Source organism: Sorex araneus, chromosome 11 (genome assembly GCF_027595985.1).
Source record: "Sorex araneus isolate mSorAra2 chromosome 11, mSorAra2.pri, whole genome shotgun sequence".
Taxonomy (NCBI): Eukaryota; Metazoa; Chordata; class Mammalia; order Eulipotyphla; family Soricidae; genus Sorex; species Sorex araneus.
The window spans coordinates 22,316,018-22,437,913 of NC_073312.1; the positions used below are offsets into that span (position 1 = coordinate 22,316,018).

Consider the following 121,896-nt stretch of genomic DNA (forward strand, 5'->3'; position numbering starts at 1 on the left):
GAGCAAATCTCATAAGTGTAATGTTGAGCAAAAGATGTCAAATCCGAAAGATTACAACTGCAACCTAAGATATTCTATTTAATTCATTTCAAAAATAGACAAAATTAATTTAGGGAGTTAAAAGTTCCTGCAAGATGGACATTCTGGGGTGCTGTTAATGTTCTATTTCTTGCCTTACATGGAATGGGGGGTGGGGGAGGGGGGTAACAAGCACACATTAGCTTTGTGACTACAACGACCAAGTTCTTGACAAAGAGAGTTTATTAAGATGTTAAGGACAGACTTCCTTCCACCTGTCTTTGATAAGAAGAAAGCTGTGTCAACATTCTGCTAAAAGATTCCATTATACCGTTGCAGGGAAGACTTGCCCTGGACCGTTCTGCCTCGTCCTCCACACTGGGTGGTTGAGTCACATCCTGAATCAACATAAGACCCTGGGCAGGATGTACAGGCTCTTCCTCCAGGCACAGTCATCTTCGAAGAGCCTGAATATGTGAATATGGATGATACTCCACCCAGAGAGGGTCTGCCCTGCCGATTTCTTCTCTGCCCCTCCCTCTTCATTCTGCAGGGAAGCACCTCAGGAATGATTAAGAGCATGACAGGGTGGAAGGTCACTGTACCCTGGCAGCTCCCAGTCAGGAGTTAGCTCTAAAGGGGAAACCGTGATGACCGCATTTTGTTCTAAGAGTGAACAAAGTTAGATCTTTAATTATGAACACTGGGTTCAAAAGGATCGACTTCTTAGTCATGGGGGGAGAACAGCGTATTGGGAAGTGTTGAATGAGTAACGAAGAGAAAATAGGGACCCTCAAAAAGAACCCCAAAGTTTTTGTGTTTAAAAAGAACCCCAAAACGTGTCATGTAAGCACAAGCCATAAATAGAATTGATGAAATCTAAAGTCCAGAATAACATCTAAGTTGTCATCAGCCAGGTTGAACCCACCAACATTTTATAAGCCAAATTATATAGAAATTACCACAATTATGTCCCTCATTCTAATGCCAAGCTTATTAAATCAATACTTTAGAAAAGATTAGACTGTGACCCTAGATTTAATAATATTTTTCCTTCTTGGCAAAATGTGAAAACAATGAAGTTATAGGGAATTATTTAAAGCCCAAAGAAAACAAAACCATGTTTAAATACTGCTTTCACTATTTGATGGAGTTCGGTTGCCAGTATTAAGAGTGGGGATCAAACTCTACACTGAGCTATTACAGATTCCCCCCTTCCCTTCAGTACCTATTTGTGTACTTAAAATCCAGGATGACATTCACTTATTCCCTACAACAGTACTTCTGAAAGCTACAACCAAAGTGTGTTATCTGGGTTTGAAGAATGATAGAGCAAGGGGCTGGAGCGATAGCACAGCAGATAGGGCGTTTGCCTTGCACCCACCCAACCCGGGTTCAATTCCCCGCATCCCATGTGGTCCCCCGAGCACTACCAGGAATGCAGAGCCAGGAGTAACCCCTGTGCATTTCCGGGTGTGACCCAAAAAGACAAAAAAAAAAAAAAAAGAATTACAGAGCAAAAAATGGATTCTTTATATTATGGCTAAAAAGATGTCTGAAGGCCAAAGAGCTCAAAGGGCTGGAGCACATGCTTTGCATGTGTTTGCCTCCGTTTGGCACCCACCACTGCTTGGTCTCCCGAGGGAGCGACCCCCCACACCCCGCTGGGAATGTCCACAGGCTTTCCCAGGGCGAGGCTGCCCTCTGATCTGTTCCTCAGGAAACAAGTAGGTAAGCGGAGCTGCACAAATAAAAACACTGGTGATGGGATACAGACCGCACAGAGCATGCGCTAGCCATTATCCAGCCATCTAAAAATCAGTTCCAAAATAAAGAATAAAAGTAACAAAAGTAAGCTGTGTGCTCTTTTCATTTTTTGTGTGGTCAATTATTAGGAAAAACTGTGTTTGGCCGGAGAGGTAGTACAGCGGGCAAGGTACTTGCCATGCATCTACCCTACCTGGGCTATCTCCGGCACCCCATGAGGTTGCTCAAGACCCGCTAGAAATGATCCCTGAGCACAGATCCAGGAGTAAACCCTGAGCACCACCAGGTGTGTCTCCCAAACAAAAAACAAAAGAAAAGAATTTGTGAAGTCAGAGAGTTAGCTCAAAAGCTGGCATCACGCGAATCCCCCAAGCACCACTGGAAGAAACCCCGAAACAAGCCCTGAGCCAAAGGTAGCCCCAGAGCATTGCCGGGTGCGATCTAAAACAAAACAAACAAGAAAATGTTGACAACCTTCTTCCTTTCATGTAAATTTTTACTTCTGAACTCATTGCTGTTCAAAGGCCAGAGTTCCCGGAAAAGGAAAGAACACAGTCCTTTTTTGGGGGGCGTGAGGGGTCCAGCTGCCTTTTCTGCATGTGGGAAACGCCATTGTTCTCAAAACAGACTTTGAATTGTCCAGGGTTGTACAAAACCCTATCTGTATTGTTCCCTAACCTCTTTGACCTGAAAAAGCAGCATGCGAACTTGTGTTTTCGTTAGAAACTTGCAGAAAAGTCCACACTCTGTAAACTATTTGTGTCTAGAGTACAAGTACTGTTTTGTTTTAAAAATTGCAAAACAAAACAAAACAAAAGAATCTACTTCAAGTCCTGGGCCTGGATTTTCAGCTGGAAGAAACAACCCCACACCCCTCCCAGGTGTTGGATTTCATGGTCTACCTGTGTGCGCACTGCCAGGGTGTCATATTTCAGTAAAACACTTCATGCAGATATGCTCCCCCCAGGAAGCCAGGAACCCCGGATGGATAGGCAGATACCCAGCATGTGAGGACAGCTGCTTTAGGAATAGCAGATGGTTTAAAAAAAAAAAAAATCACAGGGGTCCTTGAAGTTTCTTTTTTGAAACAAGTGTTGAAAAACGGCCTTTTCTGGAAAATGCTATTTTCACAGATCTAAGCCCTCTTCAAAAATCCCAGATGTCAGCATGATTTCACCAAGCACCTTCCAATGACAGAATCTTTCTTACACATTTCCCTCTGGGCTCAAATGTACCTCCCACAAATACAATCAAGGTGTGCCTGCATCTTGTCTTTACCTGAACATGTCTTGGGGTTACAGTTATGACATGTCACCACTCAGAGATTAGAGCATCGGGCTCAAATAAGCTGGCAGCAGAACCCCAAAAGAAAACATCCAAAGAGTTTCAAGACTGTAGGAACTCCAGGGCCAGAAGAAGAACAAGCAAGATCTTGTCCCTGTACCTACCAGAGGCAAAAGAGGGAACCATTGCCCACTGGGAAAACAGAGGCACCTCCACCCCAGTCTCCACGTCAGAGACTCATCTCAGAAAGTCTGGGGCTAGGAAGACGTTGACACCTTTTTAAATTTTGCCTGATTATCCCAAACAACAGCCCTTGTGGCAAACGGCCCAGCTATGTGTGCAGGGATAGCTAGAAAGGTGGAGACATCCCCCCAGGTCCCTCCTTTCATCACACTCACGAAACACCGAACATCTGAACCAAATTGGAAGCAGTTGAGAAACACAGCAAGGGAAGTGGAAGAAATTGGAAATACTGGGCTGGAGTGATAGAATAGTGGGTAGGGCGTTTGCCTTGCACGCAGCCGACCCGGGTTCAGATCCCAGCATCCCATATGGTCCCCTGAGCACCGCCAGGAGTAATTCCTGAGTGCAGAGCCAGGAGTAACCCCTGTGCATTGCCAGGTGTGACCCAAAAACCAAAAAAAAAAAAAAAAAAAAAGAAATTGGAAATACTTTCTAGCTCCTTTTTGTCAGGGTTCTGGACGCTCTGAAGATTCCCTCTGATTTGGGGAAACTTGTCTCAATGGACCCTCACACCCTCCAACCCGGCGATTTCCTCTTCTCTTCATTGTCACCTTCATATTTGCCTTCCCTCCATTTTGTTTTCAGTGCCAAGGACCAAACTCAGGGCCACACACACACATGATCACAAGGCCTGTGGCATGGTGCTCAGTCACATCCCTGACCTGACTCTTTCTTTACTCTTTACCCGCACACTTCTTTTCTGTCCTCCTTCCCCAGCTTCTCTGCTTATGCCACTTTGGAACAATGTTTTCTGAAACTTTACAGTGAGGCCGATACAGACTGGATCCTGCAGGCACACACACTAAGATACAGGGGTAGGAGCAAGAGAGACAATAGGTGTGGTTTTATTTAATTTTTTAATTATTATTTTGTTTTCAACAGGTATGGCTTGAAACATGCTGAGTCTGCAGTGGCTGCAGAACATTCTGGAAGGGAGACTGGAAAAGTTGGGAGCACGGAAGTCGGGAATCCGAAACTTGGAGAGAAGGAGTTTCATTGAATGCCTGGTATACTAAAGGCTTTGTATTTGCTAGACAGCAAAAGGACGAAATGCTCATTTCTGGGGTCCCGGACAGCACGTTCAATACCCTAAGAACCATCCGGGTCACTGCACGCCCAAGCACTTTGCTCTCCTGAGGAGCAGAAAGCAATGCCAGGAGCAGGCCCAACTCCTCCCCTCGGCAGCACTCCTTGATAAGGTCCTTGTTCTGTTTTCTGACGTTCCCATTTGGGAGACTGGAGGGAAAGAGCATTGGCTGCAGGGGCTTAGAGTGCTAGCCTGCAGCCTTGTAAGATATGTCGTAAGATCAAACCCCTGGTGTCCCATAGGCACTGAACCTGATAGTCCTGCTGTCTGTGATTCCTGGCTACACACACACACACACACACACACACACAGAACACACAGAGTTCCCCTTTCTCTGAGGACATTAGAGGTGAGAGGTAAAAGCTGGCTTGCAGATGCTCAGTCTCACGGAGCGGACCCGTCAGCAGGATTCCACAGGCAGTGAATTGGGCTTTGGGGTTGGGCCTTTTGAAGCTATGTGGATGTCAGATTGTTTGAGCCAGTCTGTCCACGGGAGTTAGCTTTTCTGATCTGTGTCCTCTTTCTGCAACTGGGTACTTCTCTCCCTGGAGCATTACAGTCTTCATCTCTGCGTGGAAAAGGCGAATCGGTGGCTATGTGTAAGATTTCCTTTCCAAGTCCTAGAAACCTGACATTTTTAGTTTGTTTTTTTTTAATACTATGCTATGCTATGCTTTTTAGTTTTTTTTAATACTATACTATGCTAATTTTGCAAAATAGCTAATGATTTGTTGGAATTTCCCCCCTTGCTTTTACCAGCCCCAGAACAAAGTCAAAGGGGTTCCAGGTGGATTGGAGACTTTAATAAAACTAATAAAACTGGGCGTCTGATGGGCTGAGGGAATCCCCTTAGGGAGCGTCAGTGCATTAGGGCTAAAGAGTCTCTCTCTCCTGTAAGGTTTAACAGCGTTCACTTTTTTTTTTTTTTTTTTTTTGGGTCACACCTGGCGATGCACAGGAGTTAATCCTGGCTTTTCATTCAGGAATTACTCCTGGCGGCCCTCAGGGGACCATATGGGATGCTGGGAATCGAACCCCGGTCGGCCACGTGCAAGGCAAATGCCCTACCCGCTGCGCTATCACTCCAGCCCCAGCGTTCACTTCTACTTCAACACTCCTCCCCAGTTCCTGCAACCAAATCTCCTTTGACTGTCAACTTGTCAGATCTTGATACTGAAGAAATTCTTTCCCTGATTTCCCTGCCCACAGCCCCGTTTATCGGTGCATTAAAGAAAACTCTCCTGTCTTTCACCAATCGCCCCTTTGTGTGTCTCTCTCCTAACCTAGAAATCTCATAGGCTGATTAAGTGTGTTTAAGCTTACAAACAAAACCTAACTCTCCAGGCCCGTTCTCCAAGGGCTGCTCCTGTTAACCCAGACACACCAAAAGTGGAAACCTGCTAGTCATATACCGACTTCATTAGGGAAACCCCGTGCTGTGCTCTCTACCTATAAGTTACCAAGAAGGAAACAGGGAGCCATGGAGAGTAAGTCAATATGGTGACCAACAACTCGGATGCTTCTTAGTCTGACTCTGTTTTTCTGGGGTTTCTTTCAGTTTTCTTCCAGAACTACTGGCTAAAGTGCAGTTTTAAGAGCCAGAGAAATAGTAGAATGGGTAGAGCACTTGACTTGCACATGACCAACCCAGGTTTGATTCCTCGCATGCCATAAACCCCCTCAGGAGTGAGCCCTGAGCACAGAGCCAGGACTAAGTCCTGAGCATCTCTAGGTGTGGCCCAAGAAACAAAAAATAAAATTGCAATTTTAAGTGGTCACACATTTATTGAAACTTACTTGGGCTATCACTGCAAGTTGCAATAAAATTATTATACAATGCTTACACTAGGGGGCTGGAGCAATAGCACAGCGGGTAGGGCGTTTGCCTTGCACACGGCCGACCCGGGTTCGATTCCCAGCATCCCATATGGTCCCCGGAGCACCACCAGGAGTAATTCCTGAGTGCATAAGCCAGAAGTAACCCCTGTGCATCGCAGGGTGTGACCTGAAAAGCAAAGAAAAAAATGCTTACACTAAAGTTAGAGTTGCTTGTTGTTGGTTCTTGGGGAAAGGAAAGACTGCTTATTGTAATTTTATAATTTCTTAACCATTTAAAATTTTAATCCATTTCAATAGCTCTCAGCTCTGGGGAGCAATCACCCAAAGAGGTGAAAAATTTGAGATAATCAGAAATGACAGTGTTTTCTTTTCAATTTTAGCCCCTTGTTACATAGGCTTTTCCGATTATTGTTTCTTTTTTAACATAGATGAAATAAATTAAATCTGCTCAGTATTAGCAAAAACATTCCCTTATTAAATATACTTGAATTTATGCCAAGAAAATATGTTGGCTCTTTCAGTATCCTCCAAGATATAGAATAATCAAGCTTACAGCTTATTGAATGGAATGGAAGGATGGATGAATGATTAAAAAAAAAGTATCAGAAACAGGGTTACTCTAAACTCATCATAAGGAGAGAATTGTGGAAAACTACAACAATTTCTCCTCCTCTTCCTGTTGATGCTATAGTTGCCGAGACGAGATGGGGTGGTGCTTGCCAGACATAGAACTCCCTGAATTTTTTGGTCTCTGGGAACATGGTACTCGCTCACTCTTTAGACACAGTGCTCACATATGTGCTCCAGGTTGTGTCAGACTCCTGGCCACAGTGCTCAAACATCTTTCACTGTTAGCTGCTTTCTCCATTAAGTCATCTTCCAGCCCACCAAAACTGCACTGAGTTTTAGTGACATAGACTTGGTCCCCATAAAGCCTAGAAAAATACCTTAAACAACTTTCCCAAATGCCATGGCAAAACCTGTCCATCAAATAAACCCTACCACTTGGTCCTGACTTTGCCATTAATAATCTTCAGAACTTGGGGCCGGAGCGATAGCACAGCGGGTAGGGCGTTTGCCTTGCACGCGGCCGACCCGGGTTCGATCCCCAGCATCCCATATGGTCCCCCAAGCACTGCCAGGAGTAATTCCTGAGTGCAAAGCCAGGAGTAACCCCTGAGCATCGCTGGGTGTGACCCAAAAAGCAAAAATAATAATAATAATAATAATAAAAAATAATCTTCAGAACTTGTTCATTTTATTGAGTCTGAATGTTTCTACTTACATTCTTATTAAATAACCTCTGAGATATGTTGAGCTTTAAGATATTATTATATTAACATTTTAATTATATATTTTTGTCTCTTTTGTCTTTTTTGCTCTACACCTGGTGGTGTTCAGGGATTTTTGGTTGGCTGGTGCTTGGGGATTGCTCCTAGTGGTTCTGAGGGGACCATGAGGGGCTGGGAGTTGAACGTTAGTCTCCCACAAGCAAAAAATGTGTTCCAACCCTTTAAGCTATCTCTTTGATGCCAGAGCAATATAAATTATTTTTACTAAATTTAGTCTCAAATACCTTAGCATCTTCTAAAAATATTTTCATCTTATTATGGTACTGGTAAGTGTTGGATCTCCACATGGTTTTCACAAAAAGGGAGTTACGTTTGAGTCCTTCAATTTGGATGAGTTGCACTGAAACTTTGACAACTGTGAGTACTTTTATTTAGGGTCAAAATACTTGTCTGTTCCCACACTGCACAGCATGACAGGGCAATCAAGCAGATTAATTTAGGGAAAACAGATGTATGTCCCAAGAAACAGATCACAGGTACTGGTCACCTTAGCAGAACACAGGAAAAGAGGTCCTAGCAGTCTTCAAGGAAGGAAGATGAATTCAAGAACAAAAATTTTAACCAATTTCTGGGGGCCGGAGCGATAGCACAGCGGGTAGGGCATTTGCCTTGCATGCGGCCGACCCAGGTTCGATCCCCGGCATCGACACAATTATAATGTCCATCAAGGGATGAATAAAAAAATATTATGTATACAAATAGACTAGAAAGGAAGGGACAAACTAGTGACATACACAATGACAAGAATGAATCATAAAAGCCAAGTCAGCTGTGAAATATGTGATTTCACATATAACATTCTGGAAAAGGCAAAACTATGGAGATAGAAATCAGAATAATAGTTTCCAGGGACTACAGATGGGGGAGGACTACCTGGGACACACAGAGAGTGGTGGATTAGTGTGAAAGAATTGCTTTGTATCTTTGATGTGGCTGTGGTTACAGGACCAACTATATTTACTAACACTCCCAGTTTGCTAAAAGGGTGGCTTTTACTGGATTTAAACGACCAGATTTGCAACCAATTCTAGTAAATGTCTAAAACACCAAATTCCCCAAAAGACAACTTGTCATAACCACTTGCGTAGCAATAGTTCCAAAGCTTATGGAATGGAATTTTTTTGGCATGTATATTCAATGTGTGTCAGGCAACAAGGCCTGGTTGTCAGCATGAGTCTAGGTACTGGCATGGAGATATCTTAGTGAGGAAAACAGCGGTAACCACAAACCAGAGAATAGGGCGCAGTCTTCATCTTAATGAAGACAACCTTGTATGGGCATGTTCAGTGAAGGCCAAGCCCATCTTTGGAATCATGGCCTACGGTACAAGAGAGAGCTCATCACCTGATGAGACTTTTCAGAGCTCTGGCTAACAGCCATTAAAATCCATAAATCTGTCTGTCAGGTGGCTTCCTGCTGTTTTGTTGAATTGTTTTTTCTTACTCCTCACATAGGGATCATGCTGAACACAATTTTTAAACCATTGGTCTATTGCTGTAAAAGAATTCGCTGCTGAGAGCACATCTTTCCCCCTGAGCAGTACGGAACTCTTCATCTCTTTGATGCCTCGTTCTTAAGAGATTTAACACCACAAGGGTGGTAGATAAACATTGTGAGATATTGAACCAAAAATGACTTCCCACCCAGAATGAATTTTCATTTCTTTCATGGATGAGAAAACCTTTTGCAATCTATGGGAAATTTTTTCTCCACTATGAATCGGTCACATATGCTAAGAACAACAGATACCCATTTTTCCTTGGCATATTACTTACTTCTGATGAAACTAATCTGTGAATGTTGGATTATTATAAAAAGTTTCAGAAAATTTAGTAAGGCATGTTAAAAACATTAGGGTACTTTTAAATAAAATGTAGATAATAAATGAGATTAAATAAGTATAATTTTAAATAAATAAGTAATAAAATAAAAGGAAACCAATGTTATTAGAGAGACTAAAGGGGAGGAAAAAGCCATCCCTGTTGATCACAGAGAGAGGTTTTCTGTGCTAGTTACAGTTGAGTCAACGACTGCAGTGTCTAGTCTGCGGCTTTATTTTAAAAAACCATCAATAAATTATACCAATGCTATCGTGCTATTGACTGACCATGTCCCTCCACTGTCAGCATTCAGATGCCTTTAGTTCTCCTTGAAGGTGTTATCTGCCTACAACTTGGTATGTTTTGATACTGTCTTTTTTCTTTTTTCTCAGTTATAAACAATCAGATTAAAGTAAGGAACTGAGAGTTCAAGACTCAGAGCAGTATGGACTCTGTTTCTGCATAGATAAAAAAAATTTTTTTAAACTCCCAGTCATTTCTCCTTGTGCCTTTCTCTACTCTCACATCACCACCATACACTTCTGATGCAGATCAGAAATCCCACAAGCCTTCCCACCACACCTCTCCACCTCCCCACCTCCCTTCCCCTTATTTCTCCCTCCTCCTCCTCCTTCTCTCTCTCTCTCCCCCTCCCCTATCTCCCTCCCTCCCTCCCTCCCTCCCTCTCTTCTTCTCTCTCCCCCTATCTTCCTCCCTCCCTCCCTCCTCCCTCCCTCCCTCCCTCTCTCTCTCTCTCTCTCTCTCTCTCTCTCTCTCTCTCTCTCTTTCTCTCTCTCTCCTTCTCTGATGTTGTCACTCTCCTTTCACTAGGGCCACTTATCTGCAGTCCTGCACCAGTCTCATCCCTCTAATACTCACCAAGCTGTTTCTACTTCAGAGTCTTCTCAGATACTCTTTCCCAGTCTTGAGTCTCAACCCTTCCCTTCACCTAAAAAACCTTCATTCAGCTTTTCTCTGTTTAAATTTCAACCTGACTATATCTCCCCTCTGCTATTACATGGTACCCAGAAGTTAAAAATATATTATACAAATGCCATTAATGTTCCCCCATGTTTACATCTTGAGGAAGAATATTATATCTGCAATACTATGGTGGATAAGTGATGAATTTTAAAAATCTAAATTATTACAGTGAGGTGATCTATCTTATATAAACTTTGAAGGAAAAGTGTATAGAGAGCATGATTTTAGAACTTATTTGGGCTTTATTTTTGATGTTTCTTTAATGTTTTCAACATGGATTAGACTCAAAGCCAGTGTCTCATACACGCAAAGCCAGTACTCTACTGTTCAGTCATATCCCACCTCTGAATATCATTTTAAATATGTTGATCCCATTAGATCTTATTAAGTCTTGCTGTAGGACAGATGGCTCATGGAACAGAACTTCAGGAATGATAAAATGACACATTGCTGCTCCAGTAATGACACAACATTATGACTCCAATCCATTTCCTAGATGACAACTTTCCTCAAAATTCATTGAGGAAACTTCCAATCTTTTCCTTTAAACGAAAAAATGGATTCAGACCAGGGAATAATACAGGGTTATAGTACAAGCCTTATATGCTTCCCATCCAGGTATTTTGCCTCCTGAGCATCATCAGGGATAGTGCTGGAGGCCCCTGAACATCCCTGAGCACAGCCAGAAGGACTCCAAGCACCTATAGGGCTGTCCTGGTCCCAATCCAGCACTAAAAGGCCCACACAGCATCACATCTTTATCCCTGGCACTGAACTGTTGGCTCTGCAAGCTAAATAGCCCAGGGAGTGGCCCTCAGACCCACTGATTACCACTTGGGAGGTTCCCCCCAAATTTTATTTCACATCACTTCATCTTCCTACTCCTCCCTCCTCTTCAGGTAACTTTAATTCTATTATCAATGTCCACCAGTGTGTCTTTTTGTTTTTTTATTTACCAAATTTACATATTTACATTGCAAATATGGTGAGATCATCCACTTGTCTTTTTCCTTCTGACTTATTTTGTTTCACATCATTCTCTCAAGCTCCTTCCATTATATCATGAATGGCAAATCTTAATTTTATCTTTTTTCCGACTGAATAGTAGCATCCCATTGTAAAAATGTACAGCTTTATCCAATCACCTCTCAATGGAACTTCAGTTGCTCCATATTTTGACTATTATAAATAATTCTCTGTGGAGTCTCCAGCCCCCATGCCTGGCTGTCTTTACTGGGGCCCCTCGGATGGGGGAGCAGGTTGAGTTTCCCACCCCGCCCCAAGAGCCCCAGCAGCCAAAGACCTCCGGAACCCAGCCACAGACATGCTCAAGGCCACTCTCCACATGCTCGGACGAACCTCACTCACGCATGAAAGAACCGGCAGAGGAACCCAGGTGTGTGGCAGCTGGGGTTGAGATCTCCAAGCCTACTCGGATCAGGACTGGGCCTCCTCCACCCAGAACCCCCTTTTTCCAGTAGCTAGGCAGTCACACCCACAAACTGTCCCTGAGTGCCATGTAATCCCATCGATGGCCAAGAGATAGACTATAAAACAAAGCTCCCAAAAGTGCGTGGCCACAAATGCTACCTCTCATTGTCTAGTACTCCCTCTGGGAGAACCCGGCAAGGTTACCGAGAGTATCCTGCCCCCACAGCAGAGCATGGAAAGTTCCCCGTGGCGTATTTGATATGCCAAAAACAGTAACAATGGTGGGTCTCATTCCCCTGATCCTAAAAGAGCCTCCAATGAGGCACTGTTGGGAAGGACAAGTAAAGAGAGACTGCTAAAATCTCAGGGCTAGGATGAATGGAGACACTACTGTCACCTGCTCGAGCAAATCGATGAACAATGGGATGACAGTGACACGGTGATACAGTGATAAATGATTCTCCAATAAATATTGAGGTGGATATAATATTTTGTGCACATGTTTTTGTGTTCCTTAGCTAGATACCCCAAGATGGATCCTATAGTAACTCTGTAACTTCATATGAAAGCACCATAACCTTTCCCAAAATAGTTGCACCAAATTACATTCCTACAGAATTCTTTCTTTATAATAATAATCTTATTCTTAGTTCTATATTGGTACATAATTGTTTTTATATATATAATTAGTTAGAAATTGTGTCTTTACCCACCCCACCAGTCAACTTAGATGTTAAACTTAAAGCAACTATACCTTAGAATGTGACAGCATTTGGAAGCATGGATCTTTAAAGAAGTAATCCAATGAAAATGAGACCATTACAGTGCGTTGAATCCAGTCTGACAGTCTACTTGAAAAGAAAAGAACATGAGAATATCCACATCCACAGTCGGTGGGGGTGTGCAGGCAGAGAGGAAAGATGTGTAAGGTGGCTGTCTGCTAGCCACGAGAAGAGCCCCTAAGTAGCCAACCTGGTCTGGGATCAGAACTATGAGAAAACACCAGAACTATGAGAAAACAAAAAGAACTTTTGTTGTTCTACGCACTGGCATTTTGATACAACAGCCCTAGTCAAACAACACATTAAGACTCACATTCCTTGCTTAGAGTGTGACCACGGCAAGGGACAGAGACTGTTCTGAAGTTCAACACTCAGCATCAAGTCATGTCTGGCTGCAAGAAGCCAGAGTAAGGACTTAACTGGGGAAGGCAGAGACATCTCAGAAAGAAAGAACCCAGTGGGTCACATTCTAGATAACTGGAAGCACCCTGAAATGGGTGCTTTCATTGCTGAAATCGGGTGCCAAGACAGAAAGCAAAAACCACAGCTGCTCTGCTTCCTCTTTGCAGTGTGAGGGCCTCCACTGGTGGGGTATAGACAGGCATGGGCACCTTATTGCAGGAACCCCCACAATTCCCACCCAGGATCCTGGACTGATGCCTTAGAAGTAGGAATCCCAACCTCATGTTGTCCTATATCAGAGCAGAAATTGGAGTGGCTTTAAAGAAATGCCAGCATCAAATTCAGTTTCAGACTTCCCAGGGGACTAGTGCTAAGAGTCTCTCTCACACTGGTGCCTCAAGGCCCACCGAGCCAGAAGTTAAGCAAGCATTCATGACCATAGCTGAGCCTCGGGGAGGCCACACTGATCTTTGGATGAATGAAAAGTGTCTAGTTGCCTGATTTGTTGGGTAAGAAAGCCTTAACTTTCTCAAGCAACCACTCTAAATACCGAAAGTCCTATCACTAATACTACATTTGGAAGTCAATATTTCTTTATCTGGTTATATTGTGAATGGTAAACATTTTTTTAAATAATAGAGTAATATCCAATTGTAAAAACAAAACACATTCTCTCTCTCTCTCTCTCTCTCTCTCTCTCTCCCGCACCCCCCCTCAATGAGCCATTATGGGAATTGAAGAGGTAGTTCAAAGGAATAGAGCACATCCCTGGCATGCATACACCCCGAGTTCGACCCCCAGGCCCAGCTCCACATCACCAGCTCTGAGGACCTATCAAGCCTGCACGGAGACCCAAGCACTACATATCTCCCCCTTCCCCATGGATCGCCACCAATTGTTTCATATCTTGGTCCTCATCAATCATCAATCATCAATACCGTGAGTGAGTTCCCCCTCTGTCTCCTCCTGGCGAGTTTGACTGACTTGGGTTAGAATGGGAAAGAGGCCAAAGACAGCCTAAAGGAAACAGATCCTGGAGGTAGATCCCATCAATTTCATGATTTTTCTAGGACTCCGGTCCCTTGTGCCCAGGACCCCCACATGTCTATCTGGACCATGAACTGTAGGCATGGAGCTGTGAGCTTTTCACATGACACAGAGGCAGGGATCTAAGTAAGTCTTTCAATTCTCTAGCCAAGGAAGAAAAGGAGACATGCATGAAGAGAATTTCCTGTGTGCAAATTTTCCCTTCCTTTCCCCCATGGGCTTATAAATGGTTAATCTTCCTAAACTGGTAAGAGAAGTTGTCTGCCTCCTGTAAAGTTTGATTCCTGGAGGCAGATTTTTTTTTTAAATGCAGCAAGTGTCATAATTGGAAGGGTGGAGTAACGCTGTAAACCACGACACACCTTTGTCAGGACTTGTTCGGAAGCGAAGAACGGAGAGAAACAACGGGGAGAGACGGAAAAGTGAACATTTTTAAAGGATCACTCAGCTTTAACACACCTTGACTGGGTCTGGATAAAAAAAAGTGGCAAGTGCGAACATCTAGAAGAAAACGTCAGGGGAAGTGAGGGGCATTTATTCGAAGTTGTTTCCAGTCTGCTTCCAAATCTCAGACTAGGTAAGTACAAGGAAGAATTTTACCTTCTCCCCTTCCCACCCACCCCCCTCTCTTTCTTCTGAAATTTTGGCTTGAAGCTTGCCATTTGGAACTTAAATGTTTATTGGGGGCGAAAATCTGATGAAGCTGTTTTGTCTTCAGCATTCTGAGTACAGTGATTCATTGATCGTAAATGATTACTCCGGTTTCTGCATTCTGTTTAGAAATGAGACTGACCTGTGGGAAAGAGAACAAAAGGCCAGTTATGGCAGCAGCCAGATTTTTAAAAAATTACTAATTTCAGTGTGTACTTAAAGTGGCTTGTGTGATATTGCTTTATTTGGACTACGATAAGTGATCTTCATTCCTCCTCTCTCACTCTTGCTCTCTCCCCGCCCCCACTAGATCTACTTCTGCTCCTCTGGGTTGCAGAGAATAATTTGCAGGTGAAGTTAAAGTGGAGGTTAATGGAGGCTTCTGGAAACAGCCCCTCTGAGCACTGAGAACGATGATACTGGGCTGCCTGGTGCACGGGCAGTTTCTGCCTCAGCCCACGGGCTGGGCCAGCGTTGTTTATCAGACTCTAAACATACTGCTAATCCAAAGTAAAGTGAAATATCTGACTGATAAAATTCGTGCAGGAATTTCCTGAAGTCAAACTTGGGATAAGGCAAAAAGACAAAAGAGAAAATGTGATCCGTGGACATGCTTTTACTGGGCAGTTTGAGCCCCAACAAATTGTTTGGGGGTGAGAGTTATTAGCTCAGGTGTTTTGTTGGACGGTGCTGCTAATTGAAAAATCACCTTCCACTTTTTTTTCAAGTGTTGACAAAACTTCCGGTACAACAGTTCTTTCTGAGCGGCCTCATTCTTGAATGATTATGTCCATAACATATAGGAGGGTGTTTGAGGTTTTGTTGGTTGGTTGGTTTTTAAAGATGTTTGTGTGGGGAGCAGAGTTGCTTCTTCTCAGCCGCTTCTGCTCTGGCTTCAGCGAGGGCATGTCTAAAGAGGGTGCCCTTCTGGGAATTCGAGGCAATAAGGGGTGAGGCTTGGTTTGCAACGTTTCCCTTCACCCACAAAAACTTCATCAGTGTTTAAGAAAGGCCAGTTAAAGTGACGGGCTGTGATTCAGGCTGCGAGACAACAGGAGTTCTGGTGAACTGAGCTGACCTTGAACTAACCCTGTTCTTGAGATTGTGCCAAACCCAGAGTCCGTGTCTGTGTGACTTGGCTCCTTTGCCATTATTAACCAGGACTCGATAAAATGTGGTTATAAAGTGGCACAAATAATACTGAAATAGAGGTCCAACATTCCCGCCCATGAGTTAAGAAAATCCAGCGTGCCAAATGCGTTTAGTAGGCAAGCCACAGCTGGGTATTGTACAGACAAAAGCCTATAAAATTATCCTCTTTGGTTTGGCACTGGCTATCTGGGGCATCCATTCTTGGGCATCCATCCATCCATTCTTGGCCCCTCTGAGTTTCCAGGTCAGCAGGAAATAGATGGTTTTCTCACACTTGGTTGTGCTGCATTGTGTTGTGTTGTCTGGCTTTAATTTGGGGTGATGTTAAGCCACGCCGTCACGAGTGTGGGCTTCCTCCTTCGTGTTCAGGGGGCACTCCTGGCAGTGCTCATATGGGTGCCCCAAAGTGGGGTCAGCTATTTACAAGGCAACTGCCTTACCTCCTGGACTGTCTCTCTGACTTCTGATCTTCAAATGTAAAATTTCTTACTTTAAAGTGGACAGTGATTAGAGTTACAGAAGCAGCAAAAATGCTTTCAATTCCTGGGCAGAATAAGGAACATTCATTTTTAAATTTGAAAATAAAGGTGGGGGGAATATCCGTTTCACTCAAAGGATGGCACAATGACTTAAAATCACATATAAGTAGACAAAGAGCTATAAATTGACTGGTTTTTTTTTTTTTGGCATAAGAAAATGACACGGCCATTTTTTACCACTTCCAAAGAATACCATGGAAGAGGCTCTTAGGACTATGGACGGGAGTGGGCATAATTTTGGAATCGAGAGTCGAATGACCTGCTCAGCCTCTGTTATAGTGAAGTGACTCCCACATTCGAGAAGTTAAAAGTTCTGCTCTTCACCATGCCTCCATTAAGTAGAGCTTTGGGAAGAAGAGCATGTGCTCATGAGCACTGCTGGGAGAGACAGGTTCGGGCAGGTACCCAGCCAGGTAACGCTCCTGCTCCTGAAGTTAGAAATTTCAAAACTATCAGTTCTGCGAGGCTTAAAAAGGAAATCCTGTGGGAACGCTGTGGACCTGTGGGCTGGTCGCAGGCCAGGTTTGTGCCTCAGCCCCTCGCTATCCCTTTGGAAACTATAGTATAGAACACTTTCTCTTGAGTTTGTCTTAAAGGACTCCATCTCCCAGGGTGAGGGGGGAGAGCACTCTGCCTTGTGCACAGCTAACAAAACAGATGAATAAAATAAAGACCTGCACCTCCCAATATATTCTTACCTCTTGAATGCTCAGTTTTGTAGAATCTTTGGCCAACTCAATAGAGCCCAAATCGATACACTGCAGGCTCTAGAAATCAATCTGTAGGGCCATGGGACAACAGGCATTGGAGGGGCTGAAAGGCAAAGGACCCTCTTAGGAATTCAGGTGGGTCGGGCTCCTCCGCACGGGGCCTGGCAGCCATCTGCTGTCTTTGCAGGCTGTTTCTTTGTACCCTCTGGAATTTGGGCTTTGTTCCTGGGTGGCTGGGATAAAAAACCTCCATCTTCGGGAGTTAAGGCAAGGATTGGGGCTGGGAGGCTGGGAGGAGGAATGCCTAGAAATGTCTGGTACTTTTTCTGGGTACAGAAACAAGAAGACACTTGCCAAGTTTGGTGCAGGACGCTGGGAAGCGTAGCCAAGAGTGTTGTCAGCAGGCAGCCTCGGACAGGGAACAGACCCAGTCCAGCCCACAGGACTGGCATAGCTGCTGGCTGCAGCTTTCGTTATGGAACTTCAACAAGTAACCGAGTGGGGAGCCCGAGTTTCCAGGGGTTGTCCGAGCAGTTCCTGTTGGGACTGCATTGTCTGTCAGTTCACAGGTCAGCCTTGGCGGCTCCCACGGGCAGCCAGGAGCCTTGGCATGGTCCTCCTTGCCACTGCTAAGGACCTGTTTGTGAATGAAAACAAAAAGAGAGGCGGAAGTGTGCTTCAAAGGCACAGAGGCATTTAGTGCCCAAACAAAGAAGGATTTCAAGAGGTGTCCGGCCTTGTGTGTCCAGGCAGGCTAGCCCTGCCCCATGTGGGACAGGCAATAACTGGAACACAGACGGAGTCACAGTCCAGTTTGGCTCTCCTCATGAAGCTGCGCTCACTCATTAAGCCTTTTATAGAGCCAATCCTCTTGGCACCAGGAAACACACCTGCAGAGACCTTCTGTGGCCTCTCAGATCCAGCCAGCCCAGAGCCTTTGCTCCTTCCTTGCCTAGAGCTGCGTTTTAGAAATTCCGATGAGCAAGGAGTTGGCACGGTCCACAAGGCCCTAAAGCTAACCTGGCCCGTGCTGGTTCGTTCCTCACTGCAGCCGACCTACTGCCTTTTGTGGTCTAATATCCAGGAGGGAGTGGCTTATATGGGCCCTAGACACTTTTGTGTTAGAGGATACAATAACAGATAAACTTTCCAACACTGCATTTCACAGACTGAAGAGATAGCACCGTGTTAAGGAGCTTGCTTTGCCTGTGGCCGGTGAGGGTTTGATTTCCTGTAGTGCATGATGGTCTCGTGAGCACTGCCAGGAGTATCCTGGAGCACAGAGTAAGCTCTGAGCATAGCTGGTTTGGGGCCCCAAATAAAACAAAACTACATTGTTATAATGAATTACAAAACAAAATTATATCGTTTGCACTGTGTTAGTTTTTCCTAGTTAAAAAAAATTACACTTTTGAGTATTTCTAAAAATATGATACATCTAGGTATTATGTCCATTGCTCCTGATGTGACAGTAGTCCTTTGAAGTCACCAGGCAGGGGGCAAAGACTGAAAGGAGAGATCTTTAAGTAAGGTGCATTGTGAGTGAAAGTGTATTGCTGCAGAATCTATTTTGAAAGCACCCTAAAAATAAGCCAGGAAAAGCAAATTTCTGTTCCTTCCAGTCCCCTCTTTTTTTTTTTTTTTTTTGCTGAGTCACACGCAAAAAAGCAAATAAACAAACAAACAAACAAAACAAAGCAAAACAAAAAACCAGACCAGCTGGGAAGGAAATGCTTATTGTACTCTGTGAGTTTAAGTCTCCAAGTCCACCCCCACAGCATCTAGACCCTTGAAGTCTGCCCTGAACTCCCAGTTGCTTGGCTTGTCCACAGCAAATAAGAGCTCAGTGATTTTCCTTCCTGGAAGTGGAGAGTCCAATAAAAAAGCAAGCATGACACAGAAATACACATATTTCAGCACATTTTACACCAATGTTCTTTATATGTTCCTTCTACTTTGTCTGCAAATACTCCTGCTAGGACTGGTTGCTGAAAAGAGAAAGTTTCAGATTATGAAAAGGGTCAAGTTCCTTGCAAGTCTGCACCTGATTTATCCCATAAGATCCACCGGAGATCCTTTTCACATCCGAACTTTGAAGAATGACAGTTTCCTAGAGCTCCTGCTAGGACACCTCGAAGTATGGGATGCATCAACGTGAATTCTCTGGGAGCTCTAAGTGCTCTGACAGGCCTCCTTTAGTTCTCCTTCAGTTCTTTCTTTTTTTTTTTTTTTTTTTGCTTTTTTGGGTCACACCCAGCGATGCACAGGGGTCACTCCTGGCTCATGCACTCAGGAATTACTCCTGGCGGTGCTCGGGGGACCATATGGGATGCTGGGATTCGAACCCGGGTCGGCCGCGTGCAAGGCAAACGCCCTACCCGCTGTGCTATCACTCCAGCCCCTCCTTCAGTTCTTTCTTGCTTTGGCAAGAACAGGAGGGGTTTTATAGTCAAGAGCCTGGTCCCGGCTCTTCTGTGTAAGCCCTTTAGCGCTGAGCAGAGGGCGGCCTGATCAATTCTATCTGGGAAATTAAGAACCCAGCACTAAGGAATAGCATCCAAAATACAGCTGTTCAATTACTCTAAGTTAAATAACTTCTAAGGAAAAAAAAGCCACATATATGCACATGAAAGAACTATGCTTTGAAGCCTAAGAATCACTTTATTTGTAGTCCTCAGAAAGTATAAGAGACCTCAATAAAAATGAAGGTAGAGGTGTAGCCTCATGGTTTCTTGCTTTTTCCTGCAGGTGGCTATGGTATGGACGTGAACAGGAAGAACAAACGAGAAGGCACTGAAGTCACCGAAAGACGTAAGCATTATATGTGCCTCAGTACAGAAGTAATTTCTGAAGGACTTGGGCAGGGGGCTCTGTGGTACAGAGTTTGCTTTATATATGAGGCCCCGTGCTTTATATATGAGTCCATCCCAGCACTGTAAAAAAGAAAAAAGGGAAAAAATAAACAAGAGAAACTTGTAAATAAGGTGTATTCTCCTCTTCTGTTAAGAGGAAAATTGCTCTTTTTATATATTGTTTGTATAATCTACATTTGGGAGGGGAGTGGTGCCAAGGCTGGAATCCAGGGCCTCAAGCATGTATAAAGCACGGCCTCTCTGACTGAGATACCCATAATCTGCATTTTTAATGGTTGCAGGACACTTTATTGGATAAATTTGTCATATTTTATTGAACTATTTCTTTATTTAAAGATACAGGACAACCAAAACTTCAAAGAATAATAGCCTCTTCCTTGCAGGAGAAAGTTGAAATAACAGTAGTGTCATCGCTTTGTAATCTACACTGGAAATGGGGCCAAAAAGATACATTTATTTTGTGAAACTTTCCAAATGATAAATTCAGAGATATTTAAATTGTCCCCTTGGCAACCCTAACTTACCTGTGATGATCATCAGTCTCCAAAATAAAGTGCTGGCCCTACCAAGTTGGGACTTCAGGTTAAGAAATAATTTCTTTTAATGTACCAAGGAATCCCAAAGGTCCATCCAATGAAAGGTTGAGCAAAAGCTCAAGGACTGTTAATGCAAGTCAAGCTGTCACGCTCTGAAAAAAGCCCTTTCCCATTTTGAAATGCTTTGAAAGCTCTTTCTCCTGCTTTCATAACCCTGTGCTCCTGCCAGGACAACCAAACTGTGTAGGACAAGGCCTCAGGAAGAAAGGATGGACAGGGTTAGGGGCAGAGCACTAAGGCTGGTGTGTGTGGGTGGGGGGGCGGTAAGGGGGAGACAAAGCAGTCAGTGAGCACCTCCTCAGCCTCCAGGCACAAGCAGCATCCTCCAGCGACTCCAGCTTGCTCGAAGCTTCTTTGCACCCAACCCAGAGGGCTGCCATAGTCAAGCCACAGCATGAAATTGAGCCCACCAGGGTCTGGGGCATCTGCCCACCTCTCCAAGGGGTTGAGGAAAGCAAGAGCCCTTTCCTCTGGCCAATGTTTAACAGAGCTAGAAACTCTGATAATGTTTAGATGCACCATCCCCTGTGGCCTAGAGACACTCCCTCTTGGGGTGGAGGGGCGGGGAGGGGGGGCCGTAAGGAACCTGGTCTTCAACTCTGCCTCGTGCTTCACCTAACCCTGATCAAGCACCCAACATGACTTGCCCAACCACACTTTCTCGCACCCAGAGATGGCCCTGAGGGCTTGACAGTGAACTGTGGAATCCTTCCAAGACCCCCCTCCCCAATTCATGAAGCCCACTGTAATAATAATAGTCCGACTCTTAGAAACAGCAGTGCGGAAAACAACGGCAATTCGAGGCCTGTGAGAATGACTCAGAACCCTGCCCCGCCTCCAGCGGCAAGTCGGGGCCTGGCCTGACTCTGCTAACGTGAGAGACAGTGCTGCCTAGACGATTTCTTTTTCAAATCAGTGGGTAACTGCTTTCGATTCCCCAAAGATATAAGCGCATTTTCCAGAAACCAGAAGGCCCGAAGTCCTCCTACATATTTTCTGGTTGCAGTGGGTAAGGGCATACGTGGCATTTAGCACCACTATGTGAAAATCTAGGTTGAACCGACTCTAGGTGCTAAGTCTGTGTGTGACATGCTGAGTCTAAACCGTGGTCAAAATGCAACAACCTGAGATCTCGTCTTTCCTTGGTCTTTTCCAGTTATCACAGAAACAGTAACCACAAGACTAACATCCTTACCACCAAGTAAGTGACTTGCTCTTCTCCAAGCCCTGAGCAGCCACCTGTCACCTTTTCCCATCGCTTCCCTCTTCAGCTGAGCAAATCCCAACCTTCCGAAATCCCTGTTCACAGTCACGGTGACAGGAATTGACACACTGTGAAGCCCCCAAAGTAGTACTCCCTCCCCATTTCACCTGCCCCCCCTCCCGCTGAAAACCACCCTCCTGCCTTCCCTCTCTCTAGAATATCAGAAATTATACCCAGCCTGGGTCTGGAGTACGGGGAGGGAACCACTGGTTGGGCCCCTGGTTTTTGTTTAATTTTATGTTTTTAATGAAGTGACCATGAGATACAGAGTTACAAAACTGTTCATGATCGGGTTTTGTCATACAATGATCCGATACCCCTCCCTCCACCAGTGTCCATGTCCCACCACCAATGTCCCCAGTTTCCCTCCCATCTACCACCCACCCCCAGCCTGCCTCTATGGCTCAATGGCTGGGCTCTTTGTTTTTATTGGTTCACATTTTTCTCAGGCAATCTTTAAGTTCAGTAGACCATATTGGACACTGGACTCCTCAGGTTTCCCCACCCAGCGCCGCCCAGAAAGTCTGGTTCCCAGGGAAGATGGAGCCCAGCCATGAGCACACCAGGCGGCAGCAGCTGGGGTGGGTGGGGAGTGCACCCATAATTCTAGTGGCTGCCACTTGGGGACACAGAGCTGGGCTGTGAAGGAAGCAAGCGGGACCCAAGCTTGGGTGTTTACGGAGCTGTATCGCCCTCAGCTGCCTTTCCTAATATTTCAATTTTTCTAATAAGCAACTTGCTATGCTTCACCCGAATTTCTTTTTTTTTTTTCCCCATCTGTGCTCTTGACAATTGGATCAAAATAAGCCAAACCAGGCCCGGGCAGTTTGCACTGTGCAGTGCGGGAAGGGAAGGGACCCCCAACCAAGAGGTGGCGTGAGATGTCAAGGCAGTTTTCCACGGGGCAGAACGTGAGTGGGAGTTCACCCCGTTCCTCGTTCCTCCCCCGTGTTCCGCAGAAGGCTCCACCAGCAATGGCTATGCAAAGACGGGCTCCCTGGGCGGCGGGAGCCGAGTGGAGAAACAGAGTCTGATTCAGGGCAGCAGCAGCAGCAGCTACATCAACACGAGTGAGTGTCTGGCATGGGAGGGGGCAAGGGGCGAGACAACGGCACCGTGGGCCACTCGCTCCAACGCCGAGACTGGCCAAGGACACACCGTCCAGGACAGTGAACTTTTTTTTTTTTTTTGCTTTTTGGGTCACACCCGGCGATGCACAGGGGTTACTCCTGGCTCTGCACTCAGGAATTACTCCTAAAAAAAAAAAAAAAAAAAAAAAGGAATTACTCCTGGCGGTGCTCAGGGGACCATATGGGATGCTGGGATTCAAACCCGGGTCAGCCGCGTGCAAGGCAAACGCCCTACCTGCTGTGCTATCGCTCCAGCCCCAACAGTGAACCTTTGCCCTCGAGTCTGTAGCTGCTTCACCACAACGAGACCCTTTGCACCAGGCCCTGATGTCGGTGGCACCAATTCAGCCAGAAGGCTGTGTAGAAGGACGCCCTCCCCTCCCCCCTCCCAACACTCCACAACTTACACTCACAATGACAGAAACTCGCCAGCTGGGTCACTGGGCTAAGGCAGCCCTGGACGCCTCTCCAGCCCTGGGCCATTCAGCCAGGCAGCCAGGCAGGCCCATTGTCCCCAGGGAGACCCTGTTTGGTGGCAGCTCTCAGACTGACCCCAGCCACACCCTGCCCCAAGCAGACAAACACACACATACCCCTGAAGCTGTTCATACAGCTCAGAGACGCTCGAGAAGCAGAGACCGAGGCCTCCCAGGGCCGAGCTGATCATAACAAGTCCTGCCCCGTGGCCAGTGATCTCCCTCCTTGTCCCCCAACGAGTGCTCCACCCTGAAATGCCAGGTCCTCTGGAGAACCTTGCTAGCACCTCACACAGGAGCCACGTCCATTAGGTGCCCCATCTCCCATGGTCAGTCTGAGAAGGAAGCATCCGCATTCCTAAGCCACAGGGGTCCTTTGAAGTGCTCTTTGCGCAGTGCTCACCGCCAGGCTCCTGGGAGCCTCTTCCAATAAGAGCCACCTGAGGGGACTTAGCCCATCTCCTCCAGTGCTGAGCGTGCCCGTGCTTCCCTCCTGCAGTTGGCAGCACCCGGGGCCACGCCTCCACCTCCAGTTACCGGAGAGCTCATTCTCCTGCCTCCACTCTGCCCAACTCACCAGGCTCAACCTTTGACAGGAAGACTCACGTCACTCGCCATGGAACCTACGAAGGTATCAGTCCCACGAGCTGCAGTCCCCTCTCTCAGCCCCCGTGCCCCCCTGCATCGGCCCTTCACCTCTCCGCTGTTCCTTGCTTCTTTTTTTTCTTTTTGGGTCACACCCGGCAATGCACAGGGGTTACCTCCTGGCTTTGCACTCAGGAGTTACTCAGGAGTCAGGATGGGATGCTGGGAATTGAACCCGGCCGCATGCAAGGCAAATGCCCTACCTGCTGTGCTATTGTTCCAGCCCCTGCTCCTTGCTTCTTTTGTGGATTGCTTTATGGTTTGGTTTGGTTGCATTGGGTTTTGGGGTCACATCTTCCAGTGCTCGGGGATTACTCCTGGAGAGCTCAGAGGACCAGATGGGGTGCAGGAGATCAAATCTGGGTTGGCCACGTGCAAGGCAAATGCCCTATGCTGTATGCTGTCACTCCAGCCCAGCTTTTGTTTGTTTGGGGGCTATACCTCATGGTGCTTATCACTCCTGGCAGGCTCCAGAGATCTTTAGGGTGCTGGGCATTGAACTTGGGCCAACGCTCTGCAAGGCAAGCTCCCTACTTGCTATGCTATCACTTTGGTGCCTTGGAGATTTTTCTAGTTTTACCCATCCCTTCATTTATCCGTTTAGTCACTCTTTCAACTTGTAGATATCTAGCAAAATGATATTTTTGATGAAATATCATAAAACAATAGACAATATTATTATTATTATTATTTGTTTAATAGACAATAGACAGGCTAAGGTGACAGATGAAAGTCTACAGTCCATAGTATGGGGCCTGATGTCAGTAGCAACAGTTAGTCTAGAGGCTGCCTGGAATATGGCAGTTCCCCATCAATCACTCTCTAGGGGCCGTTAGGGCCCAGTGTGCTTCTTGAGGGCTGGAGCGATAGTCCAGCAGGGAGGGCTTTTGCCTGGCATGTGGCCAACCTGGATTCAATCCTTGGTACTCCATATGGTTCTCTGAGCCCCCCAGGACTGATCCCTGAGTACAGAGCCAGGTGGAAGCCCTGAGCGTCTCCAGAGGTGGTCCAACAAACAAATAAACAGAAACTGGGTTTGCTCCTCCAAGGGTTTACAACTTAACTTCAGTCCTTGCCAGCTGCAAGGGGACAATGGGAGGGAGGGAGGAAGGAAGGTGACTCTTGAGTTGGGACTTCAACGCTATTTGAGCCTCCGATATAGGGTCCCGAAATGGGTCACCCCAAGTTGTGAGAGCAATATAGCACAGGCAGACAGACAGACAGATTCGAGGGCAAGGGTGCAGCCTGCAAGCAGCATGGTGCTTGTAAACAAGGTCCGGGAGCACTGAGATTCAGAGCTGGGCTAAGATGCGGGGACTCTATCCTGCATCTCACGGGCAGCCACAGAATCTTCTGAGCAAAAGAGTCCATCATAGTTGATGGCCAAGACTCTGGAAGAAGGAAAAGAATGAAAGAGGCTGGATTCGGTGGCCAGTTAGATGGGGAACAGCAGACCTGAGAAGGGGAAACTTGACTGAGATGAGGAAGAGCTGGGGGGCAAAGGAATCAAAAGGTTTGACAATGTCGGGGGGCAGAGAAGAGAAAGGGGGCTCACGATTCCACTGAGACTTCAGACAAGATGGCTGGGCTCATGGCAGTGATCCCTCTGAAACACAGACAGGCGGAAGCCATCGTGGGGATGAGTGCGGAGACCTCACACAGCTGCCAGCTAGGGGGACCAGGCAGACAGTGAGACGCATGGGGACGGAACCCAAGGTCTCTGGTGTCAAGTCCTGCATGAGACATCAGCAGAAGCTGGGGGATTGCAGCAGCAGAGGGAGCTGAGAAAGCCAGGACTGGGGCAGGAAAAGGCAGAGCCAAAGCACATTCCGGCGAAGTCCTTGGGTGGTCAGAAAAATCAAGGCCAGGAAGTATCACTTGAGCCCATAAGTGAGAGGGTGTCGGGGGCCCAGAGGAGGCAGGGAGGAAAATATCTGGGTTCTGCTTTCAAGGTTCTGGGCTTTCTGATAACCCATAGAAGCAGCCAAAGGAGAAAACAGATGGCAGAAAGCAAGAGGACCTCCTGGTGGTGGGGGAGGGGGGGCAGGGGCAGGGGTGGCGTGGGGAGACGGATTCTAGCGATGGAGAAGCAGGATTAATGGGTGAAGGCCTCCACCCTAGGACTGGTAGCGAGTACGGGGCAATCAGGCAAGGGAGATCAAGTGCTTTCTGGGTTTCTGGTATTTTTTTTTATTGTCATGAGGCCACTTTCGGGACAAGCTTCTCAAGCTCAGGCAGTAGCCTGGTGGGGGGGCAAGGTGATGGGTCGGGGATAGGCCCCCGACCCCAGTTCTGCAACCTAGCACATGCCGTGGAGGAAAAGACAAAGGGAGCAAGCCCCAAACTCTGCCGCACCCAAGTAGGTCAGAGTCATATCCACGCGCCTCACCATGGACCAAAGGTTCCCTCCCTCCCGCATCAAGTCTCTGGGAAGTGGGTGGGAGGTGGGGGGCTGCGGCGGCCCCTGTGCACTAACGTTTGCTCTCCTCTCCAGGGAGCTCCAGTGGCAACTCCTCCCCAGAGTACCCTCGGAAGGAATTTGGTACGTCCTTTCCTTGTTTTCTGGGGAAACGGTCAGAGGAACCCCAGAACGGTGCCAAGGCACAGGGCTTGCTCATGTCAAACAGATTCTTCTAGAGAAGCTGGCCTCCGCAGGCTGCTTCCCTCTCTCTTTATCCAGAAACACTTTTTTTAAAAAATTCTTAAATTTGTTTATTATGGCATCATGATTTACAAAGTCATTCAGACTAGAGTTTCAGGCATACAATGTCCCAACCTCAACCCTGCTGCCTCTGTTGATTTTCCTTCACCAGCACCCCCAGGTTCCCTCCCAGCACCCTCAGGTTCCCTCCCAGCACCCCCAGGTTCCCTCCCAGCACCCCCAGGTTCTCTCCCAGCACCCCCAGGTTCCCTCCCAGCACCCCCAGGTTCCCTCCTGCCCCCCAGCCTCGCTCCTTGACAGGTGCATCCCCCCTTAATTTCAAGTCCATGGTTTACAGAGCTGTTCCTGATGATTTGTTACAGGTATTCAATATTCCAAACCAGTCCCACCACCAGTGTGACCTTCCCTCCACCATTGTTCCTATTTTTCCAGCATACCCCCAAGTCTGCCCACTTAGCAGGCACAAAAATTTCTTTTCTATTGCTTATTATATCTAAATGGCTAATGCAATTACCAAAAAATACTTCAGCAAAAGAAAATTTGTGAAAATTGTTGTATCTCACCGTGGGGTCAGTAAGTCCTTGTCTGAGGTTAAGGAATTCCTAAGCTGCTGTTGCGAGTTGGAACTTCTATGTTAATGGTTTTGTTTATTGAGCTTAGTTGGCTTCTTTGTTACTATCCCATCTAATTTGGTGTCCTACTTGGCCAGCAGGCACATTTTTAAGTTTGGTTATAGTTTAGGTCTTATGTTTACAGTGTGGTTGGTTCTGTGATTTAGAGCTACACATCTACCCCCTCTCTACACCTCCAAAGCGCCCAAGAACCCTGGCCCCTGCTCCTGTTAAGGGGATGTGAATTTGCTGGCCTGGGCTTTTAGCTCATGGGTCTCCTAAAGTAGCAAGATATTCAAGACTCAAGCTTGGACAGAACAACCCGAAGGACAAGCAACAATCCCAGGGACACCCACCCCATACATGACGCATAGAGGCCACCCAGCAGATGGTCAGGTGTTAGGACAAACAACTGCCGAACTGCCCAGCTGTCCCCCACCCACCAGCTTCCAGAGGGGCTGAGACCCATGAAATTAGGCTGCATCTTCACTTGGCCTGGAGTCTTGTTCTTGGATCCCCACGGTGTACATGAATTCATATGATCGCTGATTTCGCTGATTGCACAATGAGCTAATTTTATTTATTTGTGGGAAAACTAACACATTCTAGCAAAAAACTAAAGAAAGACGTGGCCATCTTTTTTTTTTCTTTTTGGGTCACACCCATTGATGCACAGAGGTTACTCCTGACGATGCTCGGGGGACCATATGGGATGCTGGGAATCGAACCTGGGTTGGCCAAGTGCAAGGCAAATACCCTACAATGCTGTGCTATTGCTCCAGCCCTGAACATGGACATCTTTTGATACACTTTAGCCGGTCCAAAGGGATGGTGCTTCCACACAATGACATGACACTGAAGGGCAAGATAATTTAATGCTCGTTGAGCTAACACCCTCCATGCATTGCGGGGAGAGGGGAGTTGCCCCTGGGCTTAGGGAGTCATCATGGATCTTTGTAAAAAACTAAAGCTCGCCGAAGGGGCGAGTGCACTCTCGGGCTCTCCGGGCGGCTGTGTCTCACCGCCCACGTTCGGTGCTCTGGAACCGCTGTGTATGGGCTGGATCAGGACAGCCGTTGGCCAAGGGCAGGTGACGGAAGGAAGAAGGCCAAACTGGTTGCTCTATCAGTTTATTTCATTCTCTCTCTTTCTGATTCTCTCTCGGCTCTCGGTCTCTCTCTGGATCTGTGGATCTGACCCCCCAACCCACTCTTACAGCCTAGTTAAATCTCCCCAGCACGAGGGGGTTGGGGTGTATACCTAGGTGTGGTCACAATCAATAGGGTAAGTTCCTTTCCCTTAAGGGATGCTTCTCCTAGGACTTAATTCTCTTTGAGCAGGAGGATCCACCCAAGGGTGGAGTCCCATGAGTGTGTTTCTCTTCTCCTCAGCCAGCAAACATATAAGAATTCGTAATATTAATCATTTTGTATGGACACAATAAGAGATGCATTAAAGCTTAGAGAATTGCTCTCCTGGGGCCATCTCAATCTCAGACTACAGTGCTCAGGCCAGAACAGTCTTTCCTATCCCTAGCAGGGTCCTAGTCTCATCATTACTTTTGAATCATGACAGCATTTGTCTATGATCAAGCTCTTAACTTATAGTTAAGAATTAGGCACTTTGGCCAGGCCCATCTCGATGCCAGGGTAGCACATAACTCACCACTTGCCCTGGATCCGTCCCATCCCTTTTCGGGACCCTGCTTTTGGGGTGCTAGGAACTGAGGGCAACTGAGGCTTAAGTGGAGAAAGCAGATTCCCGGGAGGGAATAATATTCGAGGCCAATTAAATCCCAAGTTACAAAAGCATAATATTGTCTTCTCGTGTCCATACAAAAAGGACATTGCTTTAAAGTAAATTATTCAAAAGTCACAAGAAGAGGAGAAGGCAATATTAACTTATATAATATAAATTCTGTATCCTAGGAAGGTCTGACCTTACAAATTAGCAGAGTCAGACTAAGGAAAGCCTCGAATAAACTGTTTTGGGGAAGAGAGCATAGAGAAGTGATTATAGCTAAACAAAGGGATGGGAGAGATCCGGGAACACCTTGATGGGTGTGACTGGGGTAAGCCTAAACTCCGGGGAAAACCGGGACAAGCTACGTGTGGCAAGGGGAGAGAGGACAAAGTAATGTCATCCTACAGATCTTCTTAAAGGAAGTGATTATAAGCTTCCTCCTCACACCCCAAGAGAGCCAGCTCCATGCCAAAAATATTCAGCCCACCCCCTCTTATACAAACCTAAGATGATTTTCTTTGATTCTCAGCATCTTCTGCAACCAGAGGCCGAAGCCAGACCCGAGGTGAGTACAGCAATTGGATTTAGTTCAATTCTTCCCACAAGTATTTTCTGAGCCCGGGACGCTCAGTCAAATGGCAGAGCATAGGCTTTGCACGAGCATGGCCCGGCTTTGGTGCCTGACGCTCCAGGGCACCCGAGCACCCTAAGCACTGCTGAGGAACTCTGGGGCAGTATCACGGGCCTGGGAAAGCTGCTGACAAACCTGTCTGGACCCTAAGGGTGGGAGCGCAGCTGGGAAAGGAGTCTGGTTCTGGCTGACTTGTGACAGAGCCCGAGGTTTGGTCTGTGATTTCCTTAGACCCCACTACCACCCCGTGTCAGGGAGGGCGGGGGCCTCAGGTCCACATGGGGAGGGGACCCTTCTTTCGAAGCAGCACTAGGTTTCCTGTTCCTGGGACTTGGAGATCTTCAGGCAGCCCAGAGAGCCACAGGATGCTCGAGGGAGTCGGCGTCTAGCACGGAGCCAGGCCCGTCACTCACGGCCTTCTCCACCTCTTCCCTTGCACAGAGAGCGAGATCCGAGTTCGACTCCAGAGTGCGTCACCCTCCACCCGATGTAAGTGATCACTGTCTTTTTATTTTTTTTTTTGCTTTTTGGGTCACACTTGGCAACGCACAGGGGTTACTCCTGGCTTTGCACTCAGGAATTACTCCTGGTGGTGCTCACGGGACCCTATGGGATGCTGGGAATCAAACCCGGGTTGACCACATGCAAGGCAAATGCCCTGTCAGCTGTGCTATCGCTCCAGCCCCAGTGGTCACTGTCGTGCTGAAAGGAGTCAAGAGTCCAGGGTTACCTCTCTGCATGTGCATATGTGTGCATGTCTGTGTATGCACAGGTGTGCACACGTGTGCATTTGCTCCACCATAAAAGATCGCAAAGGCTGATTGGGGGAGTGGAGGTTGGGAAGGGTAAGGAGCGGAATTAGTCACGGTCCCTGCTGGTCCCCTGGACTAACAGAGAGAGTCCACCAACCATGGCACTCAGCAGGGGTGGGGCAGGGGGGAGTGCGGGGTAGAGGAGACGGGGACAGATGCAGAGACTGAGGGTGGACGGTTGGGCGTGAGGGCTGGGCTGGTTCTGAGACATTCAGAGTGGGTGAAGGCAGAGGGGCTGGGGGAGGTAGAAGCCCATCCATGAGAGAGACAGATGGGACAGCTGGAACTCTACCTCAGCTGTCCGGGCTCCCTGATGTTGGGCCATGCTTAACTCCCTCTGTTCCTGTTAGAGGTCAGGGGACACTGAAATGAGCCCTTTGTCAGGGATGCCACATACAAGAGAGGAAGAGGATGGGTTGGGACACAGACTAGGTCTGCTCAAAGAGCTCAGCGCGGCAGGTGGGGAGGGGAAAGGCGAGGGTCTGGCCTGCTGCTCTCTCACCTGAGTCCCTCAAGACCTAGGGGTGCCATGTCCAAAAGGCGGCACTCCCAGAAGAGAGGGTGCATGGGGCATGTGTCCGTTCCACGTTGCCCACCTCTGGTCCCGCTTGCTTTGGGGGTTGGCAGACCCTCAGGTTGCTCACACACTCCTTCAGCTGCGGCAAACAGTGTCAGCCACGGGGGCTGGTACTAATCACGGGACAGACGTTTGATATAGGAGAGTCATTTGCCACCAATCCCATGGGCCTCCCAAGTGCAAGGCAAGGGGCCCACACCGGAAGCCCCTGGCCTCATGTTGAGGCCTCAGCTGAGCTGTCCGTTTCAAGCCTGCTGGTTCTGTACCTCTTGGGGGGTGCCCTGCCCCCACCTAGACCCAGAGCTTCATTCCTGAGTGTCTGAGTGTCTGCTGACGCGGCTCCCCGAGACCTGGGCTCCTCGGTGAGGCCACGCACATGACAGAGTCCCAGGCTAAGAGGTGAACACAATGTGAAAAGCATCTGGCGAATGGAAAAGATTCCCCTGAGCGCGGCCACCGAAATCCCTCCCGGCGCTGTCAAACCTTGGCGGGAATCCGGGACCTCGTGGAAAATCGGGGGGTTTCTTTCCCAGGGACGGAACTGGATGATGTGAAGCGCTTGCTCAAGGGGAGCCGCTCGGCCAGCGTGAGCCCCACCCGCAACTCCTCCAATACCCTCCCCATCCCCAAGAAAGGCACCGTGGAGACCAAAACGGTGACCGCCAGCTCCCAGTCTGGTGAGTGCCGGCAGCTGCCGGGAGAGGTGCGGGCAGGGGCTCCTCCTGCCGTGTCGGTGCTCACAACCTTTTCTCACCAGGAACCTCATGACCCCTATGGGCCCCCAGGATATCCAAAGCGGGTCACAGGTGACAATTGTATAAACAGGGAGTTTAAGGGGGAGTCATAGGCAGGAAACCAAGTCAGAAGGGGACTTTGGTGGGGGAAAAGGTCAAGAAAAATTCTTTTTTAGATCCCAAAGATTTGATGCCAGATTCTTGGCCTTCCCGGATCTGTGTGGAGCAGGTTCCGCAAATCTCGGGGACATCAGCGGGGCCCATTCACTCACTCACGCCATGGCACGGCTCCCGGCCTCCTCTGTGCCAGACACGGAGTGCTGGAAAGTCCCTCCTGCAGGGTCCTGGCCTGGTGGGCCGAGCCGCCTGGCTGTCCCGGCGTCTCACCACGGGGGGGTGTGCGTGTGTCTGTTTGCAGTGTCGGGCACCTACGACACCGCCATCCTGGACGCCAACCTTCCCTCCCACATGTGGTCCTCCACGCTGCCGGCCGGCTCGTCCATGGGGACCTACCACAATAACATGACAGCCCAGAGCTCGTCCCTCCTGCACACCAACGCCTACTCTTCAGGATCCGGTAGGTGGCACGGGACTCCTGTCCCTCAGCCCTCCCCGCCAGAGCCCTGCAGTGGGGTGACCCCTCCCCACTCAGAAAAACATGTCCCTGGAATGAACGTGAAAACGGAGACAGGAGGCTTAATCTCACATCCTAAGGATTAACCGTGGGGCACTAACAAGTCGTTTGACTTCTCCGGGATTCTGGTGCCTTTTCAGTTCAAGGGGCCACTGACAAGAGAAATTTTGGCCTGATCTTCTTGTCCACTAACTGAGCTGCCTGAGACTAGTCCTTGGTGCTGACCCAGGCATGAAAAACAGGCTCAGTTTTTCCGATGGACATGAATTGTCGCAAACTGTAAAAGGACACACCTGGCGTTTCTCCCTGCTTCTCACCCCTGTTCCTCTCACCGCCTCCCTTCTCCCCTGCAGTATTTGGGCTTCCCAACAACATGGCGTCCTGCTCCCCGACTCTGCACCCCGGAATCAGCACCTGCTCCTCAGGTCAGTGCTCCCTGCACGCAGTGCCCTGCCCCAGGCGGTGTGCTCCCGAAAGAGGGATGTGTGCTGGTGGCGAGGAAAGCAAAAGGGTTCCCAGAGCAATGAGCTCCCTGCACACAGCATCGTGGAGCCGTGACCCCTGGGCTGCATTAGAAGGGCCAGGGCCAGCCTCAGTGAAATGCAGAACATGTAAGCCAAGAGGCTAAGTGAGAGTGTAGGGCACTTGCAGGTGAAAGGCAGGGAGAGGCTCTTGCTTCAGATCTTTTGTAAACACAGTGTTTCCTTGGGAACTACTCTGATCCCTGGGTCGGTTGAATAAGGTGACTGCTTAGCTTCCAACTCAGATAGGACCGTTTTATTTCATTTCATTTCATTTTTTATGGAATCACTGTGAGATACACAGTTACAAGGTTGTTCATGATTAGGTTTCAGCCATACAGTGTCATAATGCCCATCCCTTCACCAGTTCCCACCACCAATGTCCCCAGTTTCCCTCCTGCCACCCTCCCCACCTCTTCCCCCCACCCAAGCCCACTGCCTGAGCCTGCTTCTAAGGCAGACACTTTTCTTCTTCCTCTTTCTCTCTCTCAGTCTCTCTCTCTCTCTCTCTCTCTCTCTTTCTCTCTGGCCATTATGGTTTGCAATATAGGGACTAAGAGGTTATCATGTATATCCCTTGGCCTACTTTCAGCACTCGGTTCTTGTCCAGAGTCCTCATTTCCAACTATCATGGTCTCACTGGCCCCTTCTCTATCCTAACCCTCTGACCATTTTGAAGGCCTGCTTATTCACCTTGTATGGCAAACATCTCCATAGCCAATTTCCAGCACACGCCAATCTTTCAAGGAGTCTGATCTCTTCCGTTTACCCTCACAAGGAGTAAGTGTGACGCATGCCTTGGGCCTTCTTTAAGTATGTGGCAGGCGTTTCTGCTAAAGCCTTCTGGAGACCTCCGGGCTCCTGTTCCAGTTCTGCTCCCTTTGCTCCTTGGCTTCCCAAGTGCTGATGGAGGAAGGTGGGCTGGTGTGGGACACAGGGATCACGAGCTCAAACTCCAGAGAGGAGGGAAGGAGAGAGTGTATGTGAGGAAGCGGAAGTATCTGTGCGTCCTCCCTCCCTCCAGCCTTTGAACCCCTACTGGGGTTTCTTGTGTTTGTGTCAGGAAAAGAAGAGGTGGTGGGGAAAGCCAGGGTCCTTTCCACGTCCCCCCAGTGCGTCTGCATGCCAAATCCACAGTTCCCACACCGAACACCCCAGCACTCCGGGTGCTGCCGGAGCCGGGAGAGCGGAACTGTGTGAGGGACACAGGATCAAAGGGGACATTCACTGGGAGCTGATGCTAGGGAGTGTGTGGACCTACTATGCAGTAAATGGGACTATCCATAGCTTTGGGCCCGGGCCGGGGAGACTTTCAGAGCTCAGTTCTTGTCCAGAGTGATCATTTCCGTGGGACTGATGGTGTTTGGGACTCTGTCAAACGCAAGAGTGTTTATCATGAGGGTGGCCGCGGTCCCTCTAGGCGCCTGCACTCACGCTGTGCTCGATTCCTTTCACAGTGTTTGGCGTGCAGAACAACCTGGCCCCCAGCTCAGCAGCCCTGTCCCACGGGACGCTCACCACGTCCACAGGTCCGGAGCCCTGGTTTGGAACTTAGGGGCTGGGAAATAGCATGTTTTGGCTCTCGCTCACAAAGCCCTTTCAACAAGCAAGGAGAGGTCGGAACATCAACTGCTCTTTCCTACCAAAGAAATAGCCTTCCAGCCCCAACCCAGAGAGGTTGGCTGGTTCTGGCTTAGAAACGGGAGAAGCCACAGCGGGTAGCCTGGGCTGGGGGCGGTCCCAGGGAGAGCCTCACGTCATCTGCTGTCAGACAATTCACCAGTTCTCAGATCATCATCAGCCTGGTTATGTGATGCGTGAGAGGGGAGAGCCAAGATGTGTTGCCCCAGACTTTGCCCTTGGTTTACTGCTTGTCACTTGCTTCTTGGTGGAGCTCTTTGATCCAACTTTAGGGTCGGGATATATCTCAATGGCAGAGCATGTGCCTTGCATGTGTGGGAACCCAAGTTCAATCTGTGGCACCACAAAACCAAGTCAAACTACAACTTTCATGGGAGAGACCAGTCTAATCCACGTGAAGCAATCAGGGGGGCCTATAAAACCACACAGATCAAATTGTGCAGAGCAGGTGTTACAGTTCTAGGAATTCAGAAGGGAAAGAGTTGTGGGAGTATCTGAGAGGACTTCCTGAAGGAGGTGGCCTTTGGAATTGTCCTCAAAACAAAAGGATGGTTGCTACCCCTATGATTTCAGAACATTGATTTTCATTTTCTTATGACTCATCATTATCGCCCTCTCTCGTGGGATGAGGAGTTGGGAGTTGGCGGGCTGCTCTCGGCCTCATGGAGCCGCCTTCCCAGGCCAGCCCAGCTCACTCAGGGTCCTCTTACAGCGTATGGTGTGAAGAAAAACATGCCCCAGAGTACTACCGTGGTGAGCACCGGCGTGTCCACCTCTGCTGGTGAGTGCTGTTGGGTCAGGCCGGCACCCAGGCAGAAAAATTACATGGTGTCAAGGGTCAATGGGGGCGGGGGGGGGGCAGTGGATAACCCGTGAGTGGTCTGAAACCCTTTCTGCATATCTGCCAAGGGTCCCCACTTAGCTGGAGGCCCCTGACTGGCTCATAGTACATATGATCATGTTACATGTTGCAAGAGCTGGGGAGTCCTTCCCATTTTCTGTAGCATCTTCCCCAGTGTGAACTCACAACACACAGTGGGCAACTGCACCCTGGCAGATCCTGGGGTGCCCAGAGAAGCGCCAACCTTCCAACAGCTCATTCGCTCAAAGAATATTTACTGGGTCTGAGGAGATAAATAGCGCCAGGGGCACATGCCCGGTACAGGAGGCCCCAAGTCTGTTCCTTCGTACCACACTCCTCCCCCAGCACTTCTAGATGTAGCCTGGAGGCCCCTAACCACAGTCAGGGGATGGCCCTGGTGACCCCAAACACTGCCCAGGTATGAACACCACCTGGGCATCCCCTCCACCACCAAAAAGAATGTTCACTGAGCACCTACTTCGTACAAGGCAGACACATTCTATGTGTGGACACACATGTCTGTCCAGGAGACAGACATGAATAAGGCTGACAAGAGCCCCTCCGAATACCGGCTGACCCCACTTTTCCTCCGCCCTCTCCTCCTGCCCCTTCTGCTCACGGCCTCTCTCTTCTCTGCCCCACCGCCTTTTCCCCAGCGGCCAGCAGTACGGCCGTCCAGAATGAGGACCTGCACAAGGACTGCAAGTTCCTGGTCCTGGAGAAAGACAACGTGCCTGCCAAGAAGGAGATGGAGATGCTGATCATGACCAAGGACAGCGGGAAGGTGTTCACGGGCTCACCTGCCAGTGTGGCTGCAAGTATGGCCCCCAGGAGGGTGGGAGGTGCGATGTTTTAGTCAGGAAAGTGAAACCATCTCCCCAGAGTGGGCAATGCCTGCCTGAGGCCCTGGGAGATGGGTCCGAGGAATGGAGCACGTGCTCTGCATGCAGACTTAACCGCCCCCCCCCCCCCCAGCACTGCACAATCCTCCTGTACCTCAAATACAATGACATGAACTGAAAACAAAACAAGGGGCTGGGTTGGCAAGACAGTAGAGTGGGGAGGGCACTTGCCTTACATGCAGACAACCCAGGGTTAGTCCCCAGTGCCCCACATGATCCCCCAAGCCCGCCAGGATTGATCCCTGAGTGCAGAGTCAGGAATAAACCCTGAGCACAGCCAGGTATGGTCCCCAAACCAAAACACATCTGTAGCACTATCATCCCAATGTTCAGCGATTTGCTCGAGCGGGCACCAGTAATGTCTCCATTGTGAGACTTGTTGTTACTGTTTTTGGCATATCAAATACGCCACAGGTAGCTTGCCAGGCTCTGCCATGTGAGCGGGATACTCTCCGTAGCTTGCGGGGTGGAGGAATCGAACCTGAGTCGGCCGCATGCAAGGCAAACGCCCTCCCACTGTGCCATCGCCCAGCCCATCAAAAAACAAAACAAAACAAAAATCCTAAACCTGCATGAATAACCATCTCAGGGTCTGCCCTTAATGCCAACAGACCTGGAAGATTCGAGCAAAGACACCCCTTGGGGTTCTTTGGACAACAGCAGACCTCCTACCCACAAGCACAGGTTGGGGGTGGGGGAAGGACAGACTTCAGGAAAACTGGGCTCTCTTTTGACCTCCAGGAGAGCCCAAGGGGGCACGGAGTGGGGAGAGATTGTCCCATGGTCATGGGTTGTGCGCACAGCTTCTTTTTCAGATGACACCCTGAAAAGAGAGAAGCAAGCCGCCTACTCATCTGACACCCACCTCCTGGCAGAAGCGAACGGTAAGAGCTGGTCTGATGGCTGTGACGCTTCCTCCACACTCCATGACTGTCTCCTGACGCTGGGCTCAAAGTGTCGTGGTCCTGGCCCAGCGGAACCAGCGACACGTGGGAGGGTGCCAGAAATGCAGGTTCTGGGCCGTGTCCAGACCTGCTGAGTGAGAGGGGCCCCGGCACCAAGCACTCTCTGAGATCACAGGTGCACTTGAGCGAGTCCGAGCTCGCCCATCTCACTGAAATAGCAGTGCTTTTCCGCTTTAGCCCGCCCCAGCTTAACCACCCACAACGATCAGAACCAAGACTTTGCAGGGCACTTGAGCTTTATCTGCTTTCTCCCCAAATCTCTGGGTCCTAAGCTAGAGAGACTGTATGGTGGGTATGGCGCCTGCTTTGCACCAAGTCTACCCAGGTTTGACCCCTGGCACCCCATATGGTCCCCTGAGCCCCACTGGGAGTGATCCCTGAGCACAGATCCCGGAGTAAGCCCGAGGTATACTCAGGTGTAGCCCCCAAATAAAAACAAAACCAGGCATCTGGGTTTCCTCCTGACACTCTAGAGCCTGCAGAATCTCTCCAAACCACTGATTTCAGGAAGGCCAGTTAGGAAAACAAAGTGCTCATATACTGCCTTTTTCTGCCGTTAATTACTTATTTTGTCTTTGGAGAGGGAGGTGGTCGCTGCAGATATCAGATCGGAGAGGTCTGGGTAAAGGACTGTTCCTGAAGGTGGCTGTTTAGCAACGGGGGTGGGGGGGGTAGAGAGGGGTGCTGCTTTCGCAAAGCCCTGCTCCAGGTCAAACCAGGCACAATCTTGTGGGTTGCCCCTGTGCAAAACTTCAGGTTAGAGCCTCTGCTGAGTTTGGGTGTCTGTGCACAATGAAATGTGCAGTAGGAACCTGGTGTTTTGCATGCTTGTCTTCCAGGCGGCGTGAAGACTGTGTCCTCCAAGGGCAAGGCCACCTCATCAGGTGGGTGAGATGGGCAGGTATGGAAAGAGGCAGAGCAGCCCCTGGCCTGCAGCCCGATGTGTGCACGTATGCATGCGCATGCGCTCACACACACCTCCCACTGTCACCAGTGTCCCTTTGGTGCTAAAGGGACAGTGAAAGCATGAGTGGGGGTGGGGGGGCGCATTCTGTGGGCTGGGCGGGTAGTGGAAGGAGCTCAGCTCACTGGATTGGCGCTCCTGTTGGGCACCCAGCATCTTCCCCGGATCCAGGACGCCCCTCCCAGCACATTAGAGACCCTCCACCCCCCACGCGCATCTCCAACCCTTCCCCCTCTCCTCACTCACAGGCCTGTGAGTGCAGCAGACAAAGGCGCATCACCCTAGTTCAGAACTAACAATACTTTCCTCTTTAAAAGACACTTACTTGATAAACCCTAAATGCATAAGGACGTTCTGGGCACTGTGTCTGGGGATGACAAAGCGCGGGAGTGTGGGACAGGAAGTGCCAGAAGGGAGGCCTAAGACAATGCAGTGGGCTGGGGTCAACAGTGTTCAGAATCCAGACTCGCGCAGCCTGTTTCAGCAGTCCTGCGCCATCGCCCTCTGCTGATTATTTTATAGGCTTCCTCTCACGGCTTCCAAACCTTCCTGGGAAGTGGGTGATCTTTCAGGCCCCAGGGCATTAAAAAAAAAAGGTGACAGTGGGGAGTGGAGAGATAGTACAGTGGGTAGGACGACTGGGTACAATCCCCGGCTCCCCATATAGTCCCTCAAGGCCAGCCAGGAGGATCAGGGAGCCAGGAGTAAGTCTTGAGCACTTGCAAACAAAAAGGCAACCGAGGGGCTAAGAGATCTCAGGGCCACACAACTGGAGCCTGGAATGTGAGCTGTCTGCTGTTCACCAGCCTCGGCCTCCTGCTCACCCTAGGACCCAGCCCCTCCCTAAAGCACCCCTAGAGCCCCCTTCACTCAAACGCACAGGAAGCCTCCAAAAGCCAGAGGCACTGGAGGCAGAGCCATAGCACAGAGGGTAGGGCGTTTGCCTTGCATGCAGCTGACACGGATTTAATCCCGGGCACCCCATAGGGTTCCCTGAGCCCCAGGGAGTGATTCCTGGGTGCAGTGCCAGGAATAAGCCCTGAGCACTGCCGGGTGTGCACTTCCCCTTCCCCCCCAAAAAAAATACAAAGCCAGAGGGTCTGGAGGAAAGAGGACAAAACCACCCCCCGTAACCCTTCCCGTTCCTTCCACAGACTCCCACTATTACAAGTCGGGCAGCACCAAAGGCGGAGGCGGCGGCGGAGGCGGCATCGGCGGCGCCGGAGGCAGCGGCAAGGGGGGCGCCTGGGGGGCGGCGCCGGCCTGGTGCCCCTGCGGCTCCTGCTGCAGCTGGTGGAAGTGGCTGCTGGGGCTGCTGCTCACCTGGCTGCTGCTGCTCGGGCTGCTCTTCGGCCTCATCGCGCTGGGTGCGTGCGTGACCCCCGCAGCCAGGGGCCCGAGGTCCGGTGGGGCGGAGGTCAGGGGCTCCTGCGGGCGGGTGGCGGAGCGGAGACCCTAATGAAGGCAGCTCCAGGGCGCTCGGAGCGTCACCGCCCCTCCCAGCCAGCAGGGCCTTTTCCCAGCTTCCAGCCCCGCTCCACACCCTGTGTCACCACGCGGGTCCCCACCCCCCACGTCCCACACCTCCCAGAGACTGAGCGCAGCGCTGTCCCTGTCAGGGTGGCCCCCGAGCTCGGGGCCTCTCAGGCCAGAGCACGATGCTGCCGGGGTTGGTCCCGCCGGATGCCACTCCCGTGGCTTCTGCAGCAATGACTGGCACGGAGGAACCCAGTCCCCAGGGGGGTGGCGGTGCTGCGGGGCGCCCGGCCACTGAGGCTGACGGCGTGTCTGTCTGTCGGTCTGCCCAGCCGAGGAGGTGCGGAAGCTGAAAGCGCGCGTGGACGAGCTGGAGAAGCTGCGGAGTAGCATGCTGTATTTAGAGAAGATAGAGAAGAGCAGCAAGGACCAGCTGCAGGGGGCGCGGCCTGGGCCGGGCACCAGCCTGGGGACCACCGGGCTGGACGGCAGCAACCAGGAGGCGCTCTGGCTCTTCGTCAGGAACAAGCTCATGACAGAACAGGAAAACGGTGCGTGTGTTCCGCGGGGCCGAGGCTCTGTGCCTTGCGGGGGAGTCGGGGGTCCTCGGAAAACCGTCTCCCCATTCACCATCTCGGCCCTAGGAGGGAGGGAGGGGGCCTGGGTCCTCCCTCCCCAGGTCCCTTTGCTCTGTCTGGGCAAATGAAGACCTGTGGAGGATGCTGCAAGATCGCAGCAGGTTGATCACAGCGGTCCATGGTGTATGCACTTGCGTGTCTGGATGCACATGCATGTATATGCATGCACACACTTGTTTACATGCACGTGTGTGCACATGAGCGTGTGTGTGCACGCATGCATGCCTGGTGTACATGTACGTGCATGTGCGCACGTTCATGACTGTGGGGGAGTGCGCGTGCCACATCCCCGTGTCTAACGCACAGCTCCTCCTTCTTGCAGGAAATCTCCGAGGAAACCCCGGCCCGAAAGGTACTGCGGTGGATGAAGCCGCTTTTCTGCTGTCCTGTCCTCCTCTGGGCCGGTTTCCGGGGAGGATGCAGACCCTTGCCACACGTTTGAAGGGCCGGCGGGCATTGGGAAAGCCTCGTGGTCTCTGTCTGGGAACTAGCTGGCTTTCCGGCCAGATTTACAGAATTTGGGCCTCATCATCTCAGAGTGGCCCAGAAACTGGGCCGGGAGGGGAAACCCCTCCTCGGTCAGCGGCTCCTGCAATCCTAGGAGGGAATGGCCGTGGGGTCCCCGCCACTGCTCACAGCTTTTCTGTCTTTGATTTCAGGTGACATGGGAAGTCCAGGCCCCAAAGGTAAATAGAAGGGGGACATTTGCAGCTTAGATATCAGTGAGGGGTGGCGCACGGAAAGCCCACCCCACACTCCCCTTGGCCCACTCTCTGTCCTCTGTTCCGCAGGAGATCGCGGGCTCCCAGGGACCCCAGGTATGTAGCCCCCAGGGGCGCTGCAGGGAGTCTGGGATAACAGGTCCTGGCTTCTGGTTCCGGGGGTGGGGGGAAGGCTGAGTTATTCTTGTGTGTCCACAGGTATCCCCGGGCCCTTGGGACACCCAGGCCCTGAAGGACCGAGGGGACAAAAAGGCAGCGTGGGTAAGAACCACCCCCTGCATTCACTCCTACCCTCATCCTCCACCCAGTTGGCACTCCCTCCCCCACCCCCGCTGTAGAGACAGACGCACAGACACAATAGATCTATGAGCAAGGGGTGGGTCGGGGAGTGTTTATGAAAGAGAGAGCCTGCTGGGGCCCTGGGGGTGCCGAGGAGGTGGGGGTCATCACAGTCGGCCATCAGAGGTGACCTCACTGGCCCCACCCCATCTGAGCAAAGGGAACGTGGCAGATGAAGAGAGCGGGCTGGGGCACAAAGGCGAGGCTGGGGCCCCCAGACCCCTGGGACTGGGGGACGGCCAGGGCTCAGACCCCATGGGGCTCTGGACGCCTCAGAGTGACCTCAACTTCTCCTTCTTAATCAAGAAGCCGTTAGAAAACTTGGGGGCCGGCATGGGCTGTGATGCACTTGCCCTTTCCTGGTTACTTTGGAGGGGGCCTCCCAAGTGATGCTGGGGGGCCCAGGGGCCCCTCCCAGTGACGTGTGGCCAGCTGGTCTGGTGCTGGGACCACAAGGGCCACACCCTAGGGGTGTCAGGGGCCACTGGGGCTACACCGGCAGGTCGGAGGGCATGGAGTGGCTGGGGTTCAACCTGGAGCTGGCACATTCCTGAACTCTCTCTTTCCGGCCCTCCACTTGCATTCCTGGGTCTGGAGCCTTGAGCTGCGGCCCGGGCCCTGACCCGGAGGGGGCCTCTGTGTCTTTAGGAGATCCCGGCATGGAAGGACCCATGGGCCAGAGAGGACGAGATGGACCCATGGGACCACGCGGTGAACCCGGTCCTCCTGGGTTTGGAGAGAAAGGGGACAGAGGTAAGACCCTTCCTGCTTTCTCCTGCCATGCAGAGGCATTCGCAGGTCCCGCCTTGGGCCAGGGTGGTGCCAGGCCCTGCAGAGGCCGTGGCCCCGTGAGAGGGCTGGGCTGGGTAAGCGCCAGCCAGGCAAAAGGAGCCAGGAGGCATCAGAGGAGGACCACGTGGGCGGGTTGAGGGGGACGTAGGGGTGCTGAGGGACTTGGGGGTCTCCCCAGCCAGAGGGAAGCACAGTCATCCCCATCTCAGACCCAGTCAGAAATCCTCTCTCGGGCCGGAGCGACCGGAAAACCGGGAGGGCATTTGCCTTACATGAGGCTGACCCAAGTTCACTCCCTGGCATCCCCCAGGCCTCATCAGGAGTGACTCCTGAGCACTGCCAGGCATGGCAAAAGAAAAAGAAAATAAAAAAGAAAGAAAGAAAAGAAATCCTCTCTAGGCCCAAAAGCACTGGGCAGATTGATTCTACCTTCAACTTCACGTTCCTAAAACTGCTCAGCCGGCAATTGAGGGCTGAACCCCGGCACTAGAGAGGCTCCGGGTGGAGACGGGGCAAGGAAGGGGCGCTCGGCGGGTTCAGGGGCGCACAGGGAACCAGATGGCTGAAACCACCTGCAGGGTGGGTGCTTTCCCCTGACACCAGCCCAGGCAGGTGGTCAAGGGGCACGTTCTCTCTCCCCAGGAGTTGCTGGCAGCCCAGGGGTTCCAGGCCCACCTGGAGTCCCAGGTTCTGTGGGCCCCAAAGGTAAGTGGAGGCCCTAGGGCGGTCTCAGGCTTTCCAGGGAGGCGTGTCCAGGGTGTCTGACATCCCCTGACATCCTCAGCACGACTGGGAGACCCTGCTGTCACACCAGGCTGTGCCCACCCCTAGGGCGGACTGGGGGCCACACCCCCCTCTGTCTTCAGTGGCCCCTGTGCAGGTTTCTGGGCAGGCTAGACGGGCCCTCAGCAGCGCCTGGCCCAGGCCTAGGACACTGGGGCTCTCACACTGCCCACTGTCCCCCTGTGGGTGCCCCCCCACGTGCTTCACTCTGCTCTGACCCAGAACAAGAAAGGGGTCTTCGTCCCCACCCCCCAGCTGCGCTGCTTCCCCCCCCCCAGAGGATTTTGCCCTGGGGTCACTCCAGGCCCCGCAAGAACATGTGCTGGGGGCGGGGGGTGAGGGGCTGCACTCAGTGCTTGTCCCCCTCCCCGCGGGGGCTGGTCATCCGTTAACCTGCCCCATCTGCCTTCCCAGGTTCCAGCGGTGCTCCTGGCCCCCAGGGGCCCCCAGGTCAGTGTGCAGTTTCTCCTACACAGATGTGGTTCCTGGGTTGGCAGAGGATGGGAAAGGGAAAACAAACAGGGGTGTGTGTGTGTGTGTGTGTGTGTGTGTGTGTGTGCGCGCGCGCGCGCGCGCGTGTGTGTGTGTGTGTGTGTGTGTGTGTGTGTGTGTGTGTGTTGTATTTTTTTTGAGCTTTGTGGAGTGGTGCTCTGGGCTGACTCCTGCTCCACACTCCGAGATCACACGGGGTGCCGAGGGTTAAGCCTGGGCCGCCCATGGCAAGGCAAGCGCCCCATCCACTGCTCTGTCTCTCTGAGCATTTTTAAGCAAATGGAGAACTTACAGAGGGAAGCCGCCAACAGAGACATCCCCACAAGTGTCCCTGTGACCGAGGGTCCCCGCGGGCTGGGCGGGCCTGGTTTACCCCAGCAGAGGGCGCCTCAGCCTCACCCCCAGTGAGCCCAGGGGCTCGTGCTGCCACGCAGGGATCTGGGCCACGGCCCCCACTGCCCTGTGGACCCGCTCCTCTGCGGGGTCCCCAAGGGGTGGTCATGGTGTGGGGGTGCTGCACACTGAAGGGAGGGTGGAGCAGGGAGAACGGGCAGGGAAGTGGGCTGAGACTCACGTCACTTCGAGTGTGTACATGCACACTCACACACACCTGCATCCAGATGTGTGTGCCTCGTGTGTGTGTGTACACGGCTGCACTGATGCATGTGTGCTCCTGTGTATGCACATGCACCTGTGTGTGCCTGTGGACCGTACACATGTAGGCGTGTACGTGGTGTTGCTGGCATGCAAGTGTGTGTGTGCCTGTGTGTGCAGGTCCTGAGCCTGCCCGTCCTTCCTAAGCGTGGCCACTCACGTCCTCGGGGTTTCCTCTCCATAGGCTCTGCGGGTCCCCAAGGGCTCCGAGGTGAAGTGGGGCTTCCTGGTGTCAAAGGTAAGCTGGAGCAGAACCAGGGGACAGGAGTGACCGGCGGGCCCAACCAGCAGGCGCTGCCCCTCCTTGGTCATTTCTGTCCAGGCTTTGTGCCAAGGTGTCTATTTTCTTCCAGGTGACAAAGGGCCTATGGGACCATCAGGACCCAAAGGTATGTCTCTCCTGCTGCTGCTCAGACTTCACACAGTGGCCCGACTCCCAGAAACCCTGATGTCCCCCCATCAGGGGCCATGGAGGGATCCCAGAGATACTGTAGGCCACCTCGACCAAGAGAGTGTGCAGTACCACAGTGCTGACCAGTAGGGGGGAGTGGGGAGGTGCAGGGGCCACTGCTGATCCACCCTCCCGGGCCACAGCAGGACCCGGCGTATGTTTGGGGGACAGAGTGTCCCCAAACTGCTAACTGCTCCGCATGGCTCCACTGTGGCCAGCATGGCCACAGACTCAGTGCTGACCCTCCCACTGCCTGCCCCTGGCACAGGTGCCACGTTCCTGCTCTGAGCCAGCTTCCTGCAACCCCTAACCTCCCAACACACACACACACACACACACACACACACACACACACACACACACACACACACACACACACACACACACACAAACACATCTGTCTGTTTTAGGTGACCATGGCGAGAAAGGACCCCGTGGCCTCACAGGTCAGTTCTACACTGGAACCTGTTGGATCCATCAAAGACCCTGGGGGTGGGGAAACCGGCAGACAGAATCTCCGTACTGACCTTCAGGGGACTTGAGTGTAGCAGGCACAGAGTGGCTAGAGACCCCTCGTTTGCGTTCTGAGCCCGCCTGAGAGGGGGCGTCTGCACAGCTCGCGTTGGGCGCAGAAGAGGAGCGTCTGATCGCTTTTGAGTCTTTAGCTGAACCCAGCTGGGAAAGTCGCGCTCCTCCCGGAGAAGCGGCGAGTCCGTACTGCTCCTCCTTGCCTTCGCTACTTCCCTCCTGCAGCCGTGCACGAGTGATATGAAATGAGCGGGTCGGGGAGGTGGCGTGGTGGCAGAGCACGTGCCTGGTCCATGTGAGGGCCTGGGTTCAGTTCCCAGCACCCCAAATAACAGCAGGACGAAGTAGAGCTGGAACGATTCTCGGCTGCAAGGGGTAGCTTGGGGTGGCCCAGAGACGACGCTCATCCTCGTGCCCTTTCCCTGGGACACGGCTCCTGCACCCGCAGTGCCTGCTGCCCAGGGGGGGAGCCAGAGATTGGCACCCCTAGTTGCAGTGGTTTGGGAGGTGCTGCATGAGGTGGGTAGGGAGAGGTAGAACATTCTACCACATTTAGAGCCTCCAGCCAATTGGTCCGTTTCCTTCACAGGCGAGCCCGGTTTAAGAGGTTTACCTGGGGCTGTGGGCGAGCCTGGAGCCAAAGGAGCAATGGGTGAGTGACCCTAAGGACCGAAGGCATTCATATGTGGTCACCCCATTGCCCCCGCCGTCACGGCTGAGAGAGCCGGGGCCTTCGCCAGCTGCCATGCCACGTCTTTGGTCTGTGCAGGCCCAGGCAGGGGCTCCTGCGCAGGGCCGGGCATCCCTCACCTTGCTGGGAGCTGGCAGCCTTCCCTCTTGGGTGGCATGTGTGTGTCTGTGTCCAGGACGGGGTCGGCAGGACAGGCCACCCACCCGGGCCCCCCCTCCAGCCCCCGGGTTCTTTGAAAGGGGCTGCTCGGCAGCCAGACCCGGCGTTCACCCCTTCGCTGTGTGGGGCTCCACAGCCGGCCTCATTCCTACCTCAGGCAGGGCCGAGCCCTAGCTCACGTGGGGATCGCCCCATCTCCTGAGCCTCCAGCGCCAAGCAGGGCCGCTTGAGACGTAATGTGGTTTCTGACAGGAAGGATGCGGGGAAGGTCAGGCGGGGCTTACTCTCTGTCCCTGGAAAATTCCATGCAGAGACAAGCTTGTGAGGGAGGAACTCCAGGAGGAGAGGGGGGAAAGGGGGGAGGGAGGGCCCCAGCGGGGAGTACCTAGAGCAGGGGACAGGAGGCGGGGTGGCACAGGGCACCCGAACTCCCCGGGCTGAATGGGGCTCTGGTGTGGGGCGGGCAGGGGGGATCCAGGGCAGGGGGTGGGGGCAGGGGTGCAGCTGTTCTCGGTACCTTAGGAGAAGGGTGTGGTAAGAAGCATGTGTGGACGGAGCCCAAGGCGGGCTTCTTGATGTTCATGATGCGTGTGTCCCCACTGAGGGGACAAACCCTCTCACACTGTTGGGCAGTGGAGGGTTGGGTCCCAGAATAGCTCCCCAAGTGACTAATGAGCTTCCCTGCTGCTCCCTAGGACCCCCCGGCCCGGATGGACCCCAAGGCCCACGAGGTTGGTGGCTGTGCTCCCCCTTCTCTGCTCCCGCCCCTGCAGTCCCCTAAGAACACAGGACACAGGTGTCGTGGGGCGGCTCCGCGGGCCAGGCCCCCCCCTCTGCTGCCCCTGTCCCCCTTTCTGCAAGGTTCCTAGCAGACCCCCAGAGCCCTCAGGCCCTGTGTGCCATGAAGCTTGCTGAAAGGGGCGTCTCGTTGTTCCATGCTCTCTCTAAAAGACGCATCTCCATGTCCCCGTGCTCTTTCTAGGCGAACAAGGCCTTTCGGGGATGCCTGGAACCCGGGGCGCACCAGGGCCTTCCGGAGACCCAGGAAAGCCAGGTATGGGGGCTCCCCAGGCCACGAGGGATGGGGGCACCGAAGCAGGAGCCCGGGGCAGGGCTCAGGGCCGGGAGTGTGTGACGGTGTGAGCTCTGAACCCCCTAGTGCCTGTGGCTTCATGGGGGCACGAGCCAGCTCGATGGAGCAGGGGGTCTGCTGGGTTGGGGGGGCTGCACTCATCAACTTCCAACCTGCTGCTCCAGCTGGGAAAGCCCCTCCAGCCCCTCACGCTTCCCTGTGTCCTATCTCTTGTAGGTCTCACAGGACCCCAAGGACCTCAGGGTGAGTCCCGGTCTCTCCCTCCTCCTGGCTTGCAGCCTGCCCGGGTGGGCCCAGGGCCCTTAGACCTCCTCTCCTCCCGTTTAGTCCCAAAGAGAGCTGGGGATCTGGGCCCAGGAATACCAGGAACCCCACAGTGGCCCCCGGGGATTGTGGGCATCAGGGCTGCCCATGAGAAGCCGCATGGCCAGTCCCCAGCTCCCACGGAAACAAGGCAGGGAGGGGGCAGGAGAGCAAGCGGGTGCGGTGACCCGCAGAGCATCCCGGGGCGGGGGAGGGGAGGCTGGGAGCCAGGAGAGACTCTTCTTGGACTCTGCAAGGGAGGCCACGGGGTGTTCAGGACCCAGTGGGAAGGGACTGTCCCAAGTGGAGACCCAGCCTCTGCTCCCCGTGGCCCTGCTTCAGAGAAGGAACAGGGCTGGGCAGGCTCAGGAACTTCCAGTCCTGACCTTCTTGTTTCCAACCCCCTCAGGCCTGCCCGGCTCCCCCGGCCGCCAAGGAACCAAAGGTGCGTGATTTCCCAGGGGCCTTTGCTTCCTGACCGCCCTGTGGTAGGGGAAGGACTCGGTGAGGGGGTTGGGGGGTGGGGGGGACTCTCACAGCCAGAGCCTGGATCAACAGTGGCATCTAGTGGCACCAGGGAAGGCTGTGAAGCTGGGGAGCCCGGGTTTGTTCCACGTATTCCCCCAACCTCCCTGGCTCACAGTCCGCGGCCTGAGTGGTCCCCGGGTATTTCTCTTCTATCCTTGGCGGGTGTAGGGAAGCTGCCCTCCCCCACCCCCCCAGCCTTCCCGTCTCCTGGCTGGTGTGCCAATGGCAGGGCCCTTTGCCACTGTGTGACACTGGTGACCCGAGCTCCCTGCACACAACTCCTCTCCCCGCACCAGGAACCACCTTTGGTCTTCGGTTAAGTGTGTCCTCCTTGGTGTGCTACACACAGGGAGCAGCGTCTAGATGCTTCTGAGAGGGCCAGGGGCCAGTGGTCCGAGGAGCCCCCGGGAGGCTTCTCTGCCTTTTCTAGCACTGTAACATCAGACCCCAACACAGGAACGGTTCATGCTCGGGAACAGACAGACAGACAGACAGGTAGACAGACAGACAGTCCCCACGGCCCCACATCCCTGAGCTGCGCTCAGTCACCACAAGGTGTCGCTGCCACCTGCGGAGAGGCTGGGAATAGTGGCCACTGCCCAGGAAGCATTCCCAGAACTGCGTAATTCCAGAATAAGACAGGGTCAGGGGCCTCTGGGAAGACACTGGTGGGTCTTCCCACCCTTCTCGGGGGTCTGGGTCTTTCAGACTTCCCTGGACAGCAGGCACAAGAGGCCGTGCGGCTCTTACTGGCACTCATGGACCGGGGTATCTCCTGGCTGGACCCGTGGGCAGAATTCCCACCTCCACGTCCTGCAGGGCATTGCTGCCCCCCTTTTGGTGCAGGGGATCCCGGGCCGGGGGGATAGACGGAGGACATCTCTAGGACATCCTCAGGGGAGTCATCTCCACCCTCCACTGGGCAGATGTGGCTCCCAGTGTCTGGATTTCCAGCCCCAAGAGAAGTTTGGGAAAGTGTGAAGTCAGCTCTTTCTTCTTGTTTTTAAAAATTGGAGGAGGGGGTGGATTGGGAGGGGCACACCCAGGAGTGCTCAGGGCTCACGCTTGGCTCTGTGCCCAGGGATCACTCTTGGGGGTTTCTTGGGACCAGATGGGATGTAGAGGATCAATCCCTGGTCGGTTGTGTGCAAGGCGAACTCCCTACCCGCTGCACTGTCGCTCCGACCCCCAAACCATTTCTTCTTGTAAGTCCTCCAAGCACACTTGCCTCGTTGGGCCAGACAGAAACAGCATCTGTCACCCTCACTCCCTCAAGCCCCTCCTGCTGGGCCTCCACATAACCCCCTTCTCACGGCACAGCCGCTGCCCCCTTCCCTAGACGCCCCGTTCACAGGCTCACCGGCCAGGCCTGTGGCCACTGGGCACTTTCCCCCACGAAGGTGATTCCCACTAACAGGCTGGGGAGATGCCAGGGTGCGAGTCATCCTGGGCTCCCTGAGAGCAAACTCAGCGAGCTCAGGAATGAGGCTACTCTGGGGAATCACCCTCTGGGAGCTAGGGGGCTCTCAGGGCCCACAGAGACTGGTGGTTAACTCGGCCCCTTCAATTCATTAAAATGCCATTAGCTTGAGGGTCAGAGGCTGTGGGTCTCGGTCGCCAAAGTCGACTTGATGTTGCGCCTGGAGCCACTCACTGATCCCAGGAGCAATCACATTCTCTCTCCTCCCCCCCCCAGGTGACCCCGGGAGCCCCGGCAGGATCGTGACCTCAGGTAGGCAGGCGGGAGGGGGCATATTGGACTTGCAGGGAGGCGGTCTGAGTCCCAGCACCGCTGATGGGGGGAGGAACATGAGGCTCAGTGCTTCTTCCCGGGCCTTCTATTGCAGAGGGATCATCGACTCTCACCGTCCCAGGTCCTCCGGGACCCCCAGGATCCATGGGACCCCCAGGCCCTCCGGGTGCTCCAGGTCAGTCCGTTTTCTTGCTTTGCGCTAAGCCAGTGCAGACATTCTTTGCACTTGCCTCTACGGCCGTGGCCACTGCAGCCCTGAAGCCCAGGCAGGAGCCTGGGGGTGAGAAAGGGTGAGGGCTGAGCAAGCCCCTCCCCACAGCCTCGCCAGCCCAGATGGGATCACAGCTGTCCCCAGATGCACAGGCCCCCAAGTACAGAGGCAGGCCGAGACCTCAGTGACTGGCCTCAGGCCATCAGAGTCCAGGACCCAGGTCCAGCTGGTGCCTCATCTCCAGAGCGTGAGCACAGCCTGCCTGCTCAGAGCACTCACCCCTCGAATCTCTTCTCTGCAAGGACACTTTGAGCATATGTATCCAAGGCAAAAAAATGCTTGGAATCTACCGGAAACTCTCCCCAGTTGTCCAAAGGGAGATTGCTGCAGAGATCGAAAGACAAAATTGTTGGGAGATGAGGTGTTCGTCAAAGGACAGGGTGGGTCGGTGTACACTCTGAGTGGCTGCAGTTAGATTTTTAAAAGATGTGAAAAAAAAAAAAACGTTGGAAGGAAAAAAATGCTTAAAGTTAAGGAATTATGGTTGATACTCTCTTTTCTCCAAATGTTTGTTTCAAGTTTCTAAAAAATTGCCACTGCCACTGCCATCCTGTTGCTCATCGATTTGCTCAAGCAGGCACCAGTAACATCTCCATTGTGAGACTTGTTGTTACTGGTTTTGGCATATCGAATATGCCACGGGGAGCTTGCCAGGCTCTGCCGTGTGGGTGAGATACTCTCGGTAGCTTGCCAGACTCCCCGAGAGGGGCAGAATAATCAAACCTGGGTCGGCTGCATGCAAGGCAAATGCCCTACCAGCTGTGCTATCACTCCAGCCCTTCTAAAAAATTATTTAAAAAAATCTTACACATAAGTGGAAATACATGCTTGAATGCAAGTGCTGTCCGTGCATTTAGACCTAATACCATCCAGTCTGCCCTCCCGATTCGTTCTAGTGGCAGGATGGGGAACCCTGGGAGTGACTGGATGCCCCTCAACACTGGAAGGGCAGCCCATCCCAGGGGCCCCTAGCCTTGCCCCGCATACTGCAGGGCTGGTCTGCAGTGGCTTATGGCCCTCGGTAAGCAGGCTGACCTTGGGCCACTGTGCCCTAATGGGAGGAAGCCAGGTGCGTGCCCTTGTTTTGAGAACCATCTCTCTACAAATATGATAAGACCTTTCTTCCCCAACCCCATTTCCAGGCCCTGTTGGTCCAGCTGGTCTCCCAGGACAGCAAGGTGAGTGCCAAAGGAAAGCAGGGGGTAGGGGTGCCATGGGGTGGGGATGAGGGGGTGGGGGATGCCCGTCTGTAAGGAAAGGGAGAGCCCCGCTTTCAGGGAGGCGACCGGGCAACTGAGTCCTTCCCCAGATGCAGGAGAGACACCTCCTCCCCCTGTCCGTGTTTCTGAGAAGGTGGGAGAAGCCTCCTGGCAGAACTAAGATTCTCTGTCAGGACCAAGATAACTTCACAGGCCTCAGATAATTGTGCTGCTGTCCCGCCTTTATCCAAATAGCACCCAGTACTGTCAGACGGGACAACCGGTCCAATGACCCCTGGGCTCTTGGCTGCAGGAGGGGTGGCAATTCTGGCACAATGTCCCCTAAGCCCCGTCCTCTATCTGGTGCCCTGCCCCATCCACTAGGTCCCACCCAATCCTCTCTAGCCCCGCCCCTCCCAGCCCCGCCCATCTACCTAGGCCCCACCCCTTCCTCTAGGTCCCGCCCCATTTTCGCTAGCCCCTCCCCTTCCTCTAGGTCCCGCCTCATTCACTCTAGCCCCGCCCCTTCCACTAGGTCCCACTCCATTCATGCTAGCCCCGCCCCTTCTTCTAGGTCCCACCCATTCACTCTAGCCCCGCCCCTCCCTCCGACCCTGTCCCATCCACCCAAGGTCTAGAGTTGTCCTGGGTACCTGGGCCCGTCTAGACCCCCACTGCAGAGCGAAAGCCCTGCCTTTGGCACAAGCGCACCCACACTGTGTCTCCCCGCAGGCCCACGAGGGGAGCGAGGAATTGCTGGTGAATCGTTCTTGAGCAGCGGCAGCTCCATCTCCGAAGTCCTCTCGGCCCGTGAGTGCCACTGTGTTCCCCGGGCAGGTGTTGCGGGGGCGCGAGGGGGGACGGGACAGTGGCAGCTGCACCAGTGAGTCATCCCCAGCCGATTCAGTGAGGGTTGACGGTCCTTCTGATCAGGCTAGCGCCAGAGGGACAGCAGAGGTCCTGTCAGTAGCGGGGGTGAGTCACTGTCCAGGGCAGCTGTGAGAGTGGACCTGGGTCACCCCAGGTCAGAAGTGAGCGTGCACTGTGGGGCTTACGAGAGGCACAGTGCCCGGGCCCACAGCTGTCAGCGATAGGCCTGGCTGGAAGCGTTTCTCCTGCTTCCTCTGGAGAGCTGGGGGCCAGGGCCCCCCAGTGGGATCCGGGCCCCTGAGCTGCAGCCAGGCCCACCAAGGCCATAGAGCCTGGCATGGTACCATGGCATCTCCCTGGGTCTTTCCATGGCACTTGGGGGTGGGTCTGAGGCCCCTAGTTTCCAGAGAAAGGTTCAAGGCTGCAGGTGAGGAGAACGTGCCCACAGGCACCAATTAGAAGGGGCAGGGGTGCAGGGGTGCAAGGGAGCTCGGATCCTGGCTTGGACCCTGAAGCCCCCTTCTCAGCCCTCACTCCATGTACCACATGGGCTGTCAGGAGGCCGGAGGGTGATGTGCGGGCGGGCAGAAGCTGGGTGCCCTCGCCACTCATGCTGGTGAGGGGTGCTGCTGGGGGGACAGTCTCATGACAGCTCTTGCACATTTCTGTTTTCAGAGGGTCTTGATTTACGAGGTCCCCCCGGCCCACCGGGACCACGTGGACCACCAGGTAAGTGTCTCGGAGGTCCTTTGGAAGCAGGGAGTCTTGGAGTATTGATGCTCACAGCCCTGAATGGGAAGCCAAGACCATGCCCACGGGTGGGACGGACCCCCTGACACAGCGGGATGGATTCAGTGTCGTCTCCTCCCTCTCCCCTGCAGGACCTGCCATTCCCGGGCCCCCAGGACCCCGAGGCCCAGCAGGTGAGAACTGAGCTTCTTCGGGAAGGGGCCAAACCAGGGCACCCAGAGTCCAATCCTCTTCCAGGAGGCCTCTCGGGAAACACCTTTGCTGGCACTTCTCGTGCACCGAGGGGCGCTGACCCGCCTCTTGGTATTCACAAGTCCTGGGGCTTCTCTTCTGCAGGAGAAGGCTTGCCCGGCCCTCCAGGCCGACCAGGATCTTCCCTGAGCAGCTCAGGTAAGGTGGAGCTGGGTCACACTGTTCTCTACCCCCCGAGACCACTCATCGCATGCTGGGGTCTTCCAGGCCTGGGGAGTTTGCACCAACTCCTTACTGCACGTGGAGGAGAGGGAGGGGCCCGTCCCTGGAGAGTTGCTAATCGACGAGCCCAAGAGGGAGCCAGCTGCCCTCTGAGCAGATGGGCAGAGCCCAGCCTGCCGGTGACCCCAGATCTGGTCCAGAAGACAACTCGTTCATGCACATGGAATGAGATCAGTGCTGTAGATGCCTATGGAAATATCTTGAGCACAAACATCAACCCAGACGTGTCCCTAGTACGAGACCCCTCCCTCGTCCACCCGTTTATCACCTGCCCTGCTGTTCATCCACCCATCTTCTTGTTGGTTTGTTTTGCTTTTTGGGTCACACCCAGCCATGCTTAGAGGTTACTCCTGGCTCTGCACTCAGGAATTACTCCTGGCAGTGCTTGGGGGACCCTATGGGATGCCAGGGATTGAACCCAGGTCAACTGCATGCAAAGCAAACGCCCTCCCCACTGTACTATCGCTCCAACCCCACCCACCCGTCTTGTATGCGTGCTTCCATGCCTTCACTCACTTCACACCACCCTCACACCACCCTCCGCAACAGGCCAGCACAGCTCAGCTCATAGATGCTGATCCTCCCTCCGTTTGACGGGGAGTGATGGAACAGCCTCAGCCCTGCTTCATCACAGACATCCATAACCTACTGGCTCACCACTATTTTTTTGCCCTACAGAAACCTTCTTCTCGGGACCTCCAGGCCCACCTGGACCCCCAGGGCCCAAGGGAGACCAAGGTGAGTAGAAGGTCTCAGGCTGTGCAGGAGCCTGCCACCCCCTACCCCCTACCCCCTCCTTACCTGGGAGGGAGCAAGCGTCTGATGAGCTTGAGGCAACAGGCACTTCTCCCTCCTCCTGCTACCAAGGTACAGAGGGCGGGCATTGTTTTGGGGGGGCGAGAAAGGGGAAGGGGAGGATGTGCCCATATTAGCTCTACAAGGACTCCCAGCCTCTGTGTTGGCTCAGTGGAAGGAGCATGGGAGCCCCAAGATCACTGTCTGCTCCAACACGGCACCTCCGTAAGCGTCCCTTGGGCCCCTTGAAGTCACGACTGCTGGTTGGCCTGACGCTCACAGTGCTCCTTCTTCCCTCAGGTCCCCCTGGCCCCCGAGGACACCAAGGTACAGAGGGCGGGCATCAGGCCAAACCCAGGGCAAGGGTGGTGGTGTTGTGGGAGGGGGGCCATGAGATACAAGGAGAATCTAAGCTTCTGGGAGATGCATTTGCTCATAGTTGTGTGTCTGGTGTGTGTGCACGTGTGTCTGTTCATGCATGTTCATGTATGTGGGGGAGGGAGGTGTATAAACTCTAGGTGTAGCCCCCACAATCATGAGTCCTGGGCAGGCGGGAGGGCGGGTGCCAGGGAGTGGGAGAGAGCCCCCCAGACCATCCCCTCTGTGTCCGCAGGCGACCAAGGCCCCCCAGGGTTCTCCTCCTCAGGTAAGCGCCGAGCTGCCGCCCCCGCCCCCTGCCCAGGCCCGTCTCCCCCAGCTCACTGCCCTCCTTTGGCCTTCCAGGTTCCGGTTCTCTCGGATTCAACCAGCAGGGACCTCCAGGCCCGCCTGGCCCCCAGGGACCCAGAGGAGACAAAGGTCAGTGAGGCAGCAGCCAAGAAGGTGGTTGCCCCCCGCCCCCCGAGGCCCAGCGGAGGGAAGCCCGTCCCACTGGGCCAAAGGTTCGGGAGGAAGAGAATGTGGAAACTCTGCTCCTGCAGAAGCCAGACTAAGAGACACGGGCTCGGGCTTCACCAGGAAGGCTTCCTGGAGGAACTGCTGTGAACAGCGCTTTTTTATTTTGGATTTCAGGCGATCCTGGAGTCCCGGGGGCTCCTGGCATTCCTGGTGGTCTTTCTCATGGTAAGAACCAAAGTTCCTCTCTTCGTCTTTAAGTGAGGCTGGCTGTGACGACGAGACTGATTTACGAACTTGCCGTTGGTGACATGGGGTGGATCGGGACCTTCCCCTGTGCAGGGATCTCCAAGCTGCCTCTGAGGCGGTGACGGGGGAGGGAGGTTGAGATGGTGAAGGATGGGGAACAGAACAATGGGCACCAGGGCAATGGGAGACAGGGGCAGGCCGGGGGGAGAGCAGGATGTGAAGGAAGGGGGTGACCAGAGCGTGCCCTCCTTGTTTTTTTCGCCTTCCCTGGGTTCCTTTCAGACTGCGGCTGCTTCATCATTTCTCTGGGGGTGGGCCATGCGCAGTGGTGCCGGGGGTTGAACCCAAGGCCCAGCCTTGCTGCCGCCCCTGAGCCATCTCCCCAGTCTTAGAACCCTTGTTTGCGTCTCTTGGGGGGAGCCCGCCCTGGCTACTGTCCAGTTCTCCCGTGGCGGAAGACCTTCCCTGCTCAGAGTGCGGGAGCCGTGCTGGGCCCCCCGCTTTGTCTGACCCCAGGGTGGAGACGCCAGTTCAGAGGCTTTGCTTCCTGCAGGGGGATCGTCCAGCTCCATGTTCGTGCAGGGCCCCCCAGGCCCCCCGGGCCCCCCAGGGCCTCCAGGCTCCCTCAGCAGCTCCGGCCAGGAGCTCCAGCGCTACATCTCGGATTACATGCAGAGTGAGCACTGGGCAGAGAGTGGGGCAGGGGTGGGAGGGCGGGGGGGGGGGTGGCGTGTGTGACAGTGTGTGCCTGTGAGAGTGTGTGACTGCTAGAGTGTGTGCTGGTGAGAGTGTGGTTGAGTGTGGGTGTGACTGTTAGTGTGTGTGCTTGTGGGAGTGTGAGGCTGTTAGTGTGTGACTGTGTACACTTTGTGAGAGTGTGTGTGATTGTGACTATCAGTATGTGTCAGTGTCTGTGTCTGAGTGTGTGGCCGTGTGTGCCCTGTGAGAGTGTGCGATTATGATTATTAGCGAGTGCGTATAAGTGTGTGGGACTGTGTGTGTGTGATGGGGAGTGTGTGACTGTGAGTAACTGTGTGTGTGTTGAGACGTGGCAGGCAAGAACAGCTTGTGCACCCCTGGAGCCATGGCTGCAGGACCTGAGTGTCCCTGGTTCCCGCCTCGAAGACACCCTGCTCCCTCCTCCTTGCCCCAGTGGCGGTTTCCCGGGTTACCAGCTGGCACACACCCACCTTCACCCTCCCATGTGTGTGTACCCCCTGGCCTCATTCCTGTGCCCCCCAACACACACACTGGGAGGATGCTATTCCCGAAAGTGTGGGCACCAGAGACCTTGGCCTCAGTTTCTCCATCTGTGCCAGGGTCCCCGCTGGTCCTGCAGGGCCCAGTGTGGTGGAGGAGCATGTTCTCACTGGTGGCGAGTACCCCAGGGGAGGAACGTGGCATCTCAGGGACAGGCCTGACTAGCTTTTGTATTTCTGTTGGCAGGTGACAGCATTAGGTCTTACCTCTCTGGAGTTCAGGGCCCCCCTGGCCCACCCGGGCCCCCAGGGCCAGTGACCTCCATCACGGGCGAGACGTTCGACTACTCGCAGCTGGCCAGCCGGGTCGTGAGCTACTTGCAGTGTGAGTCATCCCGCCGCGGTGCTCCCTCCCAGGGGCTGGTCTTCCCTGCCCGGGCTGCTTCCCCCGAGCTTCCATCAGGGATCCTGGAAAGGGGCACCGGGGACCAGGGCCTGTCTGCAGCGCACTCGGGGGGCGGCATCAGGGGGTTAGGCAGAAGCCCACCCGGGAAACAGACCCCCACACGGCCCTCCCAGAGAGCCCCTTCCAAGCCTTCACAGAGATTCGGGGGTCTCAGATGGTGGCGTTTTTGGGAGCCACCACCGTAACCAGATTCGCTTCCCCACAGCCTCGGGGTACAGCATCGGCTCCTCCTCCTCCTCCTCCTCCTCCTCCTTCTCCTCCATGTCCTCGGACGACATCCTGACTGCTCTGCGGCGTGAGTCCCTGCGTCCCCGGGGAGCGGGGCCTCGTGGGGGGCCAGGCTGGGCAGCCTCTAGCACCCCCTCCCTCTTTAGGTGACGATGTACGTCAGTACCTGCGCCAGCTCCTGGGCTCCTCAGGGGCCGGCAGCGACAGGTCCCTCCAGTCCCTGGACTACGGGGAGCTGAGCAGACGCGTCCTCAGCTACATGTCAAGTGAGTGCGGGGCACAGGGGTGGGGGTGTGCGGCCCCCGAGGAGCCCTGCAGCCGGCTGTGCGGGGCCAGGGGTGGCAGGTGGTGGGGTGGGGGGAAGATGGGCAGCGCTGCAGGAGCGGGTCAAGCAGCCTGGCAGGGAAGCCACAGTGAGCGTCTGCACACACTCACATGCTCATGCACGTCCGGTAACACACCACGTGTGCACACTTCCCTCTGCACACTCACGCGCATGCACACACACGCGTTCACACATTCACACATATTCACACACTCACATTCACACACATTCAAACACATTGACACACATTGACACACACACAAATACATTCACTCACATCCACATATACATTCACATGCACATTCACACACATTCATGCACATATTCACACACACGTTCATACACATATTCACACACATCTACATGCACATCCACACACATTCACACACATATACACACAACTTCATGCGCATACATTCACACGCACGCAGGCCCGTGCACAAACAGGCCCATCAGGATACACACAGGGCACCTTTTCTCTGCTCCTGGAGGGCCGGGCGGGGGGGGGGGGGGGCGGGAGGGGGTCCCACCTGGGTAGCCCCCAGCCTCCTGCTGCCGGGGTTTGCCAGACCTGCTCTCTGACGGACACTCCTGCCGCTCCCTCATGCACCGGCGCCCGGGGCTTTGTTTCTCAGGTACTGGAGTCAGCATCGGACTTCCTGGGCCCCCAGGGCCCCCTGGCTTGCCGGGAACGTCCTATGAGGAGCTTCTCTCCTTGCTCCGAGGTGAGGCAGGGGTGTGTTGAGCAGGGCGGGAAGGCAGAGCCCCACCCCTACCCCCCACCCCCACCCCAGCCAGAGGGCCTTAACTGACTCTTGGCTCTGCCTTGGTGCCAGGGTCGGAATACAGAGGCATCGTTGGTCCCCCCGGACCTCCCGGACCCCCAGGGCTCCCAGGCAGTGCGTGGTCCAGCCTCAGTGCGGAAGATCTCTCATCGTATCTGCAAAGTAGGCCTGGGGCAGGGGGCGGGGCTGGGAGCCCTGAGCCTGAGCCGGGGCACCTCATCCTCCTGGGTCACCTGGGGGTGCTGGGGGCAGGAGTCCCAAGGGTGCTGGGGGAACGCAGGAGCCAGCAGGGATGAGGGACGGGACTATGCCATGCCCAGAATTGGGGGCGGGGCAGCCATCAGTAAGGGCCCTGGGTTGCATCCTAACTGCGTTCTCTGCCTCCCTCGCAGACGCCGGCGTGTCGTCCATCCCAGGCCCCCCGGGCCCGCCTGGTCCCCCTGGTCCCCCTGGGCCCCGGGGGCCACAGGGGGTCTCAGGAGCCCTGTCCTCGTACGCGGCTGAGAACAGCGACAGCTTCCGCAGCGAGCTCATCAGCTACCTCACCAGTAGGTGCCCCCCGACGGCGCCCGTGCCTGGCACAGACCCCCCTGTTCGCCCCCCGACCGGCCCCGGGCGCCCAGTGACGCCTCTTCCACCTCCGCCCCTCCCAGGTCCCGACGTGCGCAGCTTCATCATCGGCCCCCCGGGCCCGCCCGGGCCCCAGGGCCCCCCGGGGGACAGCCGCCTGGAGTCCCTGGAGAGCTCCTACAGCCGCAGCAGCAGGTCGTCCTCCCGCAGCGACTCGTCCTACAGCTCGTCCATGGGCGTCGGGGGAACCAGCAGCGGCCTCCTGGGTGACGAGGGCGCCTTGGGCCCCTTGTACGGCGGCGACGGGGGCGCCTTCGGGGCGGCCTACCGGGGAGGCCTGGACTACAACGAGCTGGCCGTGCGCGTGTCCGAGAGTCTGCAGCGTGAGTGGGGGTGGGGGGAACCGGGGCTGCGGGTCGGGGAGGGGGGGCGCAGCTGCAGGCACGGGCAGCAGTCAGGGCCCGACCCTGCACCCCAGCTCACTGGGTCGGGGCCTGGGAATTGGAACGGTCTTTTGCGGGGTTTCTGCCCGGACAGTGGAAGCGTGGCTGGCCCCAACGGGTGAAGCCCCCTCCCCACCGGGGCAGCCCCGCAGGGGCCCACTGTGGGGTCTCGGCTCCGGCTCACACCGCCTCTGAGGGCCGCACCGTTGGCCCTAGGGGAAGAGGGTGCCCAGCAGTCCCCACTTCCTGCGCCCACCCTTCCGTGTTCCACAGGTCAGGGGCTCCTGCAGGGGATGGCATACACTGTCCAGGGCCCACCAGGCCGGCCCGGGCCGCAGGGGCCCCCTGGTGTCAGCAAGGTCTTCTCCACCTATGGCAACGTGACTGCGGATCTCATGGACTTTTTCCGAAGTAAGGACGCGCCTAGATTGTGTGCCCAGCATCCCCTGCTGCCCTAGGAACCTGTGTCCCCAAACGCCTCAGGATTTCTCAGCTCAAAGGGTTTCTCTTGCAAGTGCAACCCCCCCTCCCAACAACGCATGGTTTGGGGCGAATCATTCGGTTCCCCGAATGTCAGGGGGAATCTCAAGACTGAGGCAAGCTAGGGTTGGGGCGACAGGACAGAGGGTAGGGCGGTCTATAAACCAGGTTCCGTCCCCAACACTCCGTATGGTCCCCCGAGCACTGCACCACCAGGAGTAATTCCTGAGTGCAGAGCCAGGAGTAAGCCCTGAGCATGGCTGGATGTGACCTCCCCACCTCCACAAAAAAAAAAAGACTGAAGCAAGCTTTTGCCCCCTTGCAGCTTATGGAGCCATTCCAGGACCCCCCGGGCAGAAGGGAGAGGTGGGCAGCCGAGGACCCCAAGGTAAGAGGTAGCAGACGCTGACACCTCCGACCTCGTGCTGGAAGGAGAGCAGCCCCGCGCCAGTGCTGTGCTGGGCACTCCTGCAGCCCTGCTCCAGGTCCCACTGAGGGTTTCTAAACGCGTCCCATCTGTCCTCCTAGGTGAGAGGGGCCTGTCTGGGCCACCCGGCCGGCCTGGACCACCCGGCCCTCGAGGATACAAGGGAGAAAAAGGGGACAAAGGTAAGCCTGGGCGGCCGGGGAGTCTGTGTTCAACAGACAGTAGACAGTTTGTTCGAGAGCAAGTCCAAATAACTTGGGCAGATGATCCCAGTGGCTAAGGGCAGCCTGTAGCCACGGCAGTTTGCTCTACCGTCTCACGCGCAGCCCGGTAGGAAGTGCCCAGTGTAAGGAGGAAGAGGAGAATCAATCCAGTCTGTAATAAAATGGGGCTCGAGGTTGGTCGATTCTTACAGGAGAGGGCATCGTTCCAACCAGTTTCTGCAGTGGACACACGTGTCGTGCTTGCCCAAGGTTTTAGCCTCCTCCTTCATCTTTCAGGTGACCAGGTCTACTCTGGGAGAAAACGGAGAAGTATTGCCCTCAAGCCATGAGCTGCCCTTGGCAGAACCATACCCTGGATGGATTCCTACAGCGGCCACAGCGCTTCCGGCAGAATCTCTCCAGCGGGGTGGAAGCCTGAGTTTGTCAGTGTCCGACTGAGACCACACAGAAGCCCTGTTTGAGTCTGGAGGGATATGTGTACTTATCAGAGAGATTTGGGAACACCTGAAGCAGCTTGACTGGGAAGGCTGAAAAACTGGTTTGTTTCTCAGCAGCGCTCTTGATGCCGCACCGCTGGACTTCTCTCAACACTTAATTCGAGCCCCAACCTAGGAAAGCCAGGGACATAAAAGTCCAGTCAGGAGTCAAGACCTTCAGCTTTGCCTAGAAATGAATCCAGGAAGTGAAGATGGGGCGGGGGGGAGGGTTTCCTAAGGGTGGGGGGGCGGGGGTGGAGGAGGGCGGGCGTTCCCTTTCATGCTGCAAGGCTGTGCTCTCAGGCTCTCCCTCTTCCCATTCCGCACTCTTTCACAGACGAGTTGGCTAAGCAGCCACTCTTGCAACTGAAAAAATTAAGTAATTCACTTCCCCAGAGGGTGGTGGCAGGGTTTTAATAGTTGTTTCTTGCTGCCTTTCATATTGCCAAATGCTTATTAAGGAGTTGGATTGTAGCTACAATCTTTGTTGATAGGTCCGTGCTAGAGTTTACAGCTGTTAACGCCTAAACTAGACTGCGGCAGACAGGAAAGCAGCGAGGGCAGGGAGGCCAGGCAGAGAAGGCCATCAGGGACCTGAGGCCGGGGGAAGATGACCCCACTTTCCGCACTTGGGAAATGGCAGGCTGCAGCGCATGCGGTTGGTTTCTAAGCACTTTCGATGTCTGAAAACATTTATGTGGTCTATTAAATGGAAAGTCATTTCAATGTAAAATTTCCAATAAAGTCTCTCTTTTTTTAATATTCTGTTTTAAGGGGGCTCTGTCTAGCCACAGTAAAAATGAAAGAGGACTATTGGGGCTAAGGGGGTTTGTCCCTAACTCTGCTACCAACAGAAGAAAACAAAACTGGTCCTGAGACATGGTTTCTGGCACCTCGTTTAGTCACTGGGCTCTTCAATGACAGATGTCTATCAGCAGCTACTCTCTCACTGGGGCATATGACAAAGCATCTGAGGGTTTCCCCTAAGGGACAGTTACTTGAAACAAACACATGCAACAGTCGATCAACAAGATTACTTGCAATTAATATAGTCATTTGTCTGGGGCAGAGGAGTCATGATTGTGGAACTAGTAATGGTGTAGGAATGCCAAAAATCATTATTAAGGAAAAAATGCACCAGTATGGAAATGCCCCACAGAAGTGTACAGTAAAGAGGCCAATTCTGAACTTATTACAAGCTGTGACTCAAATGCTGGATACTTTTTAATGGGATTAAATTAAATCCATTCTACTTGGTGGAAAGAATTCTATTTCTACTCTTCTGAAAGACTTCTCTTTTCCACCTGGTGAAGGATTTGCGTATCATCCCGAGATAAAGACACCATTTGCTTTCACTGCACCAAGTACTTACAGTCAAGCTCCAAGCATGCTACACAGCTGCCTCCGTCACCAGGTCCTGACAGCGACTAGCTATGACTCACCCTGGAGTTCCAAAGCAGGGGTCAGGGCCTTCAAATTCCAAGTGATTTTTTTTTTTTAAACTACTGAAAATGTATTGCTTATAATGAATACCTCATTGCCCCTTTTAAATAGCTTATTTATTGAGGCTAAATCCATTTAATTTTTATACTAGTAGCTTTACAGACACAAGTGTTGTATCCCTTTAATTAATCAGTATTCATTAACGGGATACTGACTCACTGTTACTGTGTCACTGTCATCCCGTGGCATATCGAATATGCCACGGGTAGCTTGCCAGGCTCTGCCGGGCGGGCAAGATACTCTCGGTAGCTTGCCGGGCTCTCCAAGAGAGATGGAGGAATTGCACCGGGGTCAGCGTGTGCAAGGCAAACGCCCTACCTGCTATGCTATCGCTCCAGTCAAAGGGATACTGATTAATCTTGAGTAATCGAACATGAGTTTTTCCCCTAGTTACCACCTTCCTAAGTTAACCAAATGCCTTCATAGAGTTCATAGCCTTAGGGCTATTACTTCCCAGGAAATTTACTGCCATTGCGTTGCCATTTCCTACCTGCCTGCCTACCTACACCAACCTCTCTGGATAGGGTATTTTTGGTCAGGTTTTCATTTCACTGAATTTTTTTAAAACCACATTTCACCATTCTCTTCTGGATTCTAGGGTCTCATTTGATAGATTTGCCATTTCTTTGCTCTTTTGATTTTTCAGTATGTACTTCTCTTTTTGGCCTTTGTCATTTTGATTAGGATGCATCTTGGGATTTTTCTGTTTGGGTTTATTTTTGATGGAACCCTTTGAGCTTCCTGAATATGTGTGCCTGTGTTCCTTTACTCTGGGAGATTATTATTATTAACTTTGACTAGGAATTGTTTGGTGGCCTCACCTTGTTATTAGGGATGCCTGTGATTCTTGCATTGTTCCTCTTGAACTTCTCCCATAAATCTTTGGTATGTTCATTTTTCTTGAGCTTTTGTTCTGTCTTCCGTTTTCTGGTCATTTCCTGCATTATGTCATTGGTTTAGCAGACAGTAAAACACTCTACTTACATTGTTGAAAAAAAAATTATACATACTTTTTCTGGGCACAGTGGGTAGGGCGTTTGCCTTGCACGTGGCCAACCCGGGTTCGATTCTTCCGTCCCTCTCGGAGAGCCTCACAAACTACCGAGAGTATCCTGCCTGCATGGCAGAGCCTGGCAAGCTACCCATGGCGTATTCTATATGCCAAAAACAATAACAAGTCTCACAATGGAGGCGTTACTGGTGCCCACTCGAGCAAATCGATGAGCAACGGGATGACACTGACAGTGATACAGTGAGTTTTTCCCCTAGTTACCATCTATGTTAACCAAATGCCTTCATAGGGTTCTGTGAGAATTTTTAAAGGGCTAGAAGTCTAAAACTGCTGCCATCCCTGGCCAGAACCCAGAAGGAGAATGGCCGGTTAAGAGTTAGGTCCTGAGTAGAACAGCGATGACTCTGAGCCTCTTTTGTTTCATTTAAAAAAAAAAATCTAGAATGAGCTCAGCCATGGGCAAAGCTCCTAGATTAGAAAGTGACGTGCTCTGCCTCCCTCCAGCAACTTGACCACTTGCCAAACACTGCTGCCTCGGCTCCTGAATCCTGCGTGAGCACATCAGTGATGAAAAGAGGCTATTTTTAGCAGAAGAGAGGGCATATCATTTATGAAACACTGGGCCAGAAAATTACCCATTGAGAGTGGAAAAAGAGAATAAAAATATGTGCACACAAATACGATGTTGGGAATGCCTGAATCACCTCCTAACGGAGGGGTCTGCACGCTGAAAGACACCTGCTCCTACTTCCCAGCGAAACACGCACTGATGTATGTGCTAAGTACAGCTGACTAGGAGCACCATTTAGTCAGGAAGGATCAGAAAATTTGGAGAACTGCTAGTTTGAACATGTAACTGGGACACCAGAAAATATACAAAATGTTCTCACCTCAGACAATCTAATTTCAAAGATTCTCAATAAAAGACAGATTTGCCAGAATAGATTAAGAAATAGCTTTATTTTTCATTTGTCAACCCTGTGTTTGAAAAGGCATGTTGCTCCCAAATAGAACAAGAGGCATAGTTTGAAACAAAATACTTTCTGAAAATTGAGCTTGTGAGATTATTACACTGCGTATCAGAGAAGGATCACAGAAGCTGCAGCCAACATTTAAAACTGGTGTAAATTCTAACTCAAGCTTAGTAACAGAGAATTTAAAGCTATATCAAACCATGTCTGACACAGAACAGCAACAAGAGAGGCATTAACTGTTGGACTTTCAACTTAAGAAAAGCATTTAAAATATCCCATTTCCTATAAAAGGTGTTTCTTCCAGGAGGGGGAAAAAAGAATTGATTTGTTTCATCAGAAGACTGTTAGAACTGGAACTAACTCACCTTTTCCACCTCAGTTCTCAGTTTTCTTTTAATTGACAATATCTCTAGCTAATCATTGGACAGAATTTAGCTTCTCAGAAGTCTTTGTCATTTAAGCACAGTGTGGAATGGGGGAAAGTGTGTAGTTACAAGGGACTAGAAGAATACAAAAAAGACAGTCACTTCGAAACTCGCTGATGCTCAAGAAATCAGAGACCCTCCATTAAAGTGGGTCTTGTATGCCTGAGAGCTTTGTGCTTGAGGAAACACTACTTAGAGGTAGCTCTGGTTCTGGTCTGTATTTAATTACAATTTGCTGAATCCTGTCACAGGACAGTTCTAATAGTCAGCAAAGTATAAGCACTCTAAATTTCCTCCTTACCCACCCCATAGCTTCCCCATAGAAAAGGGTAAGAGAAAGCTTAATTGTGACTCCACATAGAATAGCAGCTAATTCATCAATTCACACCCAATTATGGACTGACAGGACAAGGAAAGGCAACCTGGTGCAAATGCTCTGGGAGCTAGACCTGCAGAATCTGGCGGCCTGGTGGATTCATAGCACACAGGAAAAGAGGGGAGGCTGAGTAGTTTAGGATGCACATATGGAGAGATTCTTCTATGCATTTCGTAGCACATTCTGCCACCACAACAAAACCACCAAATCCGGAATGAATTTGACTGTACGCTTTGATTTCAAAGACGCCTGTGCCCCTCCCCCACTCCCATGTACATGTCATGCAAGAGAGAAAGATCACGACTATTACCTATTTGAATACAGGGACCTAAGACAAGAATTTGGCTGGAATAGGGACTACACAGCATAGCCCACAATAAAACATTTTTCAAAAAGATTTACGCAACTTTTAAGTAGTAAAGTGAGTCTGTCACCTCTACATAGGTATCATTTTTGTAGTCCTGCACCCATATGAATGTGGTCGTAGTTGAAAGAGAACTCAAGCATGAACACGGAGTCCACAGGCCAGTTTGGAGAGCTGTAAAGGAACTTACCAAAGTCTCGGCTGTTCTACTCTGGGCCTGTATTCTTTATTCAGTACTCTGAATGTCAAGTTCAAAGGAAGAAAAGAGGATCAAAGATTCAAATCCAATTAACTATATGCCACAACTAAGCACAGAGTAGCACTGAAATGATGCTGAAAAATTGCCCACTGCCTAAAAGTACTCATTTTAAAAAGCTATCATACTAAAAATGTCAAAGGAGATAGTGGTAGGCCTTCTGCCTTTCTCCCTCTGAAAACAAATTCTGAAACATACCGGGGAACATTAACTGCCATCTTTACCATAACAATATAAACAATTCTCATCATAATCCTGAATATTACTTTATAAAGATATATATTTTAAAAGGCTTTCAAAACATTTTTCAACCCAGCATCTGAGAATAAAGCATTGAGTTTTCGTTTACAGCAACACACTGTGATAAGTGTCTGAATATACAACCATACATAATACATGTATATGTATAATATATATATATATTTATATTTAAAAACCAAATGTGGCCAAAAGTTAAGGCTACCTACAAAGTTGTCCAAGTAAATTATACTTGTCAAAATAATTACAAAATTAAAATCATACATGCATTTTAAAATCATTTAAACTACTGACAAAAATAAGGAAGGTTCAGCATCCAAAGTTTTCAATTAACTGCATGAAAGTGCAGATATTTACATCTTCTTAATATGAGTCAGTGTTCCCATGAACTTATATTTAAACTTCTCACCAGCCTCCAATGTAATAAAAATGAAAACAAATGTCTACAATGTGGGACCTAGAACTCTCAAAGAGAATAGGTTGCAAATGGCAGGTAGCAAAAAATCACTTAACAGTGAGCTGTCTCACACATCAGAGGGTAGTTTATAATACTGTTTGACCTGACGTGTTTAAAATTCTAAGCCTCAGAAGGAAGCTAAGAGTGAACATTTCATTAATGATTTCACATATGAGCGATCACAGGAAGGTTTCAGGCTTTTCCCAGTCATAACAAAGTAAATAATTTAAACATGAACAAAACAAAACCAAATATAAAGGATTTTATTGTATAACAAACAAAAAGTTATTTCTAACATTTGCCTAAATATTTAAAGAAAAATTTTAAAGAATTCTGAACAAATGCTCTTTTACAATTATTTTCAGAAAATATATTTATAAATATAACCCAGAGTCTATAGGCCTCTGACAATGTTTTGCAAATCTGCTAATATGGGGAGATGTCATTTAACCAGCTCAGATATTATTTGGGAAGTCAGTTGGGATAGTTAGATCTGTATTACTTTCAATTTGGTAAGTCTTTTGTTTCAAATTTGGAGGCTTAAAACATCCTTTATTTTTTCATCTCTCCAACTCTGAACAACAACATATGTTTCTGGATGAAATTTCTATCAACTGGTAACAGGAGATTTTTAAAAAGACAATGCTTAATGTGAGAGGGTTCTGCCCCTGTTGGATCAAGAGAAAATTCTATTTTAAACTCAGTTGAAAATTTAGTGTTGTAGGTACTATATTTAATAAAACTAGCACCTTTAATTATAGCTCATATCTAACCAGGTAATTATTTCAGACACATTATTGAAAATTTTCTCTTTCAAAAGAGTCTGCTGCTAAAGATAAAACTTATTTATTTATTGAATAATTTTTATATTTTGAGCAACTCAGATTTTTTTTTTTTTTATGAGAGCTGATTCACCAAGAAAATTAGTCCAACTCTCTACAGCAGAGTTTCAAATACAGAACTTAGGTATCATTGAAGTTAGGTAAAAAGATACTTAGTAATGTAACAGTTCTCTTTAAATAACTTTAAACATTGCATCTCTAAAGTTTTTTTAGGTAACAGTCTCTAAGAAAAACAATTTTTAAGATTAAATATACAAAATCATCTCGGGGAATTCCCGCAAGATGCTTCTCTGCCAGCGCCACCCAGCAGGTCTTAGTCATCTCAGTTCCTTTCTCTTTATTTCTCTAAACAAACGAGACCAACAGAACCGCCCCCGGAAGGTGAGGCAGGTGATTGTCTTCAGGAGCTCTGGGACACAAACCCTGGCAGAGGAGAAGGACAGGATGGCATCTTCTAAAAGCCAAACCCAACAGCAGAGGCTTTCCCACCGTTACGATCCTGTGGAATGCAAGCTGGGAATTGGGTAAAATTTGGAAATCCGACTCTGGGTGGACGGGTTAAGGCATTCAGACTCCCCCGTCATCTTGAAGAACACCTCCTGCTCCTGCAGCTTCCTGGCGAACTCTTCTTCCAGGGTCTTAGAAAGAAAAGGGGGAAAAAAGGGAAAAAAATAAATTATGTGCTGGTATTACAAACAGAATTTACTTTGACAGCAAACAAACAAACAATTTGCCCAAAACACTTCAACCCTGAAGGTGACCAAACTGCCCCAGGAGTACAGGCTGCGGTGCCCTGACTCTGTTTTGTCCCAGCCATCTGTGCGTGAATTACAGAATCATTTACTCTTCTGAGTAGAAGAGTGGTAACACCAACTACATCACTATTTTCTGTTGGCTTGGGGCCACACCCGGTGGCGGTGCTCAGGGCTTACTCCTGGTTCTGCCTTCAGGGGTCGCTCCTGGTAGGCTCAGGAACCATATGGGGTGGAAGGAATGGACTCTGGGGCCAGCTGTGTGCAAGGCAAGCATCCTACTCAAGGTGCTACTGCTCAGGCCCCTCGCCTCACAGGCTTTCTGTGCAAGGATTAAATGGGATAATCGTGCTCGTAGCCCATAGCAGGCACTCAGCCAACGATACCTTTTACTAACAGTATCTTTGTCCCTCCCACACAAAAAACTTAGCATTTTCTATTTTTTGATTATTGATGTGTATCTCTTTTCTTCAACACTGAATTTAAACTGTTTGCAAGGGTAAGATCTATAACAGATTCAGATTTATATCCCCACAATAGAGAAAATGTCATAAATAAGTAATAAATATCTGAAGTAACAACAACTTGATGGATAAGCACTGTAGCACTGTCGTCCCATTGTTCATAGATTTGCTCGAGCGGGCACCAATAACGGCTCCATTGTGAGACTTGTTGTTACTGTTTTTGGCATATCGAATACACCACGGGTAGCTTGCCAGGCTCTGCCATGTGGGCGGGATACTCTTGGTAGCTTGCTGGGCTCTCTGAGAGGGACAGAAGAATCAAACCCAGGTAGGCTGCATGCAAGGCAAACGCCCGCCCTACCCGCTATGCTATTCAGAGAAAATAAATGTTTCTATGAAAGTACAAAGCACTGGGGATAAAAGGAGGGATAAGGGAAGGCCACTCAGGCCAGGTGAAATATGAGCTGGTCTTAAAGGAAGACAATGACTTGATTGGTGGGTGGCAGGAAGCATGCCTGACAAGGGGAGCTAAAGCAATACACTGTCACTGTCACTGTCATCCTGTTTTGCTCATCGATTTGCTAGAGCGGGCACCAGTAACGTCTCCATTGTGAGACTTGTTGTTACTGGTTTTGGCATATCAAATACGCCACAGGTAGCTAAGGCAGGCAATTACTGAGTTGCTACGAACAGTGGTGACTGTATCTAATACGGAATCGTGAACTGAATATAGGCTAGTCAAGCTAGGAAGGATGACTGTGGTCAAAGTGTTGTATTATGAAGACTTCAAATTTATAGCAATCGGTTAATTTTCCTATATGACAGAACCCAATTCTGCAATACTGTAATATCTAGGGCATTCAGGGGTAATTACTCTGGAGCTGGCAGGCAAGAAGGAAGAAAGTAAACACGGCTCCAGGATTCGGGACTGGGACAGATCCGAGCCGCGGGGGCCACTGGAGTGGGGCAGCGCCAGCCCAAAACTCCAAGTGGTCCCGGCCGCTGGAAGTCACGCCCTCGACCCACCCTCGGCGCCATCTTCATGCCACAATCCACAGAGAAGCGGCAGGCATTCTGGTGAGCAACGCGGCCTGGAAAATGCTCCGGACCCGAGTCGGGGCCAGCAACACCGGGGGGCCGGAAGGAGGAGGTGCCGCCAGCACACCTTCTCCAGATGGAACCCTGGCGCCACTGAGCAGCAACTAACACGGCTCCAGGATTCGGGACTGGGACAGATCCGAGCCGCGCGGCCGCATTAGCGGCCGCGCGACCTTTTCTAACACCTGAGAACATACAATCTTTGAATGGAAAACTAATTATCAAATGCCTCCTTATTAGGGTTATCTTTTTTGGGGATATAACTTCCACAACAATAGTGAGTTTTGTGTTGAAATATGGAACTTAATCAAGGTGAAGAGAAAATAAAGTGAGGTTCATCAGTTATACAGTTGGGGTGGAGGGCGGGGGGTATACCGGGGATTTTGGTGGTGGAATATGGGCACTGGTGAAGGGATGGTGTTTGAATACGGTATAAATGAGACATAAACCTGAGAACTCTGTAACTTTCCACATGGTGATAAAATTAAAAAAAAATAAAATAAAATAAATGAAAAAAAAAAAAAGAAGGAAGAAAGTAGAGGGAGCTAGAGCTCTGAAGACCCATTAGAATATTACTGAAAAATTTCACACAATAGTAAGACGACAGTATAGACAGGAAAAAGGAATGTTATGAGAAGATTAACATTATTATCTGCTTCAATGTGGTGTGTGATGGAAATGAAAATTCAGGCTTGTAGTCTATTTATTAATGGAGAGTTATTGGGATAAGCATCTGTTATGGCTGGAAGTGGAGAGGGAATGGAAAGTAAGATGGAAACCAAGGAAATACTATGCTGAGTTTAGGTTTTATCTCCAATGAGTTTATTTCCTATAGTCAACATTCAACAGGCATGTAATGATCCTTTTTAATGTGCCAGAACTGTTCTGGAAACAGGGTCTAGTTTCTCCTACCAGCGAACAGAGATATTGTTCCTGCTTTCAAGGACCTGACAGTTTTGTGAAAAACAGAATAGTAAATAAATAAATATGACTACTGGTGATAAATGTTATAAAAAATTTAAAAAGATAAGAAGGTGTTTGAGGAGGGCAAGGAGGCTTATTATATTACATATATATTTAAGAGGGCTGAGTGCAGACACTTTTTATCCAAACATAAATAGAAAAATAAATCTTTGATGAAATTATATTAGAACAGAAGCTTGAACAAAAACAAAAAAAATGGAATAGCAGATAGAAAATGGGAGCTAAGAACATAAAAGTTATAAAACACCAACAGTAATTATTAAAAACAACAATTAATAGCAATAGCAACCATTTATTGAACCTGGTCCCTGCTCAGTACTGAGACAAGCACTGTAAACACATCAATTCTTTCAGTACCCCTAGCTTGGTGACATCATCCTTATTTTACAAGTGAGGGAAACTAGGTTTAGAAATACTAAGTGATAAAATTATTCAGTGTTTACCACTGAGATTTGAACCCAGAATTTGGAATGATCTTTAAAGGGATAAAAATTAGAAAAAGAAGTAGTTACTATCACTATTTTCTTTTTTTTTTTTCTTTTTGGGTCACACCTGGCAATGCACAGGGGTTACTCCTGGCTCTACACTCAGGAACCATCCCTGGCGGTGTTCAGGGGACCATATGGGATGCTGGGAATCGAACTCGGGTCGGCCGCGTGCAAGGCAAACGCCCTACCCGCTGTGCTATTGCTTCAGCCCCACTATCACTATTTTCAGATAACATAATATACACAAGAAAATTCTGAAGACCCCACAAAAATCTTTTTAGAAACAATAAAGCAGACTACAAAATCAATTCACAAAATTCTGCTGAATTTCTATATGCAGATAATGAACTTGAAGAATGTTTTTCTTTAAAAATAACCCTTTTACAATTTGTCTAAAAACATCACGTACCTAGGAATCAACAGAAGAGGTGAAAAATATATAAACTAAAAACTAAGTCACTATTCAAGGAAATAAAAGAGGACACAAGGAAATGAAAAAGTATTTCATGTTCATGGCTTAGAATAACTGACATGTTAAAATCACTATCCATTCTAACCAAAGCAATTCCTTTCAAAACTCCAATGGCATTTTCCAAGGACACAGAACAAATACTAGTAAAATTTGTGTGAAACCATATAACTCCCCAGGGGTATAACAAGTGCCCAAACAAGATTCTTATTTTTTTACTAAAAAAAAAAATTTTATTGAATCACTGCCATGTTTGGGTTACAATCACACAATGACCAAACACCCATCCCTCCACCAGTGCACATCCCCCACCACCAATATCCCCAGTATACACTCCCCCTTTCTCATCCTCCCCCTGCCTCCATGGCAGACAATATTCCCCATACTCTCTCTCTACTTTGGGGCATTATGGCTTGCAACACAGACACTGAGAGGCCATCATGGCAAACAAGATTCTTAACCAGAATAATTGTTTGTTTGTTGTTGTTGTTGTTTTTTTTTTGCTTTTTGGGTCACTCCCGGCGATGCACAGGGGTTACTCCTGGCTCTGCACTCAGGAATTACCCCTGGCGGTGCTCAGGGGACCATATGGGATGCTGGGATTTGAACCCGGGTTGGCCGTGTGCAAGGCAAATGCCCTCCCTGCTGTGCTATGGCTCCAGTCCCTTAACCAGAATAATTGGATGATACTATGTTGTTATTAGTAACTCACTTGTGACTCTACTGCCAGAAAGTTCAACCAGGGGACCAGGAATAGGACTGAAGTGGCAGAACACTCGTGTGTTCAATCCCTTGTACCACACAGTCCCCTTCTGAACACCTACAGGGCAGCCCTGGAGTCCCCAGAGCAGGCATGGCCCTGGGGGCCCCAAGTACCACCGGGTCTGAGCAGCATCGTGTTGCCTGGCCAAAGCACTGAAATATCAGGTCCACACTGCTGGGAGTGGCCCCCCAAGTCTCATGAGTACTATTTAGGGGCCCTCCTCCCCAAATCCAAAAAGTTTAACCAGGGACACTGAGGTGAAAGCTGACCTGCAAAGATTAAAAAAGAAACAGGAGAAAAGTACAAGTATTTCTGAACCTTTGAAATGTTGAACATATATGTATCTACCTATTGAGAAATTGTCAGAAAATAACAATGAATGACATTTAAATGAAAAAGTCACCCTAACAACCGACTTGGGTTATTTCACTTCCTCTAGAAATCATTAGTACAAGGAAGTGCTAAACACATTACCCAATTTCACTGAATAATTGTTGCCACCACATAATTGTTGCACCATTTCTGATTAATAGTAGCAAAAACAAACAACAAAAAGTACTTCTTAAAAGCATCATTTAGGGGTTATGGTGCCTCTATGAGGTCAACCTGTACCTTCAGAGTGAGTGCATCAGCACCCTGATGGTGCCTTCAGACTTCCAGAAACCCCAAAATTGCTGCTGTGCCTTTGGCCAGACCCCAACAACTTGTGGGTATGTGGGAGCCACACCCACAAACCACCTCCGGCTCAGCTACATAAGCTCATTCATTGGCCTTATTTCAGAGTCTCATAAATCTCGAGAGAGATCAAAAGATGCAGTTAGGGTGGTAGCGCAGAGGTAAGTGGAAACCCATGACTGAGATCTCTAAGCCCACTCGGATCAGGACTGGGCCTCCTACCCCCAGGTCCCCAATTTTCCAGTAGCTTGGCAGTCACACCCACAAACTGCCCCTGGTGCCATGTAATCTCATTAACGACCAAGACCCAGAGACTATAAACTAAAGCTCCCAGAGAAGAAAGACACAAACATTTCCTGGACATTATATCCTATCCATAACAAGCAATAATACAAAACAAATCATCTAGCATTGCCTTTTCAGCAAGTTTGAGTGGTGGTGGGATTGGTGTCAGAATATCGAATGTAAACAAAATAGAGAGACAGTATGGGGAATTTGTCTGTCACACAGGCAGGGTTGTAAGGGGGGGGCGGTGTGGAATATTGAGAATTTTGGTAGTAGAAAATGTGCACTGGTGAAGAGATGTGTGTTTGATGATTGCATGACCGAAGCTCAAACATAAAAGCTTTGTAACTGTATCACACAGTGAATCAATAAAAAAGGGGAAAAAAGGGTAACAAAATAATAAAATAAAATTAATATTCTCATATATATACCAAAACTCACATCATCCAAATTTTAACAACATATTAGTGATATCCTATAGAATGTCTTAATGGTTCCTGCCAAAATAGAACAATCTTCACACTGTTTCCTATACAAAAACTTTTTTGTAAGCATGTTCAGCAGTTCTTCATAACAGACAATACAAAATATATTCTTTCGGTTTGTTTTGGGACAGGGATTGGGGCTTGGAATGGAAACATCCTGAATTTTTTTTTTTTTTTTTGCTTTTTGGGTCACACCTGGCGATGCACAGGGGTTACTCCTGGCTCTGCACTCAGGAATTACTCCTGGCGGTGCTCAGGGGACCATATGGGATGCTGGGAATCAAACCCGGGTCGGCCAAGGCAAACGTCCTACCCGCTGTGCTATCACTCTAGCCCTGGAAACATCCTGAATTTGGTGGTGAGAAGGTGTAATGGTGGTGGGACTGGGGTCTGAATATTAAATGTAATCAAATATTGTGAACTAACTTATAACATTTTTTTATAAAATTAACATTCTGAATAAAAAAAAAGTAATGTGGAATTCACGCCCAATTCAATCAGCTTAATCAAGGGCTGAATAAATAGCAGTACTCCTACATTATAAATTTTAAAATAAATAAAGCATCATTTAATAGTCATTATCCCACTTTTTTTTTTGGAAAAAATAAATAACTTGGCATAAAATCTGTAACAGTTATGTAGTCAAATGCAGTGTTTTCTTACTGATCGGATGAATGGAAGGAAATGGCAAAATGATTATAGGAGTCTGGAAGCCAAAGAGAAAATAAAGGTTTAGGCTGACTTACTAAGGAGAAGGATGATATAGTGATAGCAAAAACAGAGTTGATGGCAGAGAATAAAGTTCAAGAAGGAAGATAGCTGGATGGACAGGGGAGGGAAGCCACTGCTACTTTACTAGAGTGCCAACGAAAACAGCATTCAGAGGCTCTGTAATCTGTTCCAGTCAACCTCTCCGACCAACTAAGCAGCCCTCACTTCCTTCCTTCTTTCCCTACCTACTCCCTACCTGGAGCACACACTTCCGTTTCAGAGATACGGAACTACTTATGACTCCCATGTGCATCACCTTCACTCATTCTCTTTCTTTCTTTTTTTTTTAATCATTCTCTTGTACTGAACTGTCCCATCACACCCCAGTCTGCCTGCTTAGCAAGCTCTTACTCATCCCTCAAGCCTCACTTGGCTTACCCAGCACCTCCTCCTTGCACTTCCCTGACTTGTCCAGGCAGACTGAACTCCTTTTCTTGTCCGTGCGCTACCTTCCTCTGTATTTTCTACTTACCTCCTCATGTCTTACTAACCCATAATTTCTTCACATTAGATTCCAAACCTTTTGTCCTTTCTTTTTTTTTTTTTTTGGTTTTTGGGACACACCCGACAGTGCTCAAGGCTTACTCCTGACTCGGAACTCTTGAATCACTCCTGGCAGTGCTTGGGATTAAACCTCAGGTTGGCCACATGCGAGGCAAGCACCCTACTATACTACGGCTCCAGCCGGTCTCTTCACTTTTGAATGACCAGGCTCTGCTCCTTATTGTGTCAAATCAGAGATAGTAGCGAGGGAAATCCATACATGAAAGTATATTTAATTATAGCTTTTAAATTTACCTTTTTCCTAGGTCTCAATTTCTCTCTCCATTCCTTTAATTCTTGGCTGTGTTCCTCATCTAATTCCTTCAGTTTCTGAGTTTCATGCTCAACCAATAGATGGCATTTTTCATTCTGCAAATAAAGTTTGGATTACAAAACTTCAGATTAACTAAGTAACTTTTCACAGATAAAGTTATCCTCCAAGATAAAAAGTTACACATCAAACATCAAGCTATTATCGAAGCCCAAATTCTCCTCTAAAAAGGAAGGGCCAAAAAATTATGAAGTAAGTAAGAATCTCAATTTTCTAAGTTAAGAAGACAAAGCTGTCACTGGATTTAAAAAAAAACTTAAATTAGTCTGATCCTAATTTTACTTTCTAAAGTTCTCTCAAAAAATTGTCATTTTAGAGGGCAGCTTCCATGTATTTTCATCAGTACCGGAGTATGGATTCAGCAATCATGCTACTCCAGTAAATAAAGCAAATAGAGTAGACAAAAGACAAAGACATACCCTGAAATTAGATGGGCTACATACTCTAGATAAATAGCTACCTCTAAAGAAACCTTGAAATGTCCCACAAGAAAACACTTCATATATTTAGTTTGCCATTTTTCTCAAAAACTTTGAAATGGCTATTCTCACCAAGTAAAATGAAAAATATTTTCAAATTCAGAATGATATAGCTGCCTACCATTACTTTGAAAACATTTTATTGTCTTTGCAAAAAAAATGTATATATATATATATATATATATATATATATATATATATATATATATATATTAGAGATACTCAGTGAGGCTTTTGAAAGACTTTGCTTCTTAGATTGTGACTTAACTTCATGTTTGTTAGTCAGGGCTATATAAAAATTTAAACAAGTGCTAATGATAATACACTAATCTTCATTTAGGTCTACACAATAGACTTAGAAGTGCTTTCAGTCCAGCACTTCTAAGAGGAAAATCGAGCTGACTCTGGTGGGCTCTGACTTCCTCCCACCCAGCCTCCGGGGCCCCTCTCCCACCCACCCCGCTTCTCCTGACTTGATCACAACCTGCAGCTGATGCAGCTCTCGGACATTGGCTTCACACTGCAGCTGGAGATCCCGCATTTGATTTTCATGTTTTTGATGCTGAGCCATTCTCTCGTTTTTCTGCCTCTTCTCTTCTTGAGCAGCAAACTACAAATAAGAAAGAAAGATAAATATGGTTAACAAGCATGTAATTTCTGCATCTTCCAAAGGTGTAATTAAGGAATTTAACAAAGTTGAAGCACAATGAACTAAAGCTGCAAGTAATAACATGCTGTGACTCAAAGCTGGAGTCTACGCGGCGGCTTTGGTGGGGAAAGCGGAAGTTCTGATCACCACATTCTTCCTATCTCTTCAGTGACCTCAGTTTGGGGTCCGGCGTTTGGGATGTGGGATCGTCAAGTATAGTGAGGGTGTGCTGTGAATGAGTGAGCTCTCCAAGTCACCTCACTCCCAGAGCAGCTTTAGGACTAACCTAGCCCAAAATCTGGTACACTTCGTCCTCTGTGAAGGCAAGACTAAAAAGATGTGCCAAGAGCTGGGAAGACTAAGTTGGCACATGTCCTATATCCAGTTCCAGTCCCAGCCCACAGGTAAAAATGAACATTAATAAGCCCTCAGGACCTCCGGAGCCACACTTCGAAGTGCCTGGGAGAAACCTGTAGTATTGGGGATCAAACCAGGTCAACTGTTCTCTCTCCCCGGTTCTCATTCTCCCCCTCACCTTCTCCTCCCCCTCCTACTCCCTCTCCTGCCCCTATGTGGCACTTTTGAAGATCATTAAAAAACATTTACACAGAAAAGAGAAGAGTATTGCTTATATACCTGCTTAATTTTTTCCCTGTCCTGATCTGGCGAGGCTGTAGAGTTAATTCTCAAACTTTTCTTAAACATGGCCATTCGTGTCTTGGCTTCACTGCGTTGAATCTTAGGCAATCTTGCTCTTTCTTGAGTCTGTCTGTTTTTCAATTCCTCAATAAGTCGCTGATTATAACGCTGCATTTGTTCTGTTTCCTAGAAAATATATATTAAATAGGACCCAGTGAGGCAGATAGACTTAATACTAAGTACCCACATAGCACAGTGGGTAGGGCGTTTGCCTTGCACGCGGCCGACCCAGGTTCAATTCCTCCATCCCTCTTGGAGATCCTGGCAAGCCACGAGGATAGTATTCAATATGCCAAAAACAGTAACAACAAGTCTCATAATGGAAATGTTACTGGTGCCCGCTAGAGCAAATCCATAAGGGGATAACAGTGCTACAGTGCTACCCGCATATAAATGCAAATATATCATTCTGGTGCTGCTGTTTAACCAAAATTACTCTCTCCCTTGTTGCATATGAACCAGCAAACTACTGAGTAAAACAAATAATTTTGGGGGAAAATAAGCTACAAGTAAGAGTCTCTTATTAAAAACCTCTTTTACTAAGTCCAGGGAAATGGAACCTATACAGCTACATTTGAGAGACAAGATTAAAAATCATACTACATGAGGCTTTTAAGAATTATAATTACCTCTCCTAAAATTTGTGGAAAGAGTGCAGTCATAATCAAGAGAAAATTACTCCAAATTTCATAAAAAAAAATTTGGGGGTGAAAGACAGGAAATCCAAAATTCTGGTTATTACTAGAGGAGAACAGAACATGGTACAGGTAAACTGAGTCCACTGGTTGGCAGTGGATGGTGATGGGCATTGGGTGGTGGATGCTACACAGTTGCTGACGTGAGAAACCGTACATCTGAAACCTATATACAATATTATAAACTAATATTGTAACTTAAAAAATAAGAAGGTATCATTATCCTTTTACTAATGTTTCAAAAGTAGCTTTTCAAACTTAAAAAAGCTACCCAGGAAGTGAACAAATTTTCCTTTACTTACCTTCTCATGGCGCTTAAGAAGTTGATGTCTTTGCATGAAATACTGATCTTTAAGTTGCTGTTTGAGCAGCTGGTGTTTTTCTTGTAAGTGTCGCTCTTCGAGTTCCCAAATCGCAGCTTCTCGGGCTAAAAGAAAGCAATTTGCAAAATGACACATTGCTCTTTTCATTAATACTCTCTGGTGTTCTACACACAGACACTCTGAACTAGAAATGAAATACCAGCAATCTAAAGCACTATTACCATTCTCCGTCCTGTTTTAAGTTCTAAACAGAGACTGTCCCATGCCCACTAGCAAAATCCTTTAATTATAAAGGCACTTAAGTAATTAAAGCATTGAGGTATCTTTCTAGTATAATCTGGATGAAAAGATGGGGCTCTTTTGGTTTGCTTTTCCCTCTTTTGGTGTGCCAAGGATGGAACCTAGGTCTCTTTCCTTGTTACAAATCATGCACTTTACTGCTGAGTCACACCCCTGGCCCACAGAAAGATGTCTTTTGTTTTATTTTAAATTTTATTTGAAGCACCCTTATTTAAAATACTGTTAATGACAGGGTTTTCTGTAGCCAACATTCCAACACCACTATTTCAGGGTCCCTAAAGGAATTCTGTATCTTGCAGTATTTTATAATTTTATACATTTTCCCTTATTTAACCTCAATTTGACTTCCTCTCTAGCATTCAAATAGCACATTCAAATAATTTCCAATATATACTGCAGCAATTTTTAAAAATGATATTTTTTGGAACTGGAGCAATAGCACAGCAGGTAGGGCATTTGCCTTGCACACGGCTGACCTGGGTTCAATTCCTGTCATCTCATATGGTCCCCCAAGCACTGCCAGGAGTGATTCCTGAGTGCATGAACCAGGAGTAATCCCTATACAACGCCAGGTGTGACCCAAAACAAAACAAAATAAAAGATATTTTTCATATACATAATTTCATATACCTCTCATGAGCTGTTGTTTATTATTCAGACACTCTCTTTCAATATTGGCTAATTCTGCCTTCTGCTGTTGGATGATCTTTTTCAGAGAGCCATCCAATTCTTGTTGTTGCTTCTGTACAAACTCTTGTTCCTATCAAACACAATTAACCATCAGTTGATAAATATCTCCTGAGCAAATGACCCACTGTAATGGCTAACACGTTTTTTATAACAAATTTCTAAAAATTGGATTAAAAACCAAAATTACAAGTGTATGTAGAATATGTATGTAGAATATAAGTGATTTAGTTATCGAATTCAAGTCTTCCCACTACTACTAGAATATGTAATATTCTTAACTTTGTATCAAGAATAAAAGACTCAAAAGAAGCTTGTAACCCACCCATAATTTAAAAGCCCCATTACACTGATATGCTTGAAGAAGTGAAAATTTAGCTTCAAACAGATTAATTCCACAGTGGAATATATAAAACATGAATAAGAAATGCCATTTAGGAAGAAAGGGACTAAAGAGCAAATAAATACAGTAACAGAATTCTAAACAACTTTTATAATGTGATATACAATGGTATACTAAGTTTTTGTACGTACTACCTGTGTCTAAAACAACAAAAATCATACAAGGATTTAATGAGAAATAATGCACTGTTAGAGAAATACAAACTAGTAAGAAGAAAACAAGTTACATTTTATAAATCTATATACAATATTCTTTATCTTCAGAGAACTCTACCAACATGTTTGGGATCCATTCAACAAATAAATTTATTAAGTGTATTACCAATTGCCAAATTAATGCTTTAAAACTTTTTTTAATAACTACATAAGAAAAGGAAATATTTAAAGTGACCTAAGGTCTAGAGCATACATTCATGGAAGGCAAGGAAAAATATCCAAATGTTTTTGTCAGTACAAGTCTGTATCTCCAACCCTCCTCTGACAGTTTTAGCAGTTTGTGATTTAGTTTAAAAGATATTCTCATTAAGTGTAGGCTAAGAAGACTAGGTAGGGTCCAAGAAGCACTTGACCTATAATTAATTTCTCTTCTTACATAACCAAAATTAAATCTCCAGACCCATATGGAATTACACTTTAGTTCCTTCGACGGGATCTAGCAGGATCTGGGTCTTTACCAGCCTAGTCTTCAGTGGAAAGAGTCCTACTGCTATGTCTTAGGTGAAAATCAGATCTTACCTTTCATGATACCCTCCCTGTTAAAGTAACTTGGAGTCACAAATGCTGCTGTTTCACTTTTTTCACTTTTATTTTCATAAAAATACAAACATAAAGGAAAAAAAAGACGAATACATAGCCTCTATTAAATACAGTTGTCAATGCGGCTACAGTCACATTTTCCTGTAACTATCACAGGAAGAAAACTAGTTCAATCAATACTTAAGTTCAACTATCCAGAATAAGGCCTTTTGAGTTTTAAAGTGATGCAAAGTAATGCAATTCAAGTGATATCAATCACTTGAGTAGTCATAACAAAAAGAGTAATTTGTTCAGTTTTCTCTTCTAATAATATTCACAATTAAAAATATTTCTCTATTTTCATTGTAAAATTTCCATTAATACTCTATAATAAACTTTAATAACCTGCAAATATATCAAAGAGTTTTCCTTGGTTCAACATTTTACCATTGGTTTGCATAAAGGACTTCTAAAAAGTATCTGTATAGAGAGGAATATGGGTTTAAATTAACTGTAGCACTGCTGTCCGGTTGTTCATCGATTTGCTCAAGCGGGCACCAGTAACGTCTCCATTGTGAGACTGCTGTTACTGTTTTTGGCATACCGAATATGCCACAGGTAGCCTGCCAGGCTCTGCCGTGCAGGTGGGATACTCTCGGTAGCTTGCCAGGCTCTCTGAGAGGAAATGAACCTGGGTCAGCCGCGTGCAAGGCAAATGCCCTACCTGCTGTGCTATCGCTCCAGTCCAAGTTAACTAACAAATTAAAAAAAAAATAAATATATATGTAGATTTAAAGACATCAGGTGCGGATTATAAGGTGTGGCAAATATTTATGTGAAAATAAAAAAAAGATAAATAGAAGCCAAAACAAAACAAATGCACTTTATCATTAGTGCGATTTTTTGATTATATACTTTATATTTATCTTAATAAGACAAGCACTTAGTTTAAATAAAACCATTATCAGATACTTAGAAAATGCTTGGCACTGTACTAATTCAGAATTACTAATTGATCAAAGATATTGCCTTTAAGGATCTTCCACTCTACTGGTACTAAATAGGTTTTGTCCATTTTGGTCCATATGTAAGAGTAAGGGACTACTTCCCTTAGAATCACACTTTCCAAAGTTCAAAAGTAAACCACAGAAAACTCAATGCTAGGAATAAAAGGTCCAGAAAACATGCCACACAACAAATGACTAAAAAAAAAAAAAACACAGAAGCATGCCTTGAAGCCGTAAATATATAAAAGCTAACCCTGTTATACAAAATCAGACAGAAATTCTATGTGCTGTTTGAGATGGTAAAATAAGACTTGAGAGTGAGTCAAGACAGTGAAGCTATCTGGATGATTACACAGTTGAGAATACTATATAAATGATTTTTTATATGAAAGCTGAAAATTACTTAGCAGTGCTGTATCTATTCATACACATCAAAAGAAGTACAATTTTAACATTATTGAGCGTTTGTTAAAGTTTCTAATTCCAAAAGCTAAGTATAATATATCCCTAAAGGAATTATAATGAATATTGCTCCACAGTATTCATGCCTGCCTCATGAGCTGGGGGAGAAGGCAGCTGGAATAGAGAAGGGATCACTAAGTCAACGATGGTTGGAGAAATCTTTCGGGATGGGAGATGTGTGCTGAAAGTAGATAAAGGACCAAATGTGATAGCCTCTCAGTATCTATATTGCAAACCATAATGCCCCAAAATAGAGAGAGAGTATAGGGGAAATTGTCTGCCATAGAGGCAGGGGGAGGGGTAATGAGGCTGGGGGAGGGGATGCTGGGGACTTTGGTGGTGGAAAATATGCACTGGTGGAAGGATGGGTGTTCGATCATTGTATGACTGAAACTCAAACATGAAAGCTTTGTAACTGTTTCTCACAGTGATTCAATTAAAAAAAATTGTTCTTAAGACTGAAAGGAAAAGCGATCATATATTCCAAAAAGATTGCATAAGCTATGTTCAACTTTAAAAACACAGTAGGATTTGCTCCCTAGGAGTAATAATTATAAAATGAATATATAAACTATGAAATCAGTGTCCTTTACCTGTACAAGTTTAACCTCTACCAAGGAATAGTCAATAACTACAAATATTAAAAATAACTCTTTGGGCTCTGGAAAACAATGAAAAATGTTATGACATTAAAAATGTTTTATTTACTTATTTAGAAGACTATAAAGAATCCAAGAGGTGCCAATAATTTGTTTTAATGTTTAATCTCAGATGAGGGAAAAGAAGGGACTTACATTAAGCTGTACATTATCAACTCCAGTTGTTTATATCAAACAGAAGTTATAGAGTTAAATGATCTAGCAGTTCCTATTATAGAAACTGTAAGAGAGATATGCAGCTTGAAATTCCAAAATTCATTAAAAATCACAGGAAGCAGGATAGCAACTCAGGATTCATTATGGACAAGCTAGACAGTGAAACCCAGGATGAAATATAACCCAATCACCACTTTAATATCTCTTTTCTGACCACATCCACAATTAAAACCTCTACATAAACAAATGCAATCAAAATGTCACTTCACACAAAAAAGAAATAAGATTTCATCACAGCATTCAATTTCTCACATGTGCAAAACTCATAAAATACTATGAGGAAGCTAAGTATTTCTTGAAAAATTAAAATTTGTGATGGAGTAGATAGAAAAGAACACCTTATCTGAAGTGTTCCAGTTCTACCATTAATCTCTTTTGTAACTTCAGGCCAATCACGTCATCTTCTGTAATTCAATTACTCCATCTATAAAATGATTACACTCCATCCCTGTAAGAGGACGATGGCAGTGAGAATCAAATGTGAAAACTCTTTGAAGTGTACAATGACACTGAAAGGTTCATGTCAGGTTACTACTGTTAACTGTCATTACTGACATCAACATCTACCAGTCTTCTGGATTTCGGCAAATGAAAATACCAATGAAAAGGCACATGTGAGCCAAAGAAAAGGCAGGTGAAGCAGAAGGCATCCTCCTAAAGGCACATGGGACTTACATCCTGCATTTGGGCGTTGAAGACTGCACAAGATGACAACTGAAAAGACTGAATCATGACCTGAGCAACACCCTGTGGATCAGAATACAATGCACCTCCCAGGTGAGCTGAATGACTTTTTATAAATGGACAGAATAATTATACAAATGTTGCATTTCTTGAGATCTGGAACAAGTCACTTAACAGAGAGGCCTACTTCTCATCTGGAAAATGAAGGGTTTGAACAAGATCAGTGGTTTCCAAACTCTAGTTTTCTGCTATTGTTCTTCTAAACTGATCCAACTCTCTGGTTAAAAACTCATTCCCAAAATTTGTTTACAAAAGAGATGAAAAGTGATGCTGCTTTTAGCTGACGTAAAGACCCAGAGTCCAATAGCCCTCTAAGTTTCTGAAGGGGTCTCTGGGTGCTTCTTCCATACTCTAGAACTTCTAGCCTCACAGTGTGGAAACCACTCAACTAGGTGGTCAAATACTGTATCTATGAGTATAGCTATTATTTATAAATCCTACAGTGTATTTAGACTCTAAAGATACCAAGTTTTAGCACCTTCATAACAATAATAGTTCTAAAGAAAAAAACTTAAAAAACTGGTAGATTACTAAAGTATCAAATAAAAATAAATTTACCATAGCTTTAAATTTTAGTTGGAAAATAGAGGTCAGCTTTCATAAATCATATGAAAAAAAAATCACCAAAATTTTATTACAGCACAGGTCCAGAAAAAAAAGCTAGATTAAAAAAAAACCTTGGATTATGATTATTAGATCTGATGTTACCAGTAGTGGAGTGGGGGTAGAAGGAATGAGGGTTTGTTGGGGGTTGGGGTAGTAAGGAAGACTGACAGGGCGAGGGAATTCAATGGACCATAATAGAAGTATATTGGTAGTTGATGGTAGGTTTTGAATGGTGCATATTTTGAAGAGACATAAACTATACTCCTAAAATATATGGTCTTGTAGACTTTTACCTCAATAAGACACACACACACAACCAATAAATGAAAATAGCATAGGATCATGTCATCTATTTAACACTAACTTCTCAATTTCAATTATAGAATCAATGAATTACCTTTTTAAAAAGTCTAATGAAAAACCTCTTTTAAAAGTCTATATTGTCCTGTTTTACAATGAAAATCATATTGTTATTATCTGGTTTGGAATTAAAGTTATCCAAAAATACTTAAGTGGTCAGCAAAGAGACTTCTTGTTTACCTATTAATAAGAGACAGTCATAAATCACTGGGCCAAACAAAAAAGTTTTAGATTAGACGTAGAAAGGGAAGCTTAAATATGAGAAACAGTATGTGTTTCAGTGTATGAAATGTGAAGTCAGACTTGGCCAGATGAGAATTCTGGCCCTACCACTAATCAGATGTGTGACCCTGGAAGAGTTCATCATCCTTCCTATGCTTTAGTTCCCTCATCTATAGAAAGGGGGTAGTAAGAACCCCTTTAAATGCTGCGGGACTAAATGAGTTCATCCAGGTGAAATCCTGAGAACAGTGCTTTACATATAGTAAACGCTATGTGTGCTACATCACCTTAACTAATGCTTTCACCATATAAAATTCTTCACAAAAATTTTCCCTAACTCAAAGAGAAACAAATGCTCCTAAATTTACTTAAAAGGCTAGCTGCATTAAAAAATGTCATTCTGAGAATCTTTTCCATTGTGTTAAAATATTTTCTACTTTGAAATCATGTAAATGGCACATTTGAAAGTAAATGTTTAGCAAAGATCCAATGGTGGTGAGATTGAGGTTGGAATATTGAATGCAATAAATCACGAACAACTTTATAAAAATCACTGTCACTGTCATCCCATTGCTCATCGATTTGCTGAAGCGGGCACCAGTAACATCTCCATGTGAGACTTGTTGTTATTGTTTTTGGCATATCAAATACGCCACGGGTAGCTTGCCAGGCTTTGCCAGAGGAATTGAATCTGGGTCGGCCACATGCAAGGCAAACGCCCGACCCGCTGTGCTATTGCTCCAGCCCTTTATAAAAATAAATTTAAAAAAAATTAAAGTAAATGGCAGATTTTAAATATTCTTAGTTGTCAAAAATCAAAAATGTTATGAATGTAATGGCAAGACTTAGTACAGTGCCCCTGTGATTTTAGTTGTTTCTGTGTATTTTTCATCACCCTACAAAGTTTTTAAATCTGGGAACATTTTAAAAGTCATATAAAACCACATTTTAAAAAATGTAATTCAAAATAGCAATTACTACATTACCTATATTTCTCATTTCATTGACATATGTAATTACACATTAAATTCACTTCTCTCTGCCTCCAAGTGAAAATTTTAAATTTGAAAAAAAGGTGATCTCGCCCGCCACCAAGATGTGATCCTGGGGGCCGCCACACAGCTGCATGAGCGTGACTCCAGACCCAGCTAAATTTTTCGGCATGGGCAGCTCCTCGCAGAATGTCTCCAGACTGAGAACTAAGCCGCGGCCCCATGCCCGCCCAGGAGGGGATAGGTATTTCTTTTTTTTTTTTTTTTTTTTTTTTTTTTAATTTATTTATTTTTAATTAGAGAATCACCGTGAGGGTACAGTTACAGATTTATACACTTTTGTGCTTATACTTCCCTCATACAAAGTTTGGGAACCCATCCCTTCACCAGTGCCCATTCTCCACCACCCGTAAACCCAGTGTCCCTCCCACCCTCCCCAATCCCATCTCCCCCCCACCCCACCCTGCCACTGTGACAAGGCATTCCTTTCTGTTTTCTCTCTCTAATTAGCTGTTGTGGTTTGCAATAAAGGTGTTGAGTGGCCGCTGTGCTCAGTCTCTAGCCCTCATTCAGCCCGCAACTCCCTTCCCCCACATGGCCTTCGACTGCAATGTAGTTGGTGATCGCTTCTCTGAGTTGACCTTTCCCCGGAACGTGAGGCCAGCCTCGAAGCCATGGAGTCAACCTCCTGGTACTTATTTCTACAGTTCTTGGGTGTTAGTCTCCCACTCTGTTATTCTATATACCATAGATGAGTGCAATCTTTCTATGTCTGTCTCTCTCTTTCTGACTCATTTCACTCAGCATGAAACTTTTCATGCCCAGGGGATAGGTATTTCTCTCTCTCGCCTCTCCCTTGCCGGGGGTGAAGGGCGTGGTGACCGCCATATTATGACGACCACAGATGGGATTTATAAGCTTGCAATGATCCAATATCTGGAAGAAATCTCCCTGGACTTAGTTGCTAAAGTACAGAAATCCAAAACCTCATGCCTCTTCACGACAGGTCTGACTAGTGGGGTACTCCTAACAATAATAGTGAGTTTTGTGTTGAAATATTGAATGTAACCATAGTAAATAGAAAGTAAAGTGAAATTTATCAGTTACGTGGCAGGGGAGCGGTGCGGGGGAGGGGGGGCGGGATGGGAGGTGTGCTGTTTTTTTGTTTTTTTTTTTTTTTGGTGGTGGGATATGGGCACTGGTGAAGGGATGGTTTTTTCAGCATTGTATAACTGAGACTTAAGCCTGAAAGCATTGTAATTTTCCACATGGTGATTCAATAAAATAAAATTCTTAAAAAAAAAAAGGTGATCTCTACTATGAAACTGATTTTTGACCTCTTGAATGTGGTTGAGGTCAAATTTCTGTGGTCTGCAGAAACTTGTCAGCTCATAAAAATTGTACTGTTGTACCTAAATCATGTAGCAGTACTATTATAAATAAATGAGATTATATATTTTTGGAGGGAGGGTCATAACCTATAATAAAATTATACAGATAAATCTGTACTTTGGACTGGAGAGATGGTACTAGAGGATGCTGCTGACTCTGGTTCAATCCCTGGCACAGTCCCGAGCCCAGGTGAGGCCCAGGTAATCCCGAGCATGACAGGGCCAAAGCAGCATCACATCCTTAGCCCCTCGCATTTGAACCACCTGCCCAACTGGCTGAGAATCTCTGGGAAAGGTCCCTGGGTCTCCTTAGTGCCATTTGGGAAGTTCAGTTGAAAAAAAACAGAAAACAAATAATGCTTAAGCTCTATCTAAAGTTGCTTATATAGCTGAGTGTGAACAGTAGTATACGGTGGTCCTGCTATTTGACATTTATTTTATCTCTGAATGTTACAAAAGTAAAGACATTTTACTTATCATTATTATTATTATTATTATTATTACTACTACTTGGTTTTTGATCCACACCCAACAGTGCTCAGGTATCACACCTGAATTCTGGCCCTACTGCTTTGGGATGCTTTGGGGCTACTGTCCATGGTATCTGGGGATCACATGATGCCAAAGACCAAACCGGGTCTCCAATATGCAAATTATGTGCTGCAGTCCTTTGGAGTATCTCCCCAGCCCAGAAATAATGGCCTTTTACTTTATTTTATTTTATTTTAGCTTTTGGGGTCACACCTGGTGATGCACAGGGGTTACTCCTGGCTTTGCACTCAGGAATTACTCCTGGCGGTGCTCCAGGGACCATATGGGATCCTGGGAATTGAACCCGGGTCAGCTGCATGCAAGGCAAATGCCCTACCCGCTGTGCTATCACTCCAGCCCCTAATGGCCTTTTAAACATAATCTTTGGGCCAAGAAGATAGCTCCAAGAACTGGAGCACATGCTTTGCATGCAAGAGACCCTCAATTGTTCCCCAGTACCACATGGTCCCAGTGCTTATAGCATAAGCACTGGGCAGGAGTAGCCCCTGGACACTGCTAGTTGTGACCCAGAAACCAAAATGGTATAAAAAAAAAAAAAAAGGAAAAAGGATGAAAAGATTCTTGGAGCAGAGAGAGGGCTAAAATGGCTAAAACGTATACTTTGCATGTACAAGCCTAGGTTCAATCCCCGGGACTGCATGATCCCAAACACCATCTGGAATGGCCAAAATACAAGTAAATACATTTTAAAGGGCATCCTTTTAAATATGCGCAAAACTTGTACATATACTTACCTGCTCTAACTTTGTCCTTAAAGTCTTCTATCAAACATTAACATGACTTCTTAGTCTATAAAGTTACACCACGATTAAAGTGAAAATACAGTAGATTATGCGTTAAACACAACACTTATTTTTACCTGGCATTAGGTCTCAAAAAATTACTTTATTTCATGTTAGCAACTTAAATGCCACTATTAGTACAAACGTAGTATGACACAAAGAATGACCAAGGAACCTTTGTATGAGAAGTCAACATCAGATAATAAGTGCAGTTAGGATTCACCCTTTCAGCCACGGTTTACTGAGCTGAGAGAATACGCTGCTTTCTTTTTTAGTAGCTGGAAGCTGCCACTGTTACCTGAGCATGCTGGCTTTGTGCAAGCTCCTCTTTCCTGCGTTTCATAAGCTCTTTTCTCAGCTCTTTGGGTGCTTTCTCCACTTCATTTATAACCTATAGTGTATAAGCATGCAGGAGGTGGGGAAATAATACTTTCTCCACAGCAAGCATTTATATGAGCAGATAAGCCAAAAGCCAGATATTAAAGTTGCAAAAAAGTTCCTTTCAACATGCATAAGCAAAGGTGTTAGTTTTGTGAAAAGGAATGGAAGATAGAGCATGCTTGATTTCAGTGCAGAAAGGGACCGGATACCATACATAGGTCAATTAGTTGCTTAATTATCCTTAAATATCATTGATGCATAAGAGATCGATAATCATTGAAGGTCAGAGAGACATAACTCACTAAGCTAGAGTGCATGCTTTGCACGCAGGAGGCTGAGGTTTGAGCCCTAGCACTGAATGGACCCCCAGGCAATGCCAGAAGAGAGCCCTTGAGCACCAATTTGGGAGTAGCCCCAGAGCACTGGTGGATATGGCCCAAAAAAACAAAAACCAAAACCAAAATCAAATCCAAAGACAACTGGTGAAGAATTGCCTGCAGTGCTGATAATGAATTAAAGGTAATAAATTTGACTGACCTTCTTGAAAGATCATCAAATTATAAATGCACCTACTGACAATAAGTATTAAACATAAAAAAGCTAATGTCATTTATAAAAGTACAAAATTTCAGGGTCAAAAAAACAGAGCAGGGGTACCACATGCCTCACATATGGTTGACCCCAGTTCAATCACTGGCACCTCATGTCCTATGAGCATTGCTGGGTGACGCCCTAGAGGCCCTGAGCACCACCACGTGGCCTGGAGAACCCCTGGCCCTGAGGGGACACAAACAGCACTGCATTCTCAGGCCTTCCCACTGAACTGCAGCCCTGGCTGTCCGAAAATCGCTGAGAGTGGCCTCGCAGGCCCCTGAGCACTACTCAGGAGCCCTCCCCACCAAGGATTTAAAAACTACAAAATTTCCTAACTGACTTGGTAACACTAAAGTGCACCAAGTGAATTCACCAAGTGAATTGTACTTCAAAGGGCAAAAGGGGTAGGAGGGGGAAGCAAGTCTTAGACTACACAAAGGAGACATAAATGGATACTTTTTTTTTTTTTTTTATAAAACACACCATTTTATACACAGTGTGATACAAATGCATTTACAGGATGATTTTGAGTTGGATTAGAATAACATTCTCCTTTGTTAACAATTTAAGCCAAACTTAATTGTCAACTTTCAAAACAGTAATCTAAGACCCAGGAGAAGAGCATGACTTGCATGTGTGAAGGCCTGAGTTCAGTCCCCCCCATACTAAATGGACCCAGAACCAGCACAATGCTAGGGTGGCCCCCAAAAATAATAAAAGAAAATCAGGAATATAAGCACTCATTAAGAAACAGTTTAGTAAGCTGATTATTATACCAGATAAAGTATATTTTAGAGTGCCTTCTTTTAATCATTTCAAAATCCAAGATATGATTTCATCTATTATCCAATGATAAAAAAAAAATCAATATCATATTTATAAACAGAAGCACCAAAAGCAACCAGATTCCAAATCACCACATGCTACTGATGGTCTGTGAAAAAGACTGATTTTGATTAAACACAGTATATTTAAAATTTTACTCAGTAATCCCTCATGAAACCAAATCACCATTAAAAGGAAGAGATTCCCAAATGCAAGAAGTTTAGCAGTAAGAAAAAAAACACATAAAATTATTTAAAATATGCATATCATGATCTCAAACATGACCACTGACTAAAATTTTCCTACTCCCAAACCTTAACAATAAATAACTACAGACTTTCATATATTTAGGACTAAATCATATGCTGCGACTTTTTAAATTTAATCTGTTATTTTAAAATAATATCTTAATTAAAAAATACCCATGATTTCAAGAAAATTTATGTAACTTCAATCATGATGGTATACAGAACAACTCTAAGTTAAAACAAAGCAGTAAAAAACATATTTCAGAAAGAGTAGCCACCTCTAATTGAGTTATATACCATTGTGTTCATCTTTACCTTAAGAAATCACAGAACACATTTTATTAATGTAGAGTTCTATTCTTTTTTAAAGTAGATTCTCAAGTTCTGCCAACATAATGTTCAATTTTCTGCATAATCCAAATGTTAAGACAATGAACCTATACACTTGAGATGTGCAACAGGGGTAAATTGTATTCACTAGTTCCACTGAGACTTTCTTGATTCCACTTAATAGAATTGAACATCTTAAGAAAAGAACATCCTAAGGAAAAAGGAAAAACTTCATTCTAATCAAATAATTTTTCGCTATCCACCTGTAATTCATCAAAGTATCTGTGAATGAAATATAGATAGAATTTCAAACTTAAGGCTATACAGTGTTTTTTTGTGACACAATGTCCAAGAAAGGCAATCAAACTGATCAAGAAAAAAATTATTTAATGAGTTAAATATTACAAATAAGCAATAAAATTAATAACTGCCACCTACCAATATACTACAGTTTTCCTAACAAAAATATTTCTATGTAAGGAGGCCTTAAATACCGCATCAGTAAAAGAGGAATTTAGATTGAAAGGAAATGATTAGACTTGATTTGAAGACTGGGTTCAAGGTTTATTGCTTGCACATTTAGTGGCAGTTTGTAAACTTGAACTCTTAGTTCTTTCCACTTCACAAAAATAAAAAACAAATGTTAAGGCCAAGATAACTCAAAGGGCTGGAGCCCATGACATATGCACAGGACTCCAGAGTTGCTCCCCCATACTGCAAGGCCTCCCAGAATATTTCTGGGTGTTGTCCTCGGGCCCCCAGCATTGCTAGGTTGGTATAAAAGCAACAACACAAAACAAAACGTTTCTATTCCAGTTTACTAGGCATAAAATGAGAAAAAACTGACCTCATTACTGGTGACCGACTGGAGAAAAGACCAAATGAAAGAATGGAGAACTGATATTTTAACTATCACATATTATTCCTAACTCCTTAGATAGTCTCAGGTATACATTAAAAAGCATCTGTTTAGGAATTAAAAACAGCAGTTACACCTACCTCCTTCTTACGGTTCTTTAACATATTCTGAAATTTGGACAGTTCTTTCTCTTGCTCTCCCTTAATGCGCTTGGCTTCATCTCGCAAGCGATTTGTATGTTCTTGTTCCAGGCGTTCAATGGTCTGCTTCTGCTGTTTCTCTAGATTCTCAATTTCTTGGTCATACTGCCTTTTTTTGCCCTGTAAGACAGCTCAAGATCATTCATCTTTTCTATCACCCATATTAACTCATTATAATGAATTTACATTCCTAAGATCACAAAGCTAGCACTTAAATTTAATAAGACTTGCAATAATGAGCAAAATCAGATGCATTATAATGTTATATTTCAAAAAGATGAGTTCATTTTTTTCCAATCAAAAAAATATTTTTCTATTATATAAGGAGTAAAATACTTTTTACAAATTACATAATTCAGGAAGCAAAGAGATAGTACAGCAAGTAAGGCATTTGCCTTGCATGTAGCAAACCTAAGTTCAATCCCCAGCACCACAAGGAAAGATTCCTTATACAGAGCCAAAAGCCCTGAGCACAACAAAGTGTGGCCCCCCACCCCAAACCAAAATAAAACAAAAATAAATTAAACACAATTAAAAAAATATTTCATTCCTATAAAATTCTAAGGTTAGAAAAATCTCAATATTCACCCAATAAAAAGTTCAATATTCACCCAATAAAAAGTTCAATATATCTAAGGGCTAATTTGAATTCTACTTGAATGACAGACACTCCTTCAGCTCTTCCTCAGTGAGATTTCGTAAAATAACTATTATAACTACTTTATAATAACTATAAAGATTTCAACTATTTCGTTGAACTAAGTCTTTTGGAATTAGAATTATCTATCTATTCTCCAGGTAAGATTCCTGTTTATGTACAACTGAGTAATACTGTAATCTGTGTCAGTAGAGTTAAATATATGTAAAGGATAATTTTCTTTTAAAAAATTAAAAACCAAAGTAATATAGAATACATTTGGGGAAAAATATAATTTCTATAAGATCCTAGCAAACAGAATTTAAATACTACAAAAATACTCCATGAAAACAAAAGGTTCATTATTTCCTCAGAATTTTACAGCTGTGTTCCAACAAATGCAATCCGTAAAGCCACACTTAACACAAAACAATGTGTATCACTTTCAATTTTAAAAGTAGAACAGAATTATTTTCAAAACAGAAAACTGTAATATTCAAATTATCTTTTTTAACCTATACTTAGCTAGATATTCAACCTAAATTACAAAAAATTGCAACACATTACTATCTCCTTTTCCAACTTCAAGACAAAAGTCTGTATTAACTCAGTGAAACTATCAGTTGGCACTAACTTCTCTAGAAGCAGTAAATAGGGATTTAGAAGCTTAACTGCAGAAGCCAGTGATATCAATGTATTTGTTTTAAGCCCCCAGATGGCCAAGGATGCAGCTCAATGGTTCAACGCATGCTGGGTCCTATCTCTGACACTCTAAAATTCAAAAAACATGAAGTTCTAATATTCAACTGCATTTGGAGAAAATTGTTTCAGGCTGATTTAAAAATCTTAGATTCTAAATTAAAAAATACAGAAAAATTATCTAGCAACAGATAATTGCTAGATAATTATCTAAGAATATTGTAAACCATTTACTGTCCTCAAGATTCCTGTTTTCCAGATAGATTTTAATCAGAGAAAAACAAAGACTGATTAGTACACCATGTAGGTCAATGACAGACTAAAAGATCCTTTCAAGAAAAAAATCCAGACAAAAAGACATCTAAAACAAACACAGAGATAAGGGTTAGAAATATTCCACAAAGCCTAATAAGAGAACAAGTTTTAAAACCCCCTACTTGGTTCTATTTTAAAGCAATCAATTCTATTATTAATAAATGAGGTTTTACCATCATTTCTTGTTCAAAGCGCCGGAAAATTTGTTCTCGTTGTTGATGCAGTTTGCTATTGAGTTGCTGTTGGGCTCTTTGCTCTTCTTTTTGAAGAAATCTTAATTCCCGCAGTTCCTGACGTCTGATATCAATCGTCAGCAGTAACAGGAGACAGCAAAATAACATTTTGAAATAATGCTTTAAAATTTTTTAAACAATTTTTTCAAATAGAAAAGTAATAGAAGAATAATTCAAATTTCATTAAGAATTTACTTCTTTATTTTTCAGACTTTTCACAGACAAGAAGTCAAAACCACTTTTAATTATGTGGCTTCTCTACTCACCTAAGAAACCTTAATTCTTCTGTTTTGGAGTCACTGTCCGTAACAATCTTTGACGTTGTTACACTCACTTCTACACCATCAACCACAAATTTGCGGGTTTTCTTCAATGTTTTCTTTTGTCTTCTAGTTTCCTAAAAAAAATATTTTTATTTTACTTGGGCTTTGTTATATTGGAAACAGAAAACACTGTCTTCATAAAAGACAGAAAAGGACCGAGCAGTCATGATGACTATTAAGACTATATATAAAAATATAAAGATAAATCTCACCAGTGGAAACAGGTTTTAAAATCTGAAACTTCATCTGTCACATGACTTTAAGATTAAAATAACAACTTTTTAAATTAAATTATGCATCTTGATGATACACATGCATCATTTTGTTCCAATAGGGTCCACCCTCAGCAGTGATGCATGGACTGGCTGTTGGTCTTGAGAGTTCAAAGCTCAGATAGTGACCACTACATACAGAACCAACAGTGCTGGGGGCCGCGGGGGCCCATGGGAAATGTGGTGGCAGAGATCAAACTCAGGGTCTCCAGAAGGCTAGACATATGCCCTACAGCTTGAGCTATGTCATCAATGCCTTGCATGTGTGAGTTTTATGATGCCACATCATAATTAGGTGTAAGTAGTAATGAGTAACTTATGTAAATGACTCATCTGTATAAATTTTGCATGTAAGCCCTCTTATTGTTCTTTCTTTCACTTGGTAAATTTTGGAAATACTTCTCCCTGAATTTTAGAATCACTGGGGGGGGGGAGAACACTTAAAAATGCATTTGTGGGCCAGACTGAGTTCAGCAAGCTCAGCATTTGGAAAGCCCAGGTTAGATCCCCAGTACTGCACAGTTCCGTGTGTACATATCGTCGGGAGCCAGCCCCAAGCACTGAGCCAGAAGTAACCCTGTCAGGTGTGGCTCAAAAGCCTTTTTGTTTTTAATGCATTCGTGGGACTAAAGAGAAGGTACAGTAGGTAAGGAGCTTGCTTTGCACATAGCCAACCCCAGACTGATCCCCAGCACCACACACGGCCCCACAAGCACCACCAGGCATGATCCCTGAGCACAAAGTCAGGAAAAAGCCTTGAGCACAGCCAGGTGTGGCTCACTGCCCTTACCACCCCCCTCAAAAATAGAAAATAAAGCATTCATAACACTCATTCCTAAAATAAGATAAGTTTACAATAAGTCTGTCGGTAACTAGGAATTTGCATTTTGAAAAGGCAAGTAGGTAATTTTTTTAAGATTGCCAGGGAACCGAATACTGGGAATCAAAATCCTTTCATCAACAATAATATCAACAGTCCTCCTCATTCGCAGGGACCAAGATGGTCTGATTTTATAACTGCCAGAGAGTATTTCTACTGTACCCAAAAATACTCATCTGCTTGCTACATATTATTTATAATTCTTTATTAGGCACAAACATTTTATTCCTTAGTTGGCATCCTAATAGTTTTTATATGCAAATAGGAAGAAATGCAAGCATAACAGTCCTTGTATTTATTTAATTAGCCATGCCCTAGAGTTCTGTCCCTATGGTCAGTTTACCTAAATTGCTTCTATTCTTTCAATTTTCTCTTTTTAGCAAAAGACCTGGCAACCCAAAGTCACTAATGGCCCAAGAGTATCAGAAACCCATTTCGGCACATCTGCTTATTCTTGGGTCCTGCCTTAGATACAACTCCTCCTCCTAACTCTACTGTGCACTTGGATCTTACAATTATGTCCTAATATTTTAGATTATAGTTTTTTGTTTCGTTTCTTTACCACAACAGTTGTCACGGCAATATAATGGCTATAACCAAGGAGACAAGACTGGACATCTATATGGGCCAGTGTAAATCAAGAGCTGTTTACACTCTTGGGGCTGGAGTGATAGTACAGTGGGTAGGGAGTCTACAGGTAGGGCCAACCTAAATTCAATCTCTGGCAACCCACATATAGTCCCCTGAGCACTGCCAGAGTAATTCCTGAGTGCAGATCCAGGAATAACCCGAGCATAGCCAGGGATGGCCCCAAAACAGAACAAGAGCTGTTTACACTCTAAATGTGCTCAAAAAATCATTCTTTCAGTTTCTCAGTTGCTTCCTATGACTATCAGTTCTTCAAAAAATAGTATCTAGGTAAGTTCAGTAAGAACTCAAATAACACTGAGAAACTATTTTATACTGTTAGTGCCAACTTGGCTATGACACCTGGGTACCAACTGGGGCGATAGCTCAAAGGGACAGAACACTGCCTTGCATGCAGGTTCAGTCTTCAGCACTGGATGGTCCCCAGAGAACTGGCAGCAGTGACCCCCAAGCACCTGAGCAGAATCAGGTACTATGCAAAAAAACAAAGATTAAGAAACAAAATGAAACAAACAAACAAAGCCAGGTGGGTATTATTTTAAAAACAAAAACAAAAGACCCCTGAAAAGACCACCTCCAGAATTTCTCTAAGTGTTTGTAATTGGTTGCCTTCCTAGGCCTGCAGAATCTGACAGGGTGAGTGCTACACAGATTCAGTGCTGTCGTTCTAAGTAACAGTTCCAAACTACCTTCAAAAAGACAAACCCCCAAATAAGAACCCATGTACACTTACTTGTAAAGATATTGATCCAGTGTCTTTAGTTTTGCTTAGGAAGCTAGAGATGGATAAATTCAAATCAATGCTGCTATTATCAGCAGTGGAGCCAGTGCCTGAATCAGTATCATTTTCCTTGTGATTCTCGGACTCGGGAAGGAACATGGTTTCAGTTTTTGTTAAAGCACCTCTTTCTCCCTTCTGTTCTGCGTCTTCCGAGTTGATATTAATGCTGGGTATTGGAGCAGGCTGAGGTTCACTGGGCTGTGAAATGGCAGTAACTTGAGGTTCTGTTTTAACTGGCATTTCACATGGAACTTCTTGCTCTGTGTCCTTACGAACATCCTGAGTTCTGCCTCCTACAGCCTTGACCTCTACTTCTTCAGTGCTACCTGACCGAGTGGTTTCTTCATCTTCATTTGTCCCTGGTTCCTCAATGGTCTCTGCCACGCTCTTTGAATGGTTGGTTAACTGTTCCTCATTTTTACCTTCTACAGACTTTTTATCTAGCACCTTAATGTCAACTAGTTCTTTAGCAGAAACTTCCTTAGTATCACCAGCCTCAGAAGCTGTCACAGGCTTACTTCCTTCCTGGCCTACTTCAGTCATTTCTTTCCGAGCACTAATCTCAGCATCCTCGGCACTGATTTCAACGGCCTTCTGAGCAACACCTATAGCCTCATTTGTTCCTAGCTCGGTACTTGAGTTGCTGACCACAGTTCTTGGAGTTTTATCATCTGTTCCCAAGGGAAATTGGGAATCTGCATTTGGAAGCTCAACTGCATTGCCAATTGTCTGGATATCTGTCTCTTTTTCTCCAGTCTCTTGAGAAACTAAATTTATTGATGAAAGAGCAGTATCTTTATTTTCCTTGGATTTTTTAATCTTATTTTCAAATATCTGTTGCTTTTCCTGATCCCCTTCTTCTTCAGGTTTCTGATTCTGTTCCGTTTTTGTTCCTAAAGTTACTATATTATTTTCTTTTCCTTCATTTACTGAATGAATGTCTACTGCTTCTTGGTCTCCTGTGTCACGAAGATTTTCAAGCTTGGGTCTCTTCTCCTCTCTGCCATTCTCCTTGGTAACTATTGACCTTTTATGGAGTTCGGTAGCTCCTAAATGAGCATCATTAACATGCTCATTAATACCCTCCACGGCCTTTTCAGGTTCATCAGTGATGGGTTTTTCATTAAGAACTTTGCTGTTAAATTTATCTTCAGAAGTACTGTGTTCTGTTTTTTCTGAGACAGATTCCAAAATACAAGCATTCTGTGACAGTTTATCTTCTTCAGAGCTGGCAATACTAAGGTCAGAGGAGGCGCGCTTACTTGCAGGTATTGGCTAAAAAAGATTTTACACATTTTTTAGTTTTGAAACATAAGATGGTGCTAACACACTGTTTTATATGTATAAAATGTAGTATATTTAATCACAGTTGAAATCATAAAAATTAAAGAATTGACACCTTTAAATAATTACAAAAATGGGTAGCAAGAAGCAAACTTGCTATAAATCTTAAACTTTAAAATAAAGTTTTATATCATTAGCCACCAATAAATCCTTAAATTTTAAAATACAAGCAATATCTTAAAACCCAGCTTGAAAAATTACCCAAGAGAAATTTCTATTCAAAATACTGACCAAAGAATTTTCTGTTTCTTCATCATCATCTTCCTCTTTTCCATCTTCAACTTCTTCTGTTACTTCAGCCTTTGCCTCTGCAATCAATTCTCGGATTGGTTTGTTGGAATCAACAGTAACAAAGGGATGCTGGTGATCATTTGAAAAAGAACTCTGTCAGTAACAACTAAAATATTTATAAAACAACACATAAAACGATATTAAGTGATAAAAATATAAATTATGGATGGGGAAAATATATATACAACAAATAATGTTACCGCTGAAAGAGATGGAAGGGGGATAGCATGATAAAAGGAGCTACCTGTAACTCAATCTATACTATTTTTTCTAATATGAAGGAAATATGTCAAAAATGGTTACACATTAAACTTGGTAGTAGAGTTATCTACAAGTACATGTATCTTGTCCCCATGTCTGAAACTTTAAATTAAAATTTAAAGCATATTACATTAGGGCATTATTAGTTCTTGCAAAAACAACAACAACAAAAAAAAACAGTACATAGAAACCCTGTACAGTCTTATTAATGGATTGGAGAGATAGTACTGTGGGTAGGGCACTTGTCTTGCTTGCCACCAACCCAGGTTCTATCCCTGGTACTGCAAATGGCATTTCTGAGCCCTGCCAGGAGTGATCTCTGAGCACAGTGCCAGGAATCAGCCCTGGACATAGCTGGGTATGGACCAGTAGCCATAAATAAATAAGTAATAAGTGTCGTCAAAAGAATTACACAGAGCTTTAGGGTTTTAAAAAAAGGTATCAGACATCAGTTTCTTGGACATGGTTCTAATATTCAAAGTAAAAGGGTATTTCATTCATTACCATATACTCAGCATTTAATACTGTCACAGAGTCAAGCTTTCAAAGATGAGGCAATAAAATAAAACCTGTGTCCCAGTGATGTACTTGCTACATGAAATAAAACCATTTTTCTTGCACCCAACCTCAGCCTCAATGTAAATGATATAAAAATTATCTCATGGTTCCTATCCCCAAGGTATTTTCTTTCTAATAACTGAAGACATATAAGAAGGTTAGAAAATTAAGAAGAAACCAAACTGAACAAAAAAATTAATTTCTTTTTGTAACAACAGTCAAATACCTTCGATAAAACAAATGCTAACTAACACAAGTACTAACACAATTTCCAGAGAGAATTTCACAGAAAGAAAGCACATTGAATTCATGGGAAAGTGTATTTTTAATGAGACATTAAAACAATCTTTGGTTTGCAGTTGTCATACTAGTCTTACCTGCAATAGTTGAGTTGTATTCCATCTAGAATCCACATTCTTTTCCAAGCACTTTTTAAGAAAATCCTTAAAATTTGAAGACCTTTGAAATAAAAATTTAACCAAAATATTCATTTTATTCTACTATTACTAAAATCAAACAAAAAATCAGGTAAACTATGCTGGTTTCTTATGTATATAATAGTAGTAATCTAACATAAGAGAGTTACTTAATGAGACTATTAAGATTTTATAAGTTATGGGGCTGGAGTGATAGCATAGCGGGTAGGGCGTTTGCCTTGCACGCGGCCGACCTGGGTTCAAATCCCAGCATCCCATATGGTCCCCTGAGCACCGCCAGGAGTAATTCCTGAGTGCAGAGCCAGGAGTAACCCCTGTGCATCGCCAGGTGTGACCCAAAAACCAAAAAAAAAAAAAAAAGATTTTGTAAGTTATGAATCATTAGACCAAGTTAGACATATAAATAACCAGGTTCACAATTTGAAACACGAAAAATACAGTCAAGTATTCAAAAAGTATGTTAAAAATCACAATGATTCTAATAAATTCCATATATATATAAATGTGTATGTATATATACGTTATATGTATATATCCATATATCTATATTTACACATACATATATGTGTACATATACATATATCAACCATGTATATTCTTTACTTTCTCACAATATAGAAAAAAACTTAAGTGGACTCAAATCATTGACATGTGCAATATGTAGAAAATGCTCATTATAAAAGTTGTGCACACAGCCTTTACATATTGAAAATATACCGAAACTCAGTTATTGATTCACAGCCTTTGTAGCATGTCTGTCAAACTAAATACCCTTGGGAAAAACAGAAGAATAAAACATCAATTTTTTTTTCCTTCAAAAGCTTTGTTTACAATATCTTACCATTTTGAGGGCTGTGCTAATGTTGGGGGCTCCGATTTGGCTATTTTTAGCAGCACTCTCATTGGATTTAATTCATGATGAGGCGGTTCTATCTCAGCCATTTCTATGAGAGTGATGCCCAAGGACCAAACATCAGCTTTGTAGTCGTAAGGTCTGTCCTTGGACGTTTCACACATGACTACTTCAGGAGCCATCCTATCAAAACAGAGAATGGAAAGATCTTTAAACTCAGGGAAAATGATGACAAACCACATAAAAGATAGTATCACTGATTCTATGGCAAACCACAAGAGTAACAGTAATCACTGGTACAAATAATATTGTAAGTTTATAAAACTGAATACATACCAATATGGTGTGCCAATAAAGGAATCTCTTCTTTGAATTGTCCTTGTATTTTTAGCTGATACTCCAAAATCCGCTTGAAACAAATAAGACAAAAGTATTAATGGTATTCCATGGCAGACAACCAAATAGGAAAGCTTGTAACTATCTCACAGTGATTCAATAAAACTTTTTTTAAAAAAAGTATTAGTGGTATTTTTTCAGCAGCATTTACCATATACAACATAAGGAAAAACATTTCCAGTCTTGACTGAGATCATTCTTATTAAAGGGTAAAAGGAATAGAGAAATTGCATCCCTACCATCCTTGTGACTAAGCTTTTTGTCACATTCCCTCAAAAAAAAAAAAAAAAAAAAAACCTGCCAAGGTAAGGATCTCATCAGTAAATACTTAATGTCACTTTTGAAATAATTTCAGCAACAAGTTTTTATTTCTCTTCAGAAATAAAAAAAAAATAGTAACTTTATTGGGAAGAAGGGGGGAGGTTTGGGCCACACCTGGAGGTACTCGGGGCTTTCTCCTAGCTCTGCACTCAGGGATCCCTTCTGGTGGGGCTCAAGAGACCATATGGGGCTCTGAGAATTGAACCTGGGTTGGCCTTATGCAAGGGAAATGCCTTCCACATTGTATTATCTATCTCTGGCAGAATTATAAGCAGGACTTTAAAATAGATGTCAACTAATATTATGTATTACAATCAAATTCAAAGACTTTTTTCCTATGGTGTGAAAAACAAAAAGCATGCCAAATTATTTCATGCCATATGTATACTACTTTTAAAGTTTCTTATTTTACGTGACACAATTTTCAAAATCAAATACATACTAAAATCATATTCAGAGCCTGACAAAGAATGTACACTCAACTGGCAGTTACTAATATTAACCATATCCATAACTTTAACCTTTATGATAGTTTATTGATAAAACTCATAAAATCCTGACTTGTATTGAAATTGTTCGTTTCTTTTGCATACAACTCTTAAGATACACTTGACAAACTGTTGGACAAATGGGAGGTTCTCTGTAATCACAAATCAATAAAACAAAATTTAAAGCTGTTTTACAACAGAATGGGACACTAACACCCATTAGAACAGTAGAAATAAGTACCAGGTTTGCTCCATGGCTTGGAAGCCGGCCTCACATGCTAGGGGAAAAGGCAGTTCAGATAGAGAAGGGAACACCAAGTAAAGGTTGGTGGGAGGACCCGCTCGAGATGGGAGAGGCCCCGCTCGAGATGGGAGAGGCGTGCTGAAAGCAGGCTATAGATTGAACAGGATGGCCACCCAATACCTCCATTGCAAACCAAACACCCAAAAGGAGAGAGAGAACAAAAGAGAATGCCCTGCCACAGAGGCAGGGAGGGGTGCGGGGGTAGAATGGGGGGATGGGAGGGATACTGGGGTCATCGGTGGAGGAGAACGGGCACTGATGGAGGGATGGGTATTCAAGCAGTGTATGACTGAAACACAAGCATGAAAATATGTAAATCTGTATCTGTACCCTCACAGTGATTCATTAAAAATAAATAAATAAATAAATAAAGCTGTTTTAAATGTCAACTTTAGTTGTTTTGAGCTGCCAAAACTACTTTGGCATTACTAAATCTTCAATAATATACTTATTTTTATAAGTCTGAATCTTACACAAAAGTATGCTCCTGAATTCAAATTATATTTTTAATATAGGAAAACAGGCATTATAAAGGGATCAAAAGTCTAACATTTTAAAATCATCTGCATCTTTTAAAAAATATGTAAGATAAAAATGTAACACAAATCAGAAGAATTCCAGGGGCCAGATAGCACAGGGGTTAGGAGCATGTCTTGCATGTGGCTGACCTGGTTTGGTCCCTATTACCACATAATTTCTCAAGCGTTATCAGGTGTAGCCCTGAAGGACCCCAAGCATGCCAAGTGTGAGCCTGGAGCCCCAAGCACGCCAAGTGTCACCCTGGAGGCCCTGAGCGTGCCAAATGTCCTAGAGGTCCCGAGCACTGCCAAGGTGACCTGGTAATCCCCAGCACCACAGACTCCTCACATTTAACTGGCAGCCTGGTTGGCTGAGAATAACCGTGAGGCCCCAGGGAATGCTGGAGAGCTAAGATGGTACAGGGGTTAGGATCCCCAGTACCACATGGTCTCCTGAGCAGGACTAGGTAGAGTACTACAGCCCCCCTGAGAACCACTGGGTATGGACCTGGAGGTCTCTAGTGATCTGGGTAATCTCTGGAAACACAAGTCCTTGTTAGTCTTAATCAAGATACCATCTTCAGAGTGTAAGACTAGAGACTAAACCCTGAGAAAGGAACCTCTTAGACAAGAGTTTAAATTGGCTGTTTTATGCAAAATAGAGTTGGGGGGCCGGAGGCAATGAATTTCAGGTGAATTTCACCCAGTCAGAACCAGCTTGGATCTGCCAAGGATCCGTCCAAGACAATGCAGGAGCAGTGGACCCTAAGGCAGGAAGGACTTGAAAACTTCCTGTAAGATCAGCTTTGAAGAAGCAAGCAGCATCCGCTCTCCATCGAGCCTGTCTACTCTGGGGCACGACTATTTCCTATTCTGTAACGGGGTGCACTCCTCCTGGAGTAGCCTCCATTCTACCTTGGAGTCTGTGATTCCTTTTACTGTATGATATTTTTCTCCTCTCTTTCTCTTGGGAGGAACCTGCATTCACACTGGAGTTCATATTCCCTCCCCCGCCCCTCCCCCCTTCTCCCCTCCCTCCCTCCTCTCTCTCTGTCTCTCTGTCTCTGTGTGTGTGTGTCTCTCTCCCACACACACACACCCTTCCTATGCTCTAAATAAAATTTCGACCTCACTATTTGCCTTCTCCAAAACTTCTTTTCTGTGGGAGGACACAGGTAGGCTGAAGGCCCTGGGGAGAGATCAGAACTTTGGTGTCTACAATGCGGGCTTCTCTGAGTTCTGACACCCAGGCACCTCACTGCGGAGGCTGTGTGGACCAAGCAAGAGGGTGCTAATAGCACACACTCTCTCTCCCCCTTCTCCCAAGCCCCTCACACCCACCATCAATACCACTGTGTCATGTCTTAAATACAGTATATGTACAAAAATTTAAAGAGAAAAAGAATTAACCTGTTTTTGAAGTTTGCCTTTTAAAAGTAAAACTCCATTTTTCTTGTTTTCTTTTATTAAATGTCCTCAGATTAAGTGCTTATACCTAGTAATTCTGGGATTAATGAATTATTATTTATCCAAAGAAATATTTAGAAAGTTAATATGGAATAACTCTTCACATTGCACATATTTGAGTCATGAAAAGAAATTAAGTCATTTACATACAGAGAGAAGTCTCAGAGCACAAATTCAAATGTATTGCTCAAGTAATTAAACTTACCCAACTTAATATCTCCATCTAAAGTAAAAAGAATGTTGCCAGCCTTTAGATCTCTGTGGATAATTTTGTTATCATGTAAGTAGTTCAATGCCTCTAAAGTCTGTTTACAAACTACTTGTATCTGGGACTCAGTTAATGGTCTCTCCAGTTCTGTAGAGAAAGAGTAAATAAATCTGCATTTTAGTACAATGAAAACAAAGCAGCAGACTTAAAACCTTTACCATCAATATAAGGACCACACACCCAATAGAACCCACTAATTAGAAACATAATTTTTTTCAAGAATCAGATAGTGAATTTTTTGGTAAGTACTACATACCTACAGAGATTTATTTTTTAACATATTATATTGAACATTTCATCTTAGAACTATAAGTAAGAATATTAAAATAAGCTAATCTTTTTTTAAATTGATTTTTTTAATCAAATTACTGTGTTATAGACCCTTAGAAAGCTGTTCATGATTAGGTTTCAGTCATACAGTGGTCCAACACACATCCCTCCACATTTCCCAGCATCCCCAGTATTGCAAAATACTTATATTTATAAGTATAGCTTATAAAATAAGCTAATATTTAATTGACTTTTACTCAAGTAATACAGGCATACATAGGTATGACTGGAGCGATAGCACTGCAGGTAGGGCATTTGCCTTGCACACAGCCGACCCGGGTTTGTTTTTCTGACCCTCTCAGAGAGCCCAGCAAGCCACCAAGAGTATCCTGCCCACACGGCAGAGCCTGGCAAGCTATCCATGGCATATTTGATATGCCAAAAACAGTAACAACAAGTCTCATAATGGAGACGTTACTGGTGTCCACGCGAGCAAATCAATGAACAATAGGACGACAGTGCTACAGTCCTACATTTTATTAAGTATAACTTAAAATATAAACATGAAGAAGAAAAAGTATTTACCGAGCATCACGGCATCCACTGCTCCACCCGCACAAAATTCAATGAGGATCTGAAGGTAAATAAAAAGAATGATCTATCCAACAGAACACTGAGTATTCTTTCTTCAATTTAGTTTAAAAAAAAGACAGGGAAACAGTTATCAAATAATCTAGGTTATAAAAACACTATTATGCTCACCATGAAGATTTCTTAGTCAGAAAAGTTAAAATTCTTATCAAGAGACAACTGAGAAAACCCAAAGAAAATACTTTGTGGAAGTACATGTGTTTTCATCAAAAATTACCATTTTTAATGTCTGATTTTCTAAAATTATTAAAAACAACAATTATTAAAAACAAAAATGGTACTGTTATATCCATTTCATCACCTCTGAAAGATTCTATTCTCTCTTTTAAGGCAACTACTGTGATTGTGATTTAAAAAATCAAATACGCTTTAACTTTTCAAATATGAATAAATATGAAAGGCTTCATTTAGTTGACATATATATTACACAAATCATATATACATATTTGCATATGTTATATAAATCTTCAGAGTCTAACTCACTTAACTCTTTCTGATAAAAGCCAAAGAGCTAGTATAGTGTGCAGGGCTCTTGCCTTGCATGTGGCCAACCTGGGTTTGAGTCTCAGCACCCCAAACAGTCCCCCAAGCACTGCCACAAGTGATCCCTGAGCTCAGAACCAGAAATAAAGCCTGAGCACTTCCAAGTGTGGTCCCAATAAAACAAAATCTTTTCTACGTAGAAGTCTTCTTTGTCTTCTCTGATACATACGCCATAAACTTTTTTCCTTCTTTCATTCCTACCACAATTTTAATTCTTTGATTAACTAGTACCTATCTTTCTCACTACAATACGCACAACTGTCTAATTTTTATTTTGAAATAATCTCAAGTAAAGATCTTATCTCTTGGGACTGGAGAGACAGTACAGCGGGAAGGGCACTTGCCCTGCATGCAACAGACTGGGGTACTATCCTTGGAACCCCATATGGTCCCACAAGGAGTGGTCCCTGAGTACTGGGCAGACCAAGAGTAAGCCCTGAGTACTGTTAGGTGTGGTGCAAACAAAACAAAACAAAGTAAAAACCCAGACTAGGAGCTTATTTTCATTAGAATCTCTAGAAATATTCTATCAGCAACATTTTCTAAAGTGGGTGACACATCGCCCTGGGGGACAGTGGAATAAAGCAGGAAGGGTAGTTTACCCTCAGGTGCCTGGTGCACATGAGGGGCACTTTCTGTTTGTTCATTTAAAGAAGTAGATTTCCTGGTGGCCGTTAAGTGGTCCTTTTTCTGAAAACGCAGCAGCAAGCCAAATAAGTAGTTGTATACAACTCTAGAGTTGCACATTAGAATACAACTGTAATTTTGTTTAATTCTGTATAGTAAATTGTATAGTAATCTGCTTTTTATTTTCCCCCTTGTACATAGGAATTTTTTTCTTTTCTTTTCTTTTTAATTGAATCACCATGAGATATAGAGTTACAAAGTTGTTCATGATTGGGTTTCAGTCATACAATGTTCCGTCACCCATCCCTTCACCAGTGTACATTTCCCACCAATAATGTCCCCAGTTTCCCTCCTGCCCCGCCTCCCTCCTCTCCCTCCAGCCTGTCTCTTTGGCAAGCACTTTGCTTTTCCTTTCTCTCTCTCTCTCCTCCCCTCTCCTTCCCTCCCTCTCTTCCTCCCTCTTTCCCTTCCTCCCTCCTTCTCTCTCTCCCCCCCTTTCTGGGCATTATGGTTTGCAATACAAGTGCTGAAAGGTTATCATCCTTGTCCCTTTACCTACTTTCAGCACTCAGTTCTTTTCCCAAGTGATCATTTCCAACTGTCTTTGTCAGAGTGGTCCCTTTATCCTAGCTGCCCTCCTCCCACCACTACTTGTGACAAGCTTCCAACTGTAGACCATTCCTCCCAACCCTTGTTTCTAATGTTGCTGTATATTAGTCTCACACTGTTTTTTGTAATATCTCAGAAATAAGTCTGATCATTCTATGTCTGCCCCTCTTCCTCTCACTTATTTCACTCAACATGTAGTATCCTGCTTTCATCCTACCAGTATAGTAAAGTTTATAGATTTCTGACAATTACACATTATTTTCAAATTCACTGTATTATTTGAAAAAATTTGAGAGCTAGATGAGTGCTTATTCTAACTGGCTTATAAGTCTAACTGGCCTATTCAAACTCCTACCTAGCAGTACCAGGATCAAAAAACAACAAAAATTACTTTTCAACCTGTGCTTAATGCTTTCTAGATGAACACATTACACATAAAGGCTTTGCCACTGTATCATACACCAAGTATATTCATTTTTATACTAGTATTTATGCTTTATTACATTATTAAAAGTTAAAAGTAAGAAATTATGAACAGTTTCTTGAATACTAAGATAAACAAAAAACTTTCATGAAGTTTCTTAAATGTAAATTATAAACAAGATAAGATTCTCTCATTTCATAATTTAGAAAAATCTACTGTTTTTAATCCAGTTTCTTCATTTGGGTCCAATGTCAATCAATCATGAATATGGTATAATCTAAAACATATACCTGAGTATCTGTAGAAGCTAAGGATAACTAAGTCATTAATGACCCTATCATCAGCAGATCAACTTTTATTCAATAACAATAACCATAAATACCTAAACAGGAGAATCAATACATAACATAGACTTTTGTAACTTATAAACCTCTTGGAAAATCAACTCATTGTGGCTACTCCTGTAGATCAATTGAAAACACTTACCCAAAGATTGTTCTCATAATAGAAAGCATCTAGAAGTTTGACTATATTGGGATGATCACAAGACGCTAATATGTCGATCTCAACCATGTAATCTTCAAGTTCTTCTTCAGATTTTGTATCAATCACCTTCGCTGCAGCTAAAACATTGGTCTCTTTATTCTGGGCCTAAAAATGAAAAGTATCAGAAGTGTCACATATCTGATGCATGCTCATTTTTTCAAACTTTAATAAACTTTTCTGAGAGTAGTTTTAGGTTTACAAAAACCTAAATATATTATAGGTGTACATATATATATACACTATAGTATATATATATACTATATGGCATATATCATAGGGGGGGGTGTGCGCGCGCGCGCGCGCGTGTGTATGTAAAATACTAAAACATCATTATCTCTCAAAGCCTGTAGTTTAAGATTCAGCCTTGGTGCATATTCTACAGATTTTGCAAATGTATCACCACTATAATACCATACAGAATAGTCTATCCTAAAAACCTTCTATTCCTCTGTCCTCTATGCTCCTATCTTCTTCCTAACCCTTTGCAATCAATGATCTTTCTAGTGCCTCCAGAGTTTGACTTCTTTCAGAAAGTCATATAGTTGAAACAGCAGGTAGCCTTTTCAGATTCTCTGACTTAGTAACACATTCTGAGTTTGCCTATTTATTTTCATGACTCAGTAGCTCATTTCTTTTTGTCACTGAATAGTAATTCATTTTAATTTTATCTATTCATCTACTGATCACCACTTTGGTTATTTTCAAGTTTTTATCAACTATGAATATAGTAGTTTAGGTATTTGTGTGAACATAAGTTTTTTACTCCTTTGGGTAATTATCAAATTTACACAGATAAATACTAGTACTAAATCATATGATTTCTTAAAGTCTGCAATACTGACATTCTTTCAATATTGCCAATACTAACATCTGTATTCCCACTTTCAATTAATGACAGTCCCATTCTCCATCTTCATCAGCATTTGCTGTGATTCTAGTCTTTATCATTCATACAGCGGTATGTCCTTTTGGCAGTGGGAAAGCATCTTTCAATATGCCAAATGGTCATCTGTATATCTTTATTTTTATTCCCACCCCTTTCTTCATTATTGCTTCCAAGGCTGCCTTTACAATGTCTGAAGGTTGCACACAAACCTAACGTGATACTTGCACAGTTTCTGAGCTATGATGCCACCTGGGGGATCAAACATTAGGCTGTAGTGCTTAGACATTCGACCACAGTGCCACTGAGGCTCACACTCCCTTCAATTGCAGTGTTTACACCTGTGCTCACCAAAGGTCGTTTTATTGGTAGGACATGGTATTTACCAATCATTCTGTTTTGGTTGTGATGCTCCCCTTTTTTTTTTATCTGGTACTCACACACTGACTGCAGTGTAGTTGGAAATCACTTGCAGTACCAGGAACAGCAGAACTGCCAGCACTGAATTCAGCACATGTAGCAACATTGGAGATTTGAACTCATCATCGGAAGTTTGCAAAGCAGTGTTTGAAGTCACTGCATGCTTCCTCTTAGCCCACCTGTATATCTTCTTTGATGAGATACTGTCTGTGTATTACTTTTGCCCTTTTTTTAAATTATTGGTTTTCTGACTATTGAACTTTAGGAGTTTTTTTGATATATATTTTGAGTAACAATACCTTATCAGATGTTTTTTATCTGTGTTTTCTCCCAATGGTTCATCCTCCTATTTGTGAGACAAAGTTCTTTTTTTTTTTTTTTACAAAGTTCTTTTTAAAGATAGCCCAAACAAGGCCGAAGTGATAGTACAGTGTATGTGCACTCACTTACTTACTTGCAAGTGGCCAACCTAGGTTCAATCCCCAGCATCCCATATGCTCCACCAATCCCACTAGGAGTGATCACTGAGTGCAGAGCCAGAAGTAAGCCCTGAGTGCTGGCAGGTATGGTCTCAAAACAAAAACAAAAATTAAAGAAAAAAAAAAGAAGATAACCTAAACATAAATGCTATCTTACTTCTATCCTACTTATGGGGGAAAGTACAAATAAACTATGAAGATATTTTAATCATTTAGAACTATTATGCTAATATCAATTTTTGGGTTTTTTTTTTTGTTTTTGCTTTTTTGGGGTCACACCTGGCAATGGACAAGGGTTACTCCTGGCTTTGTACTCAGGAATTATTCCTGGCAGTGCTCAAGGGACCATATGGGATGCTGGGAACTGAACCCGGGTCGGCCACGTGCAAGGCAAATGCCCTACCCGCTGTGCTATCGCTCCAGCCCCTAATAGAGTTTTTAAAGAGTTCTTCTGGACATATTTAGACCCAAAGAAAGTTACTGTTTATCTACATCCTAGTTCATACATAAAAAGTCAAATACTTCCTACTTAAATTAGATCCCCGAGCCACTCTCACACTCAGTTATCTAACGTCTGTGTTTTTCCGTACAGTATCATTTTCTGGCCCTCACAAGCTTGGATGGACTGGGGTGATAGCTCAGAGTTGAAAGTTTAAGCCTGGTATATGCCAAGCCCTGAGATCTATTGCCTGATCCCCTTAGCATCACTATGTGTAGCTCTGGCAGCCCTGTGTACCACTATGGTGGCCTTGTGGCCAGGGCACCACTGGGTTCAAGCAGCTCCCCATCCTCAAGTGGGAGTTCTGAGCTATCATCAGACTTTCACACTAGGCCAAGCATTGCTCGGACTGAGCTTCGTACCCCACCTCCCCAGCACTGAGCTCACTGGCAGTAATACACTTGATGAACATTAACACTAAGGTTACCAGCAGCAAAAGATGCCTCTCCATGTCCAAGGGGCTACAAAGTACAATATCTGGGGTCAGAGAGCTAGCTCTACAGAATGGAGAGGATGGTTTGCATGTGGGAGGCCCAGATTTGATCCCTGACACCCTGTGGTCCCCCAAGCATCACCCAGGAGCAACTTCCTGTAAACACACACACACACACACACACACACACACACACTGAGGAGTCAGGATAAGTCAGCAAGCATGACCAGGTACGGCCCCAAAACTGAAAACTGTCAAATACCTACTGTCACAGGTACAATTTTCATTCTTCCTCTCCCTCCTCTCCACCCAGAACTGAGAGAGGGCCTCTGAGCCACATTACCGACCCTCTTCTTTTATGGTCACATCTGCTGTGCTGAGTGAGGCTACTCCCAGCCTGTGTTCGGGGTCACTACTGGCTTGCTCAGAGGACTATGAGGTGGCTGGGATTCAATCCCTGCCTCCTGCAGGCAAAGCACACACTCAACCCATTGAGTTATCTCTCCAGCCATAATTTTGTCACTCTTAAAAAGATACTCTAACGACAAGGAAATAGATCAAAGGGCTGTAGGGCATGCTGAGGTACACGAGCCCCATTTCAGGTCTGCATGACATGCACTACACTGGGAGCAACCCTAAGCAATACTGAAAGTAGCATCTGAACACCACTGAATATGATCTAAGAAAAGAACAAGGAAAGATACTAGAGCTGGACCAATAATAATTAGAACTTATCTTCCAGAGAATGAAGAGTGCCAGTAAGAGAGAAGCCCCTCTCTCACCACTTTAATCTATCACACGCAAAGGAAGGTCCTTGAAGAACACTGTGAAATATGAACCTTGATAGGAGACCAAGGACACTGAGGAGTCAAAAATCACTCAGGTTATAAACAAGGTAAATTTTCACAATCTACTTGTTTTGCTTGGCAGAGCCTCCTGCCCCCATGCCTGGCTGTCTTCACTGGGGCCCCTCAGCAGGGGGCAGGTTGAGTTTCCCTCCCCGCCCCGAGCAGAGCGGGGAGTCGAAGACCTCTGGAACCCAGTCACAGCCATGCTCACGGCCACTCTCCACACATGAAGAAACCAGCAGAGAAACCCAGGCGTGCGGGACCCAAGGCTGAGATCTCCAAGCCTGCTCGGATCGAGACTGGGCCTCCTCCACCCAGATCCCCCATTTTCCAGTAGCACAAACTGCCCACATCCACAAACTGCCGTGTAATCCCATCAACAGCCAAGATCCAGAGACTATAAAACAAAGCTCCCAGAAGCACGCAGCCGCATTCACAGCCGCTCAATCTCTTATTGTCTAGTTCTCCCTCTCGGAGAACTCAGCAAGCTACCGAGAATATCCTGCCCTCACTGCAGAGCCTGGCAAGCTCCCCATGGCATATTCTATATGCCAAAAATAATAACAATGATGGGTCTCATTCCCCTGACCCTGAAAGAGCCTCCAATGCGGCACCTTTGGGAAGGACGAGTAAAGAGAGGCTGCTAAAATCTCAGGGCTAGAACAAATGGAGATATTACTGACGCCCGCTCAAGCAAATCGATGAACAACGGGATGACAGTGACAGTGATACTTTTTTGCTCAATTTAACAATGGTTATTTCCACATTGTCCATAGAATACCCTCCCTCAATAAAACTACTTTATTTCACAGACATATACACGCACACACGTGAATACACACACAGACACACACACACACACTCTTAAAAGCTATCAAAAAAAAAAAAACTGACCACAAAAGACCAAAGGAAACAAATGTGACAGTATTTTTAAGTCAATATTTTAAGTCAAAAGACAATTAATGTAGGGATCAGAGTGATGGTACAGTGGTAGGACACTTGCTTTACATATGGCCAACCTGGGCTCAATCCATGGCACCACATAGGGTAACCCGATCACCCAAAACAAAATAAATAATAATAAAATAACTGGAAATTTAAAATATGCATGGATAAAAAGATTTGATGCCACAGAGATGTTAATTTTCTAAAACAAATTTATCAACTCAATAAAATCTCAATAATGAAATAGAACTGTGCATAAGGCACTTGTCTTGCATGTGGTCAACCCATGTTCAATCCCTGGCACTATGTATGGTTCCCTGGGCCCAACCCAGAGTGACCCCTGAATGCAGAGCCAGGAGTACGCCCAGAACACTGTAGGATGTGTCCTCCCCCACCTCCCGTTAAAAAGCACTAAGAGGCAACAATACAATATTTTTGAAGAACAAGGGGAGTTTCTAGCAGAGACTTATTTTAATGCTCTACAATGAAGAAAGTAGGATAATGATACAAGAATTTTTAAAAAAAAAAAATCAATGAAGAAAACAGATCGCAGAAACTAACACAGGTTATGTGACAGGGCCCTGTAGAAAAGTGGAAAATAGGCCCCTAAATCCAGTGCTATGTTCTGGTACAATGAGTATCCACATTGTTACAAAAATAAAATTGAACCCTTAACTCATACCAGCTGCAAAAATCTTTGTTATATAAACTTGGTTAGCAGCAAAAGCTTTTTTTTTCTTTTTTTCTCTTTTTTGGTTTTGGGGATATACCAGATGGCGGGCAGTGCTTAGAGCTTACTCCTAGCTCTGTGCTCAGGGATCACTCCTGGCTGGCTTGAGCCATCACACGGGGTGTCAGAGCCTGAAACTGGGTCAGGTGCATGCAAGGCAAGCATCTTACCACTGTAATATCTCTCCAACCCCAGAGAAAGCATTTTTAGAAGATAATTTAGGAGATTACCTTCATGATCCTGGAACAGGAATCTTTTAAACATGATACAAAAGCATTAAGAAGAAAAAAACAACTTGAGCTACATTAAAATCAAGAATTTCTTGTTCAAGGTCAGAGAAAGAGCTCAACGGGATGAGTGTATGCTCTATAATGCAAGAGGTAAACTAGTCACCTGAGCAGGGAGTTAGGAGTGGCTGAAGCACTGCCAGGTGTGGCCCCAAAATCAAAACCAAAAGGACAAATTAATTTCCTGTTCATAAAATACATCACAGCAAAAATTGAAAGAAACAACAGAATTGAAATATATTTGCAAAGCCATAGCCAACAAATGGCTAAAATCCAGACTATGTGATTAATAAGAAAAGACACAGGTATATGAATACGTGACTTAAATATAAAAAAGATCCAAATTACCATAAACAAATGAAAATAATTTATTAGTAGTAGTCAAAGAAAGAGAATTAAAAACATAATGAAAAATAAAACATCAGGGACCAGGATAGTATAGCGGGTAGGACACTTGCCTTGCACACGTCCAGTCTGGGTTCTATCCCCAGTATTGCACATGGTCCCCTGAGCTTGCCAGGAATAATCCCTGAACGCAGAGGCAGGAGTAATCCCTGAGCACTACTGAGTGTGGCCCCAAAACCAAAATTTTAAAAATTTTGAAAATAAAACACCATGTTAGGCTTTTAAGCTTCTTTTTGTTTTTGTTTTGGGGCCACATCTGGCAATGGTCAGAGGTTACTCCTCAGGGAATCATACAGTATACTGGAGATCAAAGCGGATCAGCTGCGTGTAAGGCCAGTGCCTTACATATTGTACGATCTCTCCAGCAAGACTTAAAATTTCTGATGGGGCCAGAGCAATAGTATAGAGTAAGGTGCGAGGCGTGAATTTAGCCAACCTTAGAACACAACACCACACAAACACTGCCAGCAGTGACCCCTGAGCATAGAGCCAAGAGTAGCCCCAGAGTATGGCCCCAAAACAAATAAAAAATGCTCACAATGCCAAATGTTGGCAATATGCAGATTAAGAAAATTCTCATCCACAGCCAGTAAGAAATGTAAATTGATATACTTTGGCAGCATCTAGTAAAATTAAAGATACACTATCCTATAACTCTTTTGGAAACATCTAGTAAAATTAAAGATACACTATCCTATAACTCAGAAATTCTACCCTAAGTTTAGTCTTAGTGAAACTCATGCATATACATACTCAACAGTATGGTATATAAAAGCCCCAAACTGGAAAACAACCAATATTATTCATTAAAGTACAATGTTAAATAACCAGTGATTCTTATAGAAAGGAATTCTATGCAACAATAAAATTAACTACAGCTCTAAGTAATAACAAAGATGAACCTCACAAATAAACGCTGACACAAAAGAAAACATTCAACATATGATTCCATTCATGGTCATGAAGTTCAAGTACATACAAATCTTAGCTTGCATTATTTAGGAATAGAGAACTAGATGCACACTATAAAGAAATTAGTACCTAGGGACTAGAGCAATAGCACAGGAGACAGGGCCCTTGCCTTGCACGCAGACAACTAGGTTTGGTCCTCAGTACCCGGTATGGTCCCCCCAAGCCAGCCAGGAGTGATTCCTAAGGAGTAAGTCCTGAGCACTGCCACATGTGCACCTCCCAAAGGAAGGAAGGAAGGAAGGAAGGAAGGAAGGAAGGAAGGAAGGAAGGAAGGAAGGAAGGAAGGAAGGAAGGAAGGAAGGAAGGAAGGAAGGAAGGATAGACAGACTGAAAGATAAGACAGTTGTTTCCTTTATGGGGAGAACGGGATCAATTCAGGGAGGAGATGGGAAAGACTCGGGTTCTGGCAAAATTTCTAAAATCTGAGGATGCACTCTATAAAAAACTCACACAACCATCAACAATCACCAAAAAAAAAAAAAAGCAACCCAATTTCTTTTTTAATGGACAAAAGACTTCTCTAAAAATATAGATGCCCCACACAAGGAAAAAGAAAAATGCTGTCAGCTATTATTTGAGTAATGCATATAAAAACTACAATGACCAATTACTACATACTCATGAGAATGGTCTATTGAAAAAGGTAGGCAATGGGGCAAGAGAGAGAGAGCTCAAAAGGGCTGAGTGCATGCTTACATGCAGGAAGCCCTGGTAATCACCATTACATTATCCCCTCAGCACTGTTGGAGCAAACCCCAAGCAAGGGCAACCTCTGCATAGAGGCAGTATTCCCTCAGCCCTCCCACCTGCCAAGAAAAGAACAAAGTATTTTTATCAAAATATTGGAAAGATGTAGACAGAAATAAACTCTTGTATACTATTGGTATAGGACTGGAGCGATAGTACAGTGGGTATGGCGTTTGCCTTGCACGCGGCCGACCTGGGTTCGATTCCTCTGCCACTCTCGGAGTGCCCAACAAGCTACAGAGAGTATCTCACTGCACGGCAGAGCCTGGCAAGATACCCATGGCATATTCGATATGCTAAAAACAGTAACAAGTCTCACAATGGAGATTTGCCTGCTCGAGCAAATCGATGAGCTACAGTGCTATTGGTAGAAATGAAATGAAAATTGGTGTAGTCTTTATGAAAAGTGCTACAGAAATTCCTTTAAGAAGAATTAGGAATACCATATGACCCAGCAACTATCACTCTTAGGAATTTATCCAAATATGAAAATATGTATTCAAAAAACATTTGGGTATGATAGATAGTACAGCAGGTAAGGTGCTCACCTTGCATGCAAACCACCTAAGTTCAATCCGTGACACCACATATGGCATGTGGGCACCACCAGAAGTTATTCATGAGCACCAAGCCAGGAGTAATCCCTGAGCTCAGAGCCAGGAGTAAGCCCTAAGCACAACAGGGTGTGGGACCCCCATCCCCAAAAAGGATATTAGTACAATGTGGTTCATAGCAGGATTATTAACATCAGCCAAAATATAGAGTTAACATAAATGCCCTACAGATGACTAAATAAGGAAGTTGTGGGGTAAAACTTAATGAAATATTACCCTAACATAAAAAATATATATAAAGTTGTGTCTTCAGTGAGCTGAGGAGTACAGCAGGAGTTTGCCTGCACTCAGCTGACCCAGGTTCAATCCCTGGCATCTCATATGGTCCCCCACACACCACCAGGAATGATTCCTCAGCGCAGGCCTGGAGTAACCCCTGAGCATTGCCAGGCTTGGATGGCCCCAAAACAAAACAAGCAAACAAACAAAATTGTGTCTTTGGAACAAAATGGATGGTTTTTGTGATGACTGTGCTAACAAAATAATGAAAGCTAATAGATAGTTTCATACATATACAGAATATGAATAAAACAAGCAAGTTGACAATAAACAACAAAACTCCTACACTGGCTAAAATCTATCATAGTGTCACTGGAGGAAAAACCAGCAAATGGAAAAATGTCTAGAAGCAGCCTTTTATAGTGGCCTGGCACTGAAACTTTGATGCAGGCATATTATACACATAATAGAGGTGTGCATCTAAACCTGAAACATCTAAATCTAAAATTCCTGATGTTGCACACCAATAATAAGTCAAGGAAAAAATAATAAAAAATTATGAATTCACTAATTTATTTATTTATTTATTTATTTATTTTGGCTTTTTGGGTCACACCCAGTGATGCTCAGGGCTGACTCCTGGCTCTGCACTCAGGAATCACCCCTGGCGGTACCCGGGGGGCCATATGGGATGTTGGGAATCGAATGTGCAAGGCAAACACCCTACCCGCTGTACTATCGCTCCAGCCTCTCACTAATTTTTTTAAACAACACATACCTATCAGTTCTCCAAAAAAAAAAAAAAAAAAAAAAAATGCAGTAATAAGAACTTTTAGAGGTCAGGGATATAACTGATCAAAAAACAAAATAAAAATTTTTATTGGGGTTGGAGAGAGAGTACAGAGGGCTAGGCAGTTGCCTTGCATGTGGCTAACTCCAATTTGAGCCACAGTACCACATATGGTCTCCTGAGTACTGCCCAGAGTGATTCCCTGAACACAGAGTCAAGAGTAAGCCTGAGCACAACCAAGGTGTAGTGCATCCCCTCAAAAAAAAATTGTGAAGAATATCATATATCTTCATTTATATCAGTTAATACATATTAAAAGCAGAAAATACACTTGAAACTATACAGATTCTTAAGCTAAGAAAATAACCATTATAGTCATATAGTAATAGACTAAGTGGAAGAAATACAAGTATATGAAAAATGCTTCAAATAAACTATATGTGATTGCCTAGTTACAATTTAATCTTTGTAATAATTATGAATGCCCATAAGTAAATAATAGAATCCGTTTCAAAAATAGTTTCTATTGCTAGTCCTATATAAAACATTAAGGTTTGATCATTTTTCCTCCCGAGAGAAGAAAGTTTATAAATTTAAAATTTTTAGGGAACCGAAAACAAAACAAAAAAATTTTAGAGGCAAAATGAGTCAAATAACTTTAAATTCTCTTTGAAAAGCTCAGGTATATAATGTCAGAATGCAATGTTACTTCAATATTTAAAAGAATAAAACAGTATTTATCATCAACAAAAAAGATTCAAGCCCATTCCTGAAAGATATTTTTTTATTTTTTATGGTGCTAGGAATGAAATTTGGGGTCATACACTTGCAAGGCAAGCGTTCGGATCCCTAGCCTTCAGAGCCCATTCCCTGAAAACACAGAATAGAGAAATGCAACAGATGAAAAGAACTCATACTCTTCAAAGATCACACACAGTCCTCAAACCCACAAAAACTATCACTGACCCAATTTTATAATATTGATTGACATGAAATATGTTTCTTACTTTTCATAAAAATTTCAATTTATGTCTCACTGTATAAAGCAGTGTTTCGGGGCTGGAGCAATAGCACAGCGGGTAGGGCGTTTGCCTTGCACGCGGCCGACCCGGGTTCGATTCCCAGCACCCCATATGGTCCCCTGAGCACTGCCAGGGGTGATTCCTGAGTGCAGAGCCAGGAATAACCCCTGTGCATCGCCAGGTATGACCCAAAAAGAAAAAAAAAAAAAAAAAAAAAAAAAAAAAAAGCAGTGTTTCACTTTGCAGAATGAGTCGACAAAGAACTAGCTCTCGGACATCAGTCCACACAACAACCTGCATCACAGCAAACCAAGGAAGTAGTCTACCATGTACATAGGTCCGTTTTCATGCTCCATCCCATATTGATTCCTATGAGTTCTAAAAGTTTAACGGTGGTTTCTACCATTTGCTGAACACTTCCTATATACGTTACATTTTTTGTTCCAAGCGCCCAGCCAACTAACCCCTATGTCTGATGCTTATTAATCTCCTTTAATTCTCACGCACTGAGAAATAGGTCTTATGGAAGTGAGAGAGGGAATTATTAAGTAACATGTCCAAAGTCACATGCTGCTACCAAAAAGCCAAAACATAGTCCAACTCCACAGCCAGTTTCTTAATAAGTAATATTCGGATAAATAATTTATGCCATGAAAATTGCCCATAATCACCTGCCTTCCAATTCACTACTAGATTCCAAATACCTTAAGGATTTGTTTTTGCCTTCCCTGAACACTTGCATAGTTATAGTATATTAACAGGTGAAAGAATATAAACAAAAGTGCAGGGAAATCTATAATTTAAAAAAAAAAAAAAGAAAGAAAAAAAAGCTTTCCAGAGAAGTTAAATGCCCTGTCCAAGTCCACAAAGCTGGTTTGTGACAGCCCACACTAAAACAATCTTGACTCCCAGGCGCTGGCCTCCCACTGTGCTCAAAAGAGCTTGCCACTACACAACACTAAATTCTTGCCGAAATCCAAACTCTACCTTCTCCACCACAATGTACTTTGTCACCATGCCAAACATGCAAGAGCCTCAACAGCACTCACATGGAGCTAAGGCACATTCTTTCAAGGAAGCCTAAAAGAATATGCAATATGCAACAGAAGGATCTAAAAACTTGGATCATAATGTCAGTGCCTGGTTCACTGTAAAAATCGCACACATAGGTGGTGACATGTGGTGAGTGCTGTAGTAGGTGTTCTGAAGGCTCGGAGAAAGGATTGGTTACTTCAGCCGAGAAAAGAATCCAGAGGCCAGGAAACAGAGATGTATCCCAGGGCGGGTAGAAGCAGAGGTGTGCCTGTGTTTAGAAAGGAAGGGAAATGCTATCACTTCCACCAATGCACGCTGGGTGAGGAACAATAGGAAACACAGGGTGGGAAGACCTGAGTTCAAATCTAAGCCACTGGTGTGACTCTGAACCATCTTGAGTTTCAGAGTCCTGTGAAATGTTCAGAAGACGACGGACCAGTGACCTATCCCCCAAGTCTTCTGTGGGTCCAAATCACGTGAAAGTGCTTTAAAAAACTGCAAAGCCCCGTATACACATAATTATGTTTTCACTTCTAGGCAACCCCGTGCTTTCTTCCTCCTAAAGTGTGTCTCATAAAAACCTCACCCTTCAGGATGAAAATATTCCGATGACATCATTCATACACTCCTTATTAAATAGTTAACATGAATGCCTTCGGGTTCACACATCAAACTTCTTTCGACTGAAATAAACATGTATTCATGTGTGTCTACGTGTGTACATTATTATTACTATCATCATCATCATCATCATTTCTTCAGCCCTGGTGTTGCTGACTTCTGGGCTTCCAGAAGTCTAGAAGCCGGCTATAACCCTAAGAAAAACTAGCACTGGGTGCAGATTTCCGTCGGGAAATTTTCTATCCGAAATGCCTCTCCAGTTGCCAGTGTGCTGTCAAGAAGAGCCTGCAAGTGGCAATCACTTGGCTCCCATCCCCAGAGACTAGTTATGGATCAGCGATGGACACGATTAGCTAGGGATGCCCTGGGCCCTGGAAAGGGAATCGTGTTAGGACAAGGAGAGAGAGACAGAGACAGACACGGAGACAGACACAGAGATAGACACAGGCAGACAGGGAGAGAGAGAGGGAGGGAGAAAAAGGGAGAGAAACAGGGAGAGCGCGAGAGAGAAAGAGAAAGGGAAAGAGAGGGAGAGGGAAAGAGAAAGAGCAAGAGAGCGAGAGAGACAGAAAGAGACAGAGGGAGGAGGAGGGGAGAGAGAGAGGGAGAGGGAGTGGGAGAAGGAAAGAGAGAGGGGAGAGGGAGTGGGAGAGGGAAAGAGAGGGAGAGGGGAGAGGGGAAAGGGAGAAGGGAAGAGACAGGGAGAAGGGAAGAGACAGGGAGAGGGAGAGGGGGAGAAGGAGAGGGAGATGGAGGAGGAGGAGGAGGAGGAGGAGGAGGAGGAGGAGGAGGAGGAGTACACACAGCGAGGAGCCCACGTGAATCCACTGGAAAGTACGACTTTGGGCTTTTCCAGGGGCTCCTTCCACCGCCACCTCCCATGCCCCCCTAGAAGTTTGACAGGCAGCCGCTGACCGCGCCAGTCCTGAACGATCCTTCCTCCTAAGCTACAAGCAGGCCGCAATTTACTTCACCTTCAGCCCTATTTGTGTGTGTGTGTGTGTGTGTGTGTGTGTGTGTGTGTGTGTGTGTGACTCTCCTTGGATGAGCCCCTCAGAGCACCCGCGCGCGCGCCCGCAGAGTCCCCGCCGGGGTCAGAGCCAGGAAAGGGCCAGCGGGGCCGAGACACCCCCTCGCCCCGTCCCCGCCCGCCCGGTGCCCTGCCCCCCCCCGCGCCGCCCCCCGCGGCTCCCCCTCACCTTGTACACTTTCCCGAAGGCTCCGTCGCCCAGCTCGCCGATGATTTCCCAAAACTCCTCAGGGTTCAGGTCCCGCTTCACGTGCTCGTACTGCTTCTTCTTCTTCTCGCTGCCCAACTTGAAGATCTTACGGAAATTGAAGAAGGACATTGTGCGTGTGTGTGTGTGTGTGTCTGTGTGAGTGTGTGTCTGAGTGTGCGTGCGTGCGTGTGCGCGCGCGCGTGTCCTGTCCCCCGGGGGGTCCCCGGCACTTCAGGACCGACGACAATCCGAGGCAAAGTTTCTCCTCCCTCCTGGCGTCTCGGCCGCGGCGCGGGCTCTCGCGGGCTCCCGCCGCTCCGGCCGCCGGGGAAGGCGGGGCGCGACTCCCGCGCCGGCCCCCGGGATCGGGGCGGGATCGGGGGGCGGCCGCGCGGGCGGGCGGGCGGGCGGGCGGCGATCGGGCGGCGGGACCTGCCCGGACGCGGGTCCCCTCCCGGCCCCGCCGCGTCCCCGCCGAGCTGGCGGCGCTTTAGGCCCGTGTCACGGCGAGGGAGTCTCCAGGGGCGGCGGCCACTCGGGCTGAGGGAACGAGGCCGGCCGCCTCGCAGGCGGACAGTCGCCCGGCCCCGCTCGGGCCCCGCCTCCGGCCGCGAACCCCGCGTCTCCCCCGCGGTGGTCGGCTCCCGCGGCGCGAGGCCCGCGCGTCCCCCCTCCGCTCTGGGGCGCCGCCGCCTCGCTCCCTCCCCAGCCCACACGGCCTCGCTCCGGAGCGCGCGCCGACGCCGACGCCGCAGCGCGCCCGCGTCCTCCCGCGGCCGCGCGCCCGCCCGGTCACGCGCCCCCTTTGGCGCGCGCTCGTGCGGCGGGCCGGCCCCCTCGGGCCGTGCGCACGCGCGTTGGACCCCGCTGGGTGGCGGCCGTGCGGGGGCCCCGCGCGCACCGGCCGCCGGGGCGGGGGGTGCAATGTGGGCACTGGGCCGCGGCCCGGGGACGATCGCGCCTCATCCAGC

The 121,896-nt window shown here is 46.5% G+C and overlaps 2 protein-coding genes across 2 annotated transcripts; one reads left to right on the forward strand and one right to left on the reverse strand.

Annotated features, from left to right (window-relative positions):
• Nucleotides 1–15,120: 15,120 nt before the first annotated feature.
• On the forward strand, nucleotides 15,121–61,029 carry COL17A1 (collagen type XVII alpha 1 chain). Its single transcript, XM_055119166.1, has 56 exons — nucleotides 15,121–15,217; nucleotides 19,857–19,919; nucleotides 22,801–22,911; nucleotides 23,947–24,078; nucleotides 26,587–26,634; nucleotides 29,638–29,673; nucleotides 30,181–30,228; nucleotides 31,662–31,805; nucleotides 32,281–32,439; nucleotides 32,850–32,921; nucleotides 34,475–34,546; nucleotides 35,371–35,443; nucleotides 36,184–36,338; nucleotides 37,226–37,306; nucleotides 38,227–38,271; nucleotides 39,506–39,718; nucleotides 40,160–40,378; nucleotides 40,788–40,817; nucleotides 41,125–41,151; nucleotides 41,257–41,283; nucleotides 41,386–41,448; nucleotides 42,175–42,279; nucleotides 42,961–43,023; nucleotides 43,516–43,551; nucleotides 44,432–44,485; nucleotides 44,601–44,636; nucleotides 45,109–45,144; nucleotides 45,816–45,878; nucleotides 46,772–46,807; nucleotides 47,059–47,130; nucleotides 47,386–47,412; nucleotides 47,882–47,917; nucleotides 49,697–49,732; nucleotides 49,848–49,928; nucleotides 51,167–51,202; nucleotides 51,956–52,033; nucleotides 52,769–52,822; nucleotides 52,975–53,016; nucleotides 53,180–53,233; nucleotides 53,996–54,055; nucleotides 54,413–54,439; nucleotides 54,726–54,758; nucleotides 54,836–54,910; nucleotides 55,124–55,174; nucleotides 55,749–55,871; nucleotides 56,642–56,779; nucleotides 57,066–57,155; nucleotides 57,235–57,354; nucleotides 58,049–58,138; nucleotides 58,250–58,360; nucleotides 58,591–58,746; nucleotides 58,852–59,151; nucleotides 59,485–59,622; nucleotides 60,017–60,079; nucleotides 60,220–60,300; nucleotides 60,619–61,029. The coding sequence occupies exons 1-56, from the start codon at nucleotides 15,121–15,123 to the stop codon at nucleotides 60,669–60,671; spliced, it is 4,569 nt and encodes a 1,522-aa protein (XP_054975141.1). The 3' UTR covers nucleotides 60,672–61,029.
• Nucleotides 61,030–66,690: 5,661 nt separating this feature from the next.
• Nucleotides 66,691–121,681, reverse strand: SLK (STE20 like kinase). Its single transcript, XM_055118848.1, has 18 exons — nucleotides 120,905–121,681; nucleotides 107,697–107,861; nucleotides 104,942–104,990; nucleotides 104,024–104,173; nucleotides 100,661–100,733; nucleotides 100,313–100,507; nucleotides 99,412–99,493; nucleotides 98,156–98,284; nucleotides 96,533–97,855; nucleotides 93,943–94,073; nucleotides 93,617–93,740; nucleotides 91,733–91,912; nucleotides 79,169–79,298; nucleotides 78,218–78,342; nucleotides 77,158–77,346; nucleotides 76,357–76,482; nucleotides 75,318–75,431; nucleotides 66,691–67,923 (listed from the first exon to the last, which is right to left on the reverse strand). Exons 1-18 carry the CDS (start codon nucleotides 121,052–121,054, stop codon nucleotides 67,777–67,779), a joined length of 3,582 nt encoding a protein of 1,193 aa, XP_054974823.1. The 5' UTR covers nucleotides 121,055–121,681; the 3' UTR covers nucleotides 66,691–67,776.
• Between the last annotated feature and the right edge of the window lie 215 nt (nucleotides 121,682–121,896).

Coding starts and splice junctions, on each gene's coding strand:
- COL17A1 (XM_055119166.1), top strand. CDS start 15,121: ATGATACTGGGCTGCCTGGTGCACGGGCAGTTTCTGCCTCAGCCCACG. Junction 45,145..45,815: donor AGGACCCCGTGGCCTCACAG/GTCAGTTCTACA, acceptor TTTCCTTCACAG/GCGAGCCCGGTTTAAGAGGT. Junction 47,918..49,696: donor CGGCCGCCAAGGAACCAAAG/GTGCGTGATTTC, acceptor TCCCCCCCCCAG/GTGACCCCGGGAGCCCCGGC.
- SLK (XM_055118848.1), bottom strand. CDS start 121,054: ATGTCCTTCTTCAATTTCCGTAAGATCTTCAAGTTGGGCAGCGAGAAG. Junction 100,508..100,660: donor TTTATTGGCACACCATATTG/GTATGTATTCAG, acceptor CTGTTTTGATAG/GATGGCTCCTGAAGTAGTCA. Junction 79,299..91,732: donor TAAAGAACCGTAAGAAGGAG/GTAGGTGTAACT, acceptor TGTGTTTGATAG/GAACAAGAGTTTGTACAGAA.